Consider the following 140634-nt stretch of genomic DNA (forward strand, 5'->3'; position numbering starts at 1 on the left):
GGCTGTTATTTCCAACATCTACATGAATGTTAAAATCTCCCACTATAATGACTTTATCTGATCTAAGCACTAAATCAGACAGGAAGTCAGGGAATTCAGTTAAAAACTCTGAGTAAGGAACAGGTGGACGGTACAAAATGACAAGTAGAACTGGTTTTTGTGTTTTCCAGTTTGTATGTGAGAGACTAAGAGTGAGGCTCTCAAATGAGTTATAACTGTTCTGAGGATGAAAGTTTAATAATAAGTTTGACTGGAAGATTGCAGCTACTCCTCCACCTCGACCTGTGCTTCGAGGAACATGATAATTTTTATGACTGAGGGGGGTTGATTCATTCAGACTGACATATTCATCCTGCTGGAACCAGGTTTCAGTAAGATAAAGTAGGTCAATTTGGTGATCAGTTATCAAATCATTTACTAACAGAGATTTAGAAGAAAGGGACCTAATATTTAATAATCCACATTTGACAGTTCTGTTTTTCTGTTCAATTAGAGGAGTGGTCTTAATTTTTATTAAGTTTTTATGAATAACTCCTCTTCTGTTAACTTCTGATTTATTTGATTTATATGTTCGAGGGGCAGACACAGTCTCTATGTGGTTTGAAGGGGGCGGCGGCTCTAAGGAAACTGCAGAGAAGCGTTTTAGACTGAGTCTCTGCATCCCGGTCCCCACCCTGGATTGTCAGGCTTTAGGTCGGCTAATAAACTCGGCCAAATTCCTAGAGATGAGAGCTGCACCATTCAAAGTGGGATGGATGCCATCTCTCGCTATCAGACCGGGTTTTCCCCAGAAAGTGGCCCAATTGTCTATGAAGCCCACATCGTTTGCTGGACACCACCTAGACAGCCAGCGACGGAACGACGACATGCGGCTAAACATGTCATCGCTGGTCAGATTGGGGAGGGGTCCAGAGAAAACTACGGAGTCCGACATTAATTTAGCAAAGTTACACACCGACTCAACATTAATTTTAGTGACCTCCGATTGGCGTAATCGGGTGTCATTGCTGCCGACGTGAATAACAATTTTCCCATATTTACGATTAGCCTTAGCCAGCAGCTTTAGATCACCATACATGTTTTTGGACCGTGGGAGAAACTGGAGTACCCAGAGTAAACCCACACAAGCACGGGGAGAACATGCAAACTCCACCCTGAAAAGGGCCCTGATGGGTTGCAAACCTGGGCCCTTCTTGCTGTGAGGCAACAATGCTTACTACTAAACCACCATGCTCTAGAGGTACAATAATGGTTAATTGGTTATCAACTATTAAGACAAGCATACAAATTTTGCAAGCCTAGTCACAGGTCCTGCTAGGCTTTTGAAAATGTAGTAAAATTTATGCAGCCGTTTTCATTCTAAAGGAGCTGTTCATCACATGCTAAATGAAAAAACACATTTCATGATAATCATAAATAATACTTTAATGAAATACAGTATCTGATTTAAGTGCAAGATTATTTATAAACAAGTGTCATAACTGTTGCGAGAAAGATGTCAGTCATTTCCAGTTTGTGTTTCCAGTTCATAAATTGTTGTGCGCACTGTTGAAGCATTTAGAAAAACCATCACAACACTATTAATAAAGTCAGAACAAAATGTTACTGTGCCCCTGGTTTTCAGTCCAGGAGTTCCTGATGCAGGAGGGACCAGTCCTGTTAGGGATGAGAGTGACGCAGCTGATGAAGGACAAGCAGCTGGGGAGGGCTGCAGTGCTGGCAAAGACCTGCTCTGATTGTCCTGCCTTTCAAGGGAAGGGACTTTTTAAGCAGATGTATCTCGTCTGCCTCTGTGCTACTTCAAAACAGGATCAGCTCATGGACGAGGTCAGTGTAGCTCCAGAGTATATTGACATTCAGGTGTCACTTGTGATAAAGCGTGTGATCATATCTATTAGAGCTTTGTGTTATATTAATTTATGATTGTAAATCTCAAGGTTAACATTTGCGAGAAATGTACCATGACAAAAGTATCTTTGTGTAATTTTACAAAGGTAAGCATTCAAAAATATACACCACTAATCTGTTCGCGTACACAAGACTTGTGGACTACACTGATTTGTCGTTTGTTGACATTGTAGACATCTATACTTTCTCCTATTACCTTAAAGGTGATGATGATGTTTCATCTTGTACATGTTTCCTTGAGTGGATGTTTATTCTTTCTGTTGAAAGTTACTATAGATGTGACATTTGTCTGCACAGCTTTCAAAGGAGGACTGTCGTGATGCATTGGAGATGATTTGCAATCTGGAATCAGAAGGAGACGAAACGGCAGCTTTTAGTTTATGTTCAGCCTTTTTGATGCGACAACTTCTTCAAGGAGATATGTACTGTGCATGGTAAGAAAACATAAAGCACCCCATTGATACTCATCTAGTTTTATTGAGGGAGAAACACATTTATCGTTGACAGGACAATCTTAAGTAACAGGGATTCAATTAGTGCCAGAATCTTAATAGAAAATTAATATGACTGTTTATCCAACTGACATACATTCAGAAAGTATTCAGTCCTTATTCACTTTTTTCAGTTTTGTTATGTTGCAGCCTGATACTAAAATTGTTTACAATGGCTCCCCCCCAATCTACACTCAGTACCACATAATGACCAAGTGAAAACAGAATTTTATGTTTATATGTTTAAAATAGAAAAACTGAAAAATCATTTTTTCACAAGTATTCAGACCCTTTTCGCAGTCCTTAGTTGAAGCACCTTTGGCAGCAATTACAGCCTCGAGTCCTTTTGGGTATGATGCAACAAGCTTTGCAAATTTGGACTGGGGGATTTTCTGTCGTTCTTTCCAATGTTCATGATACTTGTTTCTTCACATGTTGAAATAAAGAATTATTCATGTCTGCATATGTTCATCGAGTTATTATCAACCAACAGAGTGATGACTCACTTGTACCAGATTGATATGAGGCCTTATAAACTGATCTATTATATAGATGTTAGTCTGAATAGATTGAGAATGAGCAGAAAATAATTGGGCTTTGAATTCCCTCTCTTTAAATCAGGGAGCTCACTCTGTTTTGGAGTAAGCTGCTGAAGCGGTTGGAGCCATCAGAACAGGCATTCCTTGACAGATGCCGCCAGATGTCTTCACTTTCCAAAACAGTGTACCATGTCCTGTTCCTGATTAAGGTCATCCAGTCAGAGGTCAGTAAGCTGCTGAAGTGGCATTATCAAAGTGTGGACTGCCGGAAAAACTAAAGTTATCATCACCATTAACCTATTGGCTATCGTGTAATGTTACAGTTTGTGGCCTGTGTTTGCCAAAGTTTTAATAAATTTTCCAGTACGAGATACTCATTGCATGTAAGCTTTAAAGCTAGTTTGTGTGCATAAAGAGCTTTCTGTCATCAGATTGACGAGGTAGTCACCTGGAATGGTTTTCAGTTCACAGGGATTCCTTGTCAAGATTTACTTTGACATTTCTGGCCCTTTTAATGTGTTTTAGACACTCAGTAGTCTTGTGCAGAGGAAGGGTTGGTTCAGAGTAAATAGCCCTGTTAGTGCTACTACAACTATGGTTCCAAATCCACATTATGGCTAGAAACACTCATTTAACTGATGTTTCTGGGTTACTGCTTGTGCGGTCGGCTTGCAGAATAATTTATGTAGCTTTTTTTTTTTTTTTAGCCCTGAGCAGGGACCAAGGTCCCAGCGCAGGGACTATTATAATCGCTCAATGGGCAAGGGACGAATAAGCGGGGGGGGGGCGGTTTCTGGCATCATTTTCTGTCTCCCCGCACCCCACCATGACGTTACTGGGCGTTAGACGTTTCCGAAAATGTATAGTGTGTCGCTGTCGCGCGGCCGTGGGCCTGGAAACTGCTAGGATTATTAGGCCCGAGCAGGGACCAAGGTCCCAGCGCAGGGACTATTATAATCGCTCAATGGGCAAGGGACGAATAAGCGGGGGGGGGGGCGGTTTCTGGCATCATTTTCTGTCTCCCCGCACCCCACCATGACGTTACTGGGCGTTAGACGTTTCCGAAAATGTATAGTGTGTCGCTGTCGCGCGGCCGTGGGCCTGGAAACTGCTAGGATTATTTTTAGGCCCGAGCAAGGACCGAGGTCCCAGCGCAGGGACTATTATAATCGCTCAATGGGCAAGGGACGAATAAGCGGGGGGGGCGGTTTCTGGCTTCCTCTACCGTCTCCCCACACCCCACCATGACGTTACTGGGCGTTAGACCTTTCAGAAAATGTATAGATTATGATTGGCAGGTGGCCGTGGGCCTGGAAATCGTTAGGATTATTAGGCCCGAGCAAGGTCCGAGGTCCCAGCGCAGGGACTATTATAATCGCTCAACGGGCAAGGGACGAATAAGCGGGGGGGGCGGTTTCTGGCTTCCTCTAGTGTCTACCCACACCCCACCATGACGTTACTGGGCGTTAGACCTTTCAGAAAATGTATATGTTATGATTGACAGGTGGCCGTGGGCCTGGAAATCGTTAGGATTTTTCTTATTTTTAGGCCCGAGCAAGGACCGAGGTCCCAGCGCAGGGACTATTATAATCGCTCAACGGGCAAAGGACGAATAAGCATGGGAGGCGGTTTCTGGCTTCATCTACCGTCTCCCCGCACCCCACCATGACGTTACTGGGCGTTAGACCTTTCAGATAATGTATAGTGTGTCGCTGTCGCGCAGCCGTGGGCCTGGAAATTGTTAGGATTATTAGGCCCGAGCAAGGACCGAGGTCCCAGCGCAGGGACTATTATAATCGCTCAACGGGCAAGGGACGAATAAGCGGGGGGGGGCGGTTTCTGGCTTCATCTACCGTCTCCCCGCACCCCACCATGACGTTACTGGGCGTTAGACCTTTCCGAAAATGTATAATATGCCGGTGTCGCGCGGGCGTGGGCCTGGAAATCGTTAGGATTATTATTTTTAGGCCCGAGCAAGGACCGAGGTCCCAGCGCAGGGACTATTATAATCGCTCAACGGGCAAGGGACGAATAAGCGGGGGGGGCGGTTTCTGGCTTCATCTACCGTCTCCCCGCACCCCACCATGACGTTACTGGGCTTTAGACCTTTCCGAAAATGTATAATATGCCGGTGTCGCGCGGGCGTGGGCCTGGAAATCGTTAGGATTATTATTTTTTTTTGTTATTAGGCCCGAGCAGGGACCGAGGTCCCAGCGCAGGGACTATTATAATCGCTCAATGGGCAAGGGACGAATAAGCGGGGGGGGCGGTTTCTGGCTTCCTCTACCGTCTCCCCACACCCCACCATGACGTTACTGGGCGTTAGACCTTTCCGAAAATGTATAGTATGTCGCTGTCGCGCGGCCGTGGGCCTGGAAATTGTTAGGATTATTATTTTTTTTTGTTATTAGGCCCGAGCAGGGACCGAGGTCCCAGCGCAGGGACTATTATAATCGCTCAATGGGCAAGGGATGAAGAAGCGTTTACAGCCTTATTTGACCCCCTGAACGTGTGTGAAAACTCACCAAAATTTGCACCCCCCTCAGAATCGCCTCACAATTTGATATTTTATGGGTTTCATAAACGACCTCAAAAGAATGGCTCTGCGGCGCCCCCGACAGAGGTCGAGATACATTGGGCCTATGGGAGGTCATGTGACACTTTTTTCATCGTACAGTCGCAAAACCTGGCACACATCTTCTTCATGTCAGGCCAGGCAAAAAAGCTTATTGTGTCCCGGTCGTGTGACCGACAGGAAGTCCACCAGCTGGGGGTTTATCTCGAGGTCATTGAGTTCGTTGATTTTGCTCACCTCGTATTCTTTCGAACTCCTCCTTGGGCTTTTGACCGATCGAGCTCATCTTTGGCCGGCGTGATCTAGACCCATGGGGCTGCAAAAGTTATCCAAATTCTTTGAATAAGTATTACGGTTTTCCTTTGGCGGGCGCGGCATTTTGGCCTAGGCTTTTGGCTCGCCGCCAGTTCTTCAACGTGTAATAACTCTCACGCGCATGGTCGGATTGGAATCGGACCAATTGATGAATTGTAGTCCCCGCCGCCCTGGACCCATCTGATTAAACTAAATCGAAATAGGCCCTATAGCGCCCCCTGTATAACGATTTGAAAATTGCCATTCAAACCAAACCATTTACTTTGTCAGAATTGTACCAGATTTGGCACACACGTCCTTTAGGGCGTCCTGATCCTAAAAGCCGATCGGACCCGTGCCCTATTTTGCATGTGGTTGCCTTGGCGGTGACCGGATCTCGCCATTCGTTTCCTATGGGAATTTTGCAAAATGTCCAGCTTTTGTCAGAACGGTACCAGATTTGGCACAGACCTCCGTGGGGGTCCAGTAAAGGACATGGTCTACTTGGGGGGGTGTGGGGGGGGGGGCGGATAGCGCCCCCTATGCAGTTGCACTTACTTTGTCCAGCTTTTGTCAGAACGGTACCAGATTTGGCACAGACATCTGTGGAGGTCCAGTAAAGGACATGGTCTACTTGGGGGGGTGTGGGGGGGGGCGGATGGCGCCCCCTATGTAGTTGCACTTACTTTGTCAGAACTGTATCAAATTTGGCAAAGACCTCCGTGGGGGTCCACTGATTGACGTGGTCTATTTGGGGGGGGTTTGGGGGGGTGCGGATAGCGCCCCCTATGTGCTTGCATGTACTTTGCCGGAACTGTACCGAATTTGGCACGGACCTCCGTGGGGGTCCCCTGAATGACGTGATCTACTTGGGGAGGTGCTGTCTCCAAGGGGCAGGGGTTTTGGGGGAGCCGCCGTTTTTTGGGGGACGGTCGGTTCGGAGGGCGGGGGCGCTTGGGGAGGCGTTTCGTTCGGGGAGGCCGTTCGCTGGGGGACGCGGTTCGCTCGCGGGGGCGGCGCGCCGGGGGAGGCGGTCCGCTCGAGGCGAGGGCCGATCATCGCCGCTTGCGGCTATATTTAGGCCCGAGCAGGGACCAAGGTCCCAGCGCAGGGACTATTATAATCGCTCAATGGGCAAGGGACGAATAAGCGGGGGGGGCGGTTTCTGGCATCATTTTCTGTCTCCCCGCACCCCACCATGACGTTACTGGGCGTTAGACGTTTCCGAAAATGTATAGTGTGTCGCTGTCGCGCGGCCGTGGGCCTGGAAACTGCTAGGATTATTATTTTTTTTTTTTTTTTTTTTTTTTTTTTTTTTTTGTTATTATTCTTCTTTGACCTTTACGGCCTTATTTGACCCCCTGAACGTGTGTGAAAACTCACCAAACTTTGCACCCCCCTCAGAATCGCGTCACAATTTGATATTTTATGGGTTTCATGAACGACCTCAAAAGAATGGCTCTGCGGCGCCCCCGACAGAGGTCGAGATACATTGGGCCTATGGGAGGTCATGTGACACTTTTTTCATCGCACGGTCGCCGGCTTTGGCATGTTTATTCTTCATGTCAGGCCAAGCAAGAAAGCTTATCGTGTCCCGGTCGTGTGACCGACAGGAAGTCCACCAGCTGGGGGTTTATCTGGAGGTCACTGAGTTCGTTGATTTTGCTCACCTCGTATTCTTTCGAACTCCTCCTTGGGTTTTTGACCGATCGAGCTCATTTTTGGCCAGCGTCACCTAGACCCATGGGGCTGCAAAAGTTATCCAAATTCTTTGAATAAGTATTACGGTTTTCCTTTGGCGGGCGCTGCAATTTGGCCTAGGCTTTTGGCTCGCCGCCAGTTCTTCAACTTGTAATAACTCTCACACGCATGGTCGGATTGGAATCGGACCAATTGATGAATTGTAGACCCCGGGGGCCTGAGTCCAGGTGATTGAACAAAATCACTGTAGGCCCTATAGCGCCCCCTATATAACAATGTGAATATTTGCATAAATTTGTATTGAGAAATACACATTTAGTTTGTCAGAAATGGACCAAAGTTTGCACACAAATCCTTTAGGGCATTCTGAGCAAAAAAGCCAATGAGAGCCATGCTCTATTTTCCACGCTCTTGCCTTGGAGATGACACACACCCACCATTCATTTCCTATGGGTTTTACACTTAAAGATGCAAATGCTGTGTTGTCACATTTGAATCACTTACACTCCCTGCAGGCCTGAACCCACGTGACCGATCAAAGTCACAATAGGTGCAGTGGCGCTGCCTTTGTAAGGGCCTTCAAGTTTGAATGTGTGTCTGTATGTGCCTGTATCACTGATGTGACCTCTGCAGCGGTTAAAATCCCACACACACCTCACCTTTCCAGGAGACTGCTGCCGTCCTGCATTTGTGTGTGTCTGTATGTGTGTCTGTAAGTGTCTGTATCACTGTGGCCGTAGAGATGTGACCTCTGCAGCGGTTAAAATCCCACACACCTCACCTTTCCGGGTGCAAATTGTCCTGTCACTTAAAAGGCTCCCAGTGGATCCACAGTTTGACTTTGGCATTGAATAAATCTTGTGTTTTCTGAGAGACAACACTCTTTTCACTGTGATGTTGTGAAAAAATGTGAGGTTTTCATCTGTACTGTGACCTGGAGACTTATTCTGTTAATGTCTTAATATGTGTATCAGTGTGTTTTTGTGTCTCAGGACATCTGGAAATGTGTGTTTACAACTGTTGCAATGTCAGAGTCTCTGTAGTGTTTTTACTGTTTTGAACAACAGACTTTTGACTTCAGTGTTGTTTGGGAGCACGTCCTCGGTTTTGCCAAAAGATGGCAGCAGAGCTCTATGTACCACATTCTTTCTGTGACATCCAGCATTGCTTTTCAAAGGGAGTTTTAAACCAAAAGATGCACATGTTGTGTACTTCCACTTACTTTGTCAGAAATGGACCAAATTTGGCACAGACATCCTTTAGGGCATCCTAATCATAAAAGCAAAGGGAGTTTTAAACCAAAAGATGCACATGTTGTGTACTTCCACTTACTTTGTCAGAAATGGACCAAATTTGGCACAGACATCCTTTAGGGCATCCTAATCATAAAAGCAAAGGGAGTTTTAAACCAAAAGATGCACATGTTGTGTACTTCCACTTACTTTGTCAGAAATGGACCAAATTTGGCACAGACATCCTTTAGGGCATCCTAATCATAAAAGCCAATCGGACCCATGCCTTCTGAAATCAGCCATTGGCCACTCAGAATCACAGTTTGGTCTTGGTATTAAATAAATCTTGTGGTTTTATAAGAGACAAGACTCTTTTCACTATGATGAGGTGAAACATTTGACTTTTTCATCTGAACTGTGGCCTCTGCATCCTGTGACTTAAAGTGACACAGTAGAAGGCAATACGGCCAATATGCAACATTGTAAAATATCAAAATGATTTCATGTTAAAAATGACAGACTCCACAACAAGTTCAACTGTTTCACTAACTCAACTTTATAATGTACAAAATACAGAAACAAAAGTAACTCATTTATTCCTTCAGCAGAGACTACTGGTGTAGAGGAAAAACTCCCTTTTACAGAAGAAAATCTCTGAAAAACCCAGGCTCAGGAGATGGGCACTATATGCCTCAACAAGACAAAGAAAAACACTGTAAATGACAGAGTCCACAACAATTTCAACTATTTCATTAAGTCAACTTCATTATGTGCAAAATACAGAAACTAAAGCAACCAATTCATTCCTTGAGGACTGACTATTGGTGTAGAGGAAAAACTCCCTTTAATGGAAGAAAACCTCTGACAAAGTAGAGGAAAAACTCCCTTTAACGGAAGAAAACCTCTTGACAAAGTGGAGGAAAAACTCCCTTTGACGGAAGAAAACCTCTGACAAACCCAGGCTCAGGAGATGGGCTCTGATGCTGTGTTGTCACATTTGAATCAATTACACTCCCCGCAGGCCTGAACCCACGTGACCGATCAAAGTCACAATAGGCTGCCTTTGTAAGGGCAATCAAGTTTGAATGTGTGTCTGTATGTGCCTGTATCACTGATGTGACCTCTGCAGCGGTTAAAATCCCACACACCTCACGTCTGTGTCTCGGTACGTCTGGAAGTGTGCAACTGTGCTTTCAACTGCTGCTGTTTCAGGTCGGCTGCGCGGTTTGAGCTCGTCTTCGGCCGCGGGTCGCTCGCGGGGGCGGTGTGCCGGGGGAGGCGGTCTGCTCGAGGCGAGGGCCGATCATCGCCGCTTGCGGCTATATTTATTTATTTATTTATTTATTTATTTTTTTTTTTTTTTTAATTCTATTTTTACCGATTCAACCTCAAATTTGACCCCCTGAACGTGTGTGAAAACTCACCAAAATTTGCAGGCCCCTCAGAATCGCGTGAAAATTTGATATTTTATGGGTTTCATAAACGACCTCAAAAGAATGGCTCTGCGGCGCCCCCGACAGAGGTCGAGATACATTGGGCCTATGGGAGGTCATGTGACACTTTTTTCATTGTACAGTCACCAGCTTTGGCATGTTTATTCTTCATGATAGGCCAAGCAAGAAAGCTTATCGTGTCCAGGTCGTGTGACCGACAGGAAGTCCACCAGCTGGGGGTTTATCTCGAGGTCATTGAGTTCGTTGATTTTGCTCACCTCGTATTCTTTCGCGTCCTTTAGGGCGTCCTGATCCTAAAAGCCGATTGGACCCGTGCCCTATTTTGCATGTGGTTGCCTTGGCGGTGACCAGATCTCGCCATTCGTTTCCTATGGGAATTTTGCAAAATGTCCAGCTTTTGTCAGAACGGTACCAGATTTGGCACAGACATCCGTGGGGGTCCAGTAAAGGACATGGTCTACTTGGGGAGGGTGTGGGGGGGGGCGGATAGCGCCCCCTATGCAGTTGCACTTACTTTGTCCAGCTTTTGTCAGAACGGTACCAGATTTGGCACAGACCTCCGTGGAGGTCCAGTGAAGGACATGGTCTACTTGGGGGGGTGTGGGGGGGGGCGGATGGCGCCCCCTATGCAGTTGCACTTACTTTGTCAGAACTGTATCAAATTTGGCACGGACCTCCGTGGGGCTCCGGGAGAGGACGTGGTCTACTTGGAGGGGTGTGGGGGGGGCGGATGGCGCCCCCTATGTACTTGCACTTACTTTGTCGGAACTGTACCGAATTTGGCACGGACCTCCGTGGGGGTCCCCTGAATGACGTGATCTACTTGGGGAGGTGCGGTCTCCAAGGGGGAGGGGTTTTGGGGGGGCCGCCATTTTTTGGGGGACGGTCGGTTCGGAGGGCGGGGGCGCTTGGGGAGGCTTTTCGTTCGGGGAGGCCGTTCGCTGGGGGAGGCGGTTCGTTCGTGGACGCGGCTCGCTGGGGGACGCGGTTCGCTCGCGGGGGCGGCGCGTCGGGGGAGGCGGTCCGCTCGAGGCGAGGGCCGATCATCGCCGCTTGCGGCTATATTATTTTCTTTACTTTGTGTGATATCTGTGCCTCGTGTGTTACAGGGGCAGAATATTCAGGGGCTATTCTGTTTTATGCTACTTTTTAATGCTTTCGCGGAGAGCTTTTTCTCTTCTTTATATTTCCACTTTGTTGTCAGCGTGTCACATAATCCAGAGACTTTTAGCTACAGCTCGATCCCTCCTACCGGACCTTTAATACATTTCCAGAAGAAGTACAGCGAAAACACTCTCTTAACCAAGAGGAATCTTCTCGCAACAAAAAGAAGAAAACTCAACGGGGGAAATAAAAAAAAAAAGGTGGTGTGTGAGCCAAACTCAAATGGTAGAAAGGTAAACACCGTTCACTTCCCTCCATTATTTTTGGCTAATATGCACTCCCTGTGCAATCAAACAAACGAGCAAACACACGTTTCAAGCAAACATAAATTACATGCATGAATGCAGGACAGCTTTACCCCTTGCATTTACTGAGACTTGGCTCAAAAAGAACGATGAAAATAACTCTTTGCACAACTGTTTTGGGACCCAATGAGACTTGACCATAATAGCGAGCTTACAGGGAAACAACATGGTGGTGGTGTTACCCTGTATGTAAACACACACTGGTATTTGGTATCATCATCGACTGTGCATCACGGATAATGAACTGGTAGATGTCCCCCTACAACCATCTTCCCAGGGAATTTCCACAGCTTTTTTTCCCCCATTCTGGTTTATATCCACCCCAGAGCTAATACAGACACAGCCACAGACAATATTGAAAGAGTACTGGACAGATTTGAAACTATATCTCCTGACTCTCCCAAATTCATTCTGGGAGATTTCAATCACTGCTCAGTGGACAAGTCATTGAAAGGTTTTCACCAGAAAGACTTTGGACAAATGCTACAGCTCAGTACCAAACGCATACATATCTGTTGCTCTCCCCCAACTCAGCTCTGCTGACCATCACTCCATACTGCGTGCACCAGCATACACTGCAGCAGTAAAGAGGGCAGAGAAGGTTGTGAAAACTGTCTAACAGTGGACTAGTGATAGCATTAGTAGATTACACAGATGCTTTGAAGCCACTGATTAGAACTGCCTCATATCCACATCCTCTAATATTAATGAGCAGGTAGACACAGTTTCATCATATGTTTCCTTCTGTGTGGAATCATTCCCACCAAAACCATCACAATCTTCTCCAACAGCAAACCTTGGGTTACTAAAGAACTCAAGGAAATTCTAAACAAACAAACAAAAAAGAGGGTTTACTTCACTTTCTCCAAGATGGAAGAGGATGTGGTTAACAAGGAGGATTAAAACCTCCAAGCTGAAATAAAAGAACAAAATGGAACAATCCTTTGCTGAAGGTAACCTTCGTTCGGCCTGGCAGGGCCTCAAGAATATGGCAGGCATAAATAAAGCTCTCTCAACCAGCAGGACCATCCAGGTCGCAGGTTATAATTCAGCAACACTCCCTGATGACCTTAACTACTTCCAGATTTGAAACTGACAACAGCACTCAGCTCAAAGAAATTATTTCCTCACTCAAACTAAGCCACTCTGCCCTCAGCTTTAACATGTGGTGAGAGCCCTTAAAAAAAAAAAAAAGTAATTACAGCACCTGGGCCAGACATCATCAGTGGACAGACTATCAGGTACTGTGCTGAGCAGCTTGGGGGCATGTTCCAGATCCTGTTCCAAAGGTCTTTGGCCTACAGCACAGTTCCTAAGCTCTGGAAACACTCCATGGTTATTTCTATCCCAAAGAAAGGTGGGACCGTTAAATCCCTGAATGACCTCCGCCCCATGGCCCTCACCTCTCTGATGATGAAGGCAATGGACAGGGTCATCAATAATCACATCATCAATAAGACAGATTCACTGATGGACCCTCTGCAGTTTGCATATTGACAGGCAGAGGAGTTGACGACGCCAAAGTATTTATCATAGACACCATCCACAAGCACCTGGAACTCCCCAATACCTCAGCTAGACTTGTTTGCAGACTGTTCTTCAGCCTTTAACACTTTACAGCCCCATATTCTGGCTCGGTATCTCTCCAGCTACTTCCACATGGATGACCCACTCATCCTGTGGGTAATCGATTTTCTAACCAACAGAACGCATAGAGTTTTGGTTAACACTTTTTCTGGACTCCTTCACACCTCAACTGGCTCCCCACAGGACTGTGTCCTCTCATCACTGCTTTTCATCCTCTACACTGACGACTGCAGGACCTCCCAATCGAACTGCCACGTGGTCAAGTTTGCGGACGACACAGTTCTGCTGTCTCTGCTCTCAGGACCAATGCAGCACCATGGCTCAGCTCTGCAGGAGTTTGTGGAGTGGTGCGACAGCTCTTGTTTGCAAATGAACCGGGAAAAGGCCAAGGAGATGGTGGTGACGTTTTCCAAAAAGCAGCGGGAACTGCCTGCAGCAGTCACCACAACCATCCATGGGAGGTCGGTGGAGATCATCAAGAAGTACCGGTATCTGGACACCATCTTTGACCAGCTGCTGAGATTTGCCTCCAACACAGAGGAGATCCTCAGGAAATGCCAACAGTGGCAGTATCTCCTGAGGAATCTAAACTCGTTTGGAGTCAGCAAGGCCATCCTCCAAACTTTTTACCATGCCTTCATTGAAAGTGTACTCCCCTTCTGTTTCATATGTTGGTTTCATTCCATCAGTCTTCAAAAAATGCAGAACACAGTCAAAGTGTGTTCCAGTATCATTGGACTACCAGTCAGAGCCCTCTCCCATCCTCTGTGAGCAGCAGACGTTGAGGTTAGCTGGCAGGATCTTACATGACCACTCTGTCTTGTTTTGTGCATTTGAGTGGCTCCCATCAGGACAACGGCTGCGTCACTCCCATGTGAGGCTGCGTCACTCTGATGTGAGACTCAGAGGAGAACAACCTTGGTTCCCAGATCTGCTCAGTTCCTCAACTCACAACTGTCCTCGTCTGCCCTTCCCCTCCCACCAACTCAATAACCACACTCTCCACATTATAGCCCTCTCCACCCCTAACCTACCCTCCTTCAAATAGACTCATGGACTCTGCTGTGTCAGTGTCTATAATGCTGCTGCTATATACCAATGTTTATGTACTGCACAATAATAATGTCACTTTAAGTTAAATTTATTAATATATGTCCTTTTTTTTCCCCACAGGATCTTTTTATCTTCTTTCTTTCTTCCTCTACTTTGATTTATTGCGTAATCTATTGATGTACATGTTTATGGCTTCTGCACTACTCTTAAACTGCCCCCTGGGGATAAAGTTTTTTTTATTTATTTATTTTATTGAATTAACTAAAGAGAAAAAGTTCATTATTAGTTTAAGAAATGAGGGTTAGTCAATCTGAAAAATCTCAAGAACTTAAAATGTATCCTCAAGTACAGTCACTAAAACCATGAAACTGGCTCTCATGAGGACCGTCCCAGGACTATTAAATTTATTAGAATGACCAGCCTCAGAAGCCACCTCAGATTACAGCCCACATAAATGCTTCTCAGAGTTCTGAGAAACCCAATGGCCATTTGACGCAACCTCTACAATACCTCGTCTCTGTGTGACAGATGGCATAATGGACACTACATCAGAAACTGTTAAACTGTTATTTTGTACACTAGCCCTTGCACACTGTATTTTTATTCTTACTTCTACTTATGATTTCTTTTATATTTATATATATATATATATATATATATATTTACATATATATACATATTTACATATATATATATATATATATATATATACATATTTACATATATATATATATATATATATATATTTACATATATATATATATATATATATTGCGCTTTTCTGCATGCTGAGTGCTTGTATATTTGTATAGTGTATTGAATGCGTGTACACTACAATATGGGAATTTCCAAGTTTGGGATCAATAAAGTACATCTATCTATTCCATGTTTTTGACAGCATTAAATGACTGTGCTTCCTCTCTCATAGATTGACAACGTTGGACTACCAGTGTGCATCGAAATGTGCATAAGGGCTCTGCAGATGGACTTGTGTGATAGAAACTCCAAGGTCACTGTGTGTAAAACTATTTCTTGTTTGCTTCCCACTGACCTGGAAGTGAAGCAAGCCTGTCAGCTTACTGAATTCCTCCTGGAGCCCACAGTGGATTCGTACTATGCTGTGGAGATGCTTTATAATGAACCAGATCAAAAACTGGAGGAGGAGAATATGCCTATTCCCAACTCACTACGCTGTGAGCTTCTGCTGGTTTTTAAAACCCAATGGCCATTTGACCCAGAGTTTTGGGATTGGAAAACACTTAAACGTCATTGTTTATCTCTGATGGGTAAAGAAGCTTCAATAGTATCATCCATTGACTTGCTGAATGATTCTGAGAGCCCTGAAGAAGGAGATGACTTCTCCAGTCAGGAGGGATTAAAGAATTTCCCAGACCATTTAGTCAGCGGCACCTATGAACTAAAAGATATCACAGATAAGAGACAGAAAAACAGAGAAATGAAGAAACTGAGGGAAAAAGGTTTCATATCTGCCAGGTTCAGAAACTGGCAGGCTTATATGCAGTACTGTGTGCTGTGTGACAAAGAATTTCTCGGCCACCGGATTGTGCGCCATGCCCAGACTCATCTGAGTGGTGGAGTTTACAGCTGCCCAATATGTACTCAAACCTTTTCCTCAAAAGATACGTTGATTCCCCATGTAACATCACATGTTAAGCTGTCATGCAAGGAAAGGCTGACTGCAATGAAAACAAACAGGAAATTGGCTGATCCTAAAACTGCTGCACCTGTTATTGCAGCGTTAAAGGCCAAGACAGGAAATCAACTATATGAAAACGGTGATTCCTTAGGGCAAAATGGGGGGTTGGTTAATAACGTTCAAGCTGCAGTGGCAAGATGTAACAGAGAAAAAAGTGAAGGCAATGTATGCCCTGTAGGAAAATGCTGTAGGAGCTTCAAATTTTTCAAAAATCTTATTGCACATGTTAAAGCTCATGGAGACAATGAGGAAGCAAAGACTTTCCTTGAAATGCAGAGCAAAAAGGTTGTTTGCCAGTACTGCCGCCGCCACTTTGTTAATGTTACCCATCTTAATGATCATTTACAGGTCCACTGTGGTGTAAAGCCTTACATCTGCATACAGTTGAACTGCAAGGCAAGTTTTCTGTCCAACACTGAGCTCCTAATACATAGGAAAACACATTCTGTTTTTAAGGCTAGATGCATGTTTCCAAATTGTGGAAGGATTTTCAATGAGGCCTTCAAACTGTATGACCATGAGGCACAACATTATAAAACTTTCACTTGTAAAGTTGTGGACTGTGGAAAGGTATTCCATTCACAGCAGCAGCTCGATTTACACCAGGAGGAACATGCTACTAAAGAGGAAAGGCCATCTTCTGAACAGATGTCACAAAATAGGCAGCCTGGGACTTCACCCGTTGAAGAAATGCTTTCCAATCACACTCCCCTTAAACGAGAAAACTGGAGCACTGAGCCAGATCATAGGCTTTCATTGTCACCTGAGAGTTTGCTGGAATCTTCAGAAGTACCTGTGGACACTTTAGGACAGTACCAGGTCAAAGATGAACAAGATATGCCTTTCTCAACCAGTCAGATGCACAATTTAAACAATTCCCATTTGACTGATCCTAATAGACAAGGAGATGATTCAGGTGGTGGTTCTTTTAATTATGTGAGACCAACAAACCAGAATCAACCAGCACCTCTGTTTGAAACAAGTTTAGGTAGCATACCACACAACTCTCATATAGATGTCTTACAAGCCCAACCACCAATGTTCCCCAGTAATATAAATACTAGACCAGTGAGTTACAGCTCTGACTGTAACTTAACCTTGCCAGGAAAGCAACGACCGATGTGTAGTAGCAACCTCTTAACTGTATCACTTCCCCAAAACCCAAGAGGGCCTCAAATATCACAACCACTTCCTCCAACAGTAACCCCTCAACCACTTACTGGGAACACACCAGAGAACTCCTTGAGCCCTGCAGCTGCTACAGGTCCCCCTCCAGGACAGAGAGAGCGATTTCATTGTGCATTTGAGACATGTACGAGGCACTACAGCTCCTACAGAAGTGTTACCAAGCACATGAAAACAGTTCATTCAGAATTCTATGAGCAATGGAAAGTTACTCGAACTAAAATCAAGGTAACACACGCTCCAGCATTGAGCGCATCAGCCCTCAGGCATCTCGGTTCACTCATCTCGCTTCAGAACCAGCACAGCTACAAAATGCCAGTTCATGCAGTTCAGAGGCCGAATGATATTCAGTCACCTCCTTATATTAAGGGTGCAGGTTCGAACTATACTATTCCTCACGCTTCCTGTGGTCACAAGCAGAATGCTTCACTCCTGATGGAAAGTGTTTTAAATTCCATTGTTCTTTCTCAGTTAGGAAGTGATAGAAATCCAGTAACTGCACAGTCCCAACTTTCAGTTAGTTCAAACTGGCACACAGCCCCCGTAAGTGAACAAATTAAAAACTGTGCATCTTCCCAAGTCTATCCATCTAACTTAAAGCAGATGCCACAAGATAGTTCTAGCAGTGCTGCTCTGCCACTTAGTGCTCCATCTTGCTCTATGATGGACTCATCAACGAACAGACCAGCAAAGTTCTTGCGGTCACAAGCTCTGGGAGATGGGTCCCAGTCAGTTTTTCCTTCATACGTGGATAGTGCTAAGGAAGTGTCGCAACAATCAGAAGGCCTCCTTCCGCCATATTTATCACAGATGCAAAACAGTTTAATCTCAGATTCCAGAACAACAGATAACACAAAGTCGATGCAGAATAATTTTCCTTCCCCAGACATTGAAAGTAGTAACAGCCACACTCAAAATGGCCCAGCTGTTGCTGAAAACAATCCTGAAAATCATAAGCGAACACGAAGAAACAAAAGGACCAAATGGCCAGCTATTCTTAGGGATGGGAAATTTATTTGTTGCAGATGTTTTAGACAATTCAATAGTCCCAAATCCCTCGGAGGCCATTTGTCCAAGCGTACAATCTGCAAACCGTATGAGGAGTCAGAACTCAGCACAGAGCTCCCAGCATCATTTCTTGACCTCCTCAATTCAGAACAAACAGTTGGCTCCACTGAGCCACAATTGTCTTATCCTGCTACTGTATATCAGGAAATGCCTCAACAGACAATAAGTGCTTCAGCAGCCATAAAAGATTGCTCCCCACCTGATTATTCACAAGATAATTTGCCAGCATATGGCAATAATGGGTCAAGTGATGACATACTTAAACAAATCATGGCAGAATCTAATATGTCTGATCTTTTTGTGCAAACACCTGCTCCCCAGCCATTGTTTGAAAACCCTTGTGCTCCCTGTGGAACCGTTGCGTGTTTGCCAGGAAACTCTGTTATACAGCATACAGAAAATGTCCAGCTGAAGAAAGGGGATGGGCAAGAGGAGAGCTCATGCAGTAAAGACCACTATTCTCAGCCAAACATTGATACATGCAGTGGAAGTGAATTTCCTGACCCACATCTTTCACAAGCCCTCACAGAAAACCCTGCAATTGGTGTTCCTGGCACCGTCTCAGCAAACCAGGTGACTCCAGGTGAAATTCGCACTAGTTTATCAGTTTATCACAACTGTCAGACATCAGGTAAAGAACCAAAGCCAGTGACAAATACAGTGTTACCTGATAGCCAGGTTAATCCAGCACCAAATGGTGACAAGCAAGCTGAGATGGAAAGGAAGACTACTGATCAAGATATCAAAAAGAGACTGCGGAAGCAGATTTTGGCTGGTGACTTTCAACGTAGGAACAGTTTATGTTTTCCTGGCCACACTGACCTTAATGCCAGCTTAAAGAACCCCATCTCGTATGGCCTAATGTGCAATGCATCCAGTAATTCTGAACTTCACCAGATGTGTTATGAGGCAAAGAGTGACTCACCTAGTCAAGGACAAGTTAACTCTGCAGTCATCCTAGGAACCTCTGGTGAATTTGAATGTCTACTGAACACACACAGCTTTACTCGTTTCAGAGAGGTCACCACACCACAGCAGGAGGTATTGAGCCCCACAGGCATCACAGCACATGATGTGGATCCTGAACCCACACATTTATCTACCAGTCAGCAACAGTGGATGACAGAAATTCAAAGTGCATTGGAAAGACTTGACTTGGCCAGAGAAACATCTGATCAGGGGTTGGCTTCTATTAAACAAAATAACAATCTAATGAACAGTCAGACAGGCTCAGCAGACGTCGATTCGAGTACCATAACATCATCTGTCTTTGTTAAGCCCTTTGCTTGTGAGAAAGACAACTGTACATTTAGTTCCATGTCAAGTGAAGCATTATGGAAACATCTTTCCAAAACTCATAACTATACACTTGAGATGGTGAATGTGGTTAAAAAAAGGTATGGCCAGTATGCGCCATTTAAGTGTCAGAAATGTAGCAAAACATTCACTCGTAATTCAAACCTTCGTACTCACTACCAGTCTGCTCACAAATTATCAGCTGAAGAAATTGCAGATCTGGATTTGAAGCGAAGACTGGCCAAAAATGCTGCTTCTGCTGCTATTCAAAATCAGCCTGTTAATACAAACCAATCTGTAGCTGCTCATACCACTATGGCCACTGCTCCAATAATGGAGAACATACCCCATCTGTATTCACTTCAAGATGCAGTAAAACATGATTACAAATCACAAGCATTTGTACCATTTACTAACATGCACAACACAATGACTCAGCCACAGTGCCATACCTCCACATCAGCCTTTCAGTCAGTACGAGCAGGAACAGCAGCAGAACAGTGGTCTCATGGACACCAAAGAAACCTGCCCAAGGTTCTCACTCAACACACAAGTGTCCAGCAAGCTGGTGCACATGTGGGACAAGTGTCTGCTCCTCTGACCAAAGCTCTGTCTGTAACATCTGAAGCTAATGGGCCTCTGTCAGTCAACAGGCAATCAGCAGTTAAGCCAAGCATTGACATTACCAAAAAGATGAAAGAGAAGAAACCCACCTCAAGTGATGCCATGAGTCCATACAGACCATACCGCTGTGTTCATCAAGGCTGTGTGGCAGCATTTACCATCCAGCATAATCTCATCCTCCATTACCGGGCTGTTCACCAGTCTGCTCTGTCAGCACTGGAGGTAAATAAAGAGCAGGACCAGGGTGAGGGGCTGGATGAAATATTGGAACATGAAGAGGATGAGGAACTAGATGCTCAGATCCCCCAAAGTTTTGAATTCAGATGCCAAGTCAAAGACTGCTCACGGGTTTTCCAACATGTTCCTAACCTTTTGCAGCACTATCTTCAGCTGCATGAATTTAGCCTTGATAGGGTTGGCAGTCTTTTATCTGGTGTCAAGCTTGGTAAATTTGCTTGTGGCCACCAAGGATGCACAGCATTCTTCACTACCCTATGGAAGTATGTAGGGCATGTCAAAGAACAGCATAAAGATGTAAAGTTGGCCAAACCTGAACATTTAAATGGCTCATTCAAATGTGAAATTGAAGGCTGTGACCGTTCATATGCCACAAAGTCAAACTTGCTCAGACATGTTATGAAAAAGCATCAGGATCACCAAGCTAAATTTAAGAATCAACAGATCACAGAAGATGGGGTGAAACAAAATTCAAAATCTTTACTTTACCATGTTACCAAGACAAGTAATGGGAAAGAAAACATTGAGAGCAATAAAAAGATTCTACAGAGAGGTAGTGACACAAAGAAAGTTAGCAAGTCAAAAAACAATCACTGGACAAAATATGGGAAACCCTCCTTGAAATCTAAAGTGGAGGCATCTGCCATGTGTACTAAGAAATTTCCTCTACAGTACCCTTGCATGATCAAAGGCTGTGAGTCAGTCATGAAATCAGAGCGGAGCATGTTAAAACATTACAAGGGGCATGGGCTGTCAGAAAAGTACCTGGAAGGACAAAGGAGTCACTTCATTTTCTGCAAAAAGTTACCCAGGCAGAAGTGCTACTCTATTAGGAGTGATGACTCTAAATCGGACAATAACTCTGACTTGTCAGACAATGAACTGACCACAAACACCATTGTGGAAGAAGGGGAATATGGATATTCCAAGCCTGTACTACGCAAAAGAACCACAGGTGGAATCCCTGCTGCATTGTTTGACAGCAAGTTATCTAATGATGAAAGTTATGATGGCTCTGTGGTGCTCAAACGCAAACGAGGACGTCCTCGAAAACTGATCGATAAAATTGTGAAACGTAAGAAAATTCCACGCATGACCAAGATGGATGTAGTTTACAGCAGGGATGATGAATCAGACTCCTCTTGTCCTGCAGTACCGCAGGAGGAAATAACTGAGCAGAGCACTTCACTGGCCTCTTTTAAACCAATGGGATTTGAAATGTCTTTCTTAGAATTCCTGGAACAGTCAAATAAATGTGAACATGCCTTCACAAAGAAGCTGGATGTGCCAGAAACATCCAGTCTTGGCACCAAAGACACCTGTGTCAGGTTCAGCAACCGTCAGAATATGAAATCCCTTGGTAAGGTTAAAATAATTATTGATGGAGCCTTTTCAGGTGTCAGTGAGCGTATGTTGAAACAGCTGCAGGACATGCAGCCCACAGTGATATTGGAAAATAATGACTGACTTGTCTTTTTGTTGTTGCTTTTTTGTCTTTTTAGCAGAATCTCAGGACTTGAATCTGCTGTACTTTTTTTTTTTTTTTTTTTTTTTTTTACACACCCACTTTTAAAAATAGAATTGCACTGTAATACAGTAAAATTTTGGTCTGTTTTTTTTAAATATACAAATGTGTTTAGCATGTTTTTATTTATGGACCATTAAGTCAAACAAATGTACAGTGCATTCAGAAAATACTCAGACCCCCTTCACCCCTTTCACTTTTTTCAATTTTGTTTTGTTGCAGCCTGATACTACAATTAATTTTTTTTTACTTATTAATATGCAGTCAGTACCACATATCACAGAGAAAACAGGATTTTAGGAATGACTGTAAATGTATTAAAAAGGAAAAACTGAAATGTCACATTTTGAAAATCCTCACAAGCTCAATGAGGTTGGATGGCGACCATCAGTAGACAGCCATTTTTAGATCTCTCCAGAGATGCTCAACAGGGTTCAAGTCAGGGTTCTGGCTCTAAGACATTCAGAGAAGTCCCTAAGCCACTCCTGTGATGCCTTGGCTGTGTGTTTAGGGTCATTGTCATGTTGGAAGGTGAACCTTCAGCCCAGTCTGAGGTCCTGAGTGCTGTGGAACGGGTTTTCATTCTCTGTACTTTGCTTTATCCAACTTTCCCTCAACCCTGACCACGGAAAAGACTCCCACAGCATGTTGCTGCCACCACTATGCTTCATTGATGGGATGGTATTGGGCAGCTGATGACATAACATTTAGAAAACTGTTCATTCTTGGTTTCATCAGACCAGAGAATCTTGTTTCTCACAGTCTGAGAGTGCTTCATGTACTTTTTTGCGAATTCCAAGCAGCTTTCCTCTGTTTTTCACTGAGAGGCTTCGTTTAGCCACTCTGCCATACAGCCCAGATTGGTAGAGGGCTGCAGTGATGGTTGTCTTTCTGGAACTTTGTCCCATCTCCACACAGGATCTCTGGAGCTCAGTCAGTGACTATTGGGTTCTTGGTCACCTCTAACTAAAGTCCTTCTCCCACGATTGCTCAGTTTGGCCAGGCAACCAGCTCTTGGAAGAGTCCTGGTTGTGCCAGACTTCTTCCATTTGAGTATTATGGAGGCCACTGTGCTCCTGTGAACCTTCAGTGAAGCAGAATTTATTTTTTTTTTTTTTTGGTAGCCTTCCCCAGCTCTGTGCCTATAAACAATCCTGTCTCTGAGCTCTGCAGGCAGTTCCTTTGACCTCATAGTATTTTCTCTGATATGCATTGTCAGCAGTGAGGCCTTCTATAGAGAGGTGTGTGCATTTCCAATTCATGTCCAATCAATTTAATTTAGTCCAATCAAGATGTAGAAACATCTCAGCAACGATCAAGAGAAATGGGAGGCACCTGAGCTAATTTTGATAATTCAGTTTTTCTTTTTTAATAAATTTACAAACATTTCTAAAATTCTGTTTTGACATGTCTTTAGTGGAGATTGAGGAAAAAAAACATTTGAACAATTGTGTCGGACTGCAACATAACAAAATTGAAAGAAGTGGAGGAGCTCCGAATACTTCGAAATACTTTATTTCTGACAACAGGTTTTGGTTTCTTAATTATCCCTGTGGGACTAAAAGACAAATGGTTTTGAAATGGAGGGTATTGTTTTGTGTAGTCTGTGATGATATAAGGAATGTTGATTGTTGTGTGTTGTGTATATAGTTTGAGATCACCCACTGCCACCAGCAGTCTTACTATTAAAAGAATTGTTTTTGTACAATCAGTTTAATTTGTTTGCTGTTTTGATTACACTACAGCATAAGAATTAAGCACTTATTGATGATTTTGTGCTATTTTTTGAGTTGTTATAAAGAAATGAGCCATGATTTAGTTATGTTATTTCTGAACTAGAAAATTGTCGTCTTTGTATACAATTTGGAAACAGTTAAAAACAAGAAGTAGTGGACATTTTGCTTTACTTTGTGGTTAACTCAGTATGAACACTAGATGTGTGCAAAGATTTTTTAAAAATGCCTCTCAACCTTTAAAGTCCATTGGTCAACACAATTTACAGTATAATTTCATTGAGGGGAGGAGTTCAGGTTCAATTCTTTATAGCAAAAGACTCAATACTAAAATATGAGTCCGTTCATTTACAGGGTATGGGAGAATCAAATGAAAACAGCAGATCATAGCAGAGAAGCTACTAAATGTCTATCTGTGAAATGAGCTGATTTAGTTCAGTTGTGTATAGATATTTTATTGTTGCACTTAATGTTCATAAGCAATACAAATAAAGCATTTGAATTGTGGTAATAATCAAAACTAGCAAGATTAGTCAGTTTCAAAGAAACCTATATAAATGTAGTAAATATGAAGTACATGCCCGCCCGTCATAATTTTGATGCTTATCATTTAGGTATTTTCCCATACAGCATACACACAACAGTTCACTCTGCCAAGGACACCAACCAGTGTTACCAAGTGACAGCACAAACTGTCTACAACCATAAACAATGACAAGTTAACTGGACGCACAAAATGGCTCCTCATCCATCAGGGTGGATGTTAGTCTGGGTATAAAGCACTGATGTTCAATTCAATTCAATTCAATTTTATTTGTATAGCGCCAAATCACAATACAAATCATCTCAAGGCACTTTACAAAAACTAAAACTAAAAACCCAACAACTCCCTTATGAGCAAGCACTTGGCGACAGTGGAGAGGAAAAAACTCCCTTTAACGGAAGAAAAAAAACCTCCAGCAGAACCGGGCTCAGTTTGGGCGGCCATCTGTCTCGACCGGTTGGGGTGAGTGGATAGAGCAGAGAGAAAAGAACAGCAACAATAAACAACAAATAGACACTGCAAGTTGGTGGGGCCAGTAACTGCACATCAGCGATAAACAGCTCCAGGACCAGGGACACCTGCAGAAGGTACAGAGAGAGAGAGAGGGAGGGAGAGAGCACAAGGTTAGTAACATTCAATGGTGGAATATACATGAGGTGGGAGAGAAGAGAGGGGGGGGTTAGGGTAGGGGAGCTCAGTGCACCGATGGTCCTCGGGCAGTCTAGGCCTATAGCAGCATAACTAACTAAGGGATGGTTCAGGGTTGCCTGAAGCCAGCCCTAACTATATGCTTTGTCAAAGAGGAAGGTTTTAAGTCTAGCCTTAAAAGTACAGAGAGTGTCTGCCTCCTGAACCCAGGCTGAGAGCTGGTTCCACAGGAGAGGAGCTTGATAGCTAAAGGCTCTGCCTCCCATTCTGCTTTTGAGAACTCTGGGAACCACAAGTAGGCCTGCACTCTGAGAGCGAAGTGGTCTATTGGGATAATATGGTACTATGAGGTCTTTAAGGTATGAAGGAGCTTGATTATGAAGGGATTTATATGTGAGAAGAAGGATTTTAAATTCTATTCTATATCTTACAGGGAGCCAATGAAGAGAAGCCAATATAGGAGAAATATGATCTCTCTTGCTAGTTCCTGTCAGGACTCTGGCTGCGGCATTGTGGATTAATTGGAGGCTTTTTATTAAGATATTAGGACATCCAGATAGTAATGAGTTACAGTAATCTAGCCTTGAGGAAACAAATGCATGGACTAGTTTTTCTGCATCATTTTGAGACAGGATGTTCCTAATTTTGGAAATGTTGCGCAGGTGAAAGAATGCAGTTCTAGAAATTTGTTTTATGTGTGAGTTAAAGGACATGTCCTGGTCAAAAATAACTCCAAGGTTTTTTACAGTAGTGCTGGAGGCCAGGGCTATGCCATCTAGAGTAGCTATAATTTTAGAAAAGTTATTTCTGAGATTTTTAGGCCCAAATATAATGACTTCTGTTTTCTCCGAGTTTAAAAGTAAAAAGTTACTGGTCATCCAAGCCTTTATGTCAGTTAGACAGGCTTGAAGTCTGGTTAACTGGTTTGTGTTAACAGGTTTAATAGATAGATATAACTGAGTGTCATCCGCATAGCAGTGGTAATTAATAGAGTGCTTCCTAATGATATATCCTAAAGGAAGCATGTACAGGGTGAACAGAATCGGTCCTAGCACAGAACCTTGTGGAACTCCATAACTAACTTTTGTTCGTGTGGAAGGTTCATCATGGACATGAACAAACTGGAATCTGTCCGATAAATAGGATTGGAACCACTTTAACGCTGTTCCTCTGATACCAATCACATGCTCCAGTCTCTGTAATAAGATGTTGCGGTCAGTGGTGTCGAATGCTGCACTAAGGTCTAGGAGGACAAGTATCGAAACAAGTCCATTATCTGAGGCTAAGAGAAGATCGTTGGTAACTTTCAACAGTGCTGTTTCTGTACTATGATGTGCTCTAAATCCTGATTGGAAATCTTCAAATAGTTCATTCCTGTGTAAGTGGTCTGATAGCTGCTTAGCAACAGCTTTTTCTAGGATTTTAGAAATAAATGGCAGGTTGGATATTGGTCTATAATTAGCCAAGACTCCTGGATCAAGACTAGGCTTTTTGAGTAAAGGTTTGATTACTGCAGTCTTAAAGGCCTGTGGTACGTAGCCTGATACTAGAGATAAATTTACCAAGTCCAATAAAGATGAGTTCATTAATGGCAGGGTGCCTTTAAGCAGTCTAGTCGGGATGGGGTCCAAGAGACACGTTGATGATTTCGATGAAGCAACTACTGATGTAAATTCAGAGAGATCTATAGGAGAGAAGCAGTCTAAACATAACTGAGGTCCTACAGATGATTCAAGAGCTACTGTAGTAAAAGATTCATTTATTGCAGGTATAGGAAGCATCTGCTGAATTTTATCTCTAATAGTTGTGATTTTATTTGTAAAGAAACTCATAAATTCATCACTGCTGAGAGCTAAGGGAACACTGGGCTCAACGGAGCTGTGACTTTTTGTCAGCCTGGCTACAGTGCTGAAAAGAAACCTGGGATTGTTCTTATTTTCCTCTATTAGTGATGAATAGTATGCAGTTCTGGCTTTACGGAGAGCTTTTTTATATGTTAGTAGACTGTTTTTCCAGGCTAGAAAAATTTCCTCTAAGTTTGTGGAACGCCACTTCCTTTCCAGCCTTCGTGATGCCTGCTTTAAGGTACGAACATGTAAATTTATTCATATATTTTATTCATTTATTCAAATTCATATGAGTGTTGGATTGGATGAGGATATATCTGATATATACAGTATATATCTAAGCAACGTTAACTGTACTGTTTTAATACAAAATATACAGTGGGTACAGAAAGTATTCAGACCCCTTTAAATTTTTCACTCTTTGTGTCATTGCAGCCATTTGCCATTTTCTCATTAATGTACACTCAGCACCCCATTGCAAATTTATTAAAAAAGAAAAACTGAAATATCACATGGTCATAAGTATTCAGACCCTTTGCAGTGACCCTCATATTTAACTCACATGCTGTCCATTTCTTCTGATCCTCCTTGAGATAGTTCTGCTCCTTCATTGGAGTCCAGCTGTGTTTAATTAAACTGATTGGACTTGATTAGGAAAGGCACACACCTGTCTATATAAGACCTTACAGCTCACAGTGCATGTCAGAGAAAATGAGAATCATGAAGTTGAAGGAACTGCCCAAGGAGCTCAGCGACAGAATTGTGGCAAGGCACAGATCTGGCCAGGGTTACAAAAGAATTTCTGCAGCACTCAAGGTTCCTAAGAGCACAGTGGCCTCCATAATCCTCAAATGGAAAAAGTTTGGGATGACCAGAACTCTTCCTAGACCTGGCTGTCCAGCCAAACTGAGCAATCATGGGAGAAGAGCCTTGGTGAGAGAGGTAAAGAAGAACCCAAAGATCACTGTGGCTGAGCTCCAGAGATGCAGTAGGGAGGTGGTAGAAAGTTACACAAAGTCAACTATCACTGCAGCCCTCCACCAGTCGGGGCTTTATGGCAGAGTGGCCCGACGGAAGCCTCTCCTCAGTGCAAGACACATGGAAGCCCACATAGAGTTTGCCAAAAAACACATGAAGGACTCCCAGACTCTGAGAAATAAGATTCTCTGGTCTGATGAGACCAAGATTGAACTTTTTGGCATTAATTCTAAGCGGTATGTGTGGAGAAAACCAGGCACTGCTCATCACCTGCCCAATACAATCCCTACAGTGAAACATGGTGGTGGGAGCATCATGTTGTGGGGGTGTTTTTCAGCTGCAGGGACAGGACGACTGGTTGCAATTGAAGGAAAGATGAATGCGGCCAAGTACAGAGATATCCTGGAAGAAAACCTCTTCCAGAGTGCTCAGGACCTCAGACTGGGCCGAAGGTTCACCTTTCAACAGGACAGTGACCCTAAGCACACAGCTAAAATAACAAAGGAGTGGCTTCGGAACAACTGTGACCGTTCTTGACTGGCCCAGTCAGAGCCCTGACCTAAACCCAATTGAGCATCTCTGGAGAGACCTGAAAATGGCTGTCCACCAACGTTCACCATCCAACCTGACAGAACTGGAGAGGATCCCCAAATCCAGGTGTGAAAAACTTGATGCATCATTCCCAAGAAGACTCATGGCTGTACTAGCTCAAAAGGGTGCTTCTACTCAATACTGAGCACAGGGTCTGAATACTTATGACCATGTGATATTTCAGTTTTTCTTTTTTAATAAATTTGCAAAAATTTCTACATTTCTGTTTTTTTTCTGTCAAGATGGGGTGCTGAGTGTACGTTAATGAGAAATAAAATGAACTTTTTTGATTTTGGCAAATGGCTGCAATGACACAAAGAGCGAAAAATTTAAAGGGGTCTGAATACTTTCCGTACCCACTGTAGGTTAGCTAGCTGGCAGTGCTGGTTAGGGGTAAAGAAAGTTCACATTTAACTTCTGTAACTAAAGTCCACTCTTCATAAAAATGTTCCTATAGCCATCCCATGTTTTAGAGGATATATTTAAATGTGGAGTGTGTTCTGTTGTTTTATGCGCATAAACACAAGTCGGCCACTACTTAGCTTAACTCTTGTTTTCCTCTTTATTTGCTTCTGCCCATCCCGTAACACACTGAATGCAGGTTCCCACAATAACGCACATTCAACACACCCATATATAACCTAATACTACATCCCCCTTTCAGAGCATAGGGTGACATAAGAGTGGAGGCAGGAGCACGCAAGTTGATTACATCTTGTGCAGACGTTTCAACCTGAAAGAGATCAGTGACTGCAAAGTAGTGATTGTGGAGAATGTACATGTGGAGATGCAGCGTAAGGTGAAGGTAGAGGTGGCAAAGGCCAAACAAAGGGCGTATGAGGATTTGTATGACAGGTTGGACACTAAGGAGGGAGAGGTGGATTTGTACAGGTTGGTGAGGCAGAGAGACAGAGATGGGAAGGATGTGCAGCAGGTTAGGGTGATTAAGGACAGGGATAGAAATGTGTTGACAGGTGCCACAAGTATGATGGAAAGATGGAAGGAATACTTTGAAGAGTTGATGGGTGAGGGAAATGTTAGAAAGCACAGAGTAGAAGAGGTGACTGTTGTGGAGCAGGAAGTAGCAAAGATCAGTAAGGATGATGTGAGGAAGGCGTTGAAGAGGATGAAGAGTGGAAAGGCAGTTGGTCCTGACGACATACCTGTAGAGATATGGAAGTGTTTAGGAGGAGAGGATGCCTGAGGAATGGAGGAGAAGTGTACTGGTGCCCACTTTTAAGAACATGAGAGAAGTTCAGAGTTGTGGAAACTACAGAGGAATAAAGCTGATGAGTCACACAATGAAGTTATGGGAAAGAGTAGTGGAGGCTAGGCTGAGGTCAGAAGTGAGCATTTGTGAGCAGCAGTATGGTTTCATGCCACAGATGCAATATTTGCTTTGAGACTGCTGATGGAGAATTACAGAGAAGGCCAGAAGGAGCTGCATTGTGTCTTTGTAGATTTGGAAAAAGCGTATGACAGGGTGCCGAGAGAGGAACTGTGGTTTTGTATGAGGAAGTCTGGAGTGGCAGAGAAGTATGTTCGAGTGGTGCTATGAGAGCTGTAAGACAGTGGTAAGGTGTGCTGTAGGGGTGACAGAGGAGTTCTAGGTGGCAGTGGAACTGCAGCATGGATCTGCTTTGAGCCCCTTCTTGTTTGCTGTGGTGATGGACAGGCTGACAGATGAGGTTAGACAGGAATCTCCATGGACCATGATGTTTGCAGATGACATTGTCATCTGTAGTGAGAGCAGGAAGGAGGAAAATCTGGAGAGGTGGAGGTTTGCTCTGGAAAGGAGAGGAATGAAGCTTAGCCACAGTAAAACAGAGTACATGTGTGTAAATGAGAGGGACTCAAGTAGAACGGTGAGGTTACAGGGAGTAGAGGTGAAGAAGGTGGAGGATTTTAAGTACCTAGGGTCAACAGTCCAGAGCAACAGAGAGTGTGGAAAAGAAGTGAAGAGACATGTGCAAGCAGGTTGGAACGGGTGGAGGAAAGTCTCAAGTGTGATGTGTGACAAAAGAGTGTCAGCAAGAATGAAAGGAAAGATATACAAAACAGGAGGCAGAGCTGGAGGTAGTAGAGTTGAAGATGTTGAGGTTGTCTCTGGGAGTGACGAGGATGGATAGGATCAGGAATGAGGACATCAGAGGGACAGCTCATGTTAGATGTTTGAGAAAAAGCCAGGGAAGCCAGATTGAGTTGGTTTGGACATGTTCAGAGGAGGGACAGTGAATACACTGGGAAAAGGATGCTGAGGTTAGAGCTGCCAGGAAGGAGGCCTAGAGGAAGACCAAAGAGGAGGTTCTTAGCTATAGTGAAGGAGGACATGAGGATAGTTGGTGTGGACGATACAGAGGATAGGGTTAAATGGAGGGAGATGATTTGCTGTGGCGACCCCTGAAGGGAGCAGGAGGACTCACTCGCTTCCTGAGCGCTTAAATATAGCGAAGTTAATATGTCTTAATAGGCCTCCTCACCCATTGTGTAGATCAGGGCATTCACTTGATTTTCATCCTCCAGTGTCTCCAAACCTGAAGCAATCCGAAAACTTTCAAAATGCTTTATCCATTTCTGATAGTCATCTGCTTTAAACGATCATTTTTCTGGCGGAGATACTTGGAATTGAGACATGATCATGTCGTAGTGCAGTAAGCCGTTCCATCCAGCAGCACGAAACTCGGATCAGCAGTAAAAAAAAAACAAACTTTTTCACAAACACTTCTTCACAAGACCACCACTTCTGACACAATGTTCTGTTGTTTTATGGATACAGCTAAACCCCTTTTGAATGTGCATAAACACGAGAGTCAGCCACCACTTTGCTTAATTCTTTAGTTGCTTTTGCCCATCCCGTAACACACTGAATACAGGTTCCCACAATAACACACATTCAACACACCCGTATATAACCTAATACTACAGTGTTAATTTTGTTTGACAAAAGCATCTTGGTTTCTGGAGCTGCTCAGTGGTGCAGTGGTTACCACTATTGACTCAGAGCAGGAAGGTTGTGTGTTTAAATCCCAATCAATCTTGGGATCTTGTAACTACTCTGGTCTGATCATAAAAGTAATCCACACTTCACAGTGATGTCCACAAACATTTATCTTCTTCAGAGAGTCGTAGAACATCGTGAAAACGAAAGGACAAAAAAACTTCAAGCACGAATTCATAAACACATTACACTCATTATTATGAGTCACCTATTTCATAAAGGTGAAAGGCTTTCACAAAGTCACAGAATAATCTTTACCATGTACACCTAGTTGACTAGAAGTAGAATCATAGCAGAAGTTTGTCTTTAGCACCATTCATATTTCTCCGTCACACTCACACTACCTTCTCTCTCTCCCGCTCGCTATGCTCTATATACCCATCCGGTTTGAGCGGTCATGTGACTCAGAGAGGGTAATTATCTCTTAAACACAGACAGTTTAACTAGAGGTGGAAAAAGTACTCACATTCTATACTTATGTAGAAGTTTAGATACTTATGTGAAAAAAGACTGGTAAAAGTAGAAGTAGGGACATAGCTTCTATAGTCAAGTAAAAGTAAGAAAGTACAGGGTCTGAAATGTACTTAAGTAAAAATGTAAAAAGTAAAAAATGTTTTTTGCTGTTGTAGTACTCTTGTCTGGACACACGGTAGAATGTGTACAAAAACTTTCCATTAGGTTTTTTTTCTCCCAGGAGAAGTGGAGGAAGTAAAACAAAACAGCCCAATTGAACTAATACACCCACACAGCCGGCATTTATTCACAAATTTTTAGTACACTCGGCAAACCCCAGTTAACTTCTTTTCCTCCGGTCCGTTTTTTCTTTTAACCATCAGGGTTACAAAATTAACTAAACATGAAAACCTTCAGAGCTCTGAATAAAGAACAAAATAATGTCATTCACGTTTATCTACCCGGGTAGTGTGTTTTTGACTTCCCTCAGCTTTATTTTGATGAGGTCACAATGCTTATCTGGAGTTGTAAGCGATGAAAACTGGCGTTGTTTAGTCTTCTCGACTGGCCCGAAACGTTGCTGCTCCCACGCTGCACGTCTTCCCCTTGACCGCAGAACCATCACCCGCCAGCCTCGTTCAATTTTTCTTTAGTCTCTGTCTCTCACTTTCGAAATCTTTAGTCACCAAGCACGTCAAAGCAAACAGCCAGAAACTATAGCATCAGAACAGTAGATCTTCCAAATTTACACTCTTAATATTTTGAATCTTTAGTTGTTTTTCCTAACTACCGAAAAAAACTCCTTGCTCTCGCTGCAGCAACAACTCTCTCTCTCTCTTCCTTTTTTTTTTCTACCCCTGATTCAAGGCCAGGGAAACCCGATAGCTTCCGGTTTCCTTTTCCATGACTATATTACACTGCCACCTACTGGCCTTCTACAGAAATACCCATTCAACACAGAAATACACAGAATAACAAAATACACAACCTTCACTTTGGTCTTTTTGTTTTCTTTACATTTTGAGTGGGTTACATCCTCCCCCCCTAAATCTGCATGCATCCTTGCATGTATCAATCAACGCTTCTTTATATGTCAAAAGTATTATAGGGGGCATTATCTAAAGCAAGGGACTTTGAAAAAACTTCATCCAAACCACTTAGAATGGAATGCATAATACTCACTAATGGATTGCCCAAAGTTGGGTAAGTCAGCCTCCTTGGAGGTACTCTATCCCTGGAAGACCTCCTCACCCCTACTTCCCCATCATTTCCAATACCATCCCCTTCTAAATCAACCTCCTGTTCTAAAATTTCCCTTCCCTCTACTTCGTTTGGGTCATCTCCAACTGGGTCATCAAGACTATTTTTCACACAAAGATCAGTATCTACATCAATATCAAAAAGACTTCCCTCAACTGCCACTATATCATCTACACGTGGGTTTTGTGTCTGAGTGGATACACTCATTTCATCTCTTAGTTTAAATGGGGGAGCCTCTGGATTTAAAGTAGAATTTCCCTGACTCTCTGGAGATTTGTATTCAACTGGATCAATTTCTGCAGTACTTCCATTGTTATCTGGATCTCTCGACTCACATTGTTCAGGTGTAGTAGTAGGTTCATACTTATTTGGTGTAACGTTTGACTTATCTGCAAGCAAAGTGTAAGGAGAGTAGTACTCTACTTCATCCTCAGTTTCTCCTGCTTCCTCTTTTTCTCCAGATTCCACTTTTTCTCCAACACTAGAAACACCAAGAGTTCGTGAGACATTTGCCTCCTGTGTAGACTTCAGCTTTTGAGGGTATACTTCTTTAGATGGTAAAAACCCACAGGGCAAAAGTAGGTCCCTATGTAGCACTTTTTCTGGCCCCTCTGTGTTTTCTGGCACTACTACATAAACAGGTGAGTCTTTTATCTGCTTAACAATAGTGAAGATAGTTTCACTCCAGCGATCAGCAATTTTATGCTTTCCTCTAAGGCCAACATTCCTTACCAGGACTCGATCTCCGGCTACCAGTGTTGACTCTCTGACCTTGCTGTCGAATCTTTGTTTGTTTTGTAATGCACTTTTTAGACTACGCTCAGTAGCCAGTCTGTAACTCTCTTTTAGGCTGTCTCTCAACTTCTTAACATACTCCGAGTGGGAAATTTTATTGCATCCCTCTGGTTTCAGGCCAAAAGCTATATCAATAGGAAGCCTTGGCTGCCTACCAAACATCAACTGATAAGGAGAGTACCCAGTGGTGTCATTTTTGGTACAATTATATGCATGGACCAGAGGTTGCACAAAATCCTTCCACCTGAGCTTTTCTTCCTCTTCAAGTGTTCCCAACATTTCAAGAAGTGTTCGATTGAACCTCTCCACGGGATTGCCACGTGGATGATAAGGTGTAGTTCTGTTTTTTTTTATGTTTAGTAATGAACACAGTTCTTTAATCAAGGTAGATTCAAAATCACGACCCTGGTCGCTGTGCAACCGCTCTGGAAATCCATAGTGAATGAAAAAGTTGTTCCAAAGAGTTTTTGCCACTGTCTTCGCTTTCTGATCTACTGTAGGAACGGCTACTGCATACTTGGTGAAATGGTCAGTTATGACCAAAATGTTCTTAGTTCCCTTCCCATCTGGCTCCAGGGAAAGGTAGTCCATACAGACTAATTCCAACGGCCGACTAGTCCTTATATTGACCATTGGAGCACCACGTTGTATCTGTGCCTTTCTCCTGAGACACCTCTCACAAGTCCTAATTTTTTCATTCACATCCAGGGTCATATGGGGCCAATAGAAACATGCACGAACCAAGTCCATGGTTCTGTCAACACCCATGTGTCCCACCGCATCATGAAGGCTCTCAAGGGCTAGCTTTCTGTACCTCACAGGAAGGACAAGTTGGTAAGATGGCTCTCCCTGACTCATTCGCTTCCTGTACAGCACCTCATCAGTTAAGATTAATTGATCCATTACTCTCAATAGCAGTTGAACTTCACGATCTTCCTGCTGCTTTGCTCTATAGGAAAGACGTCTCCCTTTTTTTAATAGAGTCACTACTCTACTGATCACTGGATCTTGCTCCTGCTCACGCGCCCAATCTTGAAGTGACATCTGTGGCAACGTGCATGAGCCAATATCAATTTGACTGAAAACTGCGGGGATGGCCGAGTCTTCAATGGCAAGGCACTCAACTGATGTAAGCGGTTGGGCTATGTTAGATTCCGAATCAGGTGAGATAGCACACTGGTGCCTCTGACACACTGCCCTCACAGCCTCAGAAGGGAAATCAGGCTCTTGGTCATCCTGCAGGAACTGAGCAATGAACCTTTCAATACGACCGTCCTCATCATCTGTACTAGAATCAGGTACATCTGAATCATTGAGATATGGACGTCTAGAGAGTCCGTCTGCATCTTGGTTCTTCTTCCCAGCTCTGTACTGAATGTTAAAATTGAAACTGGAAAGAGCAGCCAGCCAGCGGTGACCTGCCGCATCTAGCTTGGCAGAGGTTAAAATGTATGTGAGTGGGTTGTTGTCTGTTATAACTGTAAATTTTGCACCATATAAATAATCAAAAAACTTCTCAGTGACAGCCCACTTAAGTGAGAGAAATTCCAATTTATAAGCAGGATATCTCCGCTCACAGCGGGAAAGTCCCCTACTTGCATAAGCAATGACTCTCAACTTTCCTTCCTGCTCTTGATACAAGGCTGCACCAAGGCCATGTGTACTAGCATCAGTATGTACAACATACGGTTTCTTTGAATCTGCAAATCCAAGTATAGGAGCCGTGGTAAGTTTTTGAATAAGAGTTCTGAATGCATTTTCACAGGCTGATGTCCATTTTTCATTGAAAGGCTTCCTGAAATCTATGTTTGATGGGAATTTTGAATGTCTGCATGGAAAAGCTAGTTTCCTTTTTGGAGGTAAGTACCCAGCTGTCAAGTCATTAAGAGGTCTTGCGATTTTTGAATAGTCTTTTATAAACCTCCTGTAATACCCAGCAAAACCGAGGAAAGACTTGAGTTCTTTTATGTTATTAGGTCTGGGCCAGGTAGTAAGGGCCGCTATTTTATCAGAGTCTGTCTCCACTCCTTCAGCCGACACAACATGGCCCAGATATTTGACAGATGTTCTAAAAAACTGACACTTCTCGGGTGAGAGTTTCAACCCAAACTCCTTAAGTCGGTGAAGAACTCTCAGCAGTCGCTCTTCATGTTCTTCAAGTGTAGCCGAGAATACAATGAGATCGTCTAGGAATACCAACACTTCACTCAAGTTCATACTACCCATGCACTTCTCCATTATTCTTTGAAAAGTGCTGGGAGCATTCGTGACTCCTTGTGGCATCCTATTGAACTCCCAAAAGCCCATTGGTGTCACAAAAGCTGTCTTTCACTTGTCTTCCTCCTCCACCTCCACCTGGTAATAGCCAGATTTGAGATCCATAATTGAAAACCACTTTGACCCTGTTAAAGCTGAAAAAGCTTCCTCTATGTTGGGTAGTGCATATGCGTCCTTGATAGTTTGTCTGTTCAATTTTCGATAATCAACACACAGCCTGATGTTGCCATTTTTCTTCTTTACAACAACAATCGGAGAGGCAAAGGGGCTTTGTGATTCTCGTATGATATTGGCATCCTGGAGTTCCTTCAGATGAAGGCGGACTGCTTCATAGTCAGAAGGATGTATGGGTCTCGGCCTTTGTTTAAATGGAGTGGGATCTGACAGTTGAATCCGATGTTTCACTTCAGTCGTATGGCCGTAATCAAGTTCACTGAGTGCAAAGGCATCCGACACTGAGTTTAACTTCCTTGTAATCCTTTCCTTCCACTCCTCAGGCAAGGAAGAGTCAGCAAAGTCAAAAGCGAGTTTTCTAGAGTCAGATGCACATGTGGGGTTGCATGCTGCAAATACTGGTGTAGGGCAAGGAGATGCTGTTTGGTTGGCACTCTGGGATGGCAGCATCGCCACATACTTTGGGAGGGAAATCTCAGCAATGACATAACCAGCAGGCACTTTAACATCATGCGCTGTTTCGTTTTTAACTAGCCCTGACATCTTAAAGGACTGATGTGATGGAGCTGTCATGACATAGCTACAGAATAGGAGACCACCTGGTAGATTTGAATGAAGGGGTGGTTCTACTAAAAGGGTGGCACCAGGTGTCACTGCGATTTTTCTGGCATATCCTGTCAAAGCCACCCTCTCCCCAGCAGGAACAGTAATGCTCTTTTTACTCTGCAGCCTCACAGTTCCAATCTTGCCATTTTGTTGATGCACTTTGAATCTGTGGTATAGATGTTTCACAAATGAAGAACAGTAGCTGTTTTTAGTCTCATGCTTCCCATGCTTGTCTGAAGCAAATGCACATTTTGCATACAGAGGGTCCAGTGTATTAGTGCCAATCAACAAAGGGACATCCATGTTTGTCCTGTGGTCTGGTACGACCAAAGCTAAAGTATCAACCTGTTCACGTTTCCCCATGATATTCTCTGGAAACTGAATGCTAACTTGTATGTAGCCAAGATAAGGTACTTCCTGACCACCTGCACCTTCTATGTCTAAAAAGTCTTGGATAGGCAAAATAGGTTGATATGCCAGGTGATTCTCATGAAAAGTCTTTGAGAGTGTAGTCACCTGTGATCCTGAGTCAAGAAGGCTACTGCACTGAACTCCCTCAATATCAACAACTGCTGTACACTTTGGCCCTATCAATCCCCTTGGTAGAGAATTTTCAATTGACTGTGTAGGGGAGTGACTGTGACAAACAGCCGCTGCTGATTCTTTGTTCCACAAGGGACATTTCAATTGGTCTTTGGGCGCAGTCAGTCCCTCCACTGCGACCCTATCAAGTTTAAATGGCCATGTTCACTCTGCCATTTATTCTGCCTTTCCCTTAGCTCTTTATATTTCTGATCCACTAGAGACTTATTTGGAGGATTTTCACAATGTCTTGCAATGTGGCCATCATCACCACACTTAAAACAGAACCAAGCCTTTGGTCTGGGTTTGGGTAACCTTTGTTGAGACTGAACCTCTGCCTTGGCACCCAATCGTGTGTTTTCCTGTACTGGTGGTTCCTTAATGTATTTCTGTCTCCGCTGTTCTTTCTTTTTACTGAGCTGCATTTTAAGTTCTACCACCTGCTTCCTCAGTTCCTCTGTTTCTTTAATGTAGGTCTGAAGCACATTTGCATCTGCATCATTCAGGAAAGGCAACTCCGGTATAAGTTGCATATGCACAGAGGATCTGGCTTTTGTGTTTCCTAAGTGGTGTTGCATACGATCAAGCTTTGCAGCTCTCCTATCTTCCTCAGTTCGCAGCTGCAGCAAAAAGTCAGAAAAGTCAGAGACCGTCTCTGATTTTAGTTCCAACTGTAACGCCAAGATAAGAGGCTGATCCCAGCATCCTCGCTGAAATTGTCTCTGTAAGTGTCTGTTGGCGTCTGTGCTTTTAACACCACCTCTTTGTATGGCAGTAGTAAGCAGCACTTGCAATCGTTGTAGGAAGTCTGAAGCTTTCTCACCAGCATTTTGATGGGTGCTAAGGAACTTTGCAAAAATCTCTTCCCCATCCTCAACTAAGCCATATGCTGAATCTAGGAGTCTCACATAATCACTGGGGGCTGAATATGGGCCTAGTTGTCTCACTAAATCAGAAGCAGGTGGGAGAAGGCTTTCTAATATTTTTCTTCTCTGCATGTCAACTGGGAGATTGTCCTGGATCATAAGCTCCACATGAAGAGACCATGTTTCATAATCTACTTCATTTGGAGGTTTTGGGACTCTCCCTGAAAAGGGACGGAGCCATTTTGACCCTTGATTTATCGTGGGAGGGCTTTCACTTTTGATAACGTGCTCTACCACAATCTTTTGGACCTCAGTTGGATTTAATATGCCATTTCCTAAGATTTCATTGGTGATTCTCTGAACTGGACGTTTAAGTTTTGTGTCATCTTTCACCTTGGAGGTAAACTCTGGTGAAGCCTGTTGGTTATGGTCAGACCTGCTGTGTTGTCTGCACAGTAAAGGTGTTCTACTATCATCAGAGTCTAACTCACCTTCAGAACTTGAACTGTCGTTTGGGCCTAGTTTGTCAGCATCCCTTTGGATCGGGGTTTGTTTTGGAGTCTGAGTCAATTTGTAAGCACAGTCTACACGCCACATAATATTAGGATTTCCCACACTAGGGAAGTACTGTGGAAGACTAGGTGCCAAATTTAACACAGATTCTTCAGTTTCAAACTCCACAAAGGCTTTAACGCCATTGCTTTGTCCGGTCTGCCTCACCCTGACTACTTTGTTCACAGACCCAAAAGGTAAGCAAAATTCGCTAATTTGTTCATCAGTACTGGCTGTTGTAATGCCTTCAACATACACAGATTTCTTTAAGTCAATACCATATTCTTGTACAGCATCCATAGTTACACAAACTCACCCTCTTAAGGTAACACTGACAAAAATAACAATATGGTACAAGTTCAAAAAAATGTTGGCTATATGTAAAAGTTCAATTCTGTTTCTCTTAAATTTTCCACCAATTTCTCCTGGCTGCTGGCTCGCCAATTTTTATGTAGTACTCTTGTCTGGACACACGGTAGAATGTGTACAAAAACTTTCCATTAGGTTTTTTTTCTCCCAGGAGAAGTGGAGGAAGTAAAACAAAACAGCCCAATTGAACTAATACACCCACACAGCCGGCATTTATTCACAAATTTTTAGTACACTCGGCAAACCCCAGTTAACTTCTTTTCCTCCGGTCCGTTTTTTCTTTTAACCATCAGGGTTACAAAATTAACTAAACATGAAAACCTTCAGAGCTCTGAATAAAGAACAAAATAATGTCATTCACGTTTATCTACCCGGGTAGTGTGTTTTTGACTTCCCTCAGCTTTATTTTGATGAGGTCACAATGCTTATCTGGAGTTGTAAGCGATGAAAACTGGCGTTGTTTAGTCTTCTCGACTGGCCCGAAACGTTGCTGCTCCCACGCTGCACGTCTTCCCCTTGACCGCAGAACCATCACCCGCCAGCCTCGTTCAATTTTTCTTTAGTCTCTGTCTCTCACTTTCGAAATCTTTAGTCACCAAGCACGTCAAAGCAAACAGCCAGAAACTATAGCATCAGAACAGTAGATCTTCCAAATTTACACTCTTAATATTTTGAATCTTTAGTTGTTTTTCCTAACTACCGAAAAAAACTCCTTGCTCTCGCTGCAGCAACAACTCTCTCTCTCTCTTCCTTTTTTTTTTCTACCCCTGATTCAAGGCCAGGGAAACCCGATAGCTTCCGGTTTCCTTTTCCATGACTATATTACACTGCCACCTACTGGCCTTCTACAGAAATACCCATTCAACACAGAAATACACAGAATAACAAAATACACAACCTTCACTTTGGTCTTTTTGTTTTCTTTACATTTTGAGTGGGTTACACTGTCAATGATACACAATGCATCTTTTAATAACTCCACAAAAATAAAAAAGTTCGATACAAAAAAAAGGAAATTCTTCTTTTATTAACAACCTGCACAGGGCAGGGCATAGACATAGAATACATAGACGCCTCATTGGTCCCTTGATCCTATGTCAACGCTGTTGCATTTCAGTCCAGGCAACTGTTCCATACCTGTCATCAGAGGACGAGGACTGCTTGGGGCTGTACAAATTGCTGCACAATTCAAAAAAGATCTTGGGGAATGACCGAAAATTTGTATTTACTCATTAAAACATTACATGAGTAATTCGCCTTTGGAGTCAGACTGTTAACATTATCTAATGTTACAGGAGCTAGTGACATTGCTATTTAGCTGTCAGTCAGAAATCTAACTTTTTAGTAGTTTTATTATTTCATATACAGTTTATATTACAGTATATACAGTATGTATTATATACTTTGTTATATTTTATATTATAAACTAAATTTCACGTAATCAAGATATTAATGTATATTGCAGTTTTTTCTCAAAACTCTTTTGCCAACTAACATTAACTTACCCTTACTCATTTATGTTGGGTGACAGACATATTGTGAATCAAATTGTTGGCAGTTGGCTAGTTAGCTAATGCTTATCACCCATTGAAGGTTTCCCAAAAAAACTATTGAGGAGTCAGTGGGAAGCTGGACGACTTTGACAGGACATGTCAGATTGTGAGGATTAAGGATGGAGCTAAACCTTCCATTTTCAGTTTTCCCACTCATCTACAAAGAGCAGGTTTTATCATCACTGGATTTGATAGCTTGTCATTAAATCATGACTTTTTTCAATTTTAAATTCCTTTTCAGCCAGTGGCAACCAGGACAACACAAGCCTCAAGGAAAGGAGGAGAGCTGGTCAGTGGAGTGTTTTCAACATTTCCAAGAGACTGAACCTCCTCTGCCTAATGTTGTGAGCATTTGTACAAGTTAAGCCTGAAATAACTGTGAACATTGTGGCCCTGGTCATATTCAATCATTTCAGTCTCTCACTCTGCCACTATTTTCAGACTTGTTGACATATACTCATGCACACATTGAATGATACACATACAGTAGGTAGTCAACCAAAATGCCAGCAAATACAAATCAGTCACATGCATCTCTTTCACGAAATCTCCAGCAGTATATTCAACACCAGCATGTTTAAGAATGCAAGCAAGCTGACAGAGCATTGTACTAGCTCTGCACCAAACAGCTCAGGTTGCATATCATATGATACAAACTCTACTCAAAATATTTTCATTCTCTCCTGTACTAGGACCACTCCTGTGTATTGTCTGCATCACTTACTTTTGAAGGTACCTGTCTGTCATGTCATCATCAATACTGACACCTTCATGTTGATGATTCCTGAGTTGTTACAATGTCAGCGATATGTCGATTTAGCCAGGATCACTTTGAGTTCCCCTTCAATTAAATCAGGGCACCAGGTAAGGATTTATGAAATCTAGAAATTATAAAAAGAAATATAACCTGAAAACCACAAATATCAGTGTTAAATTCACGATTAATTCAAATCCCAACTGGAACACTGACAAAATCTTATTTCTAAATGACAATGATTGTCCATGTCTATGTCTTTGTTTCATCCTAACTCCACTGCTTCCCTTCGGATTACTATCCTGTAACCCAGTGATCTCCTCATTTGCCTACCTGTTTTTGGGTCAATTATTGCTTAAGTGTTTTCTCTGTGTGTGTCTGTGTGTGTTTTAGGAGGCTGGAATAACAATCCTACTGCAGGCCAGTTGCAGGGCATTTTTCACTATCTCATAGTCCAGTGCGGTCTCACCAAGCATTTCCGACGATGTGGTCGAAAAGAGTGAGACTGTGTCCCTATCGACTGTTGAGATGTTGTTGACTGAAGCAGCAGAAGAATCTAAAGACCTTCCATCTCGTTTTGTAAACATCTCTGCACTCATGTATGACCACAGCTACCTGCCAACCCATCTTGGTAGCCTTGTGGACAATGCCCTAGTGTACATTTCAGGGTTTGTTGTCCATCAGATTTTAATGAAGCTGTCCTGTGATGTGTGCTGTGCTAGCTTGATGACAGATGCTGTACCTGTGTCATTTGATCAGAGCTACCACTTGCTTAAACTGAAAATCAATGGAGGACTGATGATTCCTTCTGAAGGAACAGTGAAGGTGATCAGATTAGCTGAGTGGTTTATTCTCCAGTCATCCTCTGGGAAAGCTGTCAGTGTGTCTTTGATCAATCAACTAATCAGAGCAGATGATGTATTTTTTTTCTCCAGGAGCACATTAAGGAAACACAGTTTGGAATTGACTACCATCATTTTTCTCTTTTGTCATTGGTTGTGTCTGTCTTTCACAAATTAAGGATGCCCCATATTGCCAAACTGAATACTCTTACACTACAGTGGCAAGTCAAGAAAAAAGCTCTGCAAAACAGTTTTGTTCAATGGGTTTTAGCTCTTTGACTCAGTAGTTGTTGCGATTGATATTACATAGTTTTGCGTTCTGTCTTTCATATTACATTCTAATGCATTATTATACAATTAGCTATTATCAATCTGCGATTGTTATGCTGTTATGGTGCTTATTTTATAATTATTGTCTGTATTAGGCATATTCTATTTGTTTACTATTGTCTGTGTATTGTATTCTATGTTATGATGTGGCGGTGTGGAGGGTGGTGGATGAAGGAGAGGAGGCGTAGGACCCAAGTGCAGGACACAAGTTTTATTAAGCCTGGATCGACCAGACTCGGGCAGAAAACATTATCTCCGCCACTCGGCGGGCAGGCAGGCAAAAACAATACTAATGCCACTCTGCATTCGGGACGCAAAAACAAAACTAGAGACGGCAAAAAACTCTCCTCGAACAAACAAAAACACATGTAATGCTCCGACAAAGAACAAAGAAACTCAAGAGGCATAAATACCTTCAGAACAAAAAACTAATTAACGCAGGTGAAAGAAATAATACAAACGAACACAAAGCTACCTATGATCAACATAGGAGAAAACAGGAAACTACCCAAAATAAAAGTCCAAAACCGGAACTACAACTACTCTTTACAAAAAGAAAAAAACCCAACAAATCCCTTATAAGCAAGCACTTAGCGACAGTGGAGAGAAAAAACTCCCTTTAACGGAAGAAAAAACCTCCAGCAGAACCAGGCTGAGTTTGGGTGGCCATCTGCCTCAACCGGTGGGGTGGGTGGATAGAGGAGAGAGAAAGAACAGCAACAATAAACAACAAATAGACACTGCAGGTTGGTGGGGCCAGTCACGATACATCAGCGATTTACAGCTGGGAACCTGGGAACCACAAGTAGACCTGCACTCTGAGAGCGAAGTGGTCTATTGGGATAATATGGTACTATGAGGTCTTTAAGGTATGAAGGAGCTTGATCATGAAGGGATTTGTAGGTGAGAAGAAGGATTTTCAATTCTATTCTGTATTTTACAAGGAGCCAATCAAGAGAAGCTAATATAGAAGAAATATGATCTCTCTTGCTAGTTCCTGTCAGGACACAAACACAATAACTTCAGTTTTCTCTGAATTTAAAAGTAGAAAGTTACTGGTCACCCAGGCCTTTATGTCAGTTGGACACGCTTGAAGTCTGGTTAACTGGTTTGTGTTAACAGGTTTCATAGATAGATACAGCTGAGTGTCATCTGCATAGCAGTGGTAATTAATAGAGTGCTTCCTAATAACATTGCCTAAAGGAAGCATGTACAGGGTGAACAGAATCGGTCCAAGCACAGAGCCTTGTGGAACTCCATAACTAACTTTTGTGTATGTGGAAGGTTCATCATGGACATGAACAAACTGGAATCTGTCCGATAAATAGGATGGGAACCATTTTAATGCTGTTCCTCTGATACCAGTCACATGCTCCAATCTCTGTAATAAGATGTTGTGGTCAGTAGTGTCGAATGCAGCACTAAGGTCTAGGAGGACAAGTATTGAAACAAGTCCATTATCTGAGGCTAAGAGAAGATCGTTCGTGACTTTTAACAGTGCTGTTTCTGTGCTATGATGTGCTCTAAATCCTGATTGAAAATCTTCAAATAGTTCATTCCTGTGTAAGTGGTCTGATAGCTGCTTAGCAACAGCTTTTTCCAGAATTTTAGAAATAAATGGTAGGTTGGTCTATCATTAGCCAAGACTCCTGGATCAGACTAGCCTTTTTGAGTAGGGGTTTGATTACTGCAGTCTTAAAGGCCTGTGGTACGTAGCCTGATACTAGAGATACATTTACCAAGTCTAATAAAGATGAATTAATTAATGGCAGGGTGTCTTTAACTAGTCTAGTCGGGATGGGGTCTAAGAGGCACGTTGATGATTTCGATGAAGCAACTACTGATGTGAATTCAGGGAGATCTATGGGAGAGAAGCAGTCTAGACATAACTGAGGTCTTACAGATGATTCAAGAGCTACTTTAGTAAAAGAATCATTTATTGCAGGTATAGGAAGCATCTGCTGAATTTGATTTCAAATAGTTGTGATTTTATTTGTAAAGAAACACATAAATTCATCACTGCTGAGAGCTAAGGGAACACCGGGTTCAACAGAGCTGTGACTTTTTGTCAGCCTGGCTACAGTGCTGAAAAGAAACCTGGGATTGTTCTTATTTTCCTCTATTAGTGATGAATAGTATGCAGTTCTGGCTTTACGGAGAGCTTTTTTATATGTTAATAGACTGTTTTTCCAGGCTAGATAAAATTCTTCTAAATTTGTGGAACGCCAATTATATCATGGGGCTAATCTCCTCTGATTCACTAACTTCTATTTCAGAGGGGCCACAGTATCAAACGTTTCACGCAGTGAAGCTACAGCACTGTCAACAGTATGATCAATTTGGTAGGGAGCGGGATTGAGGCAGCTGCCCTCCACTGTGTTGCCACATGGCATAGACATAAATAAAGATGGAATCATTTTCTTAAATTTATTAACAGCGTTGTCAGATAAACATCTGCTGTAGTGGAATTTTCTTTCAAATGCTGCATGATCCATCATTTTAAATTCAAAAGTTAGAATGATCTGACAATTCAGTTGTGTAATACATCTATGATGCTAACACACACCCATTTCCAATGGATGAAGCCTTGGCCTGGAAGCGAGGTCGTCAGATGATCCCCAACCTTCTCTGGGTATTTCGACCCTTAACCACAACACCCTCCAGTTGGCGGGTCAGCAGTGACTGGCCAGGTCACTGCCCCTCTCCTCCAGGCTTCCAGCTTGTGTCCTCCCTCTTGTGCCAAAGCCAACAGGAGGCTCTCTCTGCCGCTTCTCCCAGCCTACGAACGGCTGCTTTCAACAAGTGGCCTCTCAGTCCAACCTCTGTCATTAGATTCCACACAGATTGAGCTGGGAATCCTCGACACCCGACTTCCACCGTCATCAGCCATGTTGTCCACCCCTTTGCCATTTTTTCTCTCTGCAGCTTCCTCACAGCCCTCCTCCCACGGTACCATCAGCTCCACCAGGATGATCTTCTTTCCCTCTAAAGACCACTTAATGACGTCGGGCCTTAGATTTGTGGACAGTACCACCTCGGGGAAGTGGAGTGTTCTCCCAAGGTCAACCTCCATTTCCCATCCCTGAGCTGACTGCAGGAGATTCTGCCTGGCTTGGCTGTGGACGGCAGGTCTTTGGCCCTCTTTCACAAAGACGATGGTGCTCAGCAGTGGTCTTGCTTTGGCTGGTTGTTTCTTCCCCCTTTCCTTCTCAAGGATGTCTGCGAGCACTGCCAACACCTTGTTATGGCGCCACCTGTACCTCCTCTGTGTCAATGCGACCTGACAGAATGTGCGCCATTGTTCCTTTCCCGCCACATAGCCTACACTTTGGGTCCTCCCTCTTCCCCAACCCTGTGCAAATTAACTCGGGTTGGTAAGGTACCATGCACTGCTCTGAGTAGAAAGGATATACGGAAGGGCTCCAGCCGCCACAGTTCACTCCATGTGATTGTTCTCTTGGGGAGGTTCCACCTCGTCCAGGCGCCTTGAGTTATGAGGTCGATGGATTTTGCTCTTCTCCCTTTCTCAAGGTTTCGGACTTCATTCTGAATCATGGATCTCTTCTCCCAAAGGGTGGACTTTGACCACTGCTGCAAATGTTCTGTTCCTAGACCCAGTGCTAGGGTTACCAATGATCTCTTTGGTCCTAAGAGAACATTCTGCCAGGTTAATTGCCGTGCTGGCGACCCAGTTACGGCCAGATCTTGTTCTGACTCCTGCTTCCCTGGTGAGTTGGTCTCGAGAGTCCCTATATGTCAGGGACAGTCTGCACTTGGCGACTTTAAACTCCTCCACCACTGATGACAGGGGAAGCTGGAGCTGGCCTGACCTTATGTAAAGCCCCAAGGCTGTAAAGCTCGGGTGTATTCCCAACCATCCTGCAAAACTGACTGAAGGAGGTTCAGGAGGCAGACACTCTCTGTACTTTTAAGGCTAGACTTAAAACCTTCCTCTTTGACAAAGCATATAGTTAGGGCTGGCTTCAGGCAACCCTGAACCATCCCTTAGTTATGCTGCTATAGGCCTAGACTGCCCGAGGACCATCGGTACACTGAGCTCCCCTGGTTCAGCTGATTACAGGTTTTATTTAAACTATACAGAGCGCTCTGGAGATCATCCCTCATGGGACACACGGAGAGATCTGAACTATATGTGGAAACTAACAATGTATATACTATTGGCCACCGCCCTACATGCCAGTACTTTTCCACAAAAGGAATTCAGACTATTACCATATATGGAGTTGTTATTCCCTTTTGTCTCCCCTCATAGTGAAGAGCGGTGACCCTGTCACGTGTCTAAACATATAGGATTACACTTTACACACTATACTGCAATACTAGTCTCACAAAGTGTGTCTGCATTCCCACAAAAGGTACTTGACTAGCGTTGTAGCGGTTAATGAATTGTTTAGAGAGTTTAGTTAGTTTTTAGGTGTGTTTTACTATAACTAGTCTGTTGCTAATCTGTAGACGAACTATACAGCACACACAGCAAGACATGCTTGCAATAGATTATACATCTTCTGCAGTACTCGGCTGCTTATGTTGAAAAACCCCTGGTGTACCAGTGGGTATTAACATATGTACACATCCCACTTTTAGATGCATGATCTTTACCATGAGCAAGCTTTGCATAGAGATGGAAATAAGCTTTAGGTAAACAGGGTTTGTTGTCTGGACCAAGCCATATGCCTTTTTGTAATTTTGCGCCAGAGTTTTTCCACAAATTGTTTTCTGATATATTTGCTATTGACCAGTTTCAGCATCCGGGGATCGGGTCGCCGAGGTCCCAGTCCTCGACCACTGCCCGATCCACTATGCACCGGCCCCTTATGGATCCTCCTGTGGGTGGTGGGTCCACAGAAGGGCGGACCCAGGGGGAGACCCAGCCACCAGGCGCTCACCAACGGGCCCCAACCCCAGGCCTGGCTCCAGGGTGGGGCCCCGGCTTCGCCATGCCGGGCGACGTCACGGTCCTCGGTTTTCGCTCCATAAGAGGTCACTGAACCGCTCTTAGTCTGGTCCGTCACCTAGGACCCGTTTGCCTTGGGAGACCCTGCCAGGGGCATATAGCCCCGGACAACATAGCTCCTAGGATCATACGGGCACTCAAACCCCTCTACCACGATAAGGTGGCATTTTAAGGAGGGGGTCAAGGAGGAGGCCATGGAGAAGGACTACATGTTGGCCCCGAAGAGATTCTGGCAAACCATCGGGCGCCTCATGAGGAGGAAACAGTGCTCTACCAACACTGTTTACAGTGGAAGTGGGGAGCTGCTGACCTCGACTGGGGATATTGTCGGACGGTGGAAGGAATACTTCAAGGATCTCCTCAGTCCCGTCAACACGTCTTCCATAAGGGACGCAGGGGCCGGGGATCCGGAGGCTGATCCATCCATCACCCAAGCCGAGGTCACTGAGGTAGCTCGGCAGCTCCTCAGTGGCAAAGCACCGGGGGTGGATGAGATCTGCCCCGAGTACCTCAAGTCTCTGGATGCTGTTGGGCTGTCATGGCTGACACGCCTGTGCAACATCGCGTGGCGTTCGGGGACAGTACCCCTGGATTGGCAGACCGGGGTGGTGGTTCCTCTTTTTAAGAAGGGGGACCGGAGGGTGTGTTCCAACTACAGAGGGATCACACTCCTGAGCCTCCTGGGGAAGGTCTATGCCAGGGTGCTGGAGAGGAGGATCCGGCCGGTGGTCGAACCTTGGATCCAGGAGGAACAATGCGGTTTCCGTCCTGGCCGTGGAACACTGGACCAGCTCTACACACTCTCGAGGGTGGTCTAGGGTTCATGGGACTTTGCCCAACCAGTCCACATGTGTTTTGTGGCATTTATGACATTGTGGAGAAGACATTCGACCGGGTCCCTCGTGACATCCTGTGGGAGATGCTCCAGGAGTATGGGGTCCTGGGCCCTTTGCTGAGGGCTATCCGGTCTCTGTACAAACGGAGCAGGAGCTTGGTTTGCATTGCCGGTAGTAAGTCAGACCTGTTCCCAGTGCGCGTTGGACTCCGGCAGGGCTGCCCTTTGTCACTGGTTCTGTTCATTACTTTTTTGGACAGAGTTTCTCGGCGCAGCCAGGGGCCGGAGGAATCCAGTTCGGGGACCACAGGATTTCATCTCTGCTTTTTGCAGATGATGTTGTCCTGTTGGCTCCATTGAGCCAGGATCTCCAGCGTGCGCTGTGGCAGTTTGCAACCGAGTGTGAAGCGGCTGGGATGAGAATCAGCACCTCCAAGTCCGAGGCCATGGCACTCAACTGGAAAAAGGTGGCTTGCCATCTCCAGGCCTGAGGAGAGATCCTGCCTCAGGTGGAGGAGTTTAAGTATCTCGGGGTCTTGTTCACGAGTGAGGGAAGGACGGAACGTGAGATTGACAGACGGATCGGGGCATCGGCAGCAGTAATGCGGTCGGTGTACTGGTCCGTTGTGGTGAAGAAGGAGTTGAGCCGGAAGGCGAAGCTCTCGATTTACTGGTCAATCTACATTCCTACTCTCACCTATGGTCATGAGCTTTGGGTCATGACCGAAAGAACAAGATCGCGGATACAAGCGGCTGAAATGAGCTTTCTCCGCAGGGTGGCCGGGCGCTCCCTTAGAGATAGGGTGAGGAGCTCGGTCACCTGGGAGGAGCTCGGAGTAGAGCCGCTGCTCCTCCACATCGAGAGGAGTCAGTTGAGGTGGCTCAGGCATCTGTTTCAGATGGAGGCCCCGGGGAAGACCCAGGACACGCTGGAGGGACTATGTCTTGGTGTCCCCCCAGAAGAGCTGGAGGAAGTGTCCAGGGAGAAGGAAGTCTGGGTATTCCTGATTCGGCTACTGCCCCCGCGACCCGGCCCCCGGAGAAGCGGAAGAAGATGGATGGATGGATGGATGGATGCATGGTTGACAAGTCAGCCTGTAGGTTGAGTTCCTGTGAAAGAGAAAGGTGAGTGAGCCACCCATTGTGGCTACAGCTTTTGCAGCGGCGTTTCCTGTAGAAATGGGATCCTTGGTTAGTGTGAGCTTCACATTTCATAACTGAGATTTGTTTAAGTAACAGGATGACATCTAACAGAGCTAAAACAACAGCATGATGTGCAATGGGTGTTCCAGCTGATGTGAGGAAACTCCTCTGTCTCCACAGATAACCATAATCATGGACAACAACAAAAGCATAACTTGAGTCAGTGGGGTTTTTTCCCCATTTATTTTGTCTATTTTTCACTATTGCATAAATTAAATAGTCAAAATGTGTTTTTCACTAATTTGTTTTGCTTCTTCAAAGAAAAACATCAATTACAAAACTACAATTTCAAAATATTTATTTAACACAGAACATTTTTTTAACATTCCAGCAGACATTATACCAACAAAACAGAATATAACTTAAAATAAATCAATCAGTAAAATAAAAATATTTTATTTGGCCATCTTTGAGCCCCCCTTCTTGCATTGCCTATATTAGGATGAAAGAATGTAACATACACTGAACTCCTACAACAAAAAAGTGCATTAAAAGGTGCACTGAAAAGAGTGCAAAAAAGTGATGAACCCACAACAAATGAATAATCATCCTAGACATAAGCCCTACTTAGTCTACTTCTTAAGGAAAAGTGTAAGGTTCTTCTTAAAGAAAAGTAGCTTCTCTGCTTTCTCACATGAAAGTCGGTTTCTCTTGTCATCAGAGACATGACATGCAGCACTAAACAGTCTCTCACTGTCGGTGCTTGTGCATGAAGCAGACAAGAACCTAGGATCAGAATTGTTAAATCGTTAAATATTTAAATATTGCCATTTTTTAGCAGTTGGTCATTTCAAAATAATGATCAGAGAAAATGAAATGGTTGAGAACTGGTGTAGATCTACTATTTTCCTACACTGAGTACATACTGAAAAATAGGTAATTTACAGTAAGGTTCCATGTTTTTTAATGTAATTTAATGCATTCATGTTAACTAACAATGAGCAATACATTTGCTACACTATTTATTAATCTGTTAATGTAAGTTAAAAAAATACATTGTTCATTTTAGCGTAAGTGCATTAACTAATGTTAAGAGATGCAACTTTTGATTTTAGAACTGTATTAGTTGGCCAAATGTTGAAATTAATATTAACTAAGATTAATAAATGTTTAGATGTATTTTTAATTTTTAGTTCATGTTAACTAATTTATTTGATAACAAATGGAAACTTATAAAATGTTGCCAAAATATAAATAAAATCTTTCATTCATTTCATATCTTTCCAAGTATCCCACCTAAGTGACATATTTATGGTGGCCGACAAGGGCAAACGCGCTGCAACGGCCAAAACACCTGCAAAAGAGAAACGCTGCAAAAGAGAAACGCTGCAAGAAAGAAACGCTGCAAAAGAGAAACGCTGCAAGAAAGAAACGCTGCAAAAGAGAAAACACAACGGAAATGTGCCAGGCCGATAGGGGGACCTCGAACTGAGGGGTGCTATGAACAAAACTTTTACAGAGGCGAGAGAGACACGTAGCGATATAAGTCACGTCTCATTTCGGAGGCTGCGTAATGACGCAGCTTAAAGTTTTGAATTGCAACAGAATGAGCGTCATCTGATGATTGTTCTCATGTGCTAATATGTGCTAACAATGTTCTATTACATTTGTTTACTTGATCAAAAGTGTCATACAACGTTGGGAGACGGGGGGTTGCAGGGTGGGAGATCTGAAGGTACGTTTTCCATTCATCATTTTTTAAACACTTGGCCGTCATGTTTTACAGTATTATAAAAGTACAGTGTTGTAAAAGATGACGGCCAACTTCCGTTGTGTTTTCTCTTTTGCAGCGTTTCTTTCTTGCAGCGTTTCTCTTTTGCAGTGTTTCTGTTTTGTAGCATTTCTTTCTTGCAGCATTTCTTTCTTGCAGCATTTCTCTTTTGCAGCGTTTCTCTTTTGCAGCGTTTTTCTTTTGCAGTTGTTTTCGTTGTTGCAGCGCGTTTGCCCTTGTCGGCCACCGTAAAAAACGGCCTTGATGGGTCCTCCAATATTAAAGAGGGTTATTGGTCCTGGGGATGGGGGCTTCTGAGAGATAACCATCTAAATGTTTAGCAGCTGAGCTTGTCCTCTGTCTTGTATTTGGGTTATTCTCTTGGATGATTTCATCTAACATGTCAGACGGCGACGTTGCGCGTGGCTCATCTGTAGTACGGGCCCTTTTTCTATCTGCGCTGTCTCCGATATCTCCTGAGCTGTGCGTCTCCTGAGAATCTCCATTACCAAACGGCTTTCCCAAATCCAATCTTTCCTGTACGCTGCTTTTTTCCCACATCCAAGTAATGATCTTTAATCGTGGATCGAGTACAGTCGCGATGCAATACAGCGGTTCGGAGTCTGCCTGACTAAATCGTGCGTTGACAGCCTCTAAGCGCGCACTCTTTGTTTATGTCACTCCGTGGTCTGTTTCAGCCTCTTTGTTTAGAAAACTCTTTGGTGCTGCAGGTAAGGGGATAACGTCTGCCACAGATGCATCACATGAGCTGATGAGTTCAACTTTGCTCTGCATACACATCTTGTTCGAGCGGTCATGTGACTCTCAGAAAGGGTAATTCTCTCTTAAACCCAGACAATTTACATAGTTGGCTGAAATGCCATGCTACATATCATTATGAATGGTTGTTTAATTATTAAACACAAAACAAAAAAACTAGTAGCGTATGCCGACTTACTGTGTTGTCATAGCAACGTACACAAACATTATTCGCGTCAGTTAAAAGTCTCTCCCCAGGTTCCCTTGGGTTAGGTTAATGTCTGTGTCAGCTCTGTGATAGACATGGTGCTGTATCCAGGGTGTACCCTGCCTCTTGCTCTAGCCCCTGATCCCGGAGGGATGAGCAGTGGATGATGGATGGATGGATAAATGGAATGTAGTTAGCTACCTACAGCAAATGACTACCACTACCACTAATTAGTTGTTGATTAACTCTAATGGGCACTTTCAATATGTACATTCTTAAACTCTTAGCAACTTAAAAATGTATTGAAGTTATACTTTTTTCATGGCATGAGCTGAGGGTGACTCTTCATAACTCACATTGCAGTTACACAGGGAGGCGTGTCTATGTGCACCTGTCTGACATTGAACAGACTATACACAGAAAAGTTATTAAGGCTAATGAAAACATGCCTATGACTATTAATTAAAAATTGTCAAACATTTTTAAGCGACTGTTTTCCCAACTAAATGAGCTCATAAACAACAAAGTACATAAAAAAAGCAAACAAAACAAAATACACTATCAGTAAAAAAAATGCATGCATACACGTTTTGATTGGCATTGGTTTTAAAGTTTTTTTTAGTACATTAAAAGTAAATATAATTTGTGGTTTGCATTTGAAAACGTGTCACAACTGCAATGGTGCCACTCTACATACTAGGCTTTTAATGTGATATGTTGAATTATTACTAGAGATCGACCGATGCCGATATTTAGCAATTAGGGCAGCTGATGGCCGATATATGATGCCGATTGTTTTGGCCGATTTTAATTTTCCCCCCTTCATCTCACAAGGAATAAAAAGTGCCCAGGAATAACAAATGATTTAATTGCTTAACTTAAACATCTATTGAGGATTGATTTATTGCAGGGTACCTGTCACGATCCTTATGTTTGTTGACAGACACTCTTAGTTGAAGGTCACTAACCTTGTACTCTCTCTCTCCTCTGGTTTGTGCTCTCTTCCTCTCCCTCTGTACCTTCTGCAGGTGTCCCTGGTGTCACGAATCGTGGTTTAGGTTTGAAAGGACCAAACACGTTCACAGGATCGGTACTCTACGGTGGCCGACAAGGGCAAACGCGCTTCAAAACAAAAACGCTGCAAAAGAGAAACGCTGCAAAACAGAAACGCTGCAAAAGAGAAACGCTGCAAAACAGAAACGCTGCAAAAGAGAAACGCTGCAAAACAGAAACGCTGCAAAACAAAAACGCTGCAAAAGAGAAACGCTGCAAAACAAAAACGCTGCAAAAGAGAAACGCTGCAAAACAAAAACGCTGCAAAACAGAAACGCTGAAAAACAGAAACGCTGCAAAAGAGAAACGCTGCAAAAGAGAGAACACAACGGAAGTGCGCCAGGCCGATAGGGGGACCCCGAACTGAGGGGTGCAATGAACAAAGAACTTTTACAGAGGCGAGAGAGACACATGTAGCGACATAAGTCACGTCTCATTTTGGAGGCTGCGTAATGACGCAGGTTATAGTGTTGAATTGCAAAAGAATTGAATGAGCGACCTCTGATGATTGTTCTCATGTGCTAATATGTGCTAACAATGTTCTGTTACATTTGTTTACTTGATCAAAATGTCATACAACGTCGGGAAACGTGGCGGGGGGCGGGGTGTGTTGCAGGGTGGGAGATCTGAAGGTGCTGTAATGACTATAGGTTGTTGTCTTGTTCAGGGTGTTCTTTGGGGAGTCGGTGGGGTGAGCTAGAGGGAGATGGGTCAGGGAGGAGGGAAGAAGTGTGTGTGGAGGGAAGAGAGGGAGGGTGAGAGAGAGCTGTTCGGTGAGGGGAGTTAGCGTTACTGATGGGCGATACAACAGAATTTGGTATCGATCCGATACCAAGTAACTACAGGGTCAGTATCGACGATACCGATACCTTCTGCACCTTAAAGGAAAATCATTATTGCACAGTGTTGATTAATATCTTTATTGCAATGGCAACATGAATAATACTCATGAACATAAATACTTGTTTAAATGCTAATAATAAAATGATAATAAATAAATAGCATTTCCCTTCGTAGTGGGTGAAAAATAGCACCACACAATGCTTCTTTTTCTATCTCTCTCCATGCTGCCGTGCCTGTCAGCACTGAGACGGAGGAGGTCCCTCCACGCTGCAGAGTGGAGAGAGTAATACTTCCTTCTGCAGTGCAATGACTGGCTCTGGAAAGCTCTGACATCTGATTGGCTGCCATCATCATGTGATACGGAAGACCATTTAAAATACGCTTGGGCTGGTTTTCACACATCCAAAACTCTCAGAAGTGAAAACTAATTGCACGTTTTTTATTAGGAGTGGTATCGAGCGATACTTAAGAAAGTACCGACTCCAAAGTATGGAAGTATCGATTCCAGAGAGTCGATATTCCCATCCCTAGTTAGCGTGGCTACGGCTGAAACAGTAGCCTGTTACCTGTTACCTGTTCTGACTAAAAACTTAATAAAGCAAAGTGACAAAAGAACGTCTGCTGGCTGTGAATTTAGCGGGCATTAGAGTACGTTTTACATTTATTATTTTTTAAACACTTGGCCGTCATGTTTTACAGTATTATAAAAGTACAATGTTGTAAAAGATGACGGCCAAGTGTTAAGTAACAAATGGAAAACGCACCTTCAGATCTCCCAACCCCCCCACGTTGTATGACATTTTGATCAAGTAAACAAATGTAACAGAACATTGTTAGCACATATTAGCACATGAGAACAATCATCAGAGGTCGCTCATTCAATTCTTTTGCAATTCAACACTATAACCTGCGTCATTACGCAGCCTCCAAAATGAGACGTGACTTATGTCGCTACATGTGTCTCTCTCGCCTCTGTAAAAGTTCTTTGTTCATTGCACCCCTCAGTTCGGGGTCCCCCTATCGGCCTGGCGCACTTCCGTTGTGTTCTCTCTTTTGCAGCGTTTCTCTTTTGCAGCGTTTCTCTTTTGCAGCGTTTCTCTTTTGCAGCGTTTTTGTTTTGCAGCGTTTCTCTTTTGCAGCGTTTCTGTTTTGCAGCGTTTCTGTTTTGCAGCGTTTCTCTTTTGCAGCGTTTTTGTTTTGCAGCGTTTCTCTTTTGCAGCATTTTTGTTTTGCAGCGTTTCTCTTTTGCAGCGTTTCTCTTTTGCAGCGTTTCTGTTTTGCAGCGTTTCTCTTTTGCAGCGTTTTTGTTTTGCAGCGCGTTTGCCCTTGTCGGCCACCGTAGTACTCAGTGCAGACAGGGTTTATTTGAAAATAAATCAGAAAAACACAGAACAAAGGTTTGGGTCAAGGAACACAAAAGGTTAACAGCAAACAAGAACAAGAAACCTGGGACTCGGACACTAACTGAGAAACACAACACAGAAACACACGAAACACGGTCTGGTACACACTCAGGGGTCGCAGACACACGGAGAACACAGAAACGGTCTGGTCACACACGCACGGGGAACACAGACTCACACGGGGAACTCGGGAGACGGTCTAGTCACACACGCTCACGGGGACGCAGACTTACTCACAGGACACAGAAACAGGAGAGGGTCTGGTCACACACACTCACGGGGACGCAGACTCACTCACAGGACACAGAAACAGGAGAGGGTCTAGTCACACACGCTCACGGGGACGCAGACTTACTCACAGGACACAGAAACAGGAGAGGGTCTGGTCACACACACTCACGGGGACGCAGACTCACTCACAGGACACAGAAACAGGAGAGGGTCTGGTCACACACTCACGGGGACGCAGACTCACTCACAGGACACAGAAACAGGAGAGGGTCTGGTCACACACACTCACGGGCAGACAGAACATACAGACGCGGACTAGGTAAACTCAACAAAGAAACTCAACAACATGAACACGGTTACTTAACAGACGAGGGGATTGAAGATGAAAATCCAGACAGGGCAAAAACACGGACAGGGCTCGAACGGAAGAATGTCACTGGACTTAGAATCATTGAAAACGACAAACAACCTGGCAACGAACTAAGGGAAATAGAGGGGTATTTAACTCAGGGGAGAAAACAGGACACAGGTAATCAACATCAAAACAAGGTAAAACAACTAGACAAAAACTAGATCCTGCACAGTCTTTCAAAAGAAAAGTCCCAAACAGGAAGTCCAAGGCAGGATCGTAACACCTAGTCCTGAAGCTGTATATCGCTGATGTGCAGTTACTGGCCCCACCAACCTGCAGTGTCTATCTGTTGTTTATTGTTGATGTTCTTTTCTCTCTGCTCTATCCACTCACCCCAACCGGTCGAGGCAGATGGCCGCCCAAACTGAGCCCGGTTCTGCCGGAGGTTTCTTCTTCCATTAAAGGGAGTTTTTCCTCTCCACTGTCACCAAGTGCTTGCTCATAAGGGATTTGTTGGGTTTTTAGTTTTTAGTTCTTGTAAAGTGCCTTGAGATGATTTGTATTGTGATTTGGCGCTATACAAATAAAATTGAATTGAATTGAATTGAATCCTAAATCCCAAAGGGCCATAGTCTAAGAATATGTAAACAAAAAATATATATACAACAAGTCATTTGCATGTGAAAGTCGAAACGCGCGCAATTCAGACAAAACTTCAGGCTAAAACATGCACATTAACTTTCCTCATTAAAAGTGTATTTTTTGGTGGGAGCATCGTGCCCGTGTTGCGTGTGTCGGACGCACAGACACATTTATTGAGGAACGTTATCCTGCGTGTTTTAGCGAGAATATTCGTCTGAATTTCACGCGTTTCTACTTTCGGAATTGTTGCACACATGACGGTCAACATCAATTCTAATATGCTAAAATGTAATTACATGTTGGAAACAAATGGTTTTCAATGGCCATCATTAGCTGAAGCCGTGTGTGTAAAACGTAAACAGGGCACGACTACAATGTGTGCAACGCTTAGCTGGTCGCAGATGTATACATTATATACAGAAATGTATACATTATATTTTGCACTTTGCTCTTATGACATTGTTGGAAGATTATTACATTATTAAAATTTTACTAGATTTTCATTGTATTATTGTGTTTCACTGTTTCCAGGTAGTCTCTGTTCTCTGAGACCGGACAGGCTGGTTTTCAGCGCTGGATACAGGCTGTGTGCTGCTGTCTTCTGTGTTTGATGTTGGCTCAGCAGAAACAAATGTGTTGACACTAGAAGCATGTGTCTGCTTGTGGCTGAAAGCCTTCTCTTCCATTGGAACATACCGCCTGGTGAAACATTTCCACACCTGCTTCCATACAATATACATAAGCTCCAAAAAATTCAGAGTGATGCACAGAATGGACGTGCAGCCCATTATGTAGAGGAAGATCTTCTTTTCTTTGGCTCTGGCAATGTAGCAGTCCACCGTGTTAGGACAGGGACTCTGGCTGCAGCGGTGCAGCAGGGGCACCTGAAAGCCGTTGTACAGGAAGTAGAAAGCGAGAAGGGAGCCCACTTCAAAGGCTATCTTGAAGAAAAGGCTTACTATATAGGTGCAGAACAGACCTCCATCAATGCTCCCTTTATCCTTGTACAGTTTTCTCTTGTACTTGGCCTCCCGGTGCTCCCTATAGGCCACATGCAGGGCAACCAGCAGGGATGGGGTAGACACCATGATGAGTTGCAGAGCCCAGAGACGCACCTGTGAGATGGGGAAGAAATGGTCAAAGCAGGCGTTCTCACAGCCGGGCTGCTGGGTGTTGCACACAAAATCCTTCTGCTCGTCTTTCCACACTTGCTCAGCTGCTGCCACATACACCAAGATCCTGAACAGGAAGACCACCGAAAGCCAAATGCGCCCAATCACGGTGGAGTACTTGTTTACTCCACTGAGGACGTTCTCCAAAAAGCCCCAATTCATCTTCGTCCGAGTTTCTGTTAGGAAAGAAACCAGGGTGGAACTGAACATAGCACCACAGAAACCATGGGATAATTGTGGTTTACAGAAGAATACCAATATGTTTCTACCTATTTACTATAAATCACATTATTTGTATATACAACAGCCACCTTCCTGGGAGCCATTTATGTGCATTCGTTGCAAAACATTATCTGCATATTTGTGCAGATTCAGCGTATAATTGCCACTGGCACCCTACTAATCCATCATTCTTTATCAGTGCACTGTATTATCTCACTATATTTATATCACTTTGTAAATATAACGTGCACAATTTCTATATCTCGTTATGCTCAAGAGTTGAACGAGTTGGACTAGCACTACCCAGGAATGCTAGTAGCCAGTCTACAGATGCTAGTGACTAGTAGGTAGCTGGCTTCTCATTTACCACTGCCAGCCTCACCGTTGCTGTCCCAGTAGTGATATTGATGTTTCTTAGGGGCTGCATCCTTTGAAAGACGCAGCCTACAAAGGCGCAGCCTTCTTAGCCTACGTAGACTGCATAGGTGGAACGTGGCCCCAAAGCAATAGGTTGGGCCAAGCCAAAATGAGACGGTCTATGGAGGACTTCCTGATTGGGTCACCAACTGTTTCCGCCCTACCATTGATGATAGACTGCTTCAGCAGACCAACCTCATTTGCAGATATTCAAATAACCAACAGCATCCAAGCTGCCAGCGTTGCACCACATTTTATGAACCTTCAATTCTTAGACATAACTGGAGTATTGCTATTACAAATGTTTGGTAGCATTTATTTTGGAAATATACTATTTGTGAAAGCCTGAACACATTTCCTGTACTTAAGTAGATTTTTCAGGTATCCATACTTTGAGTATTTGTTTTTCCGAGTCCTTTTTACTTTTACTCCTTACATTTAAACATAAATATCTGTACTTTTTACTCCTTACATTATCAAAACTCCTTACTTATTAATACTTTTTCAACCTCTGCGGATGACGTCATGACGTAAAAGACGTAGCCAACTAGAGGGAAAGAGGAGCAAGACATTCTCCATCCATGGCCGTATTTAAAAGAGCTGTTCAAGAATGATTCATGGTGAATGTGTTGTGTTTTGTTCCCTGTACCAGCACTGTGCAGGTTGTTAATAAAAAAATGTCCTTTTTTATGTCGAAAGTTATCAAAAGATGTATTGTGTATCATTGGTGGCAAAAAAACATTTTTACTTTTTACTTAAGTACATTTCAGACCCCTGTAATTATTCTTCTGAATATGGGCTCATCATAGAAAAACCTTCATAATGTGGCACACAGGCTGACACCCATGTATTCTACATAACCAGATTCCTAAGACAAATGATTGCAAAAAGGCCTATATACCTTGGATACTGTATAATGGAACAATGACTTACAAGTACCTGACTTAACACTGTCAGAGTTCTCACGTGGTTTACTGAATGTCTCTGTAATATAATAGGCGGTTGTGTTTCTAAGGACAGAGCGACATACAGGCTTTATGTTATAATATGCACGTTTATATTATGTTTCTCTAAGACGCCGATATCTTACTATATATTTACACACACACATTTATGTACTCTGTTTTACTGCGGCTAAAAGAAAACTTACAGGTGTTGTGTTGGCTTTTGTCAAACAGATGTGAGAGCACTTACTTAGCAGATATCTTTTTCCTCCGTTGGTGTCGGCACTGTGCTGCGTCCTCAGCCGCCCGCTCACCTGCTGCAGGGGACAGTTCTGTGCCACACCTTATCCAACAAACACTCTTATCATGGCCTCCACACAGGATCGCAGAGACCGCTTTCTCTTTTGTTTCTGAACAAAATACGTTGTGAATTACTAACAAGGGCACGATGCTCGCTGTAGATCACCTGTTGAACACAAAATTTCACATGCAGGCTAAAGGTGAAGTGTGCGTGTTTGCGCACGGACAATATCACCATGGAGCTGTTTAATTAAAAAAACAGCTTGCTCAGTGTGAGGAAAAGGGACATTGGAATAGGCTAACCCACAAACCACGCTGCATCAACTCAGGTTTACTTCCTTATTCTCCCACCAGTTTGTCATGCAGCTGTTATGGGGGTCAGGTCACATTACACAGCTGATGAATAAAATATGTCACCACACACCGGTCTCCTGTTCTGCCTGCACTCATGTAATCTGTCCCTTATAATTATTGTAGTAGGTTTTTCACGAACACTGGGGCGCTGTTCTCTTTCAGGGTCGCGGGATTTCTGGTATACTTTTAATTTTTTATTAATTAATGTCTCCTCTTTAAATCAAAAGAAAAGGTGTTACGTTTATTGGACAGCTATATATTATTACAAATTAATATTTTACGTAATACTTGTGATCATCTTAAAAGACATGGAGTATTACCTACAACCTTTCTTTGAACAGTTAAATACTGTTTACATGGTCATGCACTAATAATAATTCCACAATAATAAAAGCATTCCTTCTGCATTATGATCATATTGTAATGGCTGTGGTGTTTTGTTGTGTTTGCCTGAGTTGTTCCTTGGGTGGCCAGGAGGGGAAGCTAGAGAGATGCACGCTGCAGCATAGAAGAAGAGATACGGCGTGTGCGTGTGCGTAGGAGAGGAGGAGTAGACAGAGTTGGCGGCGAGCGAGATCTAGGAAAGGATGTTGCACACTGTGGGCTACGACTGAGACAATAGCTCTGATCCTGTTCTGAGCTGAAATATAACGAGTCTGTTGGCTGTATGTGCAGGGACATTACAATATGTATTATTCAGCAATATGGAACTGTTGGGAGTCTTTGCAGGGGCCATTCCACCCTCTGGAGTCCTGCACTTCATTCACCTAACTAAAGTGCATTTAGACACTTTTTTACCTGATCAGCAGTGACCATGCTGTAAGTTATCAGTTTAGTTGAGTTTGCTATGCATTTTTTCATACAAAATGCATTTACAACAAAATTGTCTCCAAAGTTTCCTGTCATTTCATTTTTTGGCTTTTGTTTTCCTCCATTTTTTCTTTAATTGTTGAGTATATTATTTCTATTGAAAATAATAAATTTGTTGTTTTAGGGTTGTATCTGGTGGCCATTTGCCATCTGCTAATGTTAACAGAGTTATATCAGGTTCTGGTTTATTGGCATTTCCACACATGGATAATATACATACATAAAGTGAAACAGAGCAATGAGTGCAAATATTTGTATTTAAAGTTATTTAGATTATACAGGTAAAGCGGTTAATTACAAATGATATACAAACAAAACAAAATACAAACAACATGAGCATAAAGACAGGCCAATGTGTTTTCTTCTCCTCCCAGACATGATACAAATAATGAAATGTGATGACATGATGTTAAAATGTACTTGCCAAAAAATACTTAGTGTTAATGAAACTTAAAATGGGAGGTCAATTGGTTCATTGTAAATAATGACTTGTTTGGAAATACCATGCAGCACCAAAGCATAAGATAAACTGAAAGGGGCCATAAGATGACATCTATATCAGTACATAATGTTAAGGTCTTGTTGGGGCCTCAAGTTAAGTTTCAAGCCATTTATTATACTTTTATATAAACGTCTAGTGACTTTCCTTAAATAAATGCATGAAATGTACAATGACAAGGAAAGACAACAGGGTCATAAGGGGCTCACAGTCCATTTTTGCCTGGTAGCAATCTATTCCTTGGCACAAAGTTATTACTTTTTAATTCTCTCATACCCATCATTTTTTATGGTTTTACTCTTTGAGAATGGCCTACCAGTACAAACAGTCAGTCTGAATGTTTAATGCATGGATTAAATGTCTCCGGGTAAGCGAATCACTTTTGTCTTGCAAGCGTATCGTGTTGTGTGTGTTGTATAGTTCGTCTACAGACTAGCAACAGACTAGCTATAGTTTAACACACCTAAAAACTAACTAAACTCTAAACAATTCATTAACTGCTACATTCCGGTACTAGTCAAGTACCTTTCTATTTTGACCGGTATTTAGTGCTATTTCCTGACCTGGTGCTCGTTAGCCTACCGGTTAGCTTAGCTAGCTAGTTAGCTTAGCTAACATGGCCTCTCCCTCTCTCTCTCTTTCTTGCTCGGTGTGCCACATGTTTAGTTATTCCTCTGCCTCCTTTAGCGATAATGATACCTGTAATAAGTGTAAGGTTCTGTTAGCCTTGGAGGCGAGGATCACTGATTTGGAAGCGCGGCTCCGCACCTTCGAACAAAAGCCAGCTAGCCTAGCCCCGTTAGCTGGTGTGGAGCCACCGAGCTCAGGGTCTGTTAGCGGTCCAAGGGCAGCTCCGGAGCAGCCCGGAGAATTAGCCTGGGCGACGGTTCGACGGAAACGTACTCCTAAGCAGAAGCCCACGGCTCATCACCTGCCTGTTCACGTTTCTAATAGATTTTCCCCGCTCAGCGACACACCCGCTGAGAAACCGACTCTGATAATTGGCGATTCCATAGTCAGGAACGTGAAAATAGAGACACCAGCGACCATAGTCAAATGTATTCCTGGGGCCAGAGCGGGCGACATCGAGTCAAATCTGAAGCTGCTGGCTAAGGCTAATCGGAAATATGGGGAAATTACTGTAACTCATTACTATCTGGATGTCCCAATATCTCCATAAAAAGCCTCCAATTAATCCAGAATGCCGCAGCCAGAATCCTGACAGGAACTAGCAAGAGAGATCATATTTCTCCTATATTGGCTTCTCTTCATTGGCTCCCTGTAAAATATAGAATAGAATTTAAAATCCTTCTTCTCACATACAAATCCCTTCATAATCAAGCTCCTTCATACCTTAAAGACCTCATAGTACCATATTATCCCAATAGACCACTTCGCTCTCAGAGCGCAGGTCTACTTGTGGTTCCCAGAGTTTCCAAAAGCAGAATGGGAGGCAGAGCCTTTAGTTATCAAGCTCCTCTCCTATGGAACCAGCTCCCAGCCTGGGTTCAGGAGGCAGACACACTCTGTACTTTTAAGGCTAGACTTAAAACCTTCCTCTTTGACAAAGCATATAGTTAGGGCTGGCCTCAGGCAACCCTGAACCATCCCTTAGTTATGCTGCTATAGGCCTAGACTGCCCGAGGACCATTGGTGCACTGAGCTTCCCTACCCTAACACCCCGCCCCTTCCCTTCCCCTCCCCTCTCTTCTCTCCTCCCACCTCATGTATATTCCACCATTGAATGTTACTAACCTTGTGCTCTCTCTCTCCTCTAGTTTGTGCTCTCTCCCTCTCTCTCTCTGTTCTCTCTGTACCTTCTGCAGGTGTCCCTGGTCCTGGAGCTGTATATCGCTGATGTGCAGTTACTGGTCCCACCAACCTGCAGTGTCTATTTGTTGTTTATTGTTGCTGTTCTTTTCTCTCTGCTCTATCCACTCACCCCAACCGGTCGAGGCAGATGGCCGCCCAAACTGAGCCCGGTTCTGCTGGAGGTTTTTTCTCCCGTTAAAGGGAGTTTTTTCCTCTCCACTGTCGCCAAGTGCTTGCTCATAAGGGAATTGTTGGGTTTTTAGTTTTAGTTTTTGTAAAGTGCCTTGAGATGATTTGTATTGTGATTTGGCGCTATACAAATAAAATTGAATTGAATTGAATTGAATTAATGATGAGTCTAGTGTTCTTCCATTTTATCCTTTTAAACTTGTGTCCAATGTAAACAAACCTGTCAGCTGTGGACGTACCGCTCATGACCACTGGGGGCGATGTGACCTATTCACTGTTTTTTACCGTAATGTCGTTGGCTTTGAAACATGGCTGCGTCTAGGAAGGGAAAATAACACCAGTCTTAAACTGAAAGGTGAATGTGTGGAGCGTTACTCTCAGGTGTTTTCCCAAAAAGCTCCAGTTTCGACCGAACATGTCCGATAAAGAGGCCAGTAAAGGGAAGGAGAGTTCCGGGGAAAGAGGCTACAGGACCCCCGGGCTGAGGGGAGCACAGACCAGCACACTGTTCCGAGCTGTCAACCCAGAGCTCTTCATCAAACCTGTAAGTTGAGTCAATAGCTCTGTTAGATAGCCTACAGTGTTGTTCACTGGTCCTTAACCATTAGACATGTTTCCACTTAAAATGGGCTTAGCAGTTAGCCCCGACGTAGCACCAGATGGCTTTAAATATCAAATTGATTAGTTTTTAAACAGCTCTTAAATCTATCTTTCAATGTGTTCAGGTGGGACATTTCGTAAGTGGGTCACTTAATCAACCTGTAAATTCTATGCAATGTTTGGGCTTCTTTATTTAACGTGCAATTCATTTTCCAATTGGTATCTCGATATACAAAGCTGCAATACTTAATTGCAGTAAAACATGCAGTTGATTCAGCTTTCATTAAAAAATGTAACCAAAATAATTCAAAGTGAATTGAGTGTTGAATTACAATTGCAAAATGCATTTTCAAATTGCATGTTTAAATTTTATATTGAATTGGATAGAAGCGCAAAATTCCCCTTCCCCTGAACCCCCTTCCTGGAAATACCTAGCCGTGGCTAATTTTGCGACAGTGTCACTGTCCAGAGCGCTGACTGGATCATGTTGATGTGTTTTGTCAGAATAAACCAGTGATGGTGTTCGGACTGGTGACCATCACTGTGTGTGTGGGTTACCTGGGCTACCTGCACGCAATGAAAGAAAATAACGAGCAGCTATATGAAGCCATCGACGGTGAAGGAGAGAGGTACATGAGGAGGAAGACTTCCAAATGGGACTGACAGCACGTGTAATATTGTGTGTGTGTGTGTGTAAGTATTTCGTGGAAATTAAAACTTGCCTGAATGGAAACAGACACCTGTTAAGACTGTCCTTTTACAAGCACCTGGGGACATGGATAGATAAGCTTCTATTCAGTGTGTACATCACTAACCTAGTAAAAAATCTCGATCTCTATGGGACTGCCTGGTAAAATAATTTCATTAAAATGTGTTTTAAGGATAAGCCTATGCTTTTTCACAGAATAAGCAAATAGTGTACAAATTAATAGCATATGTCTATTGTGAAGTACCTATTTATAGGCTCTCAGATGTGAGGATTTGCTGCTTTGTATTGTAAATTGAAAATCTTTGTGTTTTGACTAAACACCATACTTGATGTTTGGAATGACATTTATTATAGCAGCTAAAACAAGATAAATGATTGAATAATAAACTCTGTGCTTTCTTTTTTATTTGCATTCATTTGGTTGTTATGAAGTCACTTGATATTGAAAAGAATATGCATGATGAAATTTCACTTCACATTAATTAACTGATTGAACTGATATATATTCACAACAGAGCTGCACAGTCAATGTCACAGTTAACAGGTAATCTAACTTTAAAACGAATTCCACTTGTTTCCATGAGTAGGGATCATGTGTGCAGCTGAACGCATTTATGTTTTATTATACAATATACACATCTTCAAATATAGCAGGAGTCAAAAAGCGTTGGCTTTCTCATCCTGTAGAGAAAAACAGGGAAAGGCAGTATATTAGAAGGCAAACAATAATTTAGTTTTTTATATAGTACAGCAGTTTAATAAATGTGTTAGAGATGGTACCTTAATAACATCAGCCAGCTCCTGTAATGTTTGTTCATATCGGACTTCCATACTCTTCAGATTCTTGGGTTTAACTATCTGTTTTTGAATCCCAGGGCTTCCTGCTTCTGTCACCATCTGAAGAAACTTTGTCTCCTAATTTGGTAAATGAAAACATTTTGCTTAATGCTGATTGGCTAACTGGATATGAATGACCAGTTGTAAAGTTATCCCCTTTAAAGTGTATCTGTACATTAGGTATACCCATGTACAAGTGTTTCACCTGTACTCCAAGCAGAAAGGTAAAGGCGAGGCCTGCTTTTCCCGCTCTCGCTGTTCTTCCAATCCTGAACACAGATAAAACGGCCAGAGCTGTAATGTGGTCTCAGTCAGAACACAATATTGATGCTGCTTCCCCTCAGCCCTAACATTATGACCACCTGCCAAACACTGTGTACACAGGAGTCAGGGCAGCAGTAGGTTGGTACTCATGTCACTCTGTAGCTCACTGTGCATGTTCTGTGAATCTGTTTGCTTTCATACTGTAGTCAGACTGTCAGGAAGGGTCTGCCATTGAGTGAAAAACAGGTAAAAACAGTGGTTGTCAGGACAAGTTAGAGATCATTTTCTTCAGACAAATTCAAGCCTCACCATTCTAGCTGTGACATCACCAGTAGCTGCTGAATGGTTCTCTTCAGACCAATGTGCAGTATTTCTCATTTCAGCCATTTTTACAAAGATTCAAACAGAATGGAATGTTTTGAAAAGAATCAATGAAATTTGAAAGTTTAATCTACAGTAACACCTCATCATCAGTGATTCGTGGGCGGCCATGACCCTTTCGCCAGTTCACTGTCCTTCCTTAGTCAACTTTTGGTCAGTACTAACCACTGCAGACTGGGAACACCCAACAAGATCTGTAGACTGGGAGATGGTCTGACCCAGTCATCTAGGCACCACACTTTGGCCACTGTCAGAGCCACTCACATCCTTACACTTGCCTGTTTTTCCTGCTTCTAACATGCCATCCTCACTTGCTGCCCAATATACCACACACACTGACAGCTGCATTTGTAATAACATAATTGGTGCTATTCACTTTAACTGTCACTTTGCTTGTGCACTCAGGCCCATTCATTTTTTACTATATTGTGTCAAGGATTTAATTTGAGAAGGAAACTTTCATTTTTGTCCATCAATAATTATATAGACAAATGAAAATAAATGTTAAGAGATATTAAGTGTTCCTCAACACTCCTCCAAAGTGTAGCTGGCAGCATGGCAGTAAAATGTAAAATAAAAAGACTGGATATGGCAAAAAGACCTGGGAGGTGAATGTAAATTTTCACTTGCTGATTTACAACACAATCTTTTCTGTGTACATTTGAGCTCACCTGTGAATGTATGTCCTGATGTACTGTGGTGCATCATAATTCACAACACATTTGACCCCGCTGATGTCGATGCCTCTGGCAGCAGCGTCTGTGCTGATCAACCTACAGATGACATGATTTGGATGCGGGAGCTGGTTTTCATTACTTTTCATCATCACCCACATGCACACTTGTCTGTATACATCATTTTTCTTTTACTTTACCCACAGACTCACAGTTGGATTTTTCCTTTTTCAAATTCCTTCAGCGTTTTCTTTCTCTCTCCAGGAGAGAGTCGGGAGGAGAACTCAGCTACATGAACTCCACCAAAGAGCTGCACCAGCAGGAAAAGTCTGAGAAGGAGAGAAGCAAGACAATGGCTTGGATGTTTAAAGCACACAAGAAACTTTCTGTGATTGGTTTAAACAGCTCTCTCCAACCTGTGTGCGGTCTCTCTGGAGTTGGTGAAACAGAGGATGGGGCTCAGCTTCATACGTAGGATGAAGTGGAGGATGAGGAGAGGCTTTTTGCTTAATGTACAGGGAACGTAATACTCCTAACAACACAAAGACACAGTAATTTATAGTGTTTGTTAATCAATATATGGTCTGACTGCTCCGCAATCTACTATATTTCCATGTTTCCCTGTCCTCCTTCCTGAAGGTCATTTCCTACCGTCAGACCTTGGGGGAAGTCAAAGCGGTCTTGTTTCTGGGTGGGAGCTGCTGATGTGGTGTTTTTGCTGCTGCTGCTGGAGTGGCCATGGATGGAGCTGAATAGTCTGGGCTGGTGGAGGCCCAGCTGCTGCAGCTTCTCTGGGTTCTGTGTTAGAGTTGCAGAAAATAGCAGCTTCTGCAGTGGCATCTGAGGCGAAGACAGACTGGGACAAGGATTCATTTGCTTATTAGTAATTCAGTTCAATTCAGTTTTATTTATATAGTGCCAAATCACAATTCAATCATCTCAAGGCACTTTACAAAAAGAAAAAAACCCAACAAATCCCTTCTGATTTCCCTTATATTAGTAGGATTAATTAATGCCTATTTTTGCACACCGAAGACTGTGAGAATTCAGGAAATACTTTGGCTCACCTAGTTGCTGTGATGTGTGCTGGCTCAGTCCTCCTGAAGATGGACACGGCTTCAGGTCCATTTCCTGACCTGTACACTGCATTCACTACCTGACTGAGCCAAGAATGGTGCATGCTGTCAATCATCCTGTCAGCCTCATCAATGATCTGGAATAAATGTGAGAATCAAAGCCACTTAAAAAATATGTGCTGTGGTAGATAGCTCACAATTGACTTCTCTATAGTTATATCTGCTGTTTTTGTTTGTAAATATACTGGTTTAAGGTTTTATGATCTCACAAGAAACCTGAGGTGTTCCAAACATAAGCCTGAAGTCCCGTTGATGTGATCGACCAGTCGACCAGGAGTCGCCACAACGATGTCTGCTAAACTGCGCCTCACGCCCCCTCTGGATGAAAAACCGTGCTTAATAAACATAATTGGGCAAGATTTGTTGGAATAAATGGGTTTTTTTGTCACTTTGTAAATAACAAATAAAATGCTCCTCTTTCTTCCTGCTTTAATTGAACCTAAAGAATCAGAAGTAAGCAAAATGATTTTACACTCAGAAACTCAAGTGGTGTCCCTATTAAAGATCAGTAATTTATCCATTTGTAAATAAAGCTTTTATAAATGGTTTGAATATTATATTATTTTTTATTATTTAATTAAAATGAGCTCTTAATATCTATATTATAAACTTATATTAACTCTCGTGTAAAATGGTTGAGGAGGAGTTCATTTGAACTTTTTAAATAAACTTTCTAAATAGAATGTGTTAGAGTATTGGTGCATATTGTTGAAGCTTTCTCGTTCTTTATGAAAACAGGTTTCAGTTTTGTACTCACCTAAGTTCTGAGAGCAACACCTGCTCTGCAGGAAAGGACCTCTGACCAGCCAACATCACCACTTTCAAAGTAGTTCCCTCAGTGTATGATGTGAACACTTTGCAAACCTGTGCAGGGGAACAATCAGCTGAGCTTTTTTTAACCTCAGAAACAAACATGGCTGAATTTTTGTTGTGAAAGATTCTCACCTGTTGCGCGAGCTCTTTGGTCGGCAAAACAGCCAAAGCCCGGACTTCACATACCACCCGCTCCATCAGCAGCTGATGGTGAAAACATCCTTCTTTAATCTGGACAGTCACAGTGATGCCTGTATATATAATATGCATTTCTGTCTCAGGAGAACTCACTTGTACAACAGGTATGACAAATGCTAGAGTCTTGCCACTGCCTGTTGGTGCAGACACACAGATATCTCTGGGCTTGTAGCCACCACGTCCCATCAGCAGCCCCTGCTGAGTGCTCTCCAAGATGGCTGGGATGACCTCTGCTTGCACTGTGAAAAGCTCACGATAACTATTCACAGTTTTTTCATTCATTCCATCCCTTCACCCACTCATAAATGATACCTGTGTTATGAGAATTAATTCTAACAAATAAATGACCACTGGTGTTCATGTTGAATGAACCCAAAATTCAGTTTGTGTCATTACCTGGAAAGAAGCGTTCAATTCCATTATTTTGTAGTTTTTTTATGAGCTGAGCAGACAGCCCTGGGATGGCAGAGATGGGCACCAGATTGCTTTTAATGTCTCTGTGAATGACATCAGGCTGAGCGAGCCACTGTGGCAGGACTCTATGCACCTGTGAAAACAGGAAGGAATGCTTTGTGGATATTTATTATAACAATCCAAGGAGGAATACTAATGAAAGCAGTGACTCCTGACCCTTCTTTTAGCACAAAATCTCTGCACCTTCTGGATGGGTTTGATCTCAAATCCACCAAGAATTGTGAATCCAGATGGAGCAGAAGTCTTCTCTAGGGTTCGTTTTGGTGTGTCATTTTCTGTCTCCGTCTTTTCTTCATCTCTTTTGTCTGCCTGTCCATGTCTAACAGCCACAGGAGCGTCTGGAAGACCTTCAGCTGAACTGCCTAAACCCCAAAAAAGACAAAGTAATTCAACATGGAGAAGATACTTTGAACTAGCCGACTTCAGTGGCTTCAGTAATGTAAAATCACTGATTACAATCTATTTTAAAGATCAGCGGATTAAAACATTCCAAACTATAACACTGTAAGAGCAGGGTTTAGTTGCTTTTCATCCATAGATAAAACTTTTGAGATACACATTATTATTGAGATTATAAATTTCGCTATTCAGTCCCAGTCTGCAGGGTGATTTTCTCATGATACAGGCGTGTAACTTTGACGACGTTTATGTGCACAGAACTACATTGCATGGCCAAGAACATAAGGACAAGCTTGTTCACGTAGTACACCGGCCACATCTGGATTTTATTTTATGGGCAATACTTGAGAACTTTAAAAATATCAGCTGAGCTTTGCAAACATGTAACAAATAAAATAAAGATTTTTTTTGAATATCTACCCAATTTGCAGAATCTAAGTTAGCCTGTCTGCTTTTCATTAAGTCAGATGAATTTTTTTTCCTTGTAGAGAGAGGCACTGTCTATTCATATAACAGGTCAAGAGAAAATTATCGAAGGGCCACAAATACTCCTAAATCATGCGCAACGTGAGAACAAATCTGTATGAGTGGTTATTGCACGAGGCCCAATGACATGAGAACTGAGTAGCTGTTGCTGAATGAACATTACAAGTACACGCCTTTCTGATCCTCCTTCTTCTGTTTCTCATTAACACATTTCTGGTTTCTCTTCTCGACAGGCTCATCATGGTTGTCAGATTCCCAAACATACGAAGGTACTACTTCTGATTTCTGCTTTTTGAAGAGTGAAGGCTGTTGACTGCTGTCCTTGTGAGCTTTTCTTTTCTTTTTGAGATCCTGTTGTACTGTCGGCTCTTGGAGCAGGCACTCTTTCTGGCCTGTCAAACTCTGCTTCTCTTTTGCTTTCTGCTGCAGTTTAGCCAGTAACACTTGAGACCGAGACTCCTGTGAGACACTCCAGTCTTTCTCCTCTCCAAGATACCTGAGAGCAACATGACAATTCATGACAATTTCATAACAAGAATTAAAATATTTGTTTGGTGTATTTTAACTATGTACTATTGTACAACAAAACCCCTGATTTTTCACCTTAAGTTTTTAAACAGAAAAAAGTCCTCAACATTATTCAGTTGTGATCCATTTTTGATCTCTGTCTGATCTACTTACTCCAATTTAAAATGGGACAGGACTTAGTATCTGTGGTTTTTGGTGAGCTATAGGGTTAGGATCAGATTTTTTTTTAACTTCAAAATCGTGATTTTATCTAACCTAATTAAAAGAAGAGACCAGTGTAGTGCAGAAAACAAGCCTGACGTTACCTGTTGACAAGAAATAGAGACATTTCCACAGCAAACTGCCCCTCCCTAAGAACGTGTTTTGTTTTTTTTTAATCTTTTCGATTATTCTGCATATGAACCCTTAATATAACGTAATCCTGTCCAGGCGTGTAACTCGGTTGCAATAAAGGTATATTGACAGTTAACCTCTACTAAACTACAAAAATCATCACGTCGTCATGAGTTTAGACCAGACGCGGTTTGATGATGCTGCGTCAAGCCAGTCGCATTTTTGCGTCATCGTTCAGATGCAGCCACATCAGCTTGATTTTCTAACGCTAACTTTACTTTAAGCTAACTAAATATAACTTTCGAGGTCATTTGTTCAACCTTCGGCCGTTGAACAGTTTGTTAAAATTGTTTTAAAAAACTATAATCGCAACGAACACATATACTAATCGTATTTTCACCCACACTAATGGAACTGCCCATCTGATGACGTCGACCAATCGCAATTGAAGCGACAGAATTTAAACCGTAGCCGGGATCGCAGGTACGTTTGTCTACTGGGTGGCTGTTTGGTGGAAAGACGACGCAGTATCAGACAGAAAATGATGGAGGAGTCGGCTGTAAAAGTTTGTCTCAGAGTCCGCCCGCTTATTGTGAGGTAAGTTTTAAGCCAAAGTCTCGTATTCGTTAGTTAACGGTAGATGTTAATTAGGATCTAATGTCAAATGACCTGGTGCTGTTTACTAACTGTTAACGTTAGCTAGCTCGCTAAATATTAGTAACATTAGTTTGTCCCTCGCTACAACGCCAGGATTTGTTTTAGCAAACAGACAACAATACGTAACATTATTGTATCCAAAAAAGGTTCCCTTTGTTTTAGTTGACTAACTTAAGCTAACCTTAAGTCACTACTGAGCTAAGTTAACTGTGACATACATTAGAGGTAGCTAATGTTAACTTTAGGTTTGCTAGCAAACGCTATAAGTTACAGAAACAAGAATATTTTGTCTTTGGTGTTTTACTATTTATTTTGTGCTGGCTAGTGCTAAAGGTCGTTTAACAGTTTAACCTGAAGGTATATGCATATGTTCATCTACTGTGGAAGACATGAGACTAGCTAGTGAAATGCAAGACATGTTAGAGTCATCCGCAGTTTGTTTAAATACATGGTTACCAAATGAGGGGTGGTAATAAATGCAATTAAAACGACGACAGTAGGTGTCATTAATTGGTATAAAATCGTTCAGGAAAAACAGAAACTTTTATTAAATACTGTTTTAATGGACAATGAAAGGGGGATTCTAAAAACAAATTTACAAATGAAACACTAATCTTTCAACAAAAAGGATTAATACATTCCCCGTTAAGTAGTGTGTTGGAAAATCAACTTGAAAATTTGGTTTTAAAAGAGAAATAAATTTCTACTACTACTACTAAAACATTATTATTGGTAGTAGTATATATATTTATTTGACAGGGAGACAAACATGAACATTGTCACAACAATAATAAAAATGCTATGTTCTTAGGTCATATACCTAAAAGCTAACTTGCATACCTTTTCCCTGATAAGGACAAAGACAACAGCACATTACATAGATGAAACAGACAGTAGTTAACAATAAGACAACGATAAAAAACATTAAAACATGCAAACAGTAAAGGAACCTAGACATTTTCCAGTAAGAACAGCTCAAACATGACTTAATCGGCCGATTTCACTGCAAATTTGGCCGATTTATAGGCAGGCACACCAATTCAATTCAATTTTATTTGTATAGCGCCAAATCACAATACAAATCATCTCAAGGCACTTTACAAAAACTAAAACTAAAAACCCAACAATTCCCTTATGAGCAAGCACTTGGCGACATTGGAGAGGAAAAACTCCCTTTAACGGAAGAAAAAACCTCCAGCAGAACCGGGCTCAGTTTGGGCGGCCATCTGCCTCGACCGGTTGGGGTGAGTGGATAAAGGAGAGAGAAAAGAACAGCAACAATAAACAACAGATAGACACTGCAGGTTGGTGGGACCAGTAACTGCACATCAGCGATAAACAGCTCCAGGACCAGGGACACCTGCAGAAGGTACAGAGAGAACAGAGAGAGAGGGAGAGGGAGAGTGCACAAACTAGGGGAGAGAGAGAGAGAGAGAGAGCACAAGGTTAGTGACATTCAATGGTGGAATATACATGAGGTGGGAGGAGAGGGGAGGGGAAGGGAAAGGGGGGGTTAGGGTAGGGGAGCTCAGTGCACCGATGGTCCTCGGGCAGTCTAGGCCTATAGCAGCATAACTAAGGGATGGTTCAGGGTTGCCTGAGGCCAGCCCTAACTATATGCTTTGTCAAAGAGGAAGGTTTTAAGTCTAGCCTTAAAAGTAGTTTTTCAGCATCATTTTAGAGACAGGAAGCTCCTAATTTTGGAAATGTTGCGCAGGTGAAAGAATGCAGTTCTAGAGATTTGTTTTATGTGTGACTTAAAGGACATGTCCTGGTCAAAAATAACTCCAAGGTTTTTTTACAGTAGTGCTGGAGGCCAGGGCTATGCCATCTAGAGTAGCTATAATTTGAGAAAAGTTATTTCTGAGATTTTTTGGCCCAAATATAATGACTTCTGTTTTCTTTGAGTTTAAAAGTAAAAAGTTACTGGTCATCCAGGCCTTTATGTCAGTCAGACAGGCTTGAAGTCTGGTTAACTGGTTTGTGTTAACAGGTTTAATAGATAGATACAACTGAGTGTCATCTGCATAGCAGTGGTAATTAATAGAGTGCTTCCTAATGACATAGCCTAGAGGGAGCATGTACAGGGTGAACATAATCGGTCCTAGCACAGAGCCTTGTGGAACTCCATAACTAACTTTTGTTCGTGTGGAAGGTTCATCATGGACATGAACAAACTGGAATCTGTCTGATAAATAGGATTGGAACCATTTTAACACTGTTCCTCTGATACCAGTCACATGCTCCAGTCTCTGTAATAAGATGTTGTGGTCAATGGTGTCGAATGCAGCACTAAGGTCTAGGAGGACAAGTATTCAATTCAATTCAATTTTATTTGTATAGCGCCAAATCACAATACAAATCATCTCAAGGCACTTTACAAAAACTAAAACTAAAAACCCAACAATTCCCTTATGAGGAAGCACTTGGCGACAGTGGAGAGGAAAAACTCCCTTTAACGAAAGAAAAAACCTCCAGCAGAACCGGGCTCAGTTTGGGTGGCCATCTGCCTCGACCGGTTGGGGTGAGTGGATAGAGCAGAGAGAAAAGAACAGAAACAATAAACAACAAACCAGGTTGGTGGGACCAGTACCTGCACATCAGCGATATACAGCTCCAGGACCAGAGACACCTGCAGAAGGTACAGAGAGAGGAAGTATAATAATAATAATAATAATAATAAATTTTATTTCATGGCGCCTTTCAAACTCTCAAGGTCACCTTACAGAGAGAAAAAGGAAGCATACAGCATGAAATACATAGAGTGCATTAAAACAGCAATAACAACAATGCATAAACAGATGGCCAGAATGTAAAGGCAAAAGTGCAGAGCATTCAGGAAGTGGGCGATGTACAGCAAAAGCAAATTGAAACACAAAAACCCAGATGACAGAACAACAAATATGAAACAATATGAGACAATATGAAATAGGCAGAGGGTGGTAGAACATCACGGGCTGCTTTGGGAAGTTAAGAGAGTTAGGTGGAAAACGCTATACGGAACAGATACGTTTTGAGTGATGATTTAAAAGTTGATAAGTCCGGAGATGACCAGATGCGATGAGGGAGAATGTTCCAAAGGCGGGGCGCAGTGTGGCTGAAGGTTCTAGCGCCCATAGTGGCCAGGCGCACTGTAGGGGTGCAGAGGAGAGTGGAACTGGAGGAGCGGAGAGTACGAGGCGGAGAATAGATATGAAGTAGATCAGTGATGTATGGTGGGGCAATAGAGTGGAGGGCTTTGTAGGTGAGGAGGAGGATTTTATAGTTTATACGGAAGGACACAGGGAGCCAGTGAAGTTGTTTAAGGACAGGGGTAATATGATGTGAGAATGGAGTTCTGGTGATGATTCGGGCAGCAGAGTTCTGGACAAGTTGTAGTTTATGAAGTGATTTGAGAGGTAGACCAGTGAGGAGTGAGTTACAGTAATCCAAACGAGAGGTGACAAAGGCATTAACGAGTATGGCCGTGCTATCGATGGTGAGTGAAGAACGGATGCGGTTTATGTTACGGAGATGGGAGTAGGCCGACCGGGTAGTGGTATTGATATGCTGAGTGAAGGAGAGAGTACTGTCTAGGATGACACCCAGGCTTTTAAATTGGGGGGAGGGGAGGACAGTATTGTTGTCAATTAGAATGGAGAAGGTGCTGGTTTTAGAGTGGGTGGATTTGGTGCCCACGAGGAGAATTTCAGTTTTGTCGGGGTTGAGTTTCAAAAAGTTATGGGTGAACCAGGATTTGATATTATGTAAGCAGGTAAGGAGGGAGGGAGGGGGGAGGGCAGAAGATGGAGCAGCAGAGAGGTAGAGCTGGGTGTCGTCTGCATGCGTCTGTATAGAAACAAGTCCATTATCTGAGGCTAAGAGAAGATCGTTGGTAACTTTTAACAGTGCTGTTTCTGTACTATGATGTGCTCTAAATCCTGATTTGAAAATCTTCAAATAGTTCATTCCTGTGTAAGTGGTCTGATAGCTGCTTAGCAACAGCTTTTTCTAGGATATTAGAAATAAATGGCAGGTTGGATATTGGTCTATAATTAGCCAAGACTCCTGGATCAAGACTAGGCTTTTTGAGTAAAGGTTTGATTACTGCAGTCTTAAAGGCCTGTGGTACGTAGCCTGATACTAGAGATAAATTTACCAAGTCCAATAAAGATGAGTTCATTAATGGCAGGGTGTCTTTAAGCAGTCTAGTCGGGATGGGGTCTAATAGACACGTTGATGATTTCGATGAAGCAACTACTGATGTAAATTCAGAGAGATCTATGGGAGAGAAGCAGTCTAAACATAACTGAGGTCCTACAGATGATTCAAGAGCTACTGTAGTAGAAGATTCATTTATTGCAGGTATAGGAAGCATCTACTGAATTTTATCTCTAATAGTTGTGATTTTATTTGTAAAGAAACTCATAAATTCATCACTGCTGAGAGCTAAGGGAACACGTTGCTCAACAGAGCTGTGACTTTTTGTCAGCCTGGCTACAGTGCTGAAAAGAAACCTGGGATTGTTCTTATTTTCCTCTATTAGTGATGAATAATATGCAGTTCTGGCTTTACGGAGAGCTTTTTTATGTGTTAGTAGACTGTTTTTCCAGGCTAGAAAAATTTCCTCTAAATTTGTGGAACGCCACTTCCTTTCTAGCCTTCGCGATGCTTGCTTTAAGGTACGAATATGTAAATTATACCATGGGGCTAGTCTTCTCTGATTCACTAACTTCTTTTTCAGAGGGGCCACAGAATCAAGCGTTTCACGCAGTGAGGTTACAGCGCTGTCAACAATATGATCAATTTGGTAGGGAGTGGGATTGAAGCAGATGTAAATAAAGATGGAATCATTTTCATAAATTTATTAACAGTGTTGTCAGATAAACATCTGCTGTAGTGGAATTTTCTTCCAAACGCTGCATGATCCATCATTTTAAATTCAAAAGTTATTAAAGAATGATCAGACAAAACAGGATTTGGGGCAAAAACTATTAAATGTTCAATTTTGACACCATAGATCAGAACAAGATCAAGGGTGTGATTGAAACAGTGGGTGGGTTTATTAACATTTTGAATGAAACCAATTGAATCTAATATAGAATAAAATGCAATGCTGAGGCTGTTATTTTCGACATCTACATGAATGTTAAAATCTCCCACTATAATGACTTCATCTGATCTAAGCACTAAATCAGACAGGAAGTCAGGGAATTCAGTTAAAAACTCTGAGTAAGGGACAGGTGGACGGTACACAATGATAAGTAGATCTGGTTTTTGTGTTTTCCAGTTTGGATGCGAGAGACTAAGAGTGAGGCTCTCAAATGAGTTATAACTGTTCTGAGGATGAAAGTTTAATAATACGTTTGAGTGGAAGATTGCAGCTACTCCTCCACCTCGACCTGTGCTTCGAGGAACATGATAATTTTTATGACTGAGGGGGGTTGATTCATTCAGACCGACATATTCATCCTGCTGTAACCAGGTTTCAGTAAGATAAAGTAGGTCAATTTGGTGATCAGTTATCAAATCGTGCGAGGTGTAGTTTAGGCTGTAGGCACGGGTACCAAAACATGCTAACAAGCCCAGCGGCTAAATTATTATAGTCGCATACACACGGCTTCAGCTAATGATGGCCGTTAAATCATTTGTTTCCTGAAGTTTTGTCTGAACTGTGTGTTTCTACTTCGACATGTTGCACATATTTGTTTACGCATATTCTTAGATTATGGCCCTTTTGAATTACAGCAGTCTGTCAACAAACATAAGGATCATGACAGGTACCCTGCAGTAAATCAATCCTGTTTTTTTCCAAAACATATTAGGATTGTGATGTGTTATAGTCTCATGGCTGAAAAGAAATTTAACCCAGTATGGCAGTATTTCACTCAACATCATGGAAGGCCAAGTGCAATATCTGCCAGAAGTTGCTGAGCAACTGCAAGGACAAAAAAATACTACAAACATAATAATACACTTTTTATTCCTGGGGACTTTTATACCTTGTGAAATGAAGGGGGAAAATTAAAATCGGCATCATATATCGGCTATCGGCTGCCCTAATTTCTGAATATTGGTATCGGTTAGAGAAAACCCATATCGGTCGACCACTAATTAAAACATTTAAACGTTTTAAACGTTAAAACGTTTTTAAAATCAGTCCAGATGTGAGAGAACCATTGAATTTAAAAACATTTGTGCACATTTAAGAGTTAAGAGAATTTCTTATTTTAAAGCAGTTAATGTTTGCTCTGACAATTTTACGCATCCTTTTTATTTGGCTTTTAAATTCTAAAATGGTTACAAAATATTTAGTAATTAGACTCTTCATTGATTTTGACCGGCAAGGAATCTGTTGAGACTTTTCTGATTGAAAAGCAGATGCGCTTTGTTTTCTTTTTAAGAAAAACAGGAATCCTCAAGTCAAACAGATATCTTTTGCAAACTGCTGGTTAATTAAAAGAGAACAGGACCTAGGATAGTTCCTGTTTCAATTTTAGGGAAAGAAGATTGGGGTTGTTAATGACCACACACTGTTCACGGTCTTTTAAATATGATTGGAACCAAGATAATGAAATTTTTTGAAAAATTAGAAGATGCAAGGTTAGAAATGAGCACATCCTGGTTCACAATATCGAACACCTTTTTTAAGTGTAGGAACACTGCTCCAACATTACCTTTTATCAAGAGATTGTTTAATCTGCTCCAATGGTAAATAGGTGGCTGCTTCTGTTGAGTGGCCATGTCTAGAGGTTGACCGATACTGGAGACCGATACCAGGATTGGACCGTACTTGCGGATAACCGATTAACTGATAGTTTTCAAAATGGATACTGGATATAAAAAAAATAAAAACATAACATCCATTCATCCATTTTCTAAACCCGCTTATTCCTTAACCAGGGTCACGGGGATCTGCAGTAGCCTATCCCTATCCTCATGTAAAATAGTACTGAACTTTATTACAAAAAACAGTACTGAATCATGAAAATGTACTATATGAAATAAATGATTATATTGAGGTAAATTACAGACATGCATTCCAACAGAAACAAAAAGTAACACTCCCAGCTAAATAAAAAAGGCACTCCAAATAACAACAAATTTAAACTTGTGAAACTAGTCCTGTTAAAGAACTGCAAGAGATTCAAGTGTCACATGGTCCATTTCTAGTTCTAAATAGCTCTAAATGTGCATTATGCAATATACAGCATGTATTAATATTTGAGCAATGCAGTTGTACCCAATTCATGTAAGTTAGTGCATTAACTAAACAAATAAAATGAAAATTAACTTTTAATTTAAAAATGTATTAGTAAATGTTGAAAGGAACAAGCAATAAACAATACTTCTAAAGCATCTATTAGCTTCAGTTAATGTTATAAATTGAACCTTACTTTAAATGCTAGCCATTTCATATAAATCCAAAGTTCTGTAATGCAAATTGATAGTAACAATCATGACATTAAACGTTTGGGTCGGAGTTGCATGTATTTGTCACGTTTTTAACCGCTTGAGGTACCGTTAATGTTAGCGTCCTCTCAGCCTTGTCGGCAAACATACTACTGTTCTTTCTCCAATACAGCATCTAGTCAACAAATTACTTTATATTGTCATGAAAATATGTACTGTATTGTATACATACTGTTCCGGGAAATGTCAGCAATAACTGTGCACCGTGCTCTCCAGGCAACATGCACTCCCTGAAACACTAAACTTTGCTTGTTGAAAGGTGTTGTCAAGACAGTCAAATGTTTCTTGTTTCTAATGTATCTTGAATGTGTGTCCTTCATGCAGGGAGGAAAGTGCTGCAATAGAGAACGCAGAGCCTGTCCAGTTGTTTTGGAGAGCTGATAAGAAGTCAATTCATCAGGTTGATGATGGGAATTCCACCAAGAGCTTTAGTTTTGGTATGTTCTGCAGCAAGTGCAGGATTAAGATATGTGTTTGCTGGATACTGTGATTCCTTGGAGCCATCATTAGTCATAATACATATAACACTATTGTTACTTTCCTCATCTGCTGTTCACAGACCGAGTTTTCACTGCTGAAGAAACAACCACTCAGCTGTACCAGGAAATTGCAAAGCCTCTGGTTGTTTCCACAGTTGAGGGATACAATGGTACCTAATGAAAACTGAATAGAGTGGGCCCTGTCTTGTAGTAACGTATCGTTGTTAGCTGTATGTTGTATATTTTGTTGGTAAATCTGTTGTGTGTGTGATTCACAGGGACCATATTTGCTTATGGGCAGACGTCTTCTGGAAAGACTTTTACCATGATGGGAGGAAATCATATTCCTGGAGTGATACCTCTGGCTGTGGAAGATGTCTTCAAGACCATTAAAAATGTAGAAATTATCACATGGTTGAAAGATGACACAGTTTGAGTGTGTTTATTCTTACCAGTGCCTTTTCTGTCTCTTGAAGTTCCCAAAGAAAGAGTTCCTTCTCAGGGTGTCTTACATGGAAATTTATAATGAGACAGTCACTGATCTACTTGTTGACAGCTGGAAGCGTAAACCCCTGGAAGTCCGAGAGGCAATCAATGTAAGTGTATTATAAATTAGATCTGCAATCATCTTTTGTTAGCTAAGCAGGCAGAAAAGGTTTTTAGTGGCAGTGTTTGCAGCTACAGCCTGGAAAGGAGCAGAGTTAGGCATAAAATTAATGACCGCATGTGTTGAACACATTGGAGTTACAGATGCAGGAGTTTTGCCTTATTTATGTCAAGCTACTTTTTCCATCTTAAAATGTTGATATAGTGCATAGAAGCTACACTGATGGCATAAAGGTTAGTTGGCTTGCATGCTATACATGAACAGTGGAAAGCTTGTTTTATAAACTGAGGACATGTTTGAAGTGCAATTCATCAGTTAGGGAGTGCCTACCAAAATGATAGGGAGATGACCTGTATAATTATTCTGTTGGTAGAGTCTGAACTGAATGATAGAAACCCTAAAAATATGTACTTTGCTGTTTTCCTTTATGAATGTGATTACTGAATGCAGAAAAACATCTATGTGGCCGATCTGACTGAAGAGCTTGTTACATCTCCTGCACAAGCCCTAGCCTGGATACGGAAAGGAGAAAGTAAGATTCAGTGTTATACTGGTCATTAGAATGATGCCTACTCTAGAGGTTGACCGATACGGGTTTTTCTATGGCCAGTGCCAATGGCAGTTCTTAAAAATCAGGGCAGCCAATGGCCAATTTGTGATGCTGATTATTTTTGACTGATGTGTTGGGTTGATTTTCTTTTATTGGGTGATATTTTTTGTGTAAAGGTCCCAGGGCTACAGTGGGTACGGAAAGTATTCAGACCCCTTTAAATTTTTCACTCTGTGTCATTGCAGCCATTTGCCAAAATCAAAAAAGTTCATTTTATTTCTCATTAATGTACACTCAGCACCCCATCTTGACAGAAAAAAACAGAAATGTAGAAATTTCTGCAAATTTATTAAAAAAAAAAACAAAAAAAAACACATGGTCATAAGTATTCAGACCCTGTGCTCAGTAATGAGTAGAAGCACCCATTTGAGCTAGTACAGCCATGAGTCTTCTTGGGAATGATGCAACAAGTTTTTCACACCTGGATTTGGGGATCCTCTGCCATTCTTCCTTGCGGATCCTCTCCAGTTCTGTCAGGGTGGATGGTGAACGTTGGTGAACAGCCATTTTCAATTCAATTTTATTTGTATAGCGCCAAATCACAATACAAATCATCTCAAGGCACTTTACAAAAACTAAAACTAAAAACCCAACAATTCCCTTATGAGCAAGCACTTGGCGACAGTGGAGAGGAAAAACTCCCTTTAACGGAAGAAAAAACCTCCAGCAGAACCGGGCTCAGTTTAGGCGGCCATCTGCCTCGACCGGTTGGGGTGAGTGGATAGAGCAGAGAGAAAAGAACAGCAACAATAAACAACAAATAGACACTGCAGGTTGGTGGTACCAGTAACTGCACATCAGCGATATACAGCTCCAGGACCAGGGACACCTGCAGAAGGTACAGAGAGAAAGATAGAGAGGGAGAGAGCACAAACTAGGGGAGAGAGAGAGAGAGAGAGAGCGCAAGGTTAGTAAGATTCAATGGTGGAATATACATGAGGTGGGAGGAGAGAAGAGAGGGAAGGGGGGGTTAGGGTAGGGGAGCTCAGTGCACCGATGGTCCTCGGGCAGTCTAGGCCTATAGCAGCATAACTAAGGGATGATTCAGGGTTGCCTGAAGCCAGCCCTAACTATATGCTTTGTCAAAGAGGAAGGTTTTAAGTCTAGCCTTAAAAGTATAGAGAGTGTCTGCCTCCTGAACCCAGGCAGGGAGCTGGTTCCATAGGAGAGGAGCTTGATAACTAAAGGCTCTGCTTCCCATTCTGCTTTTGGAAACTCTGGGAACCATAAGTAGACCTGCACTCTGAGAGCGAAGTGGTCTATTGGGATAATATGGTACTATGAGGTCTTTGAGGTATGAAGGAGCTTGATTATGAAGGGATTTGTATGTGAGAAGAAGGATTTTAAATTCTATTCTATATTTTACAGGGAGCCAATGAAGAGAAGCCAATATAGGAGAAATATGATCTCTCTTGCTAGTTCCTGTCAGGACTCTGGCTGCGGCATTCTGGATTAATTGGAGGCTTTTTATGGAGATATTGGGACATCCAGATAGTAATTAGCTACAGTAATCTAGCCTTGAGGTAACAAATGCATGGACTAGTTTTTCTGCATCATTTTGAGACAGTATGTTCCATATTTTGGAAATGTTGCGCAGGTGAAAGAATGCAGTTCTAGAGATTTGTTTTGTGAGTTAAAGGACATGTCATGGTCAAAAATAACTCCAAGGTTTTTTACAGTAGTGCTAGAGGCCAGGGTTATGCCATCTAGAGTAGCTATAATTTGAGAAAAGTTATTTCTGAGATTTTTTTTGGCCCAAATATAATGACTTCTGTTTTCTCCGAGTTTAAAAGTAAAAAGTTACTGGTCATCCAGGCCTTGATGTCAGTTAGACAGGCTTGAAGTCTGGTTTGTGTTAACAGGTTTAATAGATAGATATAACTGAGTGTCATCTGCATAGCAGTGGTAATTAAGAGTGCTTCCTAATGACATATCCTAAAGGAAGCATGTACGGGGTGAACAGAATCGGTCCTAGCACGGAGCCTTGTGGAACTCCATAACTAACTTTTGTTCGTGTGGAATCTGTCTGATAAATAGGATTGGAACCACTTTAACGCTGTTCCTCTGATACCAATCACATGCTCCAGTCTCTGTAATAAGATGTTGTGGTCAATGGTGTCGAATGCTGCACTAAGGTCTAGGAGGACAAGTATTGAAACAAGTCCATTATCTGAGGCTAAGAGAAGATCGTTGGTAACTTTCAACAGTGCTGTTTCTGTACTATGATGTGCTCTAAATCCTGATTGAAAATCTTCAAATAGTTCATTCCTGTGTAAGTGGTCTGATAGCTGCTTAGCAACAGCTTTTTCTAGGATTTTAGAAATAAATGGCAGGTTGGATATTAGTCTATAATTAGCCAAGACTCCTGGATCAAGACTAGGCTTTTTGAGTAAAGGTTTGATTACTGCAGTCTTAAAGGCCTGTGGTACGTAGCCTGATACTAGAGATAAATTTACCAAGTCCAATAAAGATGAGTTCATTAATGGCAGGGTGCCTTTAAGCAGTCTAGTCGGGATGGGGTCTAAGAGACATGTTGATGATTTGGATGAAGCAACTACTGATGTAAATTCAGAGAGATCTATGGGAGAGAAGCAGTCTAAACATAACTGAGGTCCTACAGATGATTCAAGAACTACTGTAGTAGAAGATTCATTTATTGCAGGTATAGGAAGCATCTGCTGAATTTTATCTCTAATAGTTGTGATTTTATTTGTAAAGAAACTCATAAATTCATCACTGCTGAGAGCTAAGGGAACACTGGGCTCAACAGAGCTGTGAATTTTTGTCAGCCTGGCTACAGTGCTGAAAAGAAACCTGGGATTGTTCTTATTTTCCTCTATTAGTGATGAATAGTATGCAGTTCTGGCTTTACGGAGAGCTTTTTTATATGTTAGTAGACTTTTTCCAGGCTAGAAAAATTTCCTCTAAGTTTGTGGAACACCACTTCCTTTCCAGCCTTCGTGATGCCTGCTTTAAGGTACGAATATGTAAATTATACCATGGGGCTAGTCTTCTCTGATTCACTAACTTCTTTTTCAGAGGGGCTACAGAATCAAGCATTTCACGCAGTGAGGTTACAGCGCTATCAACAACATGATCAATTTTCAGGTCTCTCCAGAGATGCTCAATTGGGTTTAGGTCAGGGCTCTGGCTGGGCCAGTCAAGAACGGTCACGAGTTGTTCCGAAGCCACTCCTTTTGTTATTTTAGCTGTGTGCTTAGGGTCATTGTCCTGTTGAAAGGTGAACCTTTGGCCCAGTCTGAGGTCCTGAGCACTTTGGAAGAGGTTTTCTTCCAGGATATCTCTGTACTTGGCCGCATTCATCTTTCCTCCAATTGCAACCAGTCGTCCTGTCCCTGCAGCTGAAAAACACCCCCACAACATGATGCTCCCACCACCATGTTTCACTGTAGTGCCTGGTTTTCTCCACACATACCGCTTAGAATTAACGTCAAAAAGTTCAGTCTTGGTCTCATCAGACCAGAGAATCTTATTTCTCATAGTCTGGGAGTCCTTCACGTGTTTTTTGGCAAACTCTATGCGGGCTTTCATGTGTCTTGCACTGAGGAGAGGCTTCAGTCGGGCCACTCTGCCATAAAGCCCCGACTGGTGGAGGGCTGCAGTGATAGTTGACTTTGTGGAACTTTCTCCCATCTCCCTACTGCATCTCTGGAGCTCAGCCACAGTGATCTTTGGGTTCTTCTTTACCTCTCTCACCAAGGCTCTTCTCCCACGATTGCTCAGTTTGGCTGGCCGGCCAGGTCTAGGAAGAGTTCTGGTCGTCCCAAACTTTTTCCATTTGAGGATTATGGAGGCCATTGGGCTCTTAGGAACCTTGAGTGCTGCAGAAATTCTTTTGTAACCCTTGCCAGATCTGTGCCTTGCCACAATTCTGTCTCTGAGCTCCTAGGGCAGTTCCTTCGACCTTATGATTCTCATTTGCTCTGACATGCACTGTGAGCTGTAAGGTCTTATATAGACAGGTGTGTGCCTTTCCTAATCAAGTCCAATCAGTTTAATTAAACACAGCTGGACTCCAATGAAGGCGCAGAACCATCTCAAGGAGGATCAGAAGAAATGGACAGCATGTGAGTTAAATATGAGTGTTACTGCAACGGGTCTGAATACTTATGACCATGTGATATTTCAGTTTTTCTTTTTTAATAAATTTGCAAAAATTTCTACATTTCTGGGGTTTTTTTCTGTCAAGATGGGGTGCTGAGTGTACATTAATGAGAAATAAAATGAACTCTTTTGATTTTGGCGAATGGCTGCAATGACACAAAGAGTGAAAAATTTAAAGGGGTCTGAATACTTTCCGTACCCACTGTATTTAAGGATTTAGGGTTTTCTGCTACAGTGGTGTGAAAAAGTGTTGGCCCACTTCCTGATTTCTTATATTTTTGCTTGTTTGTCACACTTTGTTTCAGATCATCAAGCAAATTTAAATATTATTCAAAGATAACACAAGTAAACACATCATGCAGTTTTTAAATGAAGGTGTTTATTATTAAGGGAAAACAAAATCCAAAACTACATGGCCCTGTGTGAAAAAGTGTTTGCCCCCTAAACCTAATAACTGGTTGGGCCACCCTTAGCAGCAACAACTGCAATCAAGCGTTTGCGATAACTTGCCATGAGTTTGTTACAGCGCTGTGGAGGAATTTTGGCCCACTCGTCTTTGCAGAATTGTTGTAATTCAGCCACACTGGAGGGTTTTCGAGCTTGAACCGCCTATTTAAGGTCATGCCACAGCATCTCAATCGGATTCAGATCAGGACTGACTAGGCCACTCCAGAGTCTTCATTTTGCTTTTCTTCAGCCATTTAGAGGTGGACTTGCTGGTGTGTTTTGGATCACTGTCCTGCTGCAGAACCCAAGTTCGCTTCAGCTTAAGGTCACGAACAGATGGCCAGACATTCTCCTTCAGGATTCTTTGGTAGACAGCAGAATTCATGATTCCATTTATCACAGCAAGTCTTCCAGGTCCTGAAAAAACAGCCCCAGACCATCACGCCACCATAATTTACTGTTGGTTTGATGTTCTTTTTCTGAAATGCGGTGTTACTTTTATGCCAGACGTAATGGGACACACACCTTCCAATAAGTTCAACTTTTGTCTCGTCAGTCCACAGAGTATTTTTCCAAAAGTGTTGGGGAATCTTCAAGATGTTTTCTGGCAAAACTGAGACGAGCCTTTATGTTCTTTTTGCTCAGCAGTGGTTTTCGTCTTGGAACTCTGCGTCATGAACAGTGACCTTAACTGAGGCAAGTGAGGCCTGCAGTTCTTTGGATGTTGTGGGGTCTTTTGTGGCCTCTTGGATGAGTCGTCGCTGCACTCTTGGTGTAATTTTGGTCGGCTCCTCCTGAGAAGGTTCTCCACTGTTCCATGTTTTCGCCATTTGCAGATAATGGCTCTCACTATGGTTTGCTGCAGTCCCAAAGCTTTAGAAATGGCTTTATAACCTTTTCCAGACTGATAGATCTCAATTACTTTTTCTCATTTGTTTTTGAATTTCTTTGGATCTCGGCATGGTGTCTAGCTTTTGAGGCTCTTTTGGTCTATTTCACTTTGTCAGGCAGGTCCTTAAGTGAGGGCCGTGTAGTTTTGGATTTTGTTTTCCCTTAATCATAAAAACCTTCATTTAAAAACTGCATGATGTGTTTACTTGTTATATTTGACTAATATTTAAATTTATTTGATGATCTGAAACATGTGACAAACACGCAAAAAAAAAGAAATCAGGAAGGGGGACAACGCTTTTTCACACCACTGTATTTAGTGGTGCTCAGACCCGAAGCAGAATGTGACATTTATATAGTCCCTTGGCCCAGTGCTTTCTCTGCTGATGCCATCCTGCTCTCTCTTTTTCTCCCTCTGTCCTCTCCCTCCCTGTGCTGTCAACCAAATAACAAACTTAAAATGTAATCAGTCTATAATCTATTAAGAGGTACAAATGAATCCATATAGATTTTCTTTTTTTTTTTTTTTTTCCTTTGAAAATAATGTATTTCCATCTGTGGAAGAAGACATTTGCCCAAAGCTTCAATTCACTGTCCATAAATATACAGTGGGGCAAAAAAGTATTTTGTCAGCCACCAATTGTGCAAGTTCTCCCACTTAAAAAGATGAGAGAGGCCTGTAATTTTCATCATAGGTATACCTCAACTATGAGAGAGAAAATGAGAAAAGAAATCCAGAAAATCACAGTCTGATTTTCAAAGAATTTATTTGCAAATTATGGTAGAAAATTAGTATTTGGTCAATAACAAAAGTTCATCTCAATACTTTGTTATATACCCTTTGTTGGCAATGACGTTCATCAAACGTTTCTGTAAGTCTTCACAAGGTTTTCACACACTGTTGCTGGTATTTTGGCCCATTCCTCCATGCAGATCTCCTCCAGAGCAGTGATGTTTTGGGGCTGTCGCTGGGCAACACGGACTTTCAACTCCCTCCAAAGATTTTCTATGGGGTTGAGATCTGGAGACTGGCTAGGCCACTCCAGGACCTTGAAATGCTTCTTACAAAGCCGCTTCTTACAAAGCCACTCCTTCGTTACCCGGGCGGTGTGTTTGTAATGCTGAAAGACCCAACCACGTTTCATCTTCAATGCCCTTGCTGATGGAAGGAGGTTTTCACTGAAAATCTGACGATACATGGCCCCATTCATTCTTTCCTTTACATGGATCAGTCATCCTGGTCCCTTTGCAGAAAAACAGCCCCAAAGCATGATGTTTCCACCCCCATGCTTCACAGTAGGTATGGTGTTCTTTGGCTGCAACTCAGCATTCTTTCTCCTCCAAACGTGACGAGTAGAATTTTTACCAAAAAGTTCTATTTTGGTTTCATATGACATTCTCCCAATCCTCTTCTGGATCATCCAAATGCTCTCTAGCAAACGTCAGACGGGCCTGGACATGTACTGGCTTTTATACTGATAACGAGTCCAAACAGGTGCTATTAATACAGGTAACGAGTGGAGGACAGAGGAGCCTCTTACAGAAGAAGTTACAGGTCTGTGAGAGCCAGAAATCTTGCTTGTAGGTGACCAAATACTTATTTTCCACCATAATTTGCAAATAAATTCTTAAAAAATCAGACGATGTGATTTTCTGGATTTTTTTTTTTCTCATTTTGTCTCTCATAGTTGAGGTATACCTATGATGAAAATTACAGGCCTCTCTCATCTTTTTAAGTGGGAGAACTTGCACAATTGGTGGCTGACAAAATACTTTTTTACCCCAATGTAAATATACTTGTGTAATTGCGTAACAAATATGTGTAAATTGATCATCAAAATTTCGATATGCATCTTAGCAGAGGTTTGATAATTAGCTGTGTGTGCATGTTAATGTATGCAAATTAGCTTTGTAGAGCATAGTTATCCTTATGCTTATTGCAAACATGAAGTTGAATATTTTTTTCATTTGTAATAAACAATCACTGCAGTGCTTTACAACACTGCACTTTATTGCCGTTTCATCCCCAGTTTCACTTATGTAATAAAGAGCATCAGTTACTTTAGCCCTGGCACTTGTGCAGCTTAAGATAAGATAAACTTTATTCATCCCCAGAGGGAAATTCAGGAACTAAAGCTTAAGGCCTTTACACACCAGAATTGAATTTCCCAAGTGACTGTGTGTCAGTATGAGAATCAGAATGAGACTTGAACCTCCTCCTATGTTGTGTGGTAGATTGCAAAGCAAGTTTGCAAAGCTGGTTAATAGTAGGTTGTGTTAAAAAAAGCAGTAATAGGCCAATTAATTGGTTGACCTCTGGATTACTTAGTGAGTACTGCAGACGTATCACTGTGTTCTGTACAATCTGCCTCTATAGAGAACCGTCACTACGGAAAGACAAAAATGAACCAGCGGAGTAGCCGTTCACACACCATTTTCCGAATGGTAAGCAAAACCACATCATACATGTAGGATTTGGAGGAAGTCTGGGTTTTTATATATTTTATCAATTTTCCTTAGATCCTGGAGAGTCGAGAAAGGAGCGACCCAGGATCTGGTGAAAATGCTGATGGAGCCATTATTGTCTCACATTTGGTAAATAGCTTTTAAATACTTGTTTGATTATATGTATTATAGTTTGTTGTAATTATTGTCTTTGTCTTCTAGAATTTAGTTGATCTAGCTGGATCAGAGAGAGCAAGTCAAACAGGAGCCGAAGGTAAGGGGAGTTGCATTTATACAGTGTTGTAGGTTATTGATTGAAGCTGCATGAAATGCGTGATGTCATAGGAGGATATGGAGCATATTGAGTTTACAGTAATCAATCTGTTTTGATATGTAAGGTACACGATTCAAAGAAGGATGTAATATAAATCGCAGCCTCTTTACGCTTGGCCAAGTGATCAAGAAACTCACTGATGAAGGCCAGAAGTGAGTAAATGGTGGACCTGCAATACACTTAAAACAACCATTCTTCAGCTTCTCTTATTGTTAGGAACATTACACATACTTTCTTACTTTCTATTCTGAATTATACCATTGATACATCACATACCTGTTTTTGTTGTGCTGTGTTCCAGTAGGGTATTGTCATCATTGAATACTGACATTTTCCCACTTTTTGGTCTTATAGTTTCTCATCAGTCTGAATCTTTCATTTTAAAGCACTATAACTTTTATTTTAATACTTTAAATATGTATTTATTCATTTTACTTTATGAACAGAATATTTTGATACTTAGTATTTTTTGGGAGTTAGCAATTTATGTTTACTGAATGAAAAATGCTTAGAGGACAACTTCTTTATATTTCAAGGTGCACACATTTGCCCAATATCTTTCTCTCTAGGGGTTTCACCAACTACAGAGACAGTAAGCTAACCCGGATCCTGCAGAACTCCTTGGGTGGGAATGCTAAAACAGTCATCATCTGCACCATAACTCCTATCACTATAGATGAGACCCTCAGCACTCTACAAGTTGGTGGAATACACAGGCTTCTGTCCTGCACAGCACCTAACGCCTCTGTTTACACTTTTTAATGTTTAACTGTGATGTGCTAATTCTTAATGATATGTTACTTGCAAGGTTTGGCCCTTTCCCCTGTGCGTTTATATAAAATGAGACATTATAGCTTTGCATAGAGATATGTGGGCTCTCTCTGCTCCCGTTATCCAAAACAGTCTTTGCAGTTTTGAGAATTGAGAACTCGAATGATTAAGGAGATGATGTTTCACAAAATGATAATTTCTGTTAGTTTGCCAGCACTGCAAAGAAAATGAAGAATGACCCCCATGTGACAGAGGTGTCTGATGATGGGGCTTTGCTCAAAAGGTATCGCAATGAAATTGTAGACCTTAAGCGACGACTTCATGAGGCAAGTGTCAGCAAGCTCTTGTTTTTAAGTTATGTTCTGTGTGGCTTGTCTCAGCTTCATTACGGCAACATTTTGTACACACTGACTGTTTTTGACCTCCTACAGGTTACATCAGTCACACAGACTACGGTGACAGAGAAGGAGGTTCTCTCCCAGCTGCTCCAAGAAAAGGATCAGCTCCAGAGAGAACAAGAGGACAGGATCAGAAACCTGACCAAACTGCTTGTCACCAGCTCCAACTTGGTTCCTGTTAAAAAGGTATTGATTAGGCCGCCCAAACTGAGCCCGGTTCTGCTGGAGGTTTTTTCTTCCGTTAAAGGGAGTTTTTCCTCTCCACTGTTGCCAAGTGCTTGCTCATAAGGGATTTGTTGGGTTTTTAGTTTTTCTAAAGTGCCTTGAGATGATTTGTATTCTGATTTGGCGCTATACAAATAAAATTGAATTGAATTACTAGGAGACCTTACTGACCCATAACTGTACTTTTATGTGTGGACCCAGCAGTTCAGGGAGCCTCTCCTGATGAGCTTCATTACCATTTAAAATGAGTGGAGATTTAAAGGGTTGTTTTTAAAATGTCTGACATATTTTGTCTTTTCTGGTCTGTATGATACAATGGAGAAACGGCACAACCGACACCCATTGCGCTACAGGTTCAGTTTATAGTACTCTCTTAAGGTTATGTGTCACTAGGTTTCTGCAGTGAAAAAAAGGGATGATGTAAAATACAGCTGTACTTGGAGTGCAACTTTCTCTTCATTATCATAGTCATGACTCTTTTTGTATTTTTAAGATGCCTAAACGCAGGGTTACATGGGGTGGAAAGATGCTCAGAGTTGGCCGTTCATCTGCCTGTAGTGATGGTCCATCAGACCTCAGCTTTGCAGAACCTTTCTCTCGCAAGAGGAAAGCTGACGGTTCCTGTCTGATGGATCTGACTGAAGGTAAGGAGGAAAACATTAAATTTTTTATATGAAGCATGTGCATGTAGCAAGCAACATGATTAATGTTTTTGTGTCTGTGTTTTTTTTTTTAAATGCAGATGATGAGGACTTTGAGTGCCAGTGGGAGGTTCCTGATGAGCCGTCAGATGAAATGGAGATGAGTCAGAGCTCCGTGACTGTTCGCAGCTTTGGAGACAGGTGAATGTCTCTCTGTTCACTGTTACAATCGTTGTCACTCTAAAGACAGCAAATTCATCTTTACTTTCTCAGGACAGCATGATAGTCGCATTGCAATTTAAGCTTAGTCCTCGTCGATTTCATAAATATATTTGGGTTGATATGGATAAAAAGGAATTGTTTTGGAAGACTGTAAAAACATGATAATTTGAGGATAATGCCTTATCCTCGCCGTTCTAAGAGCAAAATCAAGTATCCTGCTGTGCAGTATTGCATATTTAATGTTTCAGAGGGTGTAGTAAGTCTTTTCCAGCACACAGTTTGTTGAAAGAACTCAGCATAGTTGGGACACCTGTAGGAACTGTTTGAATCTGTTTTCAAGGCCTCATTTACCTCTGCTGCTGCAGAAAAGATGGAAGGAAACCACTACTCCATCTCTTAAATGTCCATTAATTTTCAGTTTTTGTTTTGTGTACCAGTTAGCTTCGTACCATTTAAAATAAGCCTAAGACCTAGCCTACTTAGATATGAATAAATAAAAACAGGGGTGTTTGAAATAATGTAATGTAACTCCACCTCCAGCTGTATATGGAACAAAGCCATTTCTTAAATAATTTGCAGTTGTTAAACATATCAATCATCTGTGTTTTCTCTTTTCCAGTCCCAAAGACTTTGTGTCTCTAGACCGAATACATGAGCTTTCAGAGAAAGTGTCCCTCCTGGAACTACAACTGGAAATTGAGAGTCAGCAGAAAGAGAAGGCGATGGCAAGGCTAGAAACATTAGATGAAAGAGTGGCAGAGCTGCAGCTCCAGCTGCAAACAGAGGGCCAAAAGAAACAGGAAGCCTTGGAGAAAACACAGGTAACTGAACAGAGGGCAGCAGAGCTGGACCTGCAGCTGCAAACAGAGGCCCAAAAGAAACAGGAAGCCTTAGAGAAAATACTGATAACAGAAGAGAGGACAGCAGAGCTGGAGCTGCAGCTGCAAACAGAAGCTCAGCAAAAGCTGGAGGCCTTGGAGGTGGTGGAGATGTTGAAGATCAGGGTGGCAGGCCTGGAGAGACGACTGGAAGAAGAGAGCCGCCCTGAGACTGAAACTGAACAGGTGTGTTTTAAATATCCTTACTGTCAACCTTTTTACTTTTTTTTTTTTTTTTTTTTGTACACTGTTAGATGGTTTTAATATCAATATTTGTTTTGTTTTCAAAACAAACTCTTTTCTAGATCAGAAAAGAGTTTGCAGACACCATCCAGCTGTGTGAAACATTGGTGTCAGAGAAGGTAATGCTTGATGGAGCACATTCTTGGTGACTGTAACTAATCTCACAACTCAACAGCTAGACAGAAAACCCTATTAATTTGTTCTCTCTATGTAAATGACTCCCAGTTTCAGTCATATGATGGAAAGATTATCTTTCTTGAACAGTATATTGAATAAAACAGTAACAAGCAGAGTCATGTGGCTGTATTAAAAACTACCATGTTGCTCAGGTCAGTTCATTCCAGAGCAGACAAATATAGGAGTCTTCTTGACTGTGTGAAAAAGCTAGCTCAAGTTAATCTGGGTTTTTCATAAGTTTGTTTTACACAGCAGCACCATTAAAAAGTTTGTTTATATCAATTTTTTTTTTTTGCGGCGATACTATCACAACTGAGACATTATTAGGGTGAAAGTTGCCATGAGCAGTTAATTCTTTTCTATTTAGAGAGAACAGAAGGGAATTATTTGAACAAAATAAGATAAACATTCATTCAGTGACGAAGAAGAATACTTTAATCCCCAAGGGGAAATTCAGTGATGAAATTGAATACCTGATCATATGTTTCAAGTGTAAATATTTGCTGATGTTTAACATGATGAAAATATATTATAGGACATGGTGGCTGCAGAGCGAGACTATCTGAAGCAGGAATTGGGTATGTTCATAGAGCAGACTGAAAGTCTGGAGAAGGAGAAAGCTACTCTGTCACAGGAGCTGGAAGAGAAGAGGGAGACAGAAGAGTTCAGAACCTTGGAGGAGCAGTTCAGGACGGAGTATGAGGTAAAGTTAAAGAGTTAGGTGTACTGGGATTGGACTTTGTGAATTCATGTCAGTATACTGTACTTAGCTTTTTCACTAGAATTTTTTTTTTTTTCTCCAGTGATTTTATTTATGTACAAGAAATAGTTTGTTTGTTGTCTTGCAGAACGAGTTGAAAAGTGAGATATCTAATTTGAAGAAGGTCATTGAATCTTCTGAGCTCCAGTGCCAACAGCTTCAGGTAAGGTGACTTGCTGAGGAATCCCTATTTCCTCAGGGTTATTAAATTTAATGTGACTTGTCTTGACTTTATTTTTACATATTTAGTGGTCATAACTGACCAGTAAATATCAAGAGGCTGATGAGTGATGACTTCTAAAAACAGCAAAATATTACAAGCTAAAATCTTGAATTAATTTTATTTTTCCTAGAACAAACTAGAAACTGTATCTGAGGAGCTGAAAATGAAAACAGAGTTTGCAGAGGAACTTCAATGTATGGTATGTGTCATAATTATATTTAGAAATGTTCTCAGCTACAAATATATATATATATATATATATATATATATATATATATATATATATATATTATAACCATGCAACATATAGCGAAGTATCAGAAGATAGAGGCCAATTCTTAGTATTACAGTAAGCCAGATTTACTGCCAGGATATCTGCACTACAAAACAAGACACCCAATGATAAATACCAGACATTTTAACGATCCTGTCTTATTAAAATGTCTGTACTAAAGTATTTCTGAACTTTGACTGTGTTCACTAAAATCTTTGAATCTTTAGTGCCGATTTGGTTTAAAAAGTAATGAAATTCTAATACTTTTATTGGAATGACTGGGAAGCCTTTGAAGATAGTTGAATGGATCCATAATTCTGGCCTGTATGCTCCTTTAAGAGTGGTAAGGACTTGGTGCAGGAGGTGAAAAAGCTTCGTCGTTCTCTGGATGACGCAGTGTGTGTGAGCAGAGACACAAAGAAGGAATGGGCTGTGCTTCGCAGTCAGAATATTGCACTCGGGGAAATTAATGTAAGTGTGATTAACTTTGCTAAAAACAGCAAGGCGTTGAAGACAACACTTTTTTGCTTTTCATTTTATTTAATGTTATTTTGTTGAGTGGTGCACTGAATTTAGTTCATTTGGAACAAAAAAAAAAAAAACCTGTTGCCTTACAGGTTTGTTATGGTTTGTGTTCACACTGAGTTGTTTACTGGGCATAAACATGATGTTAACAGTTATGCACTAATTGGACACCAATCTGTGCATCAACTGTACAGGGACCCACAATGGGGAAAATCAAAAGAAAGTCAACTTTATTTTCTGGTGTCATGTAGAGCTGTCCCAAATAAACGTGTTTAGGTCGATGTGCTTTGTGTTCATGCACACCTCAGCTGCACTACTTTCATCTGAAGTAGACATGCTCTCCCTTTCAGGCAATCTTGGAGTTTAATTGACAGCTCTTTGACTAACTTTTAAGTACTAAACCAAATAGACAAATAGTTTTTAGAAGATTGTGTCTAAATTATTTTGGAGTCATTAAGATGTGTGTGTGGGTGCTTATTTTTGACATGAATCTTCTTTTTATTTAATGTTTCTTATGATCTCCAGGCCACCCTGACTGCCAACCATGAAAAGATTGAGGCTGAAGTGAACAGCTTGCGGTCTCAACTTGAAACAGAGAAGTCCCACTCCCAAAAGATGCAGAGTGATCTCCAAAAAGAACTGAATATTGCATTTGATGAGAATACCAAGCTCACCGCTCTGCTCGATGGCAAAGTCCCAAAAAGTAGGTTTAAAGTCCTGCCATGCTAATTAGTTCGAGTGGAGACATTCGATTAGCACTGCAATCAGGTAAGATTTGTAAGATGTTGTCTTTCTTTAGATCTGATAGATAGTGTGGAGCTTGAAAGTGCAGTGGCCAGTCTGAATAAAGAACTGGCAGCATCTCGTGAAACAGAAGGAGCCCTCAGAGCTCAGCTGGAGGAACTGGCTTCATTACAGACTCTTCCTGGTGAAGTGGACAATTTGATGAAGCAGGTAAGTCTTCCAGACGTCCTCTAAAGATGGCATTAGATGCAGGACAGCCTGTTACATTAATCATGTGACATTCTGCGTTGTCTCAGATTTGTGAGTTGACAGAGGAGCTGTGCACTGCTCAGACTCATAGAGACGGTCTGCTCTCAGCCCAAGCTGAATGTCAGGAGGAGGCTCAGCAGCTCAGAGGCTCCTTGCAGATGTCTCAGGATGCCATTCATAAGCTCCAAGCAGATCTTAGTGCTGCTACTCAGAGAGAGAAGGAGCTGAGAAAGCAGTGTACCGATCTAATGCAGAACCTGGATTCACTTCACTCGGACCTGAAACAATCTGATGGTGAGAGGAGCCAGCTCATGACCACTATTGAAGAGACTGGCTTGAAAGTAAGTTAGAAAGGTTACATACCAATGTCATGATCAAGTTACCACTCTCTTATCTTCGAAACACTCAAAGCTTTTAGATTTGGATTGACAGATTCCTGTCACTCAAATCCTGGCTTGGTTTGGTATTACTTTTGCCTGTTGTCAGTGACAATTGGAGCTTTTTCTGCGAGGGAGTTGCATGTCTATCTAAAAAGAACGAATCTGACATGATGTACCAAAAGGGGCATTTAACAATAGGAAAAGGTTGAAAATGTATACCCATAAGCAGAACAACAGACTACAGTCCTATACTTATGAGCTTGCCTAGATAGAAGGAAAAAGAAGCCAGAGGATAAAAGATCTCTTGCAGGTCTGCCCGATAACGTGCGATCTTGGAAGCTAGGCAGCGCCGTGCCTGGTTAGTACTTGGATGGGAGAACAAATTGGGAAGACTAAGGGCTGCTAGCCTCAGCTACTGAGGTTACGTCACATCTCATGTCAATGTCTTAGTTAGTGTGGACCAACATCAGATAAAACAGAAACCTGCTCAGTGAGATGACCAAGTTAAGTTATTTACCCTTATTAATCCCACAATGGGGAAATTGCATTACCCACCCAAAGTGCACACACACAGCAGTGAACACGCACCCGGAGCAGTGGGCAGCCATTGGGAGTGGGAGAAGTTGGGGGTTCAGTTCCTTGCTCAAGGGTCTCACCTCATTCGTGGTATTCAAGGTGGAGAGGGCGCTGGATATTCACTCAGCCCCACCGACAATTCCTGCCAGTCCTGAGACTTGAACTAGTAATTGTATTTTATCAATTATTGATTAGTTGTTGCGGCTCTGTTTTCAATGATGCCTTATTAATTGGCGTTTGCCAAATATGCTGTTGCTGGATATTTGCTGATGTTAGTTAACATTAGCCGATGCGTGCCTTATTAGCTGGTGGGTTGCACACGATTGTAAAGCTACCTTGAAATGATAAACACCCGTTTCTTCGGGTTATTTCTGTCATTGTTCTTAGGTGCTGGTAAGTTTTTAAGCTTTAGAAAACAAGACTTGGTGTGTTCAGTTTTCATTGAGCTGTATCTGTGACTAGCATTTGGAGAAGCTGCTGCTGATGGTGAAACTTATCAAGCAGCTGTGTACTGAAGGAACCACACTCGGTCTCACATGGTTGTGGTTAGATGTGTACATTCGAGTACTTGCTGAAAATGGCTGCTTTTTCATAAAAATAATTGCCATTATAGATCATAAAACATAAAGTGCTGTGTGGATTATCTTATCAGGCATGGACATTGTCACATTTTAACAGAATCTGATTGTCAAATCACTGTTCACCAGTGGATCATTCTTTCCTTATGATTTTATCAACCTATAGTATACCTTTTTAAATTTCTTTTACTTTGTAATATATACAGTACATTCCATTGTAGTTACTTAACTGTGGGGGTATTATTTTTTTAATTGTCACATCCACTGTGAAACATTAAGAAATTTCAGGCCTTGTTTATGTTTCCTTTAGCATTCCAATAATGTTCATGTAAACAGTTTATTTTGGGTTTTACAGTGAGTGTGGCCTATTATAGTTGTATATAAATTGCAGTAACAAAACTTCGATGTATTTAATACTGTGTGTGTGTGTATGTATGTATGTATATGTGTATATATATATATATATATATATATATATATATATTATGCTGTTTCCTTTTATTTAAAAGTATATCTTATCTAGTGACTTTCCTCTTTTTTTTCTTTTTTTTTTTTCTCCGATTTTTCTAGCTTAACCACCTGACTGAAGAGTTTCAGCGTGTGCAAGATGAGAAAGATGCCTTACAGTCTAAGCAAAATGTTGGTGCTCAGAGTTCTGCAGAGGAGATAGAAAAGCTGCTGTCAGTAGTTACAGCTTTGACTGCTGAGAGAGACCAGCTCAAGATGGACCAACAGCAAAGTGTGGAAATGGCAAGTGTTTGCCTTCTTCTAATTATTAAAATAGCAAGGCAGATCTGTTAATAACTCAAACATTTGTGATTTGAACCTAAACAAACAAAACAATGCCCACTGTAAAATTTGCCTGTGGACAAGAGAACAGGGAACGCAACAAACCCTTTCCACCACCATTACAGTATACAGAGAGAATTTTCAAAAGCTGATGAAAGTTGTTGAATCTGGATATTCAGTCCCATGACAAAAACACTTTTAGCTTCATGCAGAATGCAGGAGACACAAGTTCTGCCACCATTACTAACATGTCTGCTGTCATGTCAAAAGGCTTACGTGCGCTTGTAAGCATAAATGTTAAAACACAATGGCTGTAGAGAGAATCAATTTGTTCATTAAAAAGAAAAAGTATTATTTATGTAAAACTGAATATAAACCATTATATGAAAACTAAGGTCTTTGTTCCTTTTTTTTAGGTTGCAGGCACAGTTCTTCTACAAACCCTTCAAGATGAGATTCAAGAGCAGAAGCAAAACCACTCCCATGTAGTGGATCTCTTTAAGCAGAAGGAATCTTATTTATCAAAACAAGTGTGAAATGTTATCCAAGCATTTTTATTTTTCTACTTCTGCATTTTGTCAAGATAGTAATTTGTTTTTTTTTTTTCCAATTTTTTTAATTTTGTGAGCAGATACTGAGTCTGTCACAGGAGCTCCAGCGTGTGCAAGATGAGAAAAAGACTCTTGTCATGGCCAGTGCTCAGGGTTCTGCAGAGGACATGGAGAAGCTGCTTGCTACTGTGGCTTCTCTGAGTGCGGAGAGAGACCAGCTCAGGATGGACTTGCAGGAAAATGTGGAGATGGTGTGTTATGTTACTTGGCAGCCCAATTTTCTGATCAATTCTGTCAGCTGTGTTGGCTGCTTGTTTTTTTTTTTTTGTTTTTCCCCCCCTGAATGTAATGGCCCAAAAGAAAGAGAATGCATAGTAGAAAGATTAAAAGATTAATTTATTTATTTAAACAGATGATTGAGAATCAAGAGGAGCTGAGGACAGTCCTGGAGAAGAACCGTAATCAAAAAGAGCGAATCAAACAGCTGGAGGCAGCATCCAAACAGGATGGTGCTCCAATTGAGACGAGGGCTCAGCTAGAGGTGCTACAAATGCAGGTAAGAGTTTTTATGATGCCTCATTCTTACAAAATATCTTAAATGATGCCGTCAAATTACAAAAACTCAATTTTAAATGCTCGAGTTATGTCTCTCAAACAATTGGAGTGCTGGAGGGCATGGGTGAGTAAAATATGAAAAACTATATTAAATATACAGTCATGTAATAAAGTATAGCCTCTTTCAGTTCAGTGGTTTTACATATCAGGACATAAAAATTTAACGTCAGATAACCAACAACGCATGACGTATTTCACCATATCTATTTAATTTAAAAAAAAAAAAAAAAAAGTCGAATTGCAGAAGCGGGGGGGGGAGTACACCCCATGTTTCTGTAGCTTGTAGAACTATCTTTAACAGCAATAACTTCAGGTAATTGTATGCTTTTTTTTCAGTCTGGCACATTATGGAAGAGGAATGTGCCCTTAAACACAACATTGTTTGAGGGCATTGTTTATGCACAGATCATAAGGTCCTGCCACAACAATTCAGATTGAGCTCTGGACATTGACTTGACAGTCAAATAAGACAGTCAAATAAGTGAAACATGTCGTTCTTGGTGATCCAAGATTGCATTTGCCTAATTTTAACACTTGGTAAGGTTCGGATGTTTTTTTGGGGGGGGGGGGTCATTATTTGTAAAACCACATAACTGAAAAAGGGTGTACTTTCTTCTGTTTTCATTACTGTATCTAGTTCTTAGATTAAATCTTATGGACTTAACTCACTGCAATAAAATATGGAACATGAACTACAAACAGGCTAACAATGACTCCAAAGTTCAAAGTACCCCCTGTTGACAGGCTAAAGATCAATTTACTTTAAGATCTTGGCTCTGTTCTGGGTGAATTTATCATCCTGGGCGTAACACTGTCTACAATTACAAAGATGAAGTATTTTGAATTTGCATCACTGAATGGATGCTGTATAGAAATTAAGGCTAAGGCCCATTGGTGGGATTCAGATGTTTAAATCACTGGGGGGCGAGTAAGATAATTTCTCAGAAATTGCATTCTTCTGTTTCAAGTAGTATTGAGAAAATCATTAAATGACAAATTAGAAGTGGTTGTTGACAGTAGAAGAAAACGTATTCCTCACATTTCACAACTGTTCTCACTGCTACAGGCACACTTCAGTTGGTATAGCACAAAATAAGTCATAATAACCTCTATACAAAACATTGCATATACATATGTCCTGTGTCAATTAATTCTGAATTTTTTACAGATTCAGAGTCTGACTGAGGAGCTTGAGAGTGTGCGAACAGAGAGAGATCATCTTCTGTCTGAGAAAGAAGCCAGATGTCAGACCTCCACAGAGCGGCTGGAGGAACTGCAGCAAAGAGTGACATCTCTCAGTGAGGAGAGAGACCAGCTGCAGGAGATGCTGGAGGATCTCAGACAGGAGAAGACACAGGTCAAAACAGGGCTGGAAGACAGGATGGGAACACTACTGACTGAGGTTTGTGAGACATAGGATCCATTGCACAGCAGCAAATTCTGAATGTTGTTGTTTGTATAGTACAAGTTGTAATAGGATATTTGGCTTTTTTTTTTTTTTTTTTTTTTTTTTATTCTGGGTGTGTTTCAGATTCAGCAGCTGAAGGAACATCTGAAGAAGGCGAGAGAGGAGGTGAGCCAGCTGAAGTCTGACCTTCAAGAGAATATGGAACTGATCAGGCTTTTTTTTTGTTTGTTTTGTTTTGTTTTCTTCCCCCATGTGTATGTGCTATTTATAGATGTAAAATAAATTAATTTATTTTTTGATCAGCTATGTTCTACTGCTGTGGTAATGATATGGCCCAAGCCAGCCATAGTTACTGAACCCTCCATTTTAGTCTGTTTATAAAGAAAAAATGTTGTAAGCTCTTCTGGGTGGGAATATCTTTCAGATGATAGAAAACCAGGAGGAGCTGAGGGGGTCTCAGGACAAGGTCGGAGCTCTCCAGGACGAGATTACTATGCTGATGAGACAGAAGGCAGAGCTGGAGAGCAGACTAAGCAGTGGAATTGATGCCGATAGTCCTGTCCAGAAAGAACTTCAAAACCAGGCATGACTTTTATCCATGAAGAAGACACAGAATTAACCACTGTGTAACACTTACTGCTCTGTCTTGAATTGACCATATGCTTTTTGGTTAGACGTTTGAAAGCTTTGTTAAACAAACCTTTTTAAAATAGAAATATTATACAGTATTCATGCAATTCCTTATACATAATTTTGTAATTACAATTTGATCTTCATTCTTCCCTCACAGATTCATAGTCTGACTGAAGAGCTTGAGCGTGTACAAGCAGAGAGGGACAATCTGCTGTTTGAGAGGACAGCCAACACTCAGACCTCCACAGAGCAGCTGGAGGAGCTGCAGCACAGAGTGACATCTCTCAGTGAGGAGAGAGACCAGTTGCGTGAGATACTGGAGGGTCTCAAACAGGAGAAGACACAGCTCAAAACAGAGCTGGAGGACAGGATGGGAACACTACTGGCTGAGGTTTGTGAGCCATAGCATCAGTTGCACAGCAGCACATACACATGTAGCAATTTAAAGTGTCACTTTTTTTATCACAGTGTGTTTGCGTTGCCCTGGTGGTAGCTTTGCATCAGAAATGCAGTAGTTTTAATCCTGCACTGGGCTTAAAAAAAAAAAAAAAAAAAAGGCAATTAAGGTTTGATTCCAGTCTAGGTTTTGTTCTGGCAATACAGCTGAGGTCATTTTGTTTTATTTGTCTCTTAAATTCATTAATTACTTTTATACAGACAACAGAACAGAAACGGTCACATATACACGGCCAAGAATTGATGAATCTAAATCCCAAAGTTTTTAATGACCATCTCTTTGACAGACTGCCGTATTGTACCATTAAATGGTTTTTCAAACGCACTAACAAAAAAAAAACAAACGGGCACACACTTTTTTGCTGAATCAAGTTCACACAAGGGATGGAGTGAAACGCTGATTAAGGCCAGGGATTTCACTCCATCCCAGGCCCCCTTGTATTGGAGGATACTTGGATGGGCCGTTGCTATGTACTGCGGTTACTATGTACACTGCAAAAGAGGCTGAGACACTTTTTTTAGCAGTGAGAGTGAAAGTTGTGCTTAATGTGAGGATTCTGACTCCATAAACTTATCCTGCTACATTATCGCCGCAGGCTGACAGGCTTACCACCACCATACTACCGAGACTTTCTACAAGGGAGCTCAAAGGCCAACAAATTTCCAGTCCTTAAGATCAGCAATGTCTGGGAAGTGGTTATTAATATAATACATATTTTGTAAAAATAGATTTATAATTCTTTTTTTTTTTTATTTTTGTATCAAAACCCCCTACATACGCCACTCTACCAAAACCTTTTGTCTCACCGCATTTAAAAATTTAAAGTGTCAGAAAGCATGCTGCTTCATTAGGGCTAATGCGCCACTTGCTTTTGATTTAAATGCGAAATTCTAATAAAAACACTTGTAATGTAAAAACTTATTGGGAAACACAGTTCTGTACATTCTTTTGTAAAAATCTGATTAATGGAAAATATAATGAACTGATTAATCGATTATTTAAGGAGTTGTTTTGTTGCAGACCTAGTCACCATGGCAATGGTTTTCCACTTGAAAAGGTGTGAATGACTTGGCGACTTGTTGAGAGCAAGGGTGTAACGACTTTAGTAGTGTGGAGATATTTCAGATATAAGTCCGACAAGAAGCGGGGGGGTTAGGGTAGGGGAGCTCAGTGCACCGATGGTCCTCGGGCAGTCTAGGCCTATAGCAGCATTACTAAGGGATGGTTAAGGGTTGCATGAAGCCAGCCCTAACTATATGCTTTGTCAAAGAGGAAGGTTTTAAGTCTAGCCTTAAAAGTACAGAGTGTTTGCCTCCTGAACCCAGACTGGGAGCTGGTTCCACAGGAGAGGAGCTTGATAACTAAAGGCTCTGCCTCCCATTCTACTTTTGGAAACTCTGGGAACCATAATTAGACCTGTACTCTGAGAGCGAAGTGGTCTATTGGGATAATATGGTACTCTGAGGTCTTTAAGGTATGAAGGAGCTTGATCATGAAGGGATTTGTATGTGAGGAGAAGGATTTTAAATTCTATTCTGTATTTTACAGGGAGCCAATGAAGAGAAGCCAATATAGGAGAAATATGATCTCTCTTGCTAGTTCCTGTCAGGAGTCTGGCTGCGGCATTCTGGATTAACAAATGCATGGACTAGTTTTTCTGCATCATTTTGAGACAGGATGTTCCTAATTTTGGCAATGTTGCGCAGGTGGAAGAAGGTAGTTCTAGAGATTTGTTTTGTGAGTTAAAGGACATGTCCTGGTCAAAAATAACTCCAAGGTTTTTCACAGTAGTGCTGGAGGCCAGGGCTATGCCATCTAAAGTAGCGATAATTTTAGAAAAGCTATTTCTGAGGTTTTTAGGCCCAAATACAGTAACTTCTGTTAGCCTCCACTACTTTCTCATAACTTTGTGACTCATCAGCTTTATTCCTCTGTAGTTTCCACAACTCTGCACGTGTCCCTTGTTCTTAAAAATGGGCATCAGTACACTTCTCCATTCCTCAGGCATCCTCTCACTGTCCAAGATCTTATGTAGCCCAGTCAAAAACTCTATTGCCACCTCTCCTAAACACTTTCATACCTCCACAGGTATGTCGTCAGGACCAACTGCCTTTCCACTCTTCACCCTCTTCGCCTTCTTCACTTCATCCTTACTGATCTTTGCTATTTTTTGCTCACCTCTTCTACTCTGTGCTCTCTAACATTTTCCTCATTCATCAACTCTTCAGAGTATTCCTTCCATCTTTCCATCACACTTGCGACACCTGTCAACACATTTCCATCCCTGTCCTTGATAAGTCTAACCTGCTGCACATCCTTTCCATCTCTCTCTCTGCCTTGCCAACCTGTACAAATCCACCTCTCCCTCCTTAGTGTCCAACCTATCATACAAATCCTCATACACCCTTTGTTTGGCCTTTGCCACCTCTACCACCTTTACGCATCTCCCTGTACTCCTGTCTGTTCTCTTCTGTCCTGTGTCCCACTTCTTCTTAGCTAACCTTTTCATCTTAACACACTCCTGAACTTCCTCATTCCACCAACCATGTGTCCTTATCTGCTTTCCAGGTGGTTGTAAAAGGCATAGGAATGTGTTTTAACAATGTTTTCTGTATTAACCTAATCATTGGGAATCTTCTCAATGGTTCTTCCACCCCCACCCCTCGGGGCACGCTGTAATTCACATCCTGGATAGCAACATTAGTCTCATGTGGAAAAAGTGTACACACCTATATGAATTAGTTTTTTACTGTTCATATATACACATATTAGTGTATATAATTTGCTGTGTATACATGTACAAACAAAATATCTCATCCTCCAGCAAGTCAGTTTTCTGGCTAGGGCTGAGTTTAAAAAATGATTGACTTATTGAACTCAATCTTCATTTGAAAGATTCAATATTGATTCATAAAATCCATAGATCTGTATGTCTCTATCTATCTATATCTCTCTCTCCATCTATCTATCATCACATATATAATCACAGGACCATGTAACAAGTTTAGTTAGCCTATGACAAAGAACCAAAACACGACAGAAGCTAAATGCAGGCGTATTAACAAACAAACCTAGTGTTAATCCAACATGGCGTAGAGTAGCGACACTAGTGGATGACTGTTGTTTTTGTTGTAAAAACATAAGAATACATGGTGCTATAACCAGTTGTGTGCATATTTTTAAACAGAGTAAACGGCAAAAGCCAGTTGTAGAAAGATTTGTGGATTTGGGACAGCATTGAGCAATATCAAGTCAGTGCGTATGAGTATGACTAATCGCGTAATGCCTGCACCATTGCATATAAACAGCTGTGATAGTCCTGGCCCATTTGAAGCCACTAGAGGAGACTTTCTAAGGTGGGGGATCCAGACCCACATTCTTTCTGTAAGAAAGTGAGTGGCTATTTCTGGCCAGGCTAGTATGTGTGAGTATAAGCTGATCAACACCTATCAGTATTATAGTAAAACGCATGCCATGCTGCTGTACAAATGAGGAACAGGAACCGCTGCTAATGTACAGTATTTGTATGCACTATACATAATACCAGTTGCAATAAGATATTCAGGTTATAAATGGTTTTTAATCTGAAATGACTTATCCTTCTGTCACAGATGCAAACTGTGTCAGAGAAACTGGAGTGTGTACAAACAGAGAGAGATCATCTGTCTGAGAAAGAAGCCAGATGTCAAACCTCCACAGAGCAGCTGGAGGAACTGCAGCAAAGAGTGACATCTCTCAGTGAGGAGAGAGACCAGCTGCAGGAGATACTGGAGGGTCTCAGACAGGAGAAGACACAGCTCAAAACAGAGCTGGAAGACAGGATGGGAATACTACTGACTGAGGTTTGTACAGCAGCACATATTAAAAATGTATCAGTGAGCCACACTGTAATTTTTCTTCCTTACCATGAACACTCCTGTTGTAGTATATTTGGACCCAGTCCCACAGGTACTGTCCTGCTGCCACCAATGACTATAGGAAAGCATGGACATAACAAGCCCACTTCCAGGTTTCGATCCATATAGGAAGTAGCCATTGGCTCCAACAAGCCCTGGCTCTCATTGACTTCGATTGAAAAATCAGTGCCAATTATTAAGTTACTATTGTTGCCGCAGTAATCACTGTCGCTTTGTCGTCTTTGTTTGAACACGCGCTTAATACTCCTAATTTTTTTTCTTGTCTATTTGCTCTGTAACACAAGATATTAAGGAAAGTAACTGACCAATTAGGTGGCTCCTTTAATCCATGTCACATCATTCCACCCCTGCATCTGGATAATTGACAGGTGTGATTGACAGGTTATTTTACCCATACACATTATGGCTACCTGTCCCTACATGGTGGGAATGGATTTGCTGCTGCTTGGACATTTAAGAACTGTGTTGAAAAATCGCTGACGCCAACCAATTAATATGTGGAATTAATTGTGCATAACAGATATTGATATTTAGCCATAGTCTAAGCCTTATGGCTAAGGCCAGATTGCAGTCGGAGCTTTTGCCGCTCGCTCAATGATGCGTGTACATTCAAGTTCGCTGCTGATTGGCTCAGAGGTTGCCATGGGAACATTCTCTAGACACTGCCTTATTGTCCAAATATGGTACTTCTGGCTCCACAAAAGCAACATGGCCAAAAATGGTGACTGAATTGGCTTCAGTCTCGCTGTGCTTAACGCTATGGGTGATGTCCACACCCTATATACATCGCCAATGGCTGCCACAAATATGCAGAGAATTAAATGTGGATTCATGTGGCAATGAAATGTCCCTGACACTGGCCTGAGTAATATTTACTAATAAAATCTAGTGTGTATTTGTTTAAGAAATTACTGGACCTTTTTGAAAACGATACTATTTGAACTGCTTAAGGTTACTTTGCCCTTGTTTTCTGTTTTGTTGCTTAGAATTCAGCTACTTTTTTTTTTTTTTTAAAGCAAATACACCTTGTTGGAAAATTACAGTAATGCTCAAATCATTAAATTCTGGGTGTGTTTCAGATTCAGCAGCTGAAGGAACATCTGAATAAGGCGAGAGAGGAGGTGAGCCAGCTGAAGTCTGACCTTCAAGAGAATATAGAACTGGTCAGGGTTTTTTTTTTTTTTTTTTTTTTTTTAATAGATGTGACATTAAGCTGTAAAATAAATGTATTTATTTTTTGATCAGCTATATTCTACTGCTGCGGTAATGATACAGCCCAAACCGGCCATAGTTACTGAACCCTCCATTTTAGTCTGTTTATAAAGAAAAGATGTCGTAAGCTCTTCTGGGTGGGAATATCTTTCAGATGATAGAAAACCAGGAGGAGCTGAGGGGGTCTCAGGACAAGGTCGGAGCTCTCCAGGACGAGATTAGTATGCTGATGAGACAGAAGGCAGAGCTGGAGAGCAGACTAAGCAGTGGAATTGATGCCGATAGTCCTGTCCAGAAAGAACTTCAAAACCAGGCATGACTTTTATCCATGAAGAAGACACAGAATTAACCACTGTGTAACACTTACTGCTCTGTCTTGAATTGACCATATGCTTTTTGGTTAGATGTTTGAAAGCTTTGTTAAACAAACCTTTTTAAAATAGAAATATTATACAGTATTCATGCAATTCCTTATACATAATTTTGTAATTACAATTTGATCTTCATTCTTCCCTCCATAGATTCATAGTCTGACTGAAGAGCTTGAGCGTGTACAAGCAGAGAGGGACAATCTGCTGTTTGAGAGGACAGCCAACACTCAGACCTCCACAGAGCAGCTGGAGGAGCTGCAGCACAGAGTGACATCTCTCAGTGAGGAGAGAGACCAGTTGCATGAGATACTGGAGGGTCTCAAACAGGAGAAGACACAGGTCAAAACAGAGCTGGAGGACAGGATGGGAACACTACTGGCTGAGGTTTGTGAGCCATAGGATCAGTTGCACAGCAGCACATACACATGTAGCAATTTAAAGTGTCACTTTTATCACAGTATGTTTGCGTTGCCCTGGTGGTAGCTTTGCGTCAGGAATGCAGTAGTTTTAATCCTGCACTGGGCTTTTTACTTTTATACAGGTAACAGAACAGAAACGGTCACATATACATGGCCAAGAATAGATTCATCTAAAACCCGAAGTTTTTAATGACCATCTCTTTGACAGACTGCTGTATTGTACCATTAAATGGTTTTTCAAAACACACTAACAAAAAAAACAAACGGACACACACATTTTTGCTGAAACAAGCTCACACAAGGGATGGAGTGAAATGCTGATTAAGGCCATGGATTTCACTCCATCCCAAGCCACCTTGTATTGGAGGATACTTGGATGGGCCGTGGGCAGCATGGTGGCCTCAGTGGCCGGTGAGGATTCTGACTCCATAAACTGCTACGTTATCGCCGCAGGCTGACAGTCTTACACCACCATACTACCGACACTTTCTACAAGGAAGCTCAAAGTTCAGCAATATCCAGTCTGTATTCCAGTCCTTAAGATCAGCAATGTCTGCGAAATGGTTATTAATATAAGAATACATATTTTGTAAAAATAGATTTAATTCTTTTTTTTTTATTATTTTTGTATCAAAACCCCCTACATATGCCACTCTACCAAAACCTTTTGTCACCGCATTTAAAAATTTCTAAATCCATCATGAAGTGTCAGAAAGCCTGCTGCTTCATTAGGGCTAATGTGCCACTTGCTTTTGATTTAAATGTGAAATTCTAATAAAAACACTTGTAATGTAAAAACTTATTGGAAAACACAGTTCTTTACATTCTTTTGTAAAAATCAGATTAATGGAAAACATAATGAACTGATTAATCGATTATTTAAGGAGTTGTTTTGTTGCAGACCTAGTCACCATGGCAATGGTTTTCCACTTGAAAAGGTGTGAATGACTTGGCGACTTGTTGAGAGACTTTAGTAGTGTGGAGATATTGAAAGTCTGACAAGAAGCCAGAGTAGCATGCGCTGCAAAGCATAGATGTGTATTTGACAAGAATATACTATCTATATGTTCCACCAATTAGTGTGATGGCACTGGGGAGGAAACTGTCTTTGTGTCTGGTTGTTTCGGTGTACAGTGTTATGTGGTGCTGATCAGAAGGGAGGAGTTCTCCCTTGTCCTGTGAGGTGTACAGGTCCTTGATGAAAGGCATGTTGGCACCAGTGATTCTTTCTGCAGCCCAAACTGTCTCGAGTTTGCTTCTGTTGTGTTTGCATGCTGAACCAAACCAGTGATGTATATGCAGGGAGCTGACTTGATTATTTATATTACTTCAAATTAATCAGTCAAAGTTGATAATAGACAAGCATGTCAAAGGTAAAGGCTATAAGACCATCTCCAAGCAGCTTTATGTTCCTGTGAATACAGTTGCACATATTAATCAGAAGTTTAAGGTCTGTGGGACTGTAGCCACCCTCCCTGGACATGGCTGCCAGAGAAAAACTGATGACAAATTGAAGAGACAGATAATACAAATCATAACCAAAGAGTCCAGAACAACTTCCAAAGAAATCAGAGGTGAACTCCAAGGTCAAGGTACAGTGTCAGAACTGTCACTGTCCACAACCAAGGAGGACTCCTGTTGAAAGCAAATCATAAAAAATTTAGCCTTGAATTTGCCAAAATGCATATTGAAAAACCACAAAGCTTCTGGGAGAATGTCCTTTGGACAGATTAAACAAAACTGGAGCTTTTTGCCAGGCCACATCGGCTTGATGTTCACGGACACAAAAGTGAAGCATACAGAGCAAAGAACACTGTACCTACTGTGAAACATGGGGGAGGCTCAGTTATGTTCTGGGGCTGCTTTGCAGAAGCTTCAAGGCTCTTAATTCAATTCAATTTTATTTATATAGTGCCAAATCACAATACAATCAACTCAAGGAACTTTACAAAAAACAAAAAAAAAAAACCCAACAAATCCCTCATGAGCAAGCACAAGGCAACAATGGAGAGGAAAAACTTTCTTCTTCTTTTCCTTTCAGCTACTCCCTTGAGGGGTCGCCACGGCGAATCATCCGCCTCCATTTAACCCTATCCTCTGTATCCTCCACTCCCACAGCAACTATCCTCATGTCCTCCTTCACTACATCTAAGAACCTCCTTTTTGGTCTTCCTCTAGGCCTCCTTCCTGACAGCTCTAACCTCAGCATCCTTTTCCCAATGTATTGTTCAAATACATGTCCAAACCATGTCGATCTGGATTCCCTGGCTTTTTCTCCAAAACATCTAACATGACCTGTCCCTCTGATGTACTCATTTCTGATCCTATCCATCATCATCACTCCCAGAGAGAACCTCAACATCTTCAGCTCTGCTACCTCCAGCTCTGCCTCCTGTCTTTTTCTCAGTGCCACTGTCTCTAAACCAGACAACATTGCTGCTCTCACCACTGTCTTGTCCACCTTTCCTTTCATTCTTGCTGACACTCTTTTGTCACACATCACACCTGACACTTTCCTCCACCTGTTCCAACCTGCTCGCACACGTCTCTTCACTTCTTTTCAACACTCTCCGTTGCTCTGGACTGTTGACCCTAGGTACTTAAAATCCTCCACCTTCTTCACCACTACTCCCTGTAACCTCACCGTTCTACTTGAATCCCACTCATTTCACACACATGTACTCTGTTTTACTGTGGCTAACCTTCATTCCTCTCCTTTACAGAGCAAACCTCCACCTCTCTAGATTTTCCTCCTTCCTGCTCTCACTACAGATGACAATGTCATCTGCAAACATCATGGTCCATGGAGATTCCTGTCTAACCTCATATGTCAGCCTGTCCATCACCACAGCAAACAAGAAGGGGCTCAAAGCAGATCCATGCTGCAGTTCCACTGCCACCTAGAACTCCTCTGTCACCCCTACAGCACACCTCACCACTGTCTTACAGCTCTCATACCTGTCCTGCACCACTCAAACATTCTTCTCTGCCACTCCAGACTTCTTCATACAAAACCACAGCTCCTCTCTCGGCACCCTGTCATACACCAAATCTACAAAGACACAATGCAGCTCCTTCTGGCCTTCTCTGTACTTCTCTTACAGCATTCTCAAAGCAAATATTGCATCTGTGATACTCTTTCTTGGCATGAAACCATACTGCTTCTCACAAATGCTCACTTCAGACCTCAGCCTAGCCTCCACTACTCTTTTCCATAACTTCATTGTGTGACTCATCAGCTTCATTCCGCTGTAGTTTCCACAACTCTGCACATCTCCCTTGTTCTTAAAAATGGGCACCAGCACACTTCTCCTCCATTCCTCAGGCATCCTCTCTCTCCAAGATCTTGTTAAATAGCCCAGTCAAAAACTTTACTGCCATCCATCTTCTTCCGCTTATCCGGGACTGGGTCACGGGGGCAGTAGCTGAATCAGGGCTACCCAGACTTCCTTCTCCCTGGACACTTCCTCCAGCTCTTCCGGGGGGGACACCGAGGCGTTCCCAGGCCATCCGGGAGACATAGTCCCTCCAGCGTGTCCTGGGTCTTCCCTGGGGCCTCCTCCCCTGTGGGACATGCCCGGTACGCCTCCCCTGGGAGGGTGCCCAGGAGGCATCCGAAACAGAAGCCCTATCTCTAAGGGAGCCACCGGCCACCCTGTGGAGGAAGTTCATTTCAGCCGCTTGTATCTGCGATCTTGTCCTTTCGGTCATGACCCAGAGCTCATGACCATAGGTGAGAGTAGGAATGTAGATTGACCGGTAAATCGAGAGCTTCGCCTTCCGACTTAACTCCTTCTTCACCACAACGGACCGGTACACCGACCGCATTACCGTTGCCGATGCCCCGATCCGTCTGTCAATCTCACATTCTGTCCTTCCCTCACTCGTGAACAAGACCCCGAGATACTTAAACTCCTCCACCTGAGGCAGGATCTCTCCCCTGGCCTGGAGATGGCAAGCCACCTTTTTCCAGTTGAGTACCATGGCCTTGGACTTGGAGGTGCTGATTCTCATCCCAGCCGCTTCACACTCGGTTGCAAACCGCCCCAGCGCACGCTGGAGATCCTGGCTCAATGGAGCCAACAGGACGACATCATCCGCAAAAAGCAGAGATGAAATCCTGTGGTCCCCTGAACTGGACTCTGTTGAAAGTCAATCCCCAGACTTTCCCCGAGTCCGTTGATGGAGGGTTAATGAGAGACGGAGTGGAAGTTAAGTTCTACAGCTGGTTTATTTACAGAGATATTTCCGGAGATCAACTCACACAGTACAGCAGAGAGATCTGAAGTATAAAGGAAGTAACACACCATCTTAAACCTGTGGCTACCCCCCATCCTGATACCACTTACTTCCCTTTTACAGAGGTTATCCTTACTTTAATACCATATATGTAGTTGTTGTTTCAACTCAAGCATTTTATCAGTTGTTAATGGCCTTCACACAATACTATATATGGCAAGCAAGCTCTTGTAAGTACATCTAACAGATACTACACTATTACACTCTAAGCCTATAATGCTTATGAACCTGTGAGGTGTGTCTGCATTCTACAACTCCCTCCGGCCCCTGGCTGCGCCTAGAAATTCTGTCCATAAAAGTAATGAACAGAACCGGTGACAAAAGGCAGCCCTGCCCGAGTCCAACGCGCACTGGGAACAGGTCTGACTTACTACCGGCAATGCAAACCAAGCCCCTGCTCCGTTTGTACAGAGACCGGATAGCTCTCAGCAAAGGGCCCCGGACACCATACTCCTGGAGCACCTCCCACAGGATGTCGCGAGGGACTTCTCCAAGTCCACAAAACACATGTACAGTATTGTTCAAAATAATAGCAGTACAATGTGACTAACCAGAATAATCAAATAAGAGAATCTACTGCACCTGCTGGTAACTTGTTTGCCATGTAGCAATAAAAAATATACTAAAAACCTGGATTATTCTGGTTAGTCACATTGTACTGGTATTATTTTGAACAATACTGTAGACTGGTTGGGCATACTCCCATGAACCCTTGAGCACCCTTGAGAGGGTGTAGAGCTGGTCCAGCGTTCCACGGCCGGGATGGAAACCGCATTGTTCCTCCTGGATCCGAGGTTCGACCACTGGCTGGATCCTCCTCTCCAGCACCCTGGCATAGACCTTCCCTGAGAGGCACGCGATGTTGGCTTTGAAATGGAACTATCATTCTTCAATAAGTTAACTTTTAATCAAATTGAAATGAGACCTTGAGAATGTGAATCGAATCGATTCATGAAATTGAAAGCAATACCCAGTCCTATTTCTGACTATAGCTTCAACTTTATTTAAAGATTTATGTGCAGAGTCTCACAGACTCATGAAGTCAAGAGAAAATTTTTGAAATAAAGTAACACAATAATCACAGTTTACAGCAAACCCTGACCACAGAGCTTCTTCTTTACTTTAATTTCTATTTGAGCATTCATTTTAGTATGGACTGAAGTACGGTCTGTATGTGTTGGGTGCTGTACGTGTGTAGCCTGGCCAACCAGGCTAACTCTTTCCATTCTATACAAAAAATTAGTCTGGTTGAGATCGAATTCCATGGCCAGTGCACCCAGAATACACCAATTAGAGGAATGAAGGATATGCTGTGAGCAGTATTAACAAACAAACATAGTGTTAATCCAACATGGCGTAGAGTAGAGACCCTAGTAGATGACTGTTGTTTTTGTTGTAAAAAGGAATAGATGGTGCTATAACCAGTTGTGTGCATATTTTTAAACAGAGTAAACAGCAAAAGCCAGTTGTAGAAAGATTTGTGGATTTGGGACGGCATTGAGCAATATCAAGTCAGTGCGTATGAGTATGACTAATCGCGTAATGCCTGCACCATTGCATATAAACAGCTGTGATAGTCCTGGCCCATTTGAAGCCACTAGAGGAGACTAAGGTGGGGGATTCAGACCCACATTCTTTCTGTAAGAAAGTGAGTGGTTATTTCTGGCCAGGTTGGTATGTGTGAGTATAAGCTGATCAACACCTGTCAGTATTATAGTAAAACACATGCCATGTTGCTGTACAAATGAGGAACAGGAACCGCTGCTAATGTACGGTATTTGTATCCACTATGCATAATACCATTTGCAATAGGATATTCAGGTTATAAATGTTTTTTAATCTGAAATGATTTATCCTTCTGTCACAGATGCAAACTGTGACAGAGAAACTGGAGTGTGTGCAAACAGAGAGAGATCATCTTCTGTCTGAGAAAGAAGCCAGATGTCAGACCTCCACAGAGCAGCTGGAGGAACTGCAGCAAAGAGTGACATCTCTCAGTGAGGAGAGAGACCAGCTGCAGGAGATGCTGGAGGGTCTCAGACAGGAGAAGACACAGCTCAAAACAGAGCTGGGGAATAGAATGGACATGGTACTTCTTTACAGTCACTGGTGATTTGAAAACTATAACTAAGAGCTAAACTTCTATCTTGTAATTTATAATCCTTTCCAACCACAGATTTCAGTCATTCAGGGGAAGCTGCGTGAGCAAGAACACATGAACATGCAGCAACAGTCTGAGAAAGAACAAAAGGCCAAGCTGCAACAGGAAGTAGGTCAAAAGCATTTACTTCCAAAGTTGTAAACACATAGTTTCTACAAGTGGCCTTGGCTTCTTTGCTTTCTTGCCACCCTAAACACTGTTTAGCTAAAATGGTTATGTGCCACACTATTTCCTGGCTCAGTTCCATTTCTATTTGGTGCGACTTGTCACTGGTCTTGTTAGGAACATCACCTCCAGGAGTGGGTGCAGATGTACAGTGAGAGACAAACCCATGCTAAAGCTGAAGCAGATGCTTTGCAGCAGATTGGTCCTGCATGAGTCCTTTGTTCTTACTGGTTCTTACTCTTAATCATTTATTCAGGTTTAATCAAGTAGTTTTCAGTAAGTGGCACACTGAAGAGCTTTGGCAAGACACTTAACAGAATTGGTGTTTTTTTTAGATCTCTTTATGTAGCTGGTAATGGCCTGGCTACTCTTTAACGTAATTCACATTGGTGACCAGTGTAATAATTGTAATAATGAAATTCAAGGAAAAGTGGTAAATAGCATCAAGTTGTTTTAAGGTGGAATGAGCAGCAGGAAGGTACAGGACATCTCTACAGCCAAATGAAAGTTCTACATGAGGTTTAAAAGTCAGACTGCTTTCTGACCAAATTCCAAATTTAGGCAATTGAACATAAGATGGAATGATGGATTCAAGAGAAACATTTTGTCTCAATAGTTTTCATAAGTTTGACTCTGCAAACATGTGTGAAGAGCATGAGTTGGTGAAGAACCCACAAGTGCATGCACTATTTCATCTACATAAAAACTGATATTTTAAGTTTGAGGTTCTATTTTTCCCCTTTCAGTTGCTCAGTGAAGCCAATGCAACCATAGCAGCCCTTAAGGAGAAGTTGCACAACCTGAATCAAAGCTCCACTGGAGTCAAAGAGACTGTGTCAGAAAGGCTGCAGGACTCTACTGTGCACCTTGAGGTAATTTCACTAGTGAAAACTTGTTAAGGAGAAGCTGAAAACTAAAGCCATTTTGACTTAAGAATTTGACCAAACTGAACTGACATGTCATTGCAGGAGTCCTTCAGAAAATTCCAGGACTTTATAAACACTTGTTCCAAGTATAGCTCTGAACCCCAGGACAAGATCCTGACACTGCAGGGTTTCCTCAAGATTGATTATATACGTCCTCTTCCAAAACCCACCGTGAAGGCCTGCAGCTCGCTCTGTCAGCTGGGACTCCAGATTGCTCAGAGTCTTACAGTAAATACCAGTTTTAAAGTCATTTCATAGAAATTTGCCCATTTGAATTTTTCAAAAATACTCTAACACAATTACTTGGGTTATAACACAAAATCTTGTGTTCTCCTTCTCCAGATGCCTTTACAGTTGCAGGCAGGGGCCTTGCGAAATCTGTTTAAGGAATTAGTTGAAAGGGACATTGCTGTTTTTGAGGAGAGAAGGCTGCAGGATGTGCTGCTGTGCAGAGCACAGGCACCCAGCTGCTCTGTCAAAGATGAGGACTTCCGCAAGCTGTGGGAACCCAGAATCACTGAACTGCTATATAAGAGGCAGTCCTACCTACAGGTGAGAATGCTTCATAGCCATTCCCAAAAGGTTGTCTTGCAATTCATTATTTATGAAATAGCTTTATCCAGAGCAGGCTGAATGAATTAATTCAAACACTAAAACAATATTCTGTGACTTGAAACGTAGGGGATTTTTGTTGTTCCTCAGTATAAACTGTCTTAACATTACTGCATTGAACTTCATGACAAATCTGTGGGCTTTGTAGAAAATGGCCATTATTTTGGAGAAGCTCTGGGGCTATATGGCATGTTACCACACTGAGCACTCAGCTGAGATCAGAGAGGGGGCAAGGTTCCAGGAGCAACTGCAGGCCATGTTCAGCACCCAGCCAGTCAGCATCAGCAGGCTGGACAGCATCTTGACCTCTGAGCTGGACCGCAGATCTGCTGTGGTACACAGCAAAAAGATGACTCTACAGGTACCATTTGACATTCACTTCCCTAATGACCTCTTCCACCAAGCTTCTGTTTCTGCTTTGTTTCTTAGTTAGCTTTTAATGTAAATATATGCCTTGTAAAGCACTTCGAATTGCATAGTGTATGAATGGTGCTATACAAATAAATTTGCCTTGCCTTGCCTTGCCTTGCCTAGTTAGCAGGATGTCTGCAGAAAGTACATTTATGGAAAGTGATTGAAAAATTATATTTAACAAGATTCAAAGCTGGATTCAAAATATTCACAACCTCTTACAGCACATCACTGATGAACTGAATGATCTGTTTGAAGAACTGAGGCTGTTGGACATTCAGACTTATTCTCAACTCAGAGAGGAGAGAAGCAAAAGCTCCACTCTGCTGAAGGTGTTGGAGGGAGCTCCTCTGAAAACGGAGCTCTCCCTGCTGAAGGACAACCAGCAACTAGTTCTGCAGGTCCAGCAAGCTGAAGAAAAAGTCAAAGTAACGTCTGCCTTATCTGTTTCAAATTGGCTTTTGTGTGCTTATGTTTAGTGTCATCAATGTTGGTATCAGACGAGAACGAAGTGAACAGTCAGCTCTGTACAGGTCAATTGATTTCTCCCCCTAACCCACCTCAGTGCATAGCAGTTGCATCCTGTTTCCTATCTCAAATTGATATGAAGGGAACTGTCTGTTGTTGACTGATGACATATAGTTTTGTTTTCCAGGCCCTGTGTGTACAGAATAGGCAGTTGGAAGAGGCTCAGATCAAAGCCGACGACATGGTGTCCAACCATAAACAGGCTACCCAGCTTCTGCAGACAGAGCTGCAGGACAGCCGCGCACTAGTCCAGGAGAAAGAGAATACAATCCAGACCCTGAAGCACAAACTGCAAGAGTCTGAGGTTTGTCTAAAGATCAGTTTTAGATCCAGATGTTACAGCAGCCTACCTTGTCTTTGAAGAGACCTGTTGGATATATTATGAATGGAGCTAATTTATTATAACCATTTGTTGTTTTTTTTCTGTTTGTGATTTAATTTTTGAATATTTAACTTAGAATGAGCAGCTTTTTTTCGTGTTTCTCCTTACATCAGAAAAATGTGTCACCTAGTTCTGTTGAGCTGGAAAACCTTCAAACTAAGCTGTTGAACATGGAAGTGGAGTTGCACTACTCAACTGATAAACACCAACAAGAGTAAGAGTCCTCTGGGTTTATTTTTTGTTTCTTGTTCTTGTGATTTTGTCTTATTTACTGACTGTACCTGTCGAGCTGTTGCATGATCAAAATTGCTTTAGCTGTTTTTCAAAATGTCTGAGCAGATGAAGGTTTCCTCATTCTGTAGTGTTTTTTTTTTTTTTTTTTTTTTTTTCCCCCTGACGTATAACTGGCCTTCTTGGCTGTGCTCTTTCCCTTGTTTTTGTACTGCATATCTGACAGTTCTGACCAGAGCTTTGTCTTTGTCAGGATCCAGAGGATGACCACTGTGCTGAAGGTGAAGGAAGATTCCCTGCGGAAGCTGAAAGAGACTTTGAGGAAATCACAACACCAAGTAGAGGAATCGTGTAAGTTGGCAGCGTGTATGTGTTGGTTTGTTTTATACCTCTGTTACATCTCAGCAAGGAACTGAGCTATCCTGAGACAGTGGGCGAATTTGTTTTAGACTGACTCTGAACGATTCTTACTCCAATTAGCTTAGTGGAACAGCTGCAGCTTCAATTGTCTTAATGATTAAGACTTGCCTAGTCTGTTTACATCTCCCCGATTTCTCCTTTTTGGTACACAATAAAAACATACAGAAATACACAACTCTTTTAGTTTTAAAAACTGAGCTCTTAAGATCACACACATCACAATAGTCATGTTTTTGACTACAGTCTCATGTAGAAAAGGACACATCAATATCATTTAAGACCAACTTAGAAAAACCCAGAATATATCCTTTAAATCAATTAGGTAGACACAAAACTCCAAATAAATGTCAATGTTGCTCTCAGTCAACGGGTTGGAAACACAAGAATGTTTAAACGTTGATGTCATGTTGTGATGGTTGTCTGCTGGATGTGTCAATAGATCCTTATTGCTAATGTCTGTCATACATTCAGCCTTATAGGAGCCAGTAACTCCCACGAAGAGTGTGGAAAACATTTGAGCAAATTTGTGGCTACACACTGAGATGTGCAGCTATTTGCGAAAGCTTGCTGAAAGAACCTCCAAAGTACATTATGCGAACTATGTTGAAGCAACAAATGTAATGACTGTTTCTTTGAGGATATTAGAACTTTAAAGGGCCTAATCTGAATTTTAGGGCTACAAAGGTCTTAATGTCTTAACTGATTTTTTTTTTGGTCTTAATGAAGCTGCTTACAGGTGGTGACTGTTTTACCTGTTTCCTGGTTTTGCCCCTTTGTGACCAGATGTGAACTAAATGAACTTTTAATTGGAATCCTTGCATTTTTAAAGATGACTGGGGAAATGGACAATAATACTAATGTAGCCTGTTGAAACCAGTCATGCAGGGGAAGGACTTGCATGGCAGACTGACCAATCCAAGAAGTTTGCTAATGAAGAGCAGCATTCAGCTAGAGAAGACCAAACTGGAGGAGGAAGTGAGACACCTGCAACTTAAAGTAACTGAACTAGAAAGGTAAGCTTAGCAAGTTTGAGGGCAGAACTGCTCATGGGTTTCACTGTGTCCTTTAGTCCAGTCCAGACCTCTGTGTCCCTGTTTCTGCAGTTTGGTGTCGGGTGAGCAGGCAGAAAGTAGCAAGTGGAAGAACAGGGCCATCAAGCTGAAGAGCAAAGCTGAGATGGACAAGCCTTCATCACCTGATACCTCCACCAAGAGGCCCCTTCCAATGACCTCAGACTCCTCCAGCCTGTTCAGCTCACCCAAGAAGATCCTGCTTAGTCCCACAAGGCTGCTGGAGAACTCAAAGGTCTCTCTGCTGGACTCTCCCAAAAGCAGATTTTTTGATGGGAGTGGAAACTCAGAGCTACTATCCAGAACATGTCCCCAACAGTTCTTTGATAACTCCAGTCTCGGAACTATTCCAGGTTTGTTGCATTGAAAGTTCACCTCTACATTGTTGTGTAGCTTCTCTGTTCCTGTCCAGTAAGATTTTCTGCATGTCATAAAGACACCAGCTGTTTGTTTTGCCAGAGCTTTCCCATGTTCCTGACAGACCAGATGCAGAGAAGGGTAACTGTAGCACTGGTCACACTGTGTGTAGTGATCACGGGGTTTACTAACAAAAGCATGGGGTTAATGGAACTTTACCAATCACCAAGCCCTAAAACATTGAAATGTTGATTTGAGCTTCTGTTGAAATATCCATGTATTTTTGGTGCAGAACTAAGACTAACACTGAAATACTATGTCATCATCGCACAATAAGTCCAAATTATGAGGCACTACACACTGAGATAGAAATAATGCTGTTCACTTCAGTAGTGCTGCAACCAGTCCTCCCTTAATAAGATCATGTTTATGATGCTGTGGAAACTGTATTGCATTTAGTAATATTTTAAAATATTTACCCTTGATTTAAACACAGTTGTCAAAATAAATGCGTAAAATACATAAAGAAAAAGTCCAAATGATTGGGTGCAAAGTTTTCATTTTGTGATGGTAAATAGAAATTATAAGCCAAAATCCATGTTGCAGTAACTACAGCAGCTAGTTCTAACATAAGGCATTTGAAATGACAAAATGCTGATTATTTTGAGGCTCATTTAAAAAGCAGCAGTATATACAGCAGTACAATGCTGGTGATAAAATTCATAGGTCCTAATATCTTCTGTCTTATGCCATGTCCTACACTATTCAGCAACGTTTAAGGTGTTTTAACATTAAATAATGGCTTTTATTCAGTCCTGTAAGCACACTTTCTATTAACCTGCATGGAATGGAAAATACCCACAATTTCTAGTGTAAATGTTTTTTACAAAAGGGAATGGTGGAGGAGGTGGAGGGTTTATGTTGGAATGTATCCATAATGAATCTTTATTGCTATGACGCTGTTTTAACAACATAACCTGTTTACACTGGTCCCTGATGCCCTTACATATTGAATGTATTGATTTGTCATCAGCATCACTGTTGGCTTTAGTAACTGCAAGTAAAGAATGTAAACACATCAGTGGCTGACCTAAATGCTGCTTACTCTGTTAATAAGAACATATTGTGGACCACTAATTTGAATTGCCTTTATGAATATCAGACACTGAAAGACAGACCATTGTGATTAATTTAGCATGTTACTGATAAAAGTCTGGTGTGTTGCAGGTGCAGACCAGGAGAAGGGGTGGTGGCCTTCCTCTCCAAAGAAAGAAGATTTGTGTAAAACCCAGTAAAATGTTTTGCCTGAAGTATTTTAATTAAAATTTCTTATTTTCTAATTTTGTGTTTTCACTTTCCATTATAAATAAAGTTGTCTGTCTCCTCACATTTGAATCCAGTCACTTTGTTTCCATGAAGCAAGTAGAAACATTAGGGAAAACATTCTATATCTTGTTGCTCCTTCATTTCTCTCTTCCTCTTTTAGCAGTAGCTTTACAGCACAACACATGAATGCTGTGCATCCATACATTGATACATCCATACATTTGTGAACACACAAACCCTACCTGATGATACAAGCACCTGAACAAATAACCTCACACATAAAACAAATCTCTAGAACTGCCTTCTTTCAGTTGCGCAACATTGCCAATATTAGGAACATCCTGTCTCAAAATGACATAGAAAAACTAGACCATGCATTTGTTACCTCAAGGCTAGATTACTGTAACTCATTACTATCTGGATGTCCCAGTATCGCCATAAAAAGCCTAGCAACACTGACACAGAGAAATGCCTGTTACTTTCATTCACCATGGTGAACTTCAGCACCTAAACAAATTTCTAAGTGGCAATTAAGAGACGACCTGCTACTAAGAAAGCAAACAATAAAGGATGTGTATACTGGCTGTCTCTACAAACGCAACTGTCTCGATAGTGACAGGTTGAGATAGGCAGTCTCACAATAGAGGTTATAGTATTTATATATACAGATTTTTACATGCCTTATCTCTCTGCTGTTGAAATTGTGAATATAGTGCCTTAAAAAAATAATACCCCCCCCCCCACCTGTTAAAAGAAAAAAATTTGACTCTCTTAATGTTGACTGTGTGCCGATAACGAAATCTTGAAAGATGAGATCAGGAAAGACAGATTCTTACTCAGGCATCTACCCTGTTAGACTACAGAACCTCAGGGCTGTGAATTTGAATTTAAACATTTAAATGTTTCTCCCTAAACTGAGTGTTGTGTTGATTTAGCTGTGTGTCTAGGGTCACTGTCCTGCTGGAAGGTGAACCTCCTCCCCAGTCTCAGACTGATTCAGTGTTATGATGGCAAAAAGTTCAATTTTAGTCTCATCTGACCACTGTTCCTTTTCCTCTTTCCTGTTTTTTCCTTAAAGTGAGGGCTTGCTTCACGCCACTCTTCCATTACACCCAGCTCTGTGGAGTGTATGGCTAATAGTGGTCTTTTGGATAGACAATACAATCTTTGCTGTGAAGCTTCAGGTTTATTGGTGGTCTTTTGGATGTTTCTCTATTTCTCACTGACAAGACACGTGTAGGTTTGAACAATTGACGAGTATCTCACTGGGGTGAAAAGTTTTTCAAGTGGCTCATAGCAACTACTGATACTCAGATACAGTGACTTGAGCCTTCATTTTCATATTTGCATATTTGCAGTAGTTTTGAACAGTTTGTAGAGTTTGTTCTAAAAATATGTGCAATGTATACCAGGCTCAATGCAGCCACTCATACTGTCAAAAGTTTCATCTTTATTTGCTAAAAATCTGTTTTTTTACAATATTGTTATAATCATAAGATAATTTCATATTTTTAGTTGTAAAGGTATCTGTTGCCATCAGCGATTTGTTTTTTTTTTTTTTTTTTTTTGGACTGTTTAGGAAGAAAATGTAATTGTTTTTAATTTGCACAATGAATTATTCACAGAAAAGTGAAAAGAACAGTTATAATATTGATGTTTCTAAGAGTTTGACCAATTTTTCTGGGTTTGGGAGGGCCTGGAAATTTTTCTTTCTCCAAAGGGGCCCTGACAGAAAAAGTTTGAGAACCACTGTACTACATAAAAGCCAAATAAAAATGAATTATTTTGCGAGGCACTGTAAGATGAAATATTTTGAGTGGGACTGACTTTCTTCTCGTGGGGATATTTGACCTGATTCTGATGCCAGGTTCCAAGCAGTATCTACAACTTCACTGAGACCCACAGAAAAAATCAAAGCAATGTTTAAGAATTTAAACATTTACTGTACTTTATTTATCTTCACTCATGTCACCGAGAGCTAACAAAATATTGGGATTATGAGCTTTTGTAGCTGATTTATTTTATTTATTATCTTTATTTTGGTGAACATTCTCAAAACCTCACTGTGTCATTTTATTTTGAGAAATATTTGCTTTGTGTGTTGCTATTGCTATTATGTGTTGCTTATTTTGAGATAAGTGTAAACCCCTTGTGTGCAATAGTTCCTTTTTACTTGTTGTAACGGGGGGCTTTAATTATTGAAACACACAACGGACGCACATGTAGCGTCACAGCGGGTTCCTGGTAAAAGCTGGATAATGCTGGTGCTGATAAGATGTGTTTCGATGCTCTTTTCACCTCAGCTAAGCTAGCGAGCTTAAAAGTTATGTATTTTGGGTTCAAACTACATGGAAACATAATGTGATGTTGCTATTAACATGTTTTTAGAGTTTATCATTGTTTTTAGTTGACAAAAAAACTGACTCTATTGATGGAGATTTTGACTGAGATTTTGCAGTCCCCTGCTACTGTGTTTATAAGAATAAAGCTGCAGATTCTGGGTTTTGGTGTGCCTGATGTTAATGCGCATTAGCGACCATACTACAGCTGTTACACTTTATTACTACAAATGGAAGCGATCAAGACATTTTTGTACAAAGTGGTATAGTTATAGTTATAATAAATTCAAAATATTAGTTTCTGATATTTTCTCAAAGGAAAACATGGGGCAAATGAAAATTCACAAAAAGACACGTCTGCTGTTGCGGCCCAAGTCTTCATCTCTTCCCAAGCTAAGATAACAAAATCTGTCTGTTTTTAACATTAAATATCCTATATAACCACGAAAAGTATTACATGTCAAACTGTTTCAATTGACTTTTATTCAAACAAAAGTGTGACAATACATTAAATAAATTATGAAACGTGTAAATAACCAAAAAAACCTCAACTCCAAAGTTTGTACTTTACCAATGTTATGCTAACTATGTGAACTCTCAAGAGCAATAGGGAGTTGTGATTATTTTGTAATAAAATTTCAGTTCCCCTGCTACAAAGAAAAAAGTACAGGGCACATGCAAAATACTTTTAGACTCTGTGAGTCTTCAATTAAGAAAAAAAGAGTCTGCACCCTCAGACTAGTAAGCGATCAACGGTATGGTGCAGTTAATGTTTGCCCTATATATATATATAACTGCTGTACCGCTGCATTTTCACACATTCAGAAGAAAATTCAACTTAACTAACGTTACCTCTCAATCGATAAATGTATGTAGTCTGTGTAATTATGAGGTGAGAATAGGTTCAGAATCAGCAAACTCAGATTTGAATGTTTGAAAATACATTTTAAATGTGAAATTTTGGTTTCAAAACTATGATTCAATCCTTTGAAAATAAACTTTGAATATGTGAAAAAATGCTTCATACTTTTCAGTTTTACAAATCAGTCTCTTCAAGTTTTAAAATTTGCTCTGCAAACATTCAAATCTGTCTTTTCAAACATTCAACTCACTTTTTTCTGACATTCAACATTCTTTTTTCAGAGTTTCAGACCTGCTCGTTCTGACTCTTTTAGCAGGTAAAAATGATCAGAAACTTCAAAAAAGAAAAGGTCCACACTTACAAAATGGTTTTAAAACTTTGAACTGTTGGAAAGTAAGACTTGAATGTCAGTGTTACAAATCACTCTTCAAGTTTTAAAACTTGCTTTGTAAACATTCAACTCTGTTCTTACAGTGTTTCAGTGTTGTTTTTTTGTTTGTTTTTTTTTTGTTTTTTTTTTGCAGCGTCAGATCACATTTCTGACCCTGTTTTCACAGACCACAGATCTGAAACTTTGCAGAAGACCAGGGCAGGAGCTCATGGGTGCTCCGCCAATTGGCCAATCAGAAAATAAGCCAATCAGCTAACAGGGATAGTCTACATGGTTTGATTAGTCCCACTGGACCGCAATACAGCGGGACACTGTAAAGATGATGCCTTGGTTCCAGCGCACCCGCTCCACCTTCTTCTGCCAACTGGCTAAGAACAGGACCTGCAGATGACGCCTGATAATGGCTGGACACCAGGTACAGTTTGTGCACAACAGTTAACTGGGCTGTCGATTTTTAAGAGGATGGTTTGACATTGTTATTTAGTTGCTCTTAAGTGAATTTAACATTACATTACCTATAGCAGTGTGTGAACCATGTAGAAAACAGTTGCTACGACAACACTGTACTGAATATCTTTAAATATGACAATGTAAGAAATAATTGTGGAGCAACAAAAGAAAATTTTTCAAAAGAAATTCACTTCAAAGATCATTGGTCAATGCCATTAAAAGCGGATTTCTGCACCACAGTCCTGTAACATCACTTGTGCTGTGTGGTTTTCTCAGGAGGAATTGTTAAGAGCCTCAGTTCATGCAATCACAAATCCACATAAAAAAATAAAAGAGGTATTTCCCTATATTCTTCAGATAGACAATGAATGAGCACCAAACAATTCCCCTAAGATGATGTAAGGAATGAATGTCAAAAGATGTAAAATCAGGATGTGATTTTATGGTATTCCGCAATCCCTCCAAATGTTCTACCTAAAACTTTCAAAATAATCTGCTTTTCTCTCAGTATATTTGTATCATTTCGACCAAATAGATTTTTTATTAGAGGCTTATTTCCTCTCACTATAGATAGATAGATAGATAGCTATATAGATATATACAATTAACAAGAAATGCTGCAGTTACAGGAATATTTACTTGTTATTGTTCCTTGTTAACCATTCCTGCCTTGGTCTCCTGATGGTCGGGGGGCCACAGGGGAGGTCCATGGACTTCTCCAAGGCCGGAGGCACTCATCCTCCTGGGTTAAGTCATGTCACTTGTTTGTTTAAGTAGTGAGACACACAACAGATCGCCACGACTTATACTGAAGAGTTTGGGGTTTTATTGCCGTACTGTACGTTAGTAATAGCACTGTACATCTGAGTCTGCAGCTGAACTAACTACCCATGGTCGCCACCTCTGGCCACACCGTATCGTTCATCCGCTCATGGTCTCACTCACCGAGCGCGTACATCGGCCACATGCACGACACGCACAGCGATTCACATCAGTAGTAACAGGCAATTCTCATAACACTTGTATTGGCTAACAGGTGAATTTACATTTTCTTATGTTTAGGTATTAAAACGTCTTGTTAGCTTTCTACATGGCTTGATTAGTCCCACTGGATGTCAGAACAGATGGACACCATAAAGCGGGTGCCTCACTGAGCATCAATGGAGGTACAGTATGTGCAGAAAGGTTAACTGGGCTGTTGATTTTTAACACGATGGATTGAGTAATGTGCTTTTAGCGCGCTGAGAGTTTAAGGTTTACAAAGCAAGTTTTAAAACTTGAAGAGACTGATTTGTAACACTGAAAAGAATAAAAAAAAATTTCAGATATTCAAATTATATTTTCAAAGGTTTGAATCATAGCTTTCAGTCTTGAAACCAAAATTTTCACATTTAAAATGTATTTTCAGCACAGGGTCTCCTCTAGGGGTGGCCACGAGGGCGGCCAATGAGATTCAATTCAATTCAATTCAGTTTTATTTGTATAGCGCCAAATCACAATACAAATCATCTCAAGGCACTTTACAAAAACTAAAACTAAAAACCCAACAATTCCCTTATGAGCAAGTGTTACCGGCGCCAGACCTAGGGGAAATCCGTGCCGGCGGCAAGTGATACACAAGCCATAAGGCCTGTGGATTAATGAAGAGGAACAGACATAAACGTCTTGCCAAAGCCAGTGCTCGTTTAATACTGAATTTCTTTCAATAATGTTTCATGTCATTAACATAATCACATCAACAGAAAAAGTACAGTTAAATTAAGCGAGATGAAAAACTGTATAAACATGTACCTCAATGTGCCAAAATAAGGAAAATACTTTAACTAATGTTGAATTTACTTAAAACATAGATACAGGTACACATTCATGATATATCCCACATTTAACCAATTGTTCTGGATTTTAACATCGATATGGTTTCTCTAATGTGTTCGCTGGCGCCATTTGGTCTTATTGTCCATATAATGGCGGCATTGGGTCACTACAATCATGCTTCTCTACAACACCCATAACGTAACAATGCAGTTCTTATAAGTAACCAAACTAAGCTAATCAGCACTTTTTTAAAACATTCAAAACATATATTTCCCCGTTACAGAGCATTCACACTGCCTCTCGGTTAATACAATGCTATGATGCTACAGCTAACCATACGGATGTCGGTAGGAAATATACAACTTCCTCCTGTTACTTACTAACTCCAAATACATCTAAAACGTCTCAGAATGGCACGAAAATCATCACAAACACATTTTGCATCCATTGATGTTTACACAACCCGGAGCATGAATATATAAAGTTTGACAGTACCTGTGGATTAATGAAAAGGAACAGACATAAACGTCTTGCCAAAGCCAGTGCTCGTTTAATACTGAAGCACTCAGCTAGGTCGCTAACCAATGTTCCTCCCAGTAAATCCACCCAGCAGTGGCGCCCTCTACTGCCTTAAAAATGCCACTACACCAGAGTAGGTACTAAATACACAGCTACTAGTTCACAATTAACAAAAAAAATAGAGGGGTGTCTTGTTTCTATCCAACTAAACATATAGCAAATCCAACCTGCTACACAAGCACTTGGCGACAGTGGAGAGGAAAAACTCCCTTTAACGGAAGAAAAAACCTCCAGCAGAACCGGGCTCAGTTTGGGCGGCCATCTGCCTCGACCGGTTGGGGTGAGTGGATAGAGCAGAGAGAAAAGAACAGCAACAATAAACAACAGATAGACACTGCAGGTTGGTGGGACCAGTAACTGCACATCAGCGATATACAGCTCCAGGACCAGGGACACCTGCAGAAGGTATAGGGAGAACAGAGAGAGAGGGAGAGAGCACAAGGTTAGTAACATTCAATGGTGGAATATACATGAGGTGGGAGGAGAGAAGAGAGGGGAGGGGAAGGGAAAGGGGGGGGGGGTTAGGGTAGGGGAGCTCAGTGCACCGATGGTCCTCGGGCAGTCTAGGCCTATAGCAGCATAACTAAGGGATGGTTAAGGGTTGCCTGAAGCCAGCTCTAACTATATGCTTTGTCAAAGAGGAAGGTTTTAAGTCTAGCCTTAAAAGTACAGAGAGTGTCTGCCTCCTGAACCCAGGCTGGGAGCTGGTTCCATAGGAGAGGAGCTTGATAACTAAAGGCTCTGCCTCCCATTCTGCTTTTGGAAACTCTGGGAACCACAAGTAGACCTGCACTCTGAGAGCGAAGTGGTCTATTGGGATAATATGGTACTATGAGGTCTTTGAGGTATGAAGGAGCTTGATCATGAAGGGATTTGTATGTGAGAAGAAGGATTTTAAATTCTATTCTATATTTTACAGGGAGCCAATGAAGAGAAGCCAATATAGGAGAAAATGATCTCTCTTGCTAGTTCCTGTCAGGACTCTGGCTGCGGCATTCTGGATTAATTGGAGGCTTTTTATGGAGATATTGGGACATCCAGATAGTAATGAGTTACAGTAATCTAGCCTTGAGGTAACAAATGCATGGACTAGTTTTTCTGCATCATTTTGAGACAGGATGTTCCTAATTTTGGAAATGTTGCGCAGGTGAAAGAATGCAGTTCTAGAGATTTGTTTTATGTGTGAGTTAAAGGACATGTCCTGGTCAAAAATAACTCCAAGGTTTTTTACAGTAGTGCTAGAGGCCAGGGTTATGCCATCTAGAGTAGCTAGACCTCAGAGTAGCTGTAACCTCACTGCGTGAAATGCTTGATTCTGTAGCCCCTCTGAAAAAGAAGTTAGTGAATCAGAGAAGACTAACCCCATGGTATAATTTACATATTCGTACCTTAAAGCAGGCATCACGAAGGCTGGAAAGGAAGTGGCGTTCCACAAACTTAGAGGAAATTTTTCTAGCCTGGAAAAACAGTCTACTAACATATAAAAAAGCTCTCCGTAAAGCCAGAACTGCATACTATTCATCAGTAATAGAGGAAAATAAGAACAATCCCAGGTTTCTTTTCAGCACTGTAGACAGGCTGACAAAAAGTCACAGCTCTGTTGAGCCCAGTGTTCCCTTAGCTCTCAGCAGTGATGAATTTATGAGTTTCTTTACAAATAAAATCACAACTATTAGAGATAAAATTCAGCAGATGCTTCCTATACCTGCAATAAATGAATCTTCTACTACAGTAGCTCTTGAATCATCTGTAGGACCTCAGTTATGTTTAGATTGCTTCTCTTCCATAGATCTCTCTGAATTTACATCAGTAGTTGCTTCATCGAAATCATCATCGTGTCTCTTAGACCCCATCCCAACTAGACTGCTTAAAGGCACCCTGCCATTAATGAACTCATCTTTATTGGACTTGGTAAATTTATCTCTAGTATCAGGCTACGTACCACAGGCCTTTAAGACTGCAGTAATCAAACCTTTACTCAAAAAGCCTAGTCTTGATCCAGGAGTCTTGGCTAATTATAGACCAATATCCAACCTGCCATTTATTTCTAAAATCCTAGAAAAAGCTGTTGCTAAGCAGCTATCAGACCACTTACACAGGAATGAACTATTTGAAGGTTTTCGATCAGGATTTAGAGCACATCATAGTACAGAAACAGCACTGTTGAAAGTTACCAACGATCTTCTCTTAGCCTCAGATAATGGACTTGTTTCAATACTTGTCCTCCTAGACCTTAGTGCAGCATTCGACACCATTGACCACAACATCTTATTACAGGGACTGGAGCATGTGATTGGTATCAGAGGAACAGCGTTAAAGTGGTTCCAATCCTATTTATCGGACAGATTCCAGTTTGTTCATGTCCATGATGAACCTTCCACACGAACAAAAGTTAGTTATGGAGTTCCACAAGGCTCCGTGCTAGGACTGATTCTGGTCACCCTGTACATGCTTCCTTTAGGATATGTCATTAGGAAGCACTCTATTAATTACCACTGCTATGCAGATGACACTCAGTTATATCTATCTATTAAACCTGTTAACACAAACCAGTTAACCAGACTTCAAGCCTGTCTGACTGACATAAAGGCCTGGATGACCAGTAACTTTTTACTTTTAAACTCGGAGAAAACAGAAGTCATTATATTTGGGGCAAAAAATCTCAGAAATAACTTTTCTCAAATTATAGCTACTCTAGATGGCATAACCCTGGCCTCTAGCACTACTGTAAAAAACCTTGGAGTTATTTTTGACCAGGACATGTCCTTTAACTCACACATAAAACAAATCTCTAGAACTGCATTCTTTCACCTGCGCAACATTTCCAAAATTAGGAACATCCTGTCTCAAAATGATGCAGAAAAACTAGTCCATGCATTTGTTACCTCAAGGCTAGATTACTGTAACTCATTACTATCTGGATGTCCCAATATCTCCATAAAAAGCCTCCAATTAATCCAGAATGCCGCAGCCAGAGTCCTGACAGGAACTAGCAAGAGAGATCATATTTCTCCTATATTGGCTTCTCTTCATTGGCTCCCTGTAAAATATAGAATAGAATTTAAAATCCTTCTTCTCACATACAAATCCCTTCATAATCAAGCTCCTTCATACCTCAAAGACCTCATAGTACCATATTATCCCAATAGACCACTTCGCTCTCAGAGTGCAGGTCTACTTGTGGTTCCCAGAGTTTCCAAAAGCAGACTGGGAGGCAGAGCCTTTAGTTATCAAGCTCCTCTCCTATGGAACCAGCTCCCAGCCTGGGTTCAGGAGGCAGACACTCTCTATACTTTTAAGGCTAGATTTAAAACCTTCCTCTTTGACAAAGCATATAGTTAGGGCTGGCTTCAGGCAACCCTGAACCATCCCTTAGTTATGCTGCTATAGGCCTAGACTGCCCGAGGACCATCGGTGCACTGAGCTCCCCTACACTAACCCCCTCCCTCCCCCCCCCCCCCCCCCTCTCTCCCCCCCCCATGTATATTCCACCATTGAATGTCACTAACCTTGTGCTCTCTCTCTCCCCCCTAGTTTGTGCTCTCTCCCTCTCTCTCTCTCTCTGTACCTTCTGCAGGTGTCCCTGGTCCTGGAGCTGCATATCGCTGATGTGCAGTTACTGGTCCCACCAACCTGCAGTGTCTGTCTGTTGTTTATTGTTGCTGTTCTTTTCTCTCTGCTCTATCCACTCACCCCAAACGGTCGAGGCAGATGGCCGCCCAAACTGAGCCCGGTTCTGCTGGAGGTTTTTTCTTCCGTTAAAGGGAGTTTTTCCTCTCCACTGTCGCCAAGTGCTTGCTCATAAGGGAATTGTTGGGTTTTTAGTTTTAGTTTTTGTAAAGTGCTTTGAGATGATTTGTATTGTGATTTGGTGCTATACAAATAAGATTGAATTGAATTGAATTGAATTGAATTGAATTAGCAACAATTTCAGGTTCATAATGTGGCACAAAACACATTTGAGTCAACTTTGCGTTCCTGGGGCACATAGGTTTAGTATGGCCTTTTATACCACAAAGAAAGCAAACCAATGGTTTGGCTGAAGGCCTTGAGGACACATTGGTTGGCTGATTCTCCCTCGGAGTCGGCTTACTCAGACTTGAGGATGGCCGAGGCTGGTATTGAGGGGCGGGCTTGTGGCTACACTTTTTCCAGGTAATATAATTCCATGGCTGTCCTCTCTGTCCTGCAGCCACAAACACTTCTGCCAGCTTTGCGGCAGAAGTGTTTGTGTTTGTGTGCTGAACCTGGATTGTGCTCCTTTATCCAAATCTGCAACTCAGGGGAAAGCATTCTCAGATATTGTTCCAAAATAATAATTTCACCAATATCTGTTACTGTTTTACCCCTGGGCTGAATCCATTTCCCATACATCTCCTTTAACCTGGCATAAAGTTCTCAGGGGCTTTCATCAGCTTTCACTTCCAGAGAACGAAACCTTTTTCGGTAGTTTTCAGTGCTAATATCAAATTTTTGGAAAATGGCAGCTTTTACATTATCATAATTGAAAGAGTCATCAATGTCCATTTGCACATAAGCAGCTCTGGCTTTACCAGTGAGTAATGGAATCAGGTAAAAAACCCAATCCTTTTTCTGCCAGTGACAAGCTAATGCAATACGCTCAAATGTAGTTATAAAGTGTTCGATGTCATCTCCATCTGTAAATTTCTCCAGTCTAGGTTCACGAATATAAGACTGACCTGAGAGGTGATGCATTTGGCTATCAGTTTCATTGCTGGGGCCAACCTGAAGAGTGGTATAAGTCTCTTGAAGCTCCAGATCTGATGGTGCAGGCACCGATGAAAGAGGCTCAGGTACTGGAGAGGTACGCGCCTGCACTTCCACCTGAAGAAGCTGGAACTGATGTTGAATTCCTTTAAACCGTTGTTCCTGGCGTGCCCAGTCCTCTCGCTGTCTGGCCTCTCGGGCTTCCTGCTGCCCCATGTGGGCACGAAAGAGAGAAACCAAATCGGTAATAGTTGGTTCTTTACTGGTGCCTTCAGTACTATGAACACCTCCGATGGCTCCATCTTCCTCCTCCTCGTCATTAAGTTTCTCCTCCGCTGCTTTCTGTTGGCTATGGCCTTCTCTTGGTCCTTTTGCACCTCTCCCACTTTTCAGCATGACTTGCTCCAGGAGAGGGGAAAAAACAAAGTAACGACCTGGGCTCGTGCCAAACAAATCCCACCACTGCCACCAAATGTGAGGGACCGACCGGTTGACAAACGAGCCACAGGTGAATTCTTAAACAAGAAAAGGGATTTATTTCCCCCAAATGCACAAAAATAAGACAAATTTGAAAAAACAAAAAAGTAAGCAAAGTTCTGGGCCCATAAAAAAAGGTCAACTGAACAGAACTTAACTCAGGCAAAAAAAAGTTTAACCTAAATGTAAACTGAGCTGACTGAACAAAAAACAAGACTGCCTCTCTAACTGAGGGCCTAAAGGAACTTACAGTGGGTATGGAAAGTATTCAGACCCCTTTAAATTTTTCACTCTTTGTGTCATTGCTGCCATTTGCCAAAATCAAAAAAGTTCATTTTATTTCTCATTAATGTACACTCAGCACCCCATCTTGACAGAAAAAAACAGAAATGTAGAAATTTTTGCAAATTTATTAAAAAAGAAAAACTGAAATATCACATGGTCATAAGTATTCAGACCCTTTGCAGTGACACTCATATTTAACTCACATGCTGTCCATTTCTTCTGATCCTCCTTGAGATGGTTCTGCTCCTTCATTGGAGTCCAGCTGTGTTTAATTAAACTGATTGGATTTGATTAGGAAAGGCACACACCTGTCTATATAAGACCTTACAGCTCACAGTGCATGTCAGAGCAAATGAGAATCATGAGGTCGAAGGAACTGCCCAAGGAGCTCAGAGACAGAATTGTGGCAAGGCACAGATCTGGCCAAGGTTACAAAAGAATTTCTGCAGCACTCAAGGTTCCTAAGAACACAGTGGCCTCCATAATCCTCAAATGGAAAAAGTTTGGGACGACCAGAACTCTTCCTAGACCTGGCCGTCCAGCCAAACTGAGCAGTCGTGGGAGAAGAGCCTTGGTGAGAGAGGTAAAGAAGAACCCAAAGATCACTGTGGCTAAGCTCCAGAGATGCAGTAGGGAGATGGGAGAAAGTTCCACAAAGTCAACTATCACTGCAGCCCTCCACCAGTCTGGGCTTTATGGCAGAGTGGCCCAACGGAAGCCTCTCCTCAGTGCAAGACACATGAAAGCCTGCATAGAGTTTGCCAAAAAACACATGAAGGACTCCGACTATGAGAAATAAGATTCTCTGGTCTGATGAGACCAAGACTGAACTTTTTGGCGTTAATTCTAAGCGGTATGTGTGGAGAAAACCAGGCACTGCTCATCACCTGCCCAATACAATCCCTACAGTGAAACATGGTGGTGGGAGCATCATGTTGTGGGGGTGTTTTTCAGCTGCAGGGACAGGACGACTGGTTGCAACTGAAGGAAAGATGAATGCGGCCAAGTACAGAGATATCCTGGAAGAAAACCTCTTCCAGAGTGCTCAGGACCTCAGACTGGGCCGAAGGTTCACCTTTCAACAGGACAATGACCCTAAGCACACAGCTAAAATAACAAAGGAGTGGCTTCGGAACAACTCTGTGACCATTCTTGACTGGCCCAGCCAGAGCCCTGACCTAAACCCAATTGAGCATCTCTGGAGAGACCTGAAAATGGCTGTCCACCAACGTTCACCATCCAACCTAACAGAACTGGAGAGGATCTGCAAGGAAGAATGGCAGAGGATCCCCAAATCCAGGTGTGAAAAACTTGTTGCATCATTCCCAAGAAGAATCATGGCTGTACTAGCTCAAAAGGGTGCTTCTACTCAATACTGAGCACAGGGTCTGAATACTTATGACCATGTGATATTTCAGTTTTTCTTTTTTAATACATTTGCAAAAATTTCTACATTTCTGTTCTTTTCTGTCAAGATGGGGTGCTGAGTGTACATTAATGAGAAATAAAATGAACTTTTTTGATTTTGGCAAATGGCTGCAATGACACAAAGAGTGAAAAATTTAAAGGGGTCTGAATACTTTCCGTACCCACTGTATATACTGGCTGACCAGGCCAACTGAAACGAGGGGGATTTACAAGACAAAAATCCATCCATCCATCTTCTATACCCGCTTTTCCTGGCTCAGGGTCACGGGGATCTGCTGGAGCCTATCCCAGCTCTCTCTCAGGTGGAAGGCAGGGGTACACCCTGGACAGGTCACCAGTCCATCACAGGGCCACATATAGACACACAAAGACAGACAACCTCACACACTCACTCCTACGGGCAATTTTAGAGTCAGCAATCAACCCAACATGCATGTTTTTGGACTGTGGGAGGAAACCTGAGGACCCGGAGTAAACCCACACAGGGAGAACATGCAAACTCCACACAGAAAGGCCGGGATGCGAACCCACGACCTTCTTGCTGTGAGGCAACAGTGCTAACCACTCAGCCACCATGCTGCCCCACAAGACAAAAATAATTAACTAAATTACATATACTTATAACTAAACTTACAAGTCTGTCAGTTTACAATTATTAAACTAAATAAGCAACAACTACATTATATCTAAATGAAACTTCACAAAAGAAACCAAATCTTTAGACCAAGGACTTCATCCTTCCCCCCCTCTGGTTTTCCAGTCAGTGGTCTGGTCCTCTTTGTTGGCCTCTGCACAAATTCAGGCTCCACCTCAGCAACCTCTTTTGCCAAACCAGGAAGAGAACAGGTAACTCAAAGACAAAGAAACATAAATTAACAAATAGACAAAAGACAAACCAATGCTAACTAAATGTGCGCGCTTCACTTAGCAAACAAGGCTGTCCTGAAATAAAGTAAATTATAAACCAAACAAAATGACTTATTTACCTTCCCAAAATATTAAAACAGGTGATAAGCTGTGAATGAGTAGTCCAACCTTTATTGGGTGGCTGTAGATACTGCCATCACACGTAGACAGCCATTGCTCTCCGGACCTGGTGTTCATGGCAGTTAAATACTGCCTGTTCCTTTTACCAAGAGAGCTAACGGTAGCAATTATCACTGCTGTTTACCTACCACCAGACACTAATGTTAGCACAGCTCTCACTCTCCTAATAGATGCCATAAACAAGCAGCAGTGACCTCACCCCGATGGCGTACACATCATAACTGGAGATTTTAATCAGGCTGACCTGAAATCTGTACTCCCACACTTCTTCCAGCATGTCAAACGCCCAGAGGGATTAATACACTTGATCATGTGTACACCAAAATCAAAGAGCCCCCAACTTCCAAGGGGGGCACCCCCATGAGAGGGGTGTGTGTTAGGTTTGATATGGTTTAATCTTAGAATCACTTTCTGTTATGAATAAAAGGAGAGGAGAAGACCAGAAATAAAACAAGTCTTTATTAACACAAATTGAAATTATGAACTTAAAGCGTCTCGATCCGAGAGATATCCAATAAGAAGGTGAAGCAGGCAGTGCGGGATCACTGCGGCCACTACCCGCGGGAAAAGCGTCCTGAACTGGGGAGGCAGCTACCAGAAGGAAGAGACAGGACGCTAACAGCAGGTAGCCGTGAACCGGGCAGGGAGTGCAACCTGCCAGGAGAATCACAAAGGTAGGTCTGCAGTAAATTGTATTACGAGCACAGGACAAGGAACAGCTTAATATTGCTGAGGTAAGCAGACAACCTGGCGCTTGACTGTTTAGGACTGGAGGTTTTTATGGCCTGAAAGAGAGAAGTGATGACAGGTGTGGCTCATTGGCGCCTCCCTCACCCAACGTGTTGGACAAACAAGGGGAACAGACAGACACAAAAGGAAAAGGTAGAGACACATGAGGGAGAAGGAGCACTCGCTGCAAGTGCTAGCAATAATGCTGTCTTATATGATAGCACCTAAATGTCCACCTCAAGTGGCTCCATTGGTGGCTGAGACATTGAGCACAATTCTAAAGATAAATCCCTGGTTCCCCCATGGAGTTTCAACCAGTAGTTTGGACACCAGGAGAGGTCGGCGTGTTCCTTTCATTAATTGGCAGAATCGGGGGTGCTGACTCACCTAACAGTCTGAAATCCCACGACAGACTGAAATAGCTGCCAGATATACTTTTAACTGTAGAAAATGCTTTGCCTTGATCTAGGCACTGGACACTGGTATGAAATCACTTGGGATTTCTCATACTATTCTTCAAACAGCTGTCAGCTAGCACTCCTTAATCTCATATAGAGATGTTTTTGATGGGGCTCTAGTACTATAAATGGTGGCATTGACCCCTTGGGGAAGCCTTAATACATTCAGGTTCAACTTTTCATGGGCCAAGCTGATAAGGCAAGGCATTCTGGATAAGTGTGAAAAATCTCCCTTTTAGCTTGTGAAACTTGGTCCCATTGCAGTGGACCCTGGCTGGCTTCACAGGAAAGGGACAATTTCTGCTATCCAATGGCACCTCATCCACATGGGGTCAATCAGCATCATTGTTAAGCATCTTACCTTTACTCTCATCAGTGTAGGAGAAATTAGGGCCAGCATGGGGAATGCATAGAGCAGAACCTGTGGCCACTTGTGGACTAATGTATATATGTCCAGAGGCGCTTCCTAGTACCTCAGGCAATAATACAGTGGGCACTGAGCGTTTCCTTTTGAGGCAAACAGGTCAACTTGTGGATTGCCAAAGTGAGCCCAGATTTGTGCTGCCTCTGGATGGAGAGTCCAGTCTGCATACTGGGGCTGCCTCTGGATAATAGTTCTGCTCCCAGGTGTTGGGCACCTGAGATATGTGCAGTAAGTGGAACTACAGGCCACCCTATCTTTTCATGCCACCGTGGTGATATGTAAAGGCTGACTCATGGCAACTGGATGTTTTTTAGGTCAAAACATTTCACTACTCATCCAAGTAGCTTTGTCAGTCCGAGGGAAAGCTAGCAGAAACCTCACATTTATCTTTCAGGTTAGTTTCACTTCATCCCTAGTCTAAATAGACTCATTAGGTGAACTATGCAAATGGCGTGAGAGTCGTTAGACCCACACACCTGAGTTGGTTTCACTTCCCACCTGGCTTGTTGTTTATTGTTGCTGTTCTTTTCTCTCTGCTCTATCCACTCACCCCAACCGGTCGAGGCAGATGGCCGCCCAAACTGAGCCCGGTTCTGCTGGAGGTTTCTTCTTCCGTTAAAGGGAGTTTTTCCTCTCCACTGTCGCCAAGTGCTTGCTCATAAGGGAATTGTTGGGTTTTTAGTTTTAGTTTTTGTAAAGTGCCTTGAGATGATTTGTATTGTGATTTGGCGCTATACAAATAAAATTGAATTGAATTGAATTGAAATGTTGGGGTTATAAGGACAAAAGTTCAAATTGTTGCCATTGTGGAATTAGATCTGAAGATAGGATGTTTATGTGAGAGGTCTGTTTCTCCAGCTGACCTCCATAACCTTATGACCCATGATGAACTGAAGTTTTATTGCACCCAAGTATCCTGTGTCTGGTTTGTTCCCCACTATACAAATAAAGGACTGCTAAGTGAAAAGGAGAGAAGGGTGAAAGTCGCATGGGGAGAAAAGAAAGTCTCTTCTCTCCGTTTGCAACTGAGGCGTTTTCACTTGCAGACTGATACTCGGTACAAAGTTGTCGTGTGTTTCATTGCCTTCAGGGAAAAGAACCATGTCAGTGTAGCGTAAACCTGACAGAAACCATCCTGTAATCAATGGATCAAAGAAATGACCAACAACCTTGCTCTTGAAAAACTGACCTATGTTCTCAAGGGAAAACAACAGGACTTCCATAAAATTTGAACACCCTTTCTTTGTACTGTAATCAAGTGGACCAAGCAGTATGGAATGAATAAACTGGCAACCTCTGACATGCCGGACTCAACAGATGTATGTTTTGGATTTAACTTCTGTTTCAGTAGAACAGTACAGCACTGTGAAGTTTAATAATTGTACTATTCACTTTTTCTCTGACCTTGATATGTATGGATTAAAATGTGTAAAATTGTGATTTGAATGGGTTTTTTTGGGGGTTTTTTTTCTCTTTTTGTTTATTATGTGGGGTTTTTTCTTTTCTTTTAGTTCTGATGTATAAGCAAAAAGTCAATAAAAATGTTCTTGAAAAAAAAAAAAGATATTCAGCTTTTTCCAAAAAAAAAATCCCACAGAGATGAATGGAGATAATGTTCAAATCCTCTTCAAATCATCTTCAACTTTGTCCTCTTTCAGCTTTATCTGTCAGCATGCTTTCACCTAGAAACACCATTCAACCTTTAAACGGGTCAGAAGGCATTAATCTACTTGTCTTGTATTCAGCTTTTTGATATCTGTTACGGTTTTTGATTAATCACAGTTTAAGTTTTATGGTTTTTTAAGGCTTTTTCTGAATTTAACATTGGTGTATATGGGAGAGAGCTAGAGTGCGTGATGTCACTTATGTCTGATCATTTTCAACTAGCACATTTACTTTAGTTACTTTACTTAATTTACTGTTTCCTGTCTCATTTACTCTGCCAATGTATGTGGAAACCGGTTGACATAATTAAATTAATAAAAATACATTTTGTATGATGAAAACAATTATTTAACACAAAACAAGACAATTATGTAATAACAACCATGTTTTTTTTGCTAATTTGCTAATTGTTTTGATAGGACTCCCATAACTAATAAACAAATCACTATTATATTCAAGTTATTGAAGTTACTGATGAGCTAAACTGAATGAAGATCTTTATTTAAAATGAAGAGAGTTTATGTAGTAAAAGGGTACACCAAAAACTGCAATCAAGTGAAAAATACACATTATAAATTGTATTTTTAATCAGCTGAAGTTACTTGCTCTTCTGTAATTTACATTTATCCTGATTTTGTTTTTATTTTATTCAAACAAATTGAACTGTCCGAAGCAGATGAAGCCATCCCTAAGAAAATTCAGCACATTCCAACTTCCAAAATACTCAAGAAAAGTAGTGAAATGATTTTCCCTCAATATACGCACCACTGTTGAGCTGTTGGTTGCATTAAATCCCTCATTATTTTCAAGTGGTATTCTGCTGCCCGTTGGCCACTGAAATTTGAATGAAATGTTATTTAACCACAGTCCAAGGACATATTAATGTTTGAATAGTAAGGACACTGGATTTCAAACACAGCAGCTACATAATCAACACACTACACTGTTCCATAGAAATACCATAATACATGAAATTAGTCTACAACAAGCTTGTTAATAAAAAACATATTTCTAGCTGTTGCTTTAGTTATATCAAAATGAAACTTAAAGCCTAAACCTGTCAAGTGGCATTTAAGTTACAGTTGTTTTGTAGTAATAACTTAACAGTAATAACAGTAATAACAGTTAGCTCAAAGTCATACCATTTTCAGAGATTAGTGAATCTGTGGCAACTCACCGATTTCATCATTCTTGCTGCTGGCATTGCAAGAATGAATCCCACCAAACAGAGTGCAAGTCCTCTCATGTTGAACATAGTTACTGATCTGCACACACACATATGCTGGCTTTATAGAGTTCATGTTAGTAGGTGGAGTTTTTGTGGTTTTTTCTGCTTTTATGTGAAGGTGACAGGCCTCAGATATTTTTCACTTAATCACATGGCCAGAAACCCAGTTACATGTGAATACCAGTGCTTTTCTGGGTTTCCATACTTCATAGCTGTATCTCAAAACAGGTGAACATCCATCGACTTCAGACTTCATAGACGTTGTAAGCCAAACTATGGGATGAACCAAAATGAGGCAGCCTAGTCTACAGGATGATTTCCTCCCTGTACCATCAACTGGTAAATTCATGTTTCTAGAATTTGCACCTGACCAGATGGCAGCAAAGTCTAAGCTCCTAAAATTTTCACTCTTTTTTGATATATTTTTGACAGCTCCTGTTCCATTTGCTTAATTCAATTCAATTCAATTCAATTTTATTTGTATAGCGCCAAATCACAATACAAATCATCTCAAGGCACTTTACAAAAACTAAAACTAAAAACCCAACAATTCCCTTATGAGCAAGCACTTGGCGACAGTGGAGAGGAAAAACTCCCTTTAACGGAAGAAGAAACCTCCAGCAGAACCGGGCTCAGTTTGGGCGGCCATCTGCCTCGACCGGTTGGGGTGAGTGGATAGAGCAGAGAGAAAAGAACAGCAACAATAAACAACAAGCCAGGTGGGAAGTGAAACCAACTCAGGTGTGTGGGTCTAACGACTCTCACGCCATTTGCATAGTTCACCTAATGAGTCTATTTAGACTAGGGATGAAGTGAAACTAACCTGAAAGATAAATGTGAGGTTTCTGCTAGCTTTCCCTCGGACTGACAAAGCTACTTGGATGAGTAGTGAAATGTTTTGACCTAAAAAACATCCAGTTGCCATGAGTCAGCCTTTACATATCACCACGGTGGCATGAAAAGATAGGGTGGCCTGTAGTTCCACTTACTGCACATATCTCAGGTGCCCAACACTGGGAGCAAAC

At 41.7% G+C, this 140634-nt stretch overlaps 5 protein-coding genes across 10 annotated transcripts in view; 3 read left to right on the forward strand and 2 right to left on the reverse strand.

Moving 5' to 3' along the window:
- The window catches only part of znf292b (zinc finger protein 292b), a 24178-nt gene extending 12630 nt beyond the window's left edge, over window positions 1-11548 (forward strand). Inside the window, exons 5-8 of the mRNA XM_033325091.1 lie at window positions 1625-1827; window positions 2206-2342; window positions 3021-3162; window positions 11432-11548. Coding sequence (XP_033180982.1) covers window positions 1625-1827; window positions 2206-2342; window positions 3021-3162; window positions 11432-11548 — 599 coding nt within the window. The remainder of the gene's footprint in view (window positions 1-1624; window positions 1828-2205; window positions 2343-3020; window positions 3163-11431) is intronic.
- A 45502-nt stretch (window positions 11549-57050) lies between these two features.
- Window positions 57051-60139, reverse strand: gjb7 (gap junction protein beta 7). The gene is made up of 2 exons (XM_026318673.1): window positions 59928-60139; window positions 57051-58270 (listed from the first exon to the last, which is right to left on the reverse strand). Exon 2 carries the CDS (start codon window positions 58254-58256, stop codon window positions 57441-57443), a length of 816 nt encoding a protein of 271 aa, XP_026174458.1. The 5' UTR covers window positions 58257-58270; window positions 59928-60139; the 3' UTR covers window positions 57051-57440.
- A 3832-nt stretch (window positions 60140-63971) lies between these two features.
- On the forward strand, window positions 63972-68735 carry smim8 (small integral membrane protein 8). 3 transcript variants are annotated; one of them, XR_003296360.2, is made up of 4 exons: window positions 63972-64245; window positions 64806-64994; window positions 65886-65933; window positions 67431-68735. XR_003296360.2 is itself a non-coding variant. In XM_026319109.2 (3 exons), exons 1-2 carry the CDS (start codon window positions 64117-64119, stop codon window positions 64962-64964), a joined length of 288 nt encoding a protein of 95 aa, XP_026174894.1. In that variant the 5' UTR covers window positions 63972-64116; the 3' UTR covers window positions 64965-64994; window positions 67431-68735. The 3 variants fall into 3 exon arrangements, 2 of the variants coding, with proteins under 2 accessions (XP_026174894.1, XP_026174893.1); XM_026319109.2 differs by lacking the exon at window positions 65886-65933; XM_026319108.2 differs by lacking the exons at window positions 65886-65933; window positions 67431-68735 and having other exon boundaries at window positions 64806-65397.
- ddx51 (DEAD (Asp-Glu-Ala-Asp) box polypeptide 51) lies at window positions 65398-71837 on the reverse strand. Of its 2 annotated transcripts, XM_026319106.2 has the most exons (16): window positions 71506-71837; window positions 70846-71168; window positions 69971-70149; window positions 69710-69860; window positions 69407-69552; window positions 69248-69319; window positions 69060-69166; window positions 68512-68620; window positions 68234-68379; window positions 67818-68022; window positions 67583-67698; window positions 67379-67495; window positions 67164-67265; window positions 66053-66116; window positions 65791-65925; window positions 65398-65691 (listed from the first exon to the last, which is right to left on the reverse strand). In XM_026319106.2, exons 1-16 carry the CDS (start codon window positions 71526-71528, stop codon window positions 65668-65670), a joined length of 2019 nt encoding a protein of 672 aa, XP_026174891.1. In that variant the 5' UTR covers window positions 71529-71837; the 3' UTR covers window positions 65398-65667. The 2 variants fall into 2 exon arrangements, with proteins under 2 accessions (XP_026174891.1, XP_026174892.1); XM_026319107.1 differs by lacking the exons at window positions 65398-65691; window positions 65791-65925; window positions 66053-66116 and having other exon boundaries at window positions 67371-67495; window positions 71506-71834.
- A 173-nt stretch (window positions 71838-72010) lies between these two features.
- cenpe (centromere protein E) lies at window positions 72011-120765 on the forward strand. 3 transcript variants are annotated; one of them, XM_026318836.1, is made up of 49 exons: window positions 72011-72130; window positions 79967-80079; window positions 80202-80291; window positions 80400-80518; window positions 80598-80717; window positions 81179-81260; window positions 89179-89246; window positions 89322-89396; window positions 89469-89520; window positions 89645-89732; window positions 90150-90279; window positions 90558-90677; window positions 90783-90935; window positions 91468-91618; window positions 91717-91816; window positions 92457-92901; window positions 93021-93077; window positions 93671-93838; window positions 93984-94058; window positions 94249-94317; window positions 94732-94863; window positions 95443-95620; window positions 95717-95871; window positions 95958-96251; window positions 98015-98194; window positions 98650-98763; window positions 98865-99035; window positions 99197-99340; window positions 100568-100801; window positions 100931-100972; window positions 101232-101390; window positions 101598-101831; window positions 105509-105739; window positions 106894-106977; window positions 107181-107339; window positions 107548-107781; window positions 113983-114204; window positions 114292-114384; window positions 115188-115313; window positions 115410-115595; window positions 115710-115919; window positions 116128-116340; window positions 116615-116818; window positions 117046-117222; window positions 117414-117514; window positions 117785-117882; window positions 118829-118964; window positions 119055-119374; window positions 120606-120765. In XM_026318836.1, the coding sequence occupies exons 1-49, from the start codon at window positions 72075-72077 to the stop codon at window positions 120671-120673; spliced, it is 7230 nt and encodes a 2409-aa protein (XP_026174621.1). In that variant the 5' UTR covers window positions 72011-72074; the 3' UTR covers window positions 120674-120765. The 3 variants fall into 3 exon arrangements, with proteins under 3 accessions (XP_026174621.1, XP_026174620.1, XP_026174622.1); XM_026318835.1 differs by lacking the exon at window positions 120606-120765 and adding an exon at window positions 119481-119785; XM_026318837.1 differs by lacking the exon at window positions 120606-120765 and adding an exon at window positions 119481-119785 and having other exon boundaries at window positions 106894-106935.
- The last annotated feature ends 19869 nt before the right edge of the window (window positions 120766-140634 follow it).

Source organism: Mastacembelus armatus, chromosome 24, assembly GCF_900324485.2.
Source record: "Mastacembelus armatus chromosome 24, fMasArm1.2, whole genome shotgun sequence".
Taxonomy (NCBI): domain Eukaryota; kingdom Metazoa; phylum Chordata; class Actinopteri; order Synbranchiformes; family Mastacembelidae; genus Mastacembelus; species Mastacembelus armatus.

Bases quoted from the DNA above. Each gene is read 5' to 3' on its own strand.
- ddx51 (XM_026319106.2), bottom strand. From the start codon at position 71,528: ATGTCTCTATTTCTTGTCAACAG. The intron at 69,167-69,247 runs GTGAGAATCTTT...TCCCCTGCACAG, and splicing joins CCAAAGAGCTCGCGCAACAG to GTTTGCAAAGTGTTCACATC. The intron at 68,380-68,511 runs GTGAGATCATAA...CATTTATTCCAG, and splicing joins TGGAACACCTCAGGTTTCTT to ATCATTGATGAGGCTGACAG.
- gjb7 (XM_026318673.1), bottom strand. From the start codon at position 58,256: ATGAATTGGGGCTTTTTGGAGAACGTCCTCAGTGGAGTAAACAAGTAC.
- smim8 (XM_026319109.2), top strand. From the start codon at position 64,117: ATGTCCGATAAAGAGGCCAGTAAAGGGAAGGAGAGTTCCGGGGAAAGA. The intron at 64,246-64,805 runs GTAAGTTGAGTC...GTGTTTTGTCAG, and splicing joins CAGAGCTCTTCATCAAACCT to AATAAACCAGTGATGGTGTT.
- cenpe (XM_026318835.1), top strand. From the start codon at position 72,075: ATGATGGAGGAGTCGGCTGTAAAAGTTTGTCTCAGAGTCCGCCCGCTT. The intron at 100,802-100,930 runs GTTTGTGAGACA...GGTGTGTTTCAG, and splicing joins TGGGAACACTACTGACTGAG to ATTCAGCAGCTGAAGGAACA. The intron at 114,385-115,187 runs GTAGGTCAAAAG...TTCCCCTTTCAG, and splicing joins AGGCCAAGCTGCAACAGGAA to TTGCTCAGTGAAGCCAATGC.